Source organism: Melopsittacus undulatus, chromosome Z (genome assembly GCF_012275295.1).
Source record: "Melopsittacus undulatus isolate bMelUnd1 chromosome Z, bMelUnd1.mat.Z, whole genome shotgun sequence".
NCBI lineage: Eukaryota > Metazoa > Chordata > Aves > Psittaciformes > Psittaculidae > Melopsittacus > Melopsittacus undulatus.
The window spans coordinates 90,876,977-90,998,872 of record NC_047557.1 but is presented as its reverse complement, the minus strand read 5'-3'; the positions used below and the strand labels follow the sequence as shown (position 1 = coordinate 90,998,872).

Sequence of the window (121,896 nt, the reverse complement as noted above, 5' to 3'; positions counted from 1 at the left end):
AGAGTTCATTTTCTTTGGAGCTTTCCATGCCCCATATGGATGACAGCAGCCTGTCAGCCCTACCTGTAAACCTTGCGTCCATCCAGATAGCATGGGAAGCATGTTTATACCTCGATAAACTCAAACCCGGGTCTATTTCAGGAGCACGTTTGCAGTGGGTTTCAAGGAAGGGTTTGGGTTTTACTTCCATGTTAGCAGCAGAGGGAGCCCTAGTTCTACAGAAGAGTGTTTGCCGTTTATCATGCATAAACCTACCCACCCCCCAAAAAGGCTGTGTTTTTTTGCTGTGCAGTATGTTCTCACAGATGAAGCTTTAATCTATATCGTACATCTCTGCTGCTGTAAATTCATGCTCCATTATACCACCATATGCTTTGCTTCAGTCAGAGAAAGCTGCAGTAATCCTAATACTTCATCTAATTTTATAGATATTTGTGTTGCGTGTTTGATTGCATATTGTTTGCTCACACGCTTAAAGGTTATGTCTTTATAAGTTGTCTTCAATGAGTTTATAAACAGTGAGCTGGCAGCTGATGCGTTTTTATGTTTTGAGAAGGGATCATTGTAGTTACTGTCAGTTACAATATGAGATTCAGGAAGCAAAACAGAGATGGGTTAATTTAAAAAATTCAGAGGCATGTAGCACCATGCTTTAGGTAGTATATCTGTTTTGTCTTGTCAGCTGCCTAGTTTGGGTCTGCTCTGGACAGCTTTTAATGTGAACACATGAAAGAACAGATCCAGGTTTTTCAGTACTGGCTGAGTTGCTTCGTAATTTTCAGGACTTTTAACTGTGATGCAGAAACAGTGGATTCCTGAAAGTTTTGTATGCATTTGATACGCCCAAAGTGTGTGTCACTGATATTGATGAAGAATGGTAAACAGAAAATAAATGCTTTAAAAATGCTTACACTGCAACCCAGTATATATTGTAAGTAATGTCAATACTATATAATTGTTAAAGACGTTATATTAAAAGCATACTGTGTGTGGAATAGGAAACTGCTAACTAATCTCTATACAATATAAACACATTTTAATATAAATATGTAATGTATATTAAAAAATATATGTTTTAAGGGCCTTATTTTGGTATATCCTGTTTTGAGGTACTTCAACAGACATAATTTTCCAGTGCAAACTGGGCTATTGAATGCTTCTAAGTTGAATGATGTTTAAGAACTTAGCTTTGTTCCTTGTCCAGTGAGGGCTTAAAAGGCAAAACCCAGGATTCTGTTGAGGTGGGTAAGTCTCATACTGCACTTTTGTCTTACTTGAGGCGTCAGATCAAATTTCACAAATATTCATATCAGCAAATTCAACATAAGTTAAAATTCTTGGCATTGAAAGGTAAGTTTAAATTAAATTTGTTACTCTGCTGCTGTGATTCATTCCTTTTTATTTTACCTGTGTAATTTAGTGAAATTAATTGAAAAATTATTTCCTGAAGTTGTCTAGCAGAATTTATTTTTTTTTAGTGGATGAAGAATAGTTCACTCTGGTGCTAAAAAACAATGATACTGACAATATGACTGGAGAAAAACACGATTTTGAAGGGGAATACTCTGTATTATTCTTTGTCAGCTGTCAAAGGTGCTCAATATCAGCTGGATTGCAAGTAATAATGCACTAGTACATTAGTACTAGTGTACATTAGTAATTCAGTGGAGTGACAGGAGGAGTTACCAATGCTATTTGAGATATGTAAAAATATCAAGGATATTAGTTTTGATAAGCAGGATCCTTCCCAAGTCCGTTGAGACTTAATTTCAAACACTAGAGGGCTCAAGAGACGTTTCTGATTTTTTTTTTCACAGTGATTTAGTCACTATAACTAGTGTGTCTCTTTCAGCAGTGCTTACATTAACTTCATAATTATCCTCAAGATAAAACCATATTACAGTGATAGCAGAAGAATGGCAATGCATGAATAAGCCAATGAACAAAACATCTCCGTCCTAAAGCAGCTGTAAGTAAAACAAAGTGAAATACCTCCAGCTACGACAATACTCTGCAACTCGATGTCTAGTACTTTGGATTGGAAGATGTATGAAAATACCCTCTGTAATGAAATCCTTGCTTAGGTATCTTGGGTCCAAGTTAAAATTTTAGCAAAAAATTAACCACATGAACATTGCTATTGTAATTTAAAAGACTTTTAGCAAACATTGCAGTGCCCTCAAAATAACCTTCAAAATTTCCCCTTTTATTTTCATTATTCTATAATCAAACACACTAAGGCTAATAAGGATTATTTGCAATGCAACAATTTGAATGGATGCCTCAGTAGTGGGCTCTAAATAAATAAATGCACTCTTGAGAAACATTGTGCCCAGCCTGGGTCTTGGGTTTACAAAGATTTGTGAGCACTAATATAGAAGTACAGTAGGATAGATTTGGAAATGGAAGGACGTAGACATGGAAGTCAGATGAGAGGAAATCTCAGATAAGAAAATACAGAAGTGAAAATAGGAGAAGTGCTTTTTGTTAGATTTTTGCAGATAGTCTTTTTATTATATTTTATTTCAAAGCATAAACAGCTAATGTTTTGCAGATTTGCCATAAAATGTGAGGGGCACACTCAAATGTTATGTATACTATATATATTTAAAGTCTGATACAAAAGCTGGAAAGTCAATGGCAGTATCTTACAGATTTCAGTAAGAATTGAGTCAGAGCTGAAGTCCAACACCTACAAAATATTTGAGTTCCTGTGTAACATGGAAAAACCCAACTAAATTGATACCTATATGTATATATTTCCTATTTTAGGATTGCCACCACTCATAGATTTGCTTTGCTACAGAAGTCCCAATACTAATTTTAACCTGGCTGAAGCCATTATTTGTGATTTTTATAGCTTCATATGCTTTGATGCCTTAATTTTTTAAAACAACTGCAATAAATGTTTTATCTTTTCCAAGAATTAGAGCATGAATGCCTTGGGTGTCTTGGCTAAAATCTTATACCCTGAATTGTTCATTCTCTTTCTGGGTAATGTGTTTGTGCCCATACAAAGCAGCTGTGTTTAATGAGCTGGAGCACAGAAAAGCCAATAAAACAAGAACTCTGCATTATCAGCACATCTATGAAGTGAGGGGTGGGCTGTGGATTAAAACAACTTTCTGTTTTTCTTTTTCGACTGTAATATATCATCCCATTCTCCTATAATAGTACTACTGTATTGCTACATTTCTACAAGATGAAGCACTTTGTCAATTGGTTTGATTAATGACAGATGTTAACTATATTGTCTTACAGTCCCTTCTTAAGGACTTTCTTACCACATTTCAGATTCAAACTACGAATTAATTAGAACAGAACAACTGTATTAACAGTCTTGAGCCACTGTACTCAACCTAATCAAAAAGGTTAAGCACCTCTGGTACATCACTTGTTCTGAAACACATGTTCCCCAGCTTCTGAGTAAATCACTGAACTATGAGTAACAGGGACCAGACAATTTAGAAATATATCTTTAAGTTAAAGGAAAGGTATGTAGTTGCCAGTGTATTGTTTTGTGTAATAAAATTAGATACACTTTTATAAAAGAGTTTAGAAGTTTTAAAACTTGCTAAATTGAGGTATGGCAGCATACCCATGTTGTTCACCCAAATTCATTTTTGCTTTAAGAAAACCCCAAACAAACCTGTGTCCTTTGAATTTGATGCATTTGAAGTGTGGTTCTATTAAAAGATACTACTGTGAAAAATTCAAATGCATTAACCTAGCAGTTCTCTCCTGTGTATTAGTATCTGCTTTATTTAGTAACAAGGATGAAATATTGTTATTTATTTACTTATTTTTGGAAATGACAGGGGTTTACAAGAAGTGCACTACATTTCTTAGGGTTTCCTCCCTCCCTCCCTCTCTTCCTTTCTTTCTTTTCCTTAAGAGAAATATTTTTTGGATATTTATTGCATTCCAACTGCTAAATTTTGCTTTAGCTTATGGAGGAGAATCCCCTTTAAATGGTATGGGACAATATGGGTTATAGTTATTTATTTAATTAATAGCTCATGAAATAGCAGATGTACATTAAAAGCATTTAATATAACCCACTTTAACTCACTGTCTGTTACCTCTTAAGGCTGCTGTTTGATAAATAAAGACGGAAGACTAAATGGATGCCAGACTGCATAGCAGGCTACAGAGGAAGGTGATCAGAAGACTGGAGCTGGAGAAGGAAAAGAGAGACTGGGATAAAAAGTAGTGCTTGCTCCTTTTTGTTTTTGTCATTGGCTGTTGCTCAGGTCAATGTATGGTGAGAAAATCTCGGATAACCCCTGCAACATTTAGATATTCCACACACATGGAATGGAACAGCAGCTGTTCTCAGGAAGGGCCTTGGACAGGACAAACTGAAAATGAAAACTACTCTCAGGAAAGTGGGCGATCCGCTGCCTGCGCAGTCTTTTACCTAAACTTAGTTAGAGTAGAATTAAGTAAGATGTATACTGACTGCCTTCAGTGTATCTCACCACACCTGCACATACCATTAAGGAAGATAGTGAATCTTTCATGGAAACATCATTCCTTATGGTTTCCTTAGGCTGTAGAAACAAAAATATTTTTTCTGCATTCTCTTATGTAGGTTTCCCATATGCTTCTTTAATTTTTGAAGAATGAGCCAATTACTTTTAAACACCTTAAAGGTAGTTCTGCCTTTGTAGGTAGTATATTACTTTTTATTATTTACTAAATCATAATATTTCTCATAATAATTTTTCATTTGACTGACACACCTGTTAATACTGATGTACATCATAAGAAACCTCGAATGAGCACAGACACCAGTATTTGGCACTGTCATACTGTAGTTATTTAAACAAACATTATGTTCAATGGATGCTCTCTATAAACCTGTAGTAAGCCCTTTAGGTAGGATGCTGAGAAGCTCACCAGAAACCTCACCAGAAACATGCCTGGCTTCTGCTGCAGCCTAGGGCAGAATTGAATCAGATATGTTCTCTTTGCCAAATCTGCAAATTCTGACAGTGTAAATTGTGTTCTGATTAGCTCTGCTGAGGCAAAAGTAGTTTGGGATTCTGAAACACAGAGAAACGTCATGACAAATGAAATATATTGAAGCTTTTGAGAATTATGATTATAAATAGGAAATACAAGTGAGACTGAAATTATTCTTTCTGTTTACTTCATGTACACAAATAATTGAAAAATACTCCAGGCAAGGTTTACGAAGATTTAGTACCAGGCATATCCATTCGTTGTGGCTTACATATTAAATGCAAACCCAGCAGTCTGCTTCTCACATAGACATTCTATTCAGGCAGTTATAGGGATGAAGCATAGTTTTGAGAAAATGGATGTTTAGAGAGTAGTATAAACTCATTTACAAAAGTTATTATTTAAAATAAAAAAAAAGTGAAGTGACTGTGTTTGTTACATAAGTCAGAATTCTGATTAAACAAACTGTATGTTGAAACTTAGGATTGTAAAGAATAGCTTTTCTGTACAGATTTTCAAGCTGTTTACTGAGATTATTAATAATGTAAATACTTTGGGGGAAACAGAATATACCGTTAGCGTATTCTTCAGTGAGAATTTATTGTGAGTGTATTCTCTGATTTCAACACACCTCATATTTCACTTCTGTATATGTATCTATAGCTTATTTAGCTTGCTGATAAGATACATAGGAGGCGTTTCTGGCTGCATTAAGAGCTATGTCCACTTACACAAGCTATTGTAATTAAAACCCTCATCCTAACCTTCTTGGTATACAGCACACTCTAACAGTAGAAAGGGTCTTCCAGCTAGTTGAAATAAACTGGGAAGTAATTGTTATAAAATAATGAAAGATACTGAAAGTGTCATCAGTTCTTCATTTTTGGAGGAAGGATTCCGCTTTTAGCATGACAGAAGGTGTTTCTTGCACCCATCCGACTGCTAGATTCCAAGAAAAAAATGTGAAGTGTAGAGAAAAAGCTGTATGAAGAGCTAGCAAGGATCAGACAACAGCAGCTGTACTTCTGAATAATTTAGGTTTAGTTTGCAAAGTTGTATAGGAAAGGATCATCACTTACACTTGCATTTGAGAAAATGGAGCTGCGAGTGTTGTCCTAGAAAGTGACAATGTGCAAACCATCTGAAATAGCACAGCGACTGTCTTGTCGCTTTGAGCTCAATCCTGCAGCACTGTGTGCCAACACATACAGTCGTGAGTGGGAAATAAATAGTGTAGAAAGAGATCCCTTTGTTGAGGTAAGACAGCAGCGCAGAACCCTTCCTGAAAGTACGGACTATTGCTTGAGAGCCATGTTTGTCAGGTGTGCCAGATGACATCTACATCAGCTTGCTCCAGGGGGTGTATTAATACTATTATTGACATGTATTTATAGTTAGTGGCAGTAAAAGGTCCCAGGAGACTTCCAGCCCCTTTTTCCCCCTTGAAAGTCGGCTGCTGAGAGTGGCAGTCAGCACTCAGTGCTGCATGTATGTTTGCCTTTTGGTCAAAAGGAACTGCTTGTATAGCAACTTTTTCTGCAACATGCCTTTTTTATGTAGTCAGTTAACTTTAATTTTGAAATTAGCTGAAATTTAGTTTAATAGGTTTGGGTTGCTTAAATAAATCTTAGATTCTATTTCTTTCTATCACTAGAAACATTCTCTAGTTAAGCCATGAGTCATCTAAAAAAAAAATCACTTACTTCTGAAGATACAGAGGCGCTGGGAGCCGATTACTCGCGACTAAGGATTTAACTTTGTAACTTCAGCCCAGTGCCACTGCGCAAGTACAACCTGAGAGCAGAACTCGGATTCCATAGGAAGGGGCTATCTAGAAACCAACAAGAAGATACTGTCGGCAGTCATCCGAGTGTTGACAGACGTGGCAGACAGCCGGCGGGACGTCCCCCTGCGCTGCTGCCCACGTAAGTGCGCGGGGAAGGTGGCTCTGGGGGACGGAGGGAGTTTGCACAGGTGAAGCAGGAGACGAGGCTGCAGCGCAGGAAGGATCACAGGGACTGGCAGCTGTTATCCCGAAGGATACCTGAATCAGGCGCACGGGACGCTTTATTCCGTGAGCACCGTGCGCGCACGGGTAGGGAGGGCAGCGGCGGGGCGGAGCGGTGGCTGCCCCAGCCCCCTCGCGGCGCCCGGTGCGGCCCCTCCCCACCTGCCCAGTGTCCGCGGCGACGCGAGAGCTGCGGTTAGGGCCGCGCCGCGCCGGCCGGTGCCCGCCATGGTGCCCCGCGGAGCACTGCGCGCTGCCGGCTGCCTGCTGCTATGCTGCGCCCTGGCCGCCGCCCGCGCCGCGCCGCGAAGGACACCCTCGTTCGACGGGCACGTCGCGGAGAACCGGGCGGCGGGCACGCGCGTGCGCGGGCTGAGCATCCCCCTAACGCGGCTGGCCCCGGGGCCGTGGTGCGCGCAGGTGCGGGGCCGGCGCTGGCGGCTGCAGCTGCTGGGCGAGGGGCACTCGCACTTCCGCGTGTGGCTGCACGCCCGCACCGCGCGCGTCCTCCTGCGCACGGCCCGCCCGCTAGACCGCGAGACGCGGGAGCTGTACGCGCTGCGCCTGGCGCTGTGCTGCCGCCGCTGCCTGCCGCGCGCCGCCGCGCCCGCGGAGCTGGCCGTCATCACCGTCCGCGTGCTGGACGACAACGACAACGCGCCGCGCTTCGCGGGGGGCCCGCGCCGCGGTGTCACGCGGCTCCGCGTGGAGGAGACGCTGGCGCTCGGCTCCGCCGTATGGCAGGCGCGCGCCGAGGACGCGGACGCGGGCGCCAACGCGGAGCTGCGCTACTTCGCGCTCCCGCGCAGCGAGCACTTCTTCGTGGTGCCGCGCAGCGGGCGCGTGCTGCTGGTGCGCTCCCTGCTCCACCTGCGAGCGCCCCTCACCCTGCGCCTCTACGCGCGGGACCGCGGGCGGCCGCCACTGCTCAGCGCCCCGCTGGAGCTCGAGGTGCTCCCGCAGCCCAAGCGCTTCCCGGTGCCCCGCGATCCGGCCCGACGCCGCCGCCGCCGGTCTGTGCTGGTGCCGCCCCGCGCCGCCGCACGGACGCTGCCCCTGTCCGTTCCGGAGGACGCCCGCCCGGGCAGCCGCCTGGCGACGCTGGTACCGGAGCGCTTCACTTCAGCCTGGTTCGAGCTGGTGTCGCCGCCCGTCGAGGAGTCTCCGGTGCGCGTGGAGCGGGAGAGCGGCGCGGTTACGCTGAGCACCGGCCTCGACAGAGAGGCGGTGGCCCACTGGAAGTTCGTCGTCCGCGTCCGGGAGCGCACAGGTACATGCGGGCGAGAGGGCACACATAAGGGTTGCCCACAGACATGCGGCCTTTGCGCTCCCCTTGGGGTTGCAGCCGCAAACAAAAGTTAAATCTATACCCAATAGGGGTCTCGTCCCATCAATCGGTTGGACGATGGGTTGTTCTTTAAGGAGTAAGAAGTCCCCAAGTGGCAGCACGTGGATGGCAGTGGTTCAGTGTCAAGAGTTGTATACTGTGTTACGTTGTGGAATGTGGGTTTGATCTTTTACAGCTGTATAATTATTAAAGCGGTGTAGGGCTCAAGGAGCATTTTATAGCGTAGGGGGTATGTACTGCCCAGCTGTGTAAAAATGGGTGTGGCAGTGGGTTGGTTATCGGAATGTAACTATTTTATCTGTCAAAATTCTTAGTCATTAACAAGCAGCACGGAAAGTGTGTGGTGAAACTGGAGTGTGACTTTACGTGATACACGTGCTGAGATAAAGCACTTTGGAGGCGCAACGCTGCTTACATGGCAAGTGCTTGCTGAAAAATGCTTCCCTTAGCTGTGATCTGTAAGTGCGTGGCCTGAAGCAGCTGAAGCCATCGAGTTTTGAGTCGTTAAATCTTCGAGTGTTTGGTGGGAGGTTTTGAGGGGTTGGTGCCTTCGTGTTTCTATGGCTGCATTTCTTTTAAAAACCTGAGGATTCAAGCGTGCACCATTGAACCTCTGCGTGTGATTTAAACTGTCATCCTTTACAGGGTCTTAAGTTAGGTAGAATAACTCATTTATGTCTGGCTGATTACATCTGTTACTTTTTCAAATTCTTTATTTTCATTTTGAATTGTCATCTTAATATTTTTCACCTATGAAAATAGAGCTTAGTTTAGGCATGCTTTTAATTCACCAAATGGTGGGTGTCTGTGTACATGCCCTGTGTCTCTCGCTATATTTTGTGTTACGTGTGATTCTAACAAGATTGCCTGGAATGTGAATATTCAGAAAAAAATTGTATCAACAGAAACGAGTTGGTTGAATTGATCTCAGCTTGGCAAGGTTTTGAGGGGGGTTTGTATTGTTTGTTTTCTAGCGCTTGTGAAAACTGGCAACATCTCAGCAGTGCAACTGCTCAGAGTAACTTCTTCACAGAGCAACACAGGCAGGCAGAGAAGGTTCCCACACTTTTCCCTCATCTGAGTGAGGGGCAGCCTGCAGGAGCAAGAGTCAGTTTATTCTTTGGTGTCTGTTAAGTCCCTGAGGATGTCCACAGGGATTCTCATTAGCATGGACAGTTTCAGTGACCTCCCCCAGAAAATTTCAAGAGAAATTCAAGAGTAAGAGAATTTCCCATCTTGCAGTAGAATGGTAGCTGCTACATCTTTAGCTAATTCTCCCCTTATTATAATGCTTTTGGGCTGTCAGTAATCATTTATTAAGACACATGCTTTGTTATTTAAGGAATAATTAATTTACAGTTATTACTTCACATCTGGGCATGCTTGGTTTTTCTGTGTGCTACTCTCAGCAGATGGATACCACACTGGGAAGTCCCTGATTACATGGGTATCATTTGAATCTCTTTTAATTCATAATTTATACTCAGACCCACTCTGCCATGAGAATTTAGCTCCTCTGTTGCTTTCTTTACTTTTGTACTTTTCTGATTTGCTTTAACTTCTATTTAAAAAGCCATATGAGGCTAAGGGGCAGAGATGTGTTAGACTGTAATTATTCTTTGAGCCCCTCAAAGTCATCTCTTCAGAAGTTTTATGTTTAATGAATGAGCAAACTGCTGTACTTAAAAGTAGCCCATCATATACTTTATGAATTTTCAGAGATGACAGTAGAGAAATATTTGTATATAACTGTACTGTTTCTTGAAGGATATACAGTAGGACTGGGTACAGTAACTAGTGGCTTTATCTCATGTTAGGATATGAAAATGGGAAAAGAGATTTCTCCTGATGGCAGCTGGAGGCTTAGGACCTTCTGGAAATGTACCTTCCCAAACTTTTTGTCAGTAGATATTTTAGGTGAAGATGTATTGCAGAGTGAGGTGTTAGAAGAGTCCAGATACTTGCAGAGTCTTCTCAGAAAAACTGGTACCCCCAATTAAAAAAAAAAAAAGTCTATTTAATGTGGAAGTCTTAGAAGTTGGAGCAGATTAAAAGAACAATTAAAAAATACTAACTCGAGTACTTAACTTGCAAATGTAGGCCAGTATGTAATAGCTATATTGACTTAAAGGCTTGCAAGACTTTTAACACTCTCATATATCTTCTTTGAAAAAAAGTTGACCTAAAAGTGCTAGAAGCAACCTTGCTTCTTGCCTATCATTGTTTAATCATAATAATGTAATATCTCTTCCCTCAGTACATTCAGGGACTGTATAATAGTTGTTCACAGTATTGTCAGATTTTTTAACTTGGTGTTGGGCATTGTCAGTTTTATCAATTAGACTGGTGCAGAGAAGCTGACATTTTTAACCAGTACAAGCGCTCTATTTTCAAGTCTTGTCTTTTAGAAGTATCTGTTGGATTTTTGAGGGAAGAAACATTCCATATAATCCAAATGCAATCAGAAGTCTGAGTATTCATTTGGTTTCATAGGCTGACAGCATCTTTTATAACTGGACATGGTGAAAAGAGATGAGTTTAGGGGCAACTCCAGCACACAGTATTTGAAATGGGAAACTATTTCAGCATACGTATTTTCCAAGGCTTGTCTTAAGCAGCGTAACGTTCAAAAGTTGTTGTTAACCAAATGACTACGTATTAAAGCCCTCTTTTCTTTCCTGCCGCCTTTGGTGTACCAATAGAGGTAGGAGGGGAATATTTTTTTCCAGTTGGTGTGTGGAATGACAGGATTTATTACTTTGCAGTAGCTGTGTGCAGTCCAGTGCATCCTTATTACCCAACTTTGATATCAGGTTGGAGGAGCTAGTTTGTGCTACTTTACCTTGAAACCCATTCCTAGAAAATCAATGGTGACATAACAAAAGTGGTTTTTTTTTCAGATAAAATTGGATTGGGTAGAGCCATAAAAAACTAGTGAAGAAGCTAGAGAAGAAAGGAACAATTATCCAATCAAGATATTTGGTCACCTACTTTAATTTTCAGGATGTTCTTAAATTTTGGCATGTCTTTAACTTGGACTCCCTCAGAGGATCATGATTTTGAGAGGGATTTCATTCCTTCTATGTACTATGTGTCTTAAATTTTATATGAAAAATTACTAATGATTTCACAAGCTTGTAACACCCATTTTAATTAATTAGAAGTTTTCCTAGGGTTTTTGGGCAACGTACGTAACCCAGTCTTCATGGCATGTGAGTATTAAAGTTTTTTCCTGTGTGTGGTGTTTTTTTTCAGCCTAAGTACAGTTTATTTTATTATGCACATGTGGTTTGTATCTCACCAGAGGATCACATTTCTAACTTTGAATAGTTAATCTAAAATGTTACATTTTCTCCTATAAGTTTAACCCTGCCTTGTTAAAGCTTCTTAATCTTAACAACTGTGCTTAATGAGACACTCTCCTTTTGATCATGGAGACTGGAAAAATGAATCTAGCGAGAAAGCTGACAGCAGACACTGTCCTTGATCTGTGTAGCTGTTTGCTGCAAGGTGTTTGAATAACAGATTTTCATGCTTTTTCTTGGAAAAGGGTGATCCTTTCAAAAAAGTGAATTTTGTCTTAAACTAGGAAGATCTTGTGGACTTGAACAAATGTTGTTGGACGTACAGTAATTCTGGTTTTACTAAATGGGCTTTCCACTGAGGTGGCCCATATTTTTTATATCTATTGAAAGGTTAAACAGGTGTTTTGCTATGATTTGTCTGACATAAAATGATGAAAGTCTAAAACGTAGGTACATCACATAGGTAAACTGTGACATTTTTTGAAGTGCTTCTGCTATAGAAGCCAACAATTGTATCATGTTGATGTGTAATTCTTATGCAGACTATATTGGCAAAGAGCTGATGTCATTAGCTGTATGGATCTGGAAGTTTGCCTACACACAGACAGATATTTTAGATACTGATTATTTATAGTTTTTTTGTGACTTACTGCTGCTTTTAAAGAACATTTTTGCTATGGTTGGAACTTCCCAGCAAGTCACTTAATATTTTGCTTGTTTGTTTGGGTTTTTTTTTAAGGATGAAAATTGTGAGTCATGGCATATCATATATTTCCTGCAAGCAGAAAGTTGGGCCAGCCAGTGTTTTATGTTCTTTAATGTAGCTAGAATTCAGAGGCAGTAGAATAAATCCTTCTGTTTATCAGTTTCAAACACAGATAGGCCTGAAAAATAAGCAATTACAGATACATACTTTTGATGAGGTTTCAGCAGTAGATTTTGAGAATTGATTTTGGTGATAGGGAATGAATTTCAGTGCTGCAGCTTTTGTCAGTAATACTAAGTTAAAAGGAAGTAATTTCAACTGGAGGGAATGTGTTAGAAAAAGCAGACTTCAGGATGAGCTGCCCTTAGAGGGATTTTTGATGATAAACAAATTGACTCTAATAAGGAATTAAGCAGCTAAAGTAGGAAAAACCTCTGCACTAGAGTTTATAATTCTAGTCTTAATTTTTAATATAAATTGAAAAGAGAGCAGTAGAGAGGGATAATAATTAATTTTGATATTGATAAAAGCAAATAAGTGGTGTTTGCAATTATGTGGGAAAAGCAATCTGCTCACAGAACCTGTTTTCATTAGTTTCCATAGTGAAGATAAGTAAGAAAAGAAGAAACAGTACTTTCTGGACGAATAAAAAGATGATTTTCCCCTTTTGAATGTGAAGTAGTATTTTCTATATGGCTTCTAACAATACAAATTTTTAATAGAGGATGTTCCAGTGTTACGTTACTGTCATGTCTATGTGCAGCAAGATGCACGGAACTATTCTTTTAGTAGGATTTTTTTTGGTGGGTGGCATTGTGGAAGATATATGCAGTGTACCTGGCTTGAAAGTCAAGTATCTAGCATTTAATATTGAGAAAATTCTTGTTGCTAGTGTGTTACAAAACAGTTTGAAAATTCTTTTAGGGACAATGAAGCCTGTGTCAGATTCCTGACTTAGAATCTCAGTACTGGGTTGATGTACGCCACTGAATGCAGTTGAATATGACTTTAAGGTCTCTTAACTATTAAAACACAAGTATGTGGAGGAGCATGCCCAAGTCCTTTAATTTTTTGGTTAATAACGTTTGTTAGAGCATGTGAGGATTAATCTCAGTCCTGATGCAGTTCTCCACAGTTTCCTTACAAGCAGAATGTTATAATTAGATACTAAGTACCAGCCTATTAATGTTCAGTAAACTGACAATCAGTGAGTGAAAGAGTGGAATTTGTACCCAGGTTTGTTACTACTTGCTCAATAAAAATCAGTTACTCTTCAATTGTGACTTATTTTTTGGTAGAGGAATTCAGGCACGTTAAAAACTTAATCAGAGTGCAAAACTGCATAGGTTCACAGAGTGATAGGGGTACTGATTTCCCGACTCCAGAGAGGCAAAGACAAGTAACCTTTCTGCTCCTGGTAGGGTTACCAGTGTGGCGTTCAGGTCCTCGATAGATCTTGATATTACAGAGGCAGATTTTCTAAGGTTCTTAACTTGGTTTCTAAGCTAGTGCTCATTATTTTAAGGCTGCAGTATGCCCAGGCAAACTAAGCTATTATTGAGTATTTGAAACAGCTTTCACAAGACCTGTTCTTTTCAGGAAACAGATGATTTTGACACTAAGTTCTCCCTTTTGCTCATATACTTTTTGGACAGCTTTGGGTTTATTTCTACTTCAGACTCAGATCAACATCTAACAAGTTCCCTCCTCTGCAGTTTCTTCAGGTGTCTTGAACTGGTTGCCCTGGAACTTTAAGAACACACATTCTGGCATGAAACACATCTCTTTGAAACACATCTGCTTCTACTTACTGTGGTAGTCGGAAATAATATTCATGCTGCTACTTCTTACATCATAATTTGCATCATTGCTTTTTACATCAGGGTGGGGGGGAGGGACTCTTCATAAGGGACTGTAGTGACAAGACAAGGGGTAACAGATTCAAACTTAAACAGGGGAAGTTTAGATTGGATATAAGGAAGAAATTCTTTACTGTTAGGGTGGTGAGGTACTGGAATGGGTTGCCCAGGGAAGTTGTGAATGCTTCATCCCTGTCAGTGTTCAACACCAGGTTGCATGAAGCCTTGGGTGATATGGTTTAGTGTGAGGTGTCCCTGCCCATGGCAGGGGGGTTGGAACTAGATGATCTTAAGGTCCTTTCCAACCCTAACTATTCTATGATTCTATGATTTTGGGATGTTTTTTTGGATGCTCCGTCTGGCTTGTTTTGTGTTATACAGAGGAGAAAGCAGGTAGCTGCTTTCACAGAGTCTGTCTAAATGTTGAAGGAAATTCATTATACCCAGGTGACTACAAGGGCAGAGCAGTAGCAGTTTGGGCTACTATACTCTCACCTCAGTATCAGTCAGTTTATCTTTGGAACCTATGGCTTCATTTTTAACATTGTGCAATGTTGAAAAGAACATTCGGCTAGAGAAGACAAATTGAGCATCCTCACAGCAGGCTCCTGGCTGCAGAAGTAGAGTATGTAGCACACACCAGTCATCTCAATTAGAGTTAAGAACACTTTGTAAAACTGGGGTGTATGTGGTAACTGAGAATTTTTCCATGAAAATGTAAAAATGCATGTTGCACATGTCTGTTCTGCAGTGGTGTGAGGCATGTTTAAGGTTCTTTTTCAGGAAACTGTTCGCTTCTGTGATTTACTGTTTGATAAATTAGAAGTTTGGTTTTGCTGTAGTGATCCATTTCTCACATGTGCTATCTTAAGCTAGTATTATATTCCCTGGAACATTAAATTCTGATTACAGAATATAGTTATACAGAAATCTATTTGGATTTAACAAGTTACTGTCAATACACTTTCTGTTGCCCTTTAGAGAAGAAGAAAAATTTATGCACTTGGGGTTACAGTTCTAAAATTCAGGTGAATTAATAGAGTTTTACCAGTTTAGGAAGAACTTCTGTGATTATCTTGGCTGATTCTCTATTAACAGAATTTTCTGGATAAAAACAGAAAGCACTCAAAGGTCATGATGGGTTAAGTCTCAGTAAGAAACTTACATTTGCCTCTGTTAATCACAGCACCAAGGAGTTTTCTTTACCACAATCCACTTACTGGTTGTTTATAGGTTGCAGATTACGATTCAGTGTTCTAAATATGCCACTTGCCATCAGACAGGGGATCCAAAGTGTGAAAAGCTGAAGCTTGCCAGAAGCTGGTGTGAAAGATATATTAATACTTCTGTGGGAGTGAAGGGGTAAAGTCAGTAAATGTTCATCAAGCAAAAGTTGGAACAGGAATGCTTTTTGGAGAGGGATGTCAATTAAGGAAGTAGGGAGGGAAAACAGAGCTGATAGGTGGCACACCTTCCTGGGGATATATCCCTCCCTAGCAAGATAATACAAGATCAGACATTTTGGCAGCACTTTATGTTTAGAATCTTAAATACTAAGGTCTTTGTATTATTAGTTAGATTAAACCTGATCATTTTAGTTTAGTTCTTTGTATGGTGTTTCAGTTCCTGTAAAGCTATTTTGAAAATAAGTGTGTTTATGCATTTCATGTATAATAATAGTGAAATCAAGTATTAACACCATCAACTTTCAAAATTCTGACTTTACATCCATTATTAAACTTGTGGATAAATTGTGTTGTAAATATCAACAGCTGTTGTTACTCAGACCACATTCCCTTTCACTTCCCAGGCTTATTAGTTGGGGCATAGTGCCATGTCAGTGCAGTAGTACTCTTTCAGAGTCAGACAGGGTGTGCATACACCACTCTTCTGGAGTTAAAGGCATTCAAGATGGCCTGCAGGAGCACTTAAGTTGGCTTCTGTAGCAAAAGTTTTTACAAGTTACACCTGGAGCCAAGCTGGCCTAAGTTCATAGAATCCCAGACTGGGTTGGGTTGGAAGGGACCTTAAAGCTCATCCAGTTCCAACCCCCTGCCATGAACAGGGACACTTTCCACTAGACCAGGTTGCTCCAAGCCCCTGTGTCCAGCCTGGCCTTGAACACTGCCAGGGATGGGGCAGCCACAGCTTCTCTGGACAACCTGTGCCAGTGCCTCAGTACCCTCATTATAAAGAATTTCTTCCTAATGTCTCATCTCAGTCTCCCCTCTGTCAGTTTAAAATTATTCCCGTTTATCCTGTCACTACAGGCCCTTGTAAAGAGCCCCTCTCCAGCTTTCTTGTTGGCCCCGTTAGGCACTGGGAGCTGCTCTAAGGTCTCCCTGGCTCTTCTTCAGGCTGAACAAACCCAGTACTCTCAGCCTGTTACATTTATACTGTGCTCCCTGATGTTGCTGATAATACTTATCAGTTACAAAAAATACCACCTTTGTCTCAGTGTTGTATTACCCCAGCTAAGTTGCTTCAAAATGTAAGCTAGCTCTATGTGATTGAAGGAAGCATTTTTATTTCATTTCAGTTGAAAAAAAGGAGAAAATGGCTTTCTGTCTTCTGTATCACTTTGCTTCCTTAGGAATGTGAAGAGTTTATTCCTATCTTTTATCTTGTTGCTTCAATCAGGATGTTTTCACTCTTTTTCCTCCTTTATCAGGAATGCTTACCTCCATTCCTGGAGATTTCGGAGCAGTTTCTTCAGTCCGACATTTTTCCTTTCTACCACCTCTTCAGTAATACCTGCCTCGTACTTACTACTTGTTTAGGAGCTTGGCTGTCTTCAGTGGTTAATTTAATAATAACAGAGATGAAACAAACACTGTTCCCTCAATTTTAAAAGATCTTCTGTTGTCAATTTTTGGAGAATTTGAATAGTTCCTTTCTGTGGTGGTTTGTTTCTGGGGTTTTGTTTAGTTATTTATTTTTAATACCATTTAATCTTTAATACAAGTGAAAACCATATTAGGATTTCAGAAAACTTCCTAACCAGGAAAATCCCTGGTTAGGGTAGACTGGTTAGAATTTTTTGGCAACAAATATTTGATTTCCACAGTTCAGAGCTGCTGTAACCATTGCACAATATTGCAGACAATATACAGTCAGGACCCTATACGTGTTTCTGTTACTCCAAGTGTTGTTAAGTAGCTGCCTAAATACATCTTGTTTTTCTGTGACCTTTAGGAAAGGATTGGTACTTGGAGAATTTGTCACTTACTGTGATAGATGTAAATGACAACATACCCAACTGGGCTATGGAGCCCTTCCCGTTCCTGGCTGTGGTTTCCCCTGAAGCTGAGGGAGGTACTGAAGTATACAGACTGCTTGCTCTGGATGGAGATGAAGGGATCCATGGAGCTGTAGAATATTTTCTCTTGGAAGGTAAATTTTAACCCTCTCAGTCCCTGTGTATTAGGCTTCACTCTTGTGACTTCTTTGGGTTTTAGCCTCAGTTTCATTAGTGAGAAATCTTCCCTTCCTTGTTACAAGTCCAGTGTCAGTCCACCTGGAGCCAAGCTGGCCAAAAGGTTCATAGAATCACAAACTGGGTTGGAAGGAGCCTGTAAAAGGTTCATAAGCCTTCAGCTGTGTGTGTGAGAAAAATCAGCTTTTATTGAGGGCATGGACAGATTTGCCAGGTTTGAAGGGTGTTCTCCTTTTGAAATGGTGTTCCTGTCCAGGATATCACCTGGGGGGTGATGGGGGTTGGAGCAGTCAGGCCTCCTCAGGGCTTTGGCAAAGGGGTGACAATGGCAGCAGTGGTCAGCACTGCTCTGATAGACTGACTGCCTTGACAGTGCGTGGAGCATGGCTTGTTGGGTGGAGAGGGCTCATGTTCCTTCTCTAACAAATTTTTAAGGGACTGGGTTGTACCTTAGCTTTGCAAAGCTAACAGACCTATTAATAACTTGGCTCTTAAAAAAACTAATAGTTCAAACCTGTGTAAGCAGAAGGGGAGTAGCAATTGAAACCCTATTTGCCTCTTAGTTTTAATCAAATAAAACTATCTTGCTGACGACAACTTGTGGATTTGTTTCTTTTAGGTGGTGAAGACAGATTTGAAGTTGAGAAGGACACTGGCTGGATTAAAACAACGGGTTTGCCACTGATGAAGGACAAGGAGTATTTACTGACTGTACTAGCAGCAGATAAACTTGGAAGCAGAGGGTCTCCAGCCGCTGTTTCTGTAATTGCTGGATTTCGACCACCACAGTTCACTAACATATCATACTTTGTTTATATTCCTGAAAGTATGCCACAAGGAAAATCGTAAGTAACAGTTAAAACTAATGCAATGAGATTGTTTCCTAGTTTATTTTCTGTTTGGTCTCCCCAAAGTCTCAGTCTTATTTATGGATCATAAATAGATACTGTGAGTAGAAATTTATATATCGTAATAGAAATGATCAAGATGTAGCATCCTTGAATTCTCATATTTAAATTGGACCAATGACACAAAGACACAGGAAATTAGAGTTGCTGTCACACACTGGATTTCTGGATTTAGGATTTCACAGCTGTGGGCTGATTTAAGGCTGCTGCTGAGCAGAGGAGCATCACCAGATCTTCCTGTTCATTTGGTCTGCCATGAGTGCTAATGTGCTATCTGCAGGGGCAGGCTGATCCTGTGAAAGACCAAGCCAGGAAAAGAAAAAAAAGTTCTCAGTTGGGTTGTTAAATATGTTCACATCATGGCTTTTAGTGCTGTCGGGAGAGGAGAATGGCATGAACATGCAGACAGGGTTAGAGTTAGAAGGTTAGTTAGGGAGTTAGAAGGAGGGCTGAATAATTCCTGCCAGCAGGACCACATCAGCTGGTTGAAACTGAGGCAATATCATAGGAAAATACAGAAAAAGACTGAAGTGACATAATGACCAACAGCAACCATTTCCATTGTTTCAGTAGTGTTCCCAAGGGAAATGAGAAGACAGCAGCATGGAAATGTAATGGGGACAAAGGTGTTCAGACAGTTTTGTCTTTTGGATTGTAGTTGTCACTGGATTGTAGTTGTCAATGGTAGTTGTCTCACCTGGGAGACAATTCTTTTTCCTAAGAAACCTGCATGAAGGCAACAAACACTTAAGGAATTAGTATTCTGTCCTATTTTTTAATTACTTCTTTTACTTCACACTGCAAGTGTTTTTCACACTTGACTTAAAACATATTGGACTTTGGCAGAAAAAAAGTAGTGTGAGATGAGCTAAAAACATACGTCCTGTATAACCTGTAACAAGCACACTGTTAGTGACTGGCTTTTATCCTTTTGCAGTTACCTTATGAGGCTTTAGGGATGGTGTAACTGCAACACCAAACTTACTATGCCATTATTAGAATGAATCTGTCACATCTTGCTTTAGCTTTTTGTTTGCTGCCTGAAAACCATCATTGTCATAGTGGAAAGTTAGAACAGGGAAGTTCAGCTGCAGCAAAAATGCACTCCTGTGTTCCTGTATGTTAAATCCTCATTGTGTTCTGCTTCAAAGAATCGTATCTTTATCAGTTGAACCTCAAGATGATAGAACTACCGTGTAACTGGGTGATTGTGTTTGGTGTTTAGGTACGGCTGTCAGTGATCAGACCTGGAGGATTGCACCATCATTTCTGATATGGATAATTTTTGTCCTGTTTTTCAGTATGTTGTATTCTGTGCTTGAGTTCTTTTTTATTTTTTTATTTTCTTTAATACAGCTTTCTTACAGTCACTGCTGTGTCATATCAGAAGAAATCCCTGAGCTACAGTTTACTGACTAATCCCAGTGGTCTGTTCAGTATTGATCAGGCAACAGGAGATATCAGTTTAACTCAGAGTGTGGATTATGAGAGTGACCAACACCAGTACCTTCTTTTGGTCAGAGCACAAGAAAATGAGCAGTTCAGCAGTGCAGCAGAGGTAGGTGGTCACTTCTGGCAGTCTGTATGTATTACCACTTTCCTTCAGCCTTTCCAGATTTCTGTACAGATTCACTAGGGGCTCCTGTTGCCCCAGTTCATGCTGTCTATTCTGTTGTCCATTTTAAAAGTCTCTTCGTCTATAAGAAGATGTTGATTCCAGTTTAAAACAAAGGCAGAACAGAAAATGATTTGTTTCTGATGAAGAGCACAGAGAAAGTAATAAAAGCTCACATATATTAAAAGATGATGATTTATGGTGTTCTGGAAAGCTGTTTGACAGCAAAAACATTTATAAAGTGTAGTAAGTAATGTTTGAGTTCCAGGATTCACAGAGCTGGGAAATGCATGCAATGTAACAGTTTGTTCCTGCTGCAGGAAATGAGATGTACACTACAGAGGAAACAGGGGGCAGGCTTATTAGGAACAAGTATGATGATACAGCAAGACACTGAAACAGTGTCTGTGTCAGTGTAACAGTGGCTGTAGCGCAGCAGAGTGGTCATTTTTCTTGACCAGTTTATGTATTGCAGGATGAAGAGTAGTGGAATATGACTTGAAAGAAGATTATTAAATGATTTTAGAAATACATTTAGCCTATACATAGTCTAACATGTGCCTGCTTTACACTGATACAACCTTAGCAGTTAAGAGACAGCAACTCTCTGTTTATAAGAATCTGTGTAAGAATTATATGTCTAATATATGCTGCTGTAACTAAATTCAGAACTTGGTCTTATAATGCTAAAATGTGATATGCTTGGTAGTAGAATCATTAATGTTAAAAATTACAGAGGTGTTAAGATAATGCAAAAAGGATGCTTGGAAAGCAGAAGGTCCATTTTCTTTTAAATTACTAACAGGAAATTATCAGTGGAGATGAAGGGTGGATGGAAAGTGTTGCTGCAAGGGACTGGGACTTGGCAACTAGAAGTATTTTGTAATCCAGTATTTCAACATTTGTTAGAGCAGTCTAAGAAAAATGGCTTATCCTATGTGCTACAGCTTCTGAAGATCTCAAGGATGTTTTCAGGAAGTTCTTCCATCTGATATTTGTAGAGCAACAAAGTTGTCTCAATTCACTTTGCTGTTTAACATTTCCTCTTCTCTCTATTAAGGTTTTGGTTGTAATCACAGATGTGAATGATTGTGCCCCTGAATTTCATCAGTCAATTTATAGCAAGGTTGGTGTTCCTGAAACAGTTACTATGACAACTGCACTTCTACAAGGTTAGTGCTTCTAAAACGATTTGTTATGTTCAGTATGAGTATTGACATTTTCCTCCCACTAATTAGACTTCAGTTCAGAAGGCAAAATTGCCTGCCCCAGCATGGGTAGTTGCAATTCTCTGAAGACAAATGGCACCACTTAGAATTGGGTCATGATTATTTACTGCTGCTACAGCCCAAATAATTTTGAGGGACAGATGGCAAAGGAAACAAATCTTTATGGGATTTTGAAGTAACAGGACTTCAGTTGGGGTTAGTATTATAGCAGCAGGCTTATAATAGCAATCTTGCAACATTTCTTCTCTTGAAGGAAGAGAGTGATGTGTGATCAGAAGTTATGGACACATCACCTCACCTTCTCTAGCCTGTCTTAATTCAAGAGTCCTACATGAGCTTCCTGTAGGATATACTGCTTTTTTGCATTAAAAGCCTCTTGTGTGGTGTAACTGGTTTGTGGGAGGTTTTGTTTAGGTGCTTGAAGAAGATGACTTTGCTTCTTCCCAATGTAATGAGTAGCTTAAGCTTTAAATGATGATGCTTTGTAAATTAGGTAAACTTTGGCTTTGTGAGCTGCAAAAATCTTACGTTGAAAATGTTTATAAAGAAATGGGCAGATCCTAGCCATAAAATTTATGTCACCTAAGTGGTTCTACAACAGCCCTATATTAGTGTTCAACCCTTACACAACTTTTCTGTAAATCTTGAGGGGGTGTGTGAATTAAACTACAGGAAAATTGCTGTTCGCTAGTAAATAGGATTTTATAGTGTCTACTGTTCTACTTTGTGACTTATTCTTCAGTAATAGTAGTCTGTAAGTTACTGTTCTGGTAACTGCTCTCTTAGTATAGGGCTTTGTAGGTTACGGGTAGGATCTGACAAACACATAACACAAGGCAACTGAATAGTATATATAAATATTTCATATTAAATCACACAGGGTATGATCTGTTCGAGTGATCTTAATCAGCATTATAGATTAGGTGGACATGAGAATATATATCTCTGTGTGGGAATAAGTTCTTCATAGTACAGGGCTCTTTAATTCCAGCAAGGGCAAGATCTAGCAGCTGAATTCAACCAGGGACTTTATTTTTTTAAAACAACTTATTTTTCAGTAAGGGTTAGTTCAATAAGAAACACAGGGAATAGCATACTTGTATAAACTATGTCAAGCACCACATGCTGAGGCAAATGCTATTACTGTTTTATACTGCACAGTAATTCTCTTGTTATAGTACTTAACATTTCAGGTCACAAACTTTGATCTACACAATGTCTTTCTCTCTTAATAGTGACAGCCACTGACTGTGATTCAGAAGAGAATGCTGAATTGCTGTATTACACTTTGAGTCAAGACTTCAGCATTACTTCTCATGGTACCGTTTTTCCAGCAACCCGGTTAGACTATGAGCGACCTAACCATCTGTATGAGTTTATAATTATGGCTGTAGATAAAGGAGAAGAGCCAAAGACTGGGACAGCAACTGTTAGGATCCATGTTTCAAATGTGAATGATGAAGCACCTGAGTTTTCCCAGGCAATGTAAATATGTGTTCTTAAAAACTCTGTTATCTTTGTCTTTTACTGTTGCTTTATACGTTTTGGTCAAAAGGCTAGTCTTTACAAGATGGTAACTGGCTTCAGTTCAATCAAATCTAAGAGCTGGACTGGCAGATGTGGGTTGATCTGTTGACTCTTGAGACTCTCTTACTACCAGAAAAGAAAAAAAGTGTGGTTCTTAATTTTAAAGTTTAAGCATACTTTCAGTATACAGTAGGACTTATGTCTAAATAGAAGAAGTTGTATGTAGACAGTCTCTTTGAGCAGATCTTGCGTTTAAGTTTTTTTCCAATATGTACTGAAAGAGGTGCAGTATTTTCAGATTATACGTTTCATGGGGACTCCACCATCAGCAAAGGAAACAGTAGAAAAAGCAGGCAAGTCAGTGTTGTCTTAAGCCTTCATCCAGAGTATATGGTGGAATTTTGCCTTTTACTTATGCAATTTAAGCTTAGAGTCAACAGACTGCATCCCTGGTTTATAATTGTTAAAGAAAAACGTTTCAATGACAGAATCCTAAATGACCACTGAATTATAAAATTAGCAAATAAATGTCAGTGAGTGGAGTTCACTTGATTTCACTTAGTCCCGTGACCTAAAATCTACTTTTCCACTCCTCCGCTTTTTAAAGCATCAGCAAGCATTTTTTCTTCCTTTGTTAGGGCTCAGAAGTGTCTGGAGCAATGTCATAAGTACTATAAACTTGCATTCATGTTAGAGGTTTAGCAATGGAATTCCCAGTCAGCTTCTGCATCAGTCTTGTACTTATTAAAGCTAGAAGTTGCTCAGGACAAAATCCCAGCAGAGATTTCATTGGTGCTAAGCATGTGATTTAGGTAAACAAAACATCAAAGCTTTCTGACAGTCCTTGTGTGAAGAGAACCTCTGGCTTCAAAATCTTGTCCCTTCCTTTCTTCCCTGAACACTGCTTAGGAGATACATCTTGGAAAAATTGATCTTTTGTAAATTCTCACTGGATCTCTGTACATTTTCAAACACTAAGCCCAATTAAGTTTCTCACTCTCCAGATGATGCCTATTTTTCATTTATTTATATTTTTATTATTCAGGGTCATCAAATATTTGTTAGTTGTGGATCTCTTTATAATTTTTTAATCAGAAATGAGTGATAATATTAAAGATGCTGTAAACATTTCTTAAGCAATTGGAAGCAGAAAACAGTTTAAATGAAGCACTCTGCCAGCTCTTATGTTTAAGGAAGAACATGATTAAAATTAACATTATTTTAAATTACCAAACATTCACAAGAAGCTTTCTTGTTCCTTATGCAATAATGGCAGGGAAAATGTTGTACATATGTATAGATTTGCATTGGAATTGAATTCAGCTCCTGGAATTTGAATTATCTCAAGTTCTTGTTTAACCAGGTTAACCAGACTTTTGAATTTGCTTTGTCTTTCCCATTATGAAAAAACTCTTGAACCCAAAGGTGAAATATGGACAGAACGTAGTTGAAGTTTTCTGTGAAACAGGTTCATCATGAAGACTTGTAAATTAAGTCCTGTTGAGAGGCTGGTTTGCAATTACTGCAGTGATCTGTGGCAGGCTAATACAAATCAAGATGCTGCTGCTGTCCTTCTAGCCCTTTGTTTAAATAGATTTACAGTCCAGCATAAACTTGTGATTCCTTGCCGTGAGCTTTCTTTCATCATGGTTACTCTTCATCTCAGTTATGAAATGCTGAAGGCTACCACTGTGTTTCATTTTGTCAGTTTTTACTTTCTCCTTTTTAAGAGACCTCTTCTGATGACTTGAACTCTTCCATCCCTATATTTCATGTTCAAAACTATGAGAATTTCTGTTCAGTTGATTTCCAGATGCAGAATTAAGACAGTGTCCTGAGGGTTGTGACTGAATTAAATGAGAATAGTTTACTTCTCTTACTTCATTGCATATTAAATTGGGAGAAGAAAAATGCTGTTTCTGCAAAGGTTTTGATGAAAACACACATATCTAGACAACAAAAGCTAAGGGAGAGGTTTTCTGTGCATCCATTTTCTTCAAATTTTTTTATCCTCAGCATATGGAGAGTGGGTCCCCAAGCAGTCTGAACCCAGTGGCACATATGTGTTGTATCTGTATTGTTGGATACAGCCCACTGTAGTTCATTCTTATGGCTGAGCTTTGGCATATCTGTTGTGGACCAGTCTCTATTTTGCTTTAGTCTGGCCCGTCCTCAATCCAGTCAGATAAAATAATAAATATCTGGGACTTCATTAAGCAGGGGGCTTTTCTACTCTACTCTAGAGAGCTTAGGCTGATAATGCCTCTTAAAGAGCTTACGGTGTCAGTGATGTGTCTGGACTTGAGGATTTTGCAAAACTGGTGTTGCACACACATCCTTGAGATCTGATTCTCATCTTAGTCCTGCTGATGCAAAGAAGCATTTTGAGAATTTGTGTCAGAAGATGTGCTGTGATGAGCAATGCTTTAACTTGGCAAATGTTTGCTTTGATTCTGTGAATCAGGCAGCTCATTTTTTAAAAATTAAAATAAAAAAGCAAATTCTGCATTTAGCACAAATCTCGTTGCGAAGCTGAGTTTCAGAGCTTCAGTACGGCTGAATGTTTGCAATGGAAATCTGTGGGAGGTAACAACAGAAAGACATGGTTGGTTGGACAGATCATCAATACAAACATTTCACTGGTTAACAGAAGCATCCTATCAGTGTAATTGTATTAATAAATTACAAACCTCTGCAGTACCCTTTGCGCATGTAGTCAGTAGGTGGTGTAAAGCACTGTTCTGTACATATTATTTCCTGTCTAAATTAATAAGTATGTCATACTCATTTCTTTTAACAGCTACAGGAGTTTTGTTTCTGAAGATGCGGTCCCAAACACATTGATCGCTACAGTTAATGCCGTTGACCCTGATGGAGATGGTGTGACATACAATATTCTCTCTGAGAATCAAAAAGGAAACTTTGTTATTGACCCTAAGAAAGGTAATAATATATTAGCTCTTTTCTGTTGCAATTATAATGTTGATTCTGATCTGGTGCAGCTTGAATTTGGTCTTCATTTGGTGGCAGTTATAAAAGCTGAATAGCATATTCTATTTTTGAAGCTAATACCTAATTTTAAAAAGTTCAGGGAAAAGATACAGTTGCTCTAGACTCTCTTGTAATGTTAAAAAAATCATATTATTTTCATAAAAGCTTTGTATCTTATCTATCTTACTTGTTCATTTTTTGCTTTTGGTCAGTAATTTAGTAGAGAATATTATTCTAGGTAGCAAGTATTAATAGAGACTGTTATTGCTGGTAACAGTGTGGCATTCCACATGTCGAACAAGGATGGGATGTGAGTAGCTTTTAAACTAGGAAAGTAGTTTCAAAATTGCATTAGTCCCATGAGCGATATTATTTAGCCAAGAATACTGTATGCATGAGATAAAAAATGTGTGTGAAGAATGCTTCGTGGTTTAAGTAATTTGTTCTGAAATAGCAGATTTTACATCTTTTAAAATTTTTCTCAGCACGTGAATATTTTTAAAAACCCAAATGAAAAAATCACACAAAATCAGTGTCCTTATTAAAAGAAAAAAATAAAGAAATGCATAAACATATATTACATGAGCAGGTTGGCACATGCTTTTAAATTAGTAGGGTTTATTTGCTGGTGATTGCTTAAAAAAAACAGACAATGATGTTTTGAGATAGAAATAGTCCTTCAAATTGAAATCCCACTGAAGGATTGAAGTAACTTAATTAACTTAATTTAAACTACTTTATATGTAACCTGTTTTGAACTGCAATCAAAATCAGAACTTCTGTTTTTCAAAGCATAAGTGTTAAATATATAGGCAGGAGTAAGCTGCCCTATGTTATTCCTCCTTTATTTCATAGTGTTCACTTAGCAGGAGATGTTAATTTCAGTGCAGATCATGTTTCTGCACTATTCATGTTAGATTAAAAAATGTTCCCAAAAATACAATGGTTTTAAAAGTGTCTAATTACCATGGCAGTATAGTATATGTGATCCTCCTGAATATCTGTATTGTAAGTGCACAGTGAATCTTAATATTGTTTGAGAGCATCTCTTGGGGTTAGCTCCATAGTTTTAATATAATCACGTGTATGTACTTGTATACTTTTTTACCACTTAATTTTTATAGTCTTTAGAACTTAATTTTAGAAACATCGCAATTTTTTGGCTTTGTTGCTTAATAAACCAATAAAAGCTATACGGTGGCTTGTAGCATTTTCTTTTCAGAAATGATGTCAAGGGAATAGTCTGTACCCCCTTGCGGCAGAAATGCCAAGGTAAAGTGGAGATCTGTCAAACATAAGTGCTGCAGCTAAAACAAGACATTTGCAAGCAAATTGAGTGACATTGATGCTGTGACAATACTGTTGTAATGACAGTTGCTGTTATGCCTGATGAACAGAGGTGATTGATGGATGATGGAGCAAAATGATGACAGCTTGTTACTGCATGGTCCCAGATAGCTGTAGTCTCTTTTTCTTTTGTAGCAAATCTTTCATACATCTTTGTCTGACAGCACCTTTGTGTCTCACCCATCATTTGGGTGACTTGGGAGAACAGCAGAACACAGGTTTCTGAGAATATGCCTGTAGGGATAAATGTTGCTGTGCTTGTGCTGCAGGAAGGTAAACTTGAGCTAGTTTGTTTATATAAGCTGCAAGAGTAGACACGGTGCCACATGCCTCAGTAATGATACAGGAAGACAGGCAGACTCACTAATGGGGCAGACACAGGTAAAACATAAGTCTGGCACAGCGTTTTTCTGTATTTTTTTTTTGCTCCATTTTTTTTCTGCAGCAGGTACACAAAAGCTGATATGTGCAGGTCAGCTGAGTCGTAGCTGTCGTCTCATTTAGCTCTGTAGACAAACTTGCAAACATGGTGTGCTGTCTTAGTTATGTGTTCATATCAGGCTGCAGTAAAAATACCACGGTTAAATTGAACCATAGCAGCCTTATGGCTTATTGATGAATAGGCAAACAAGAGTGGTTTGTTGTGGTGCTTATTAGTGAGAATAACTGTAACTGGTTAATGCAGTAAAAAATTAAACCCCAACAAGCTATTGTTTTTACAGGGCTAGTGAAACTTCGTTCAAGTCCATTTCTGGAGCTGCAGGGAACAGAATATGTACTTAATGTTACAGCTACTGATGATAATGCCTCTGGAGGGCCCCATTCTCTTACAAGTACTGCCCAGGTTGTTGTGAAAATTGATGATGTCAACAATAACAAACCTGTCTTTCAGAAGGTAAATATATGAGGCTTATCATTTGTGTTAGACGGTGTTAAATGCTTAAGACTGTGTTGTTGCTACAAGTGATGCAGCAGCTGAGCTATTCAAGAAGTGGTCACTCTTTTGGTCACGTGGTCGCGTCTCTTCCATCCCTCTCCTAAGATATACAGGGTTTGTTCTCTTGTGGCAGAATTGCTCCAGTGAGCATTGTCTTTTCCTTGAACCATGTCTCATCTCTGTCATTTTAGAAGATGAAGTTGAGTGAATCATGTTTGGACCCATGTTCAGTGTGACATGTGAGGAGGAGTGGATAGGTATAGCTATATAGGTATAGGTATACCTGTGCAGTGGACTTGTTCCAGAATATTCCAAAACACCTCTCTAAATTACTGTCATGGCTTAAGCCCAGCTGTGGAGCTTGTTCACTCACATCCCCTACTTCCTCCCTCAGCTCCTGGAGGGATGGGAGGAGAATCGAAAGAATGTAACTCCCATGCGTTGAGATAAGTACAGTCCAGTAACTAAGGTATAACACAAATCACTACTGCTACCACCAATAATAATAATAATGATAAGGAAAATAATGAGGGGAGAGAATACAACCGCTCACCACCTGCTGACTGATACCCAGCCTGACCCCGGCAGTGATCTAGCCCTTCTGGGTAACTGCCCCAGTTTTTATACTGGGCATGACATGCTGGAAATACCTCTTTGCTTAGTTTGGGTCAGGTGTCCTGTCTCTGCTTCCTCCTGGCTTCCCCTCCTCCCTGGCAGAGCATGAGACTCAGAAAGTCCTTGGTAAGAGTAAACATTACTGAGCAATAACTAAAAACATTGGTGTTATCAGTGCTGTTCCCAGGCTGAAAGTCAAAAACACAGCACTATGCTAGCTACTAAGAAGATAAAAAATGACTGCTACTGCTGAACCTAGGACAATTACATAGACTTCTTTTGATGATTGTATGTCTGGAACTGATGAAAAAGAGAAGAATAAAAATGCGGTTTTATCTTAATTTGTTAAGTACTAAAAATAAATGCTTGCGTAAGTTTTCAGAATGCTGATTCATATTAAAGATCTGTTGTCTAAAAATTAAGTTGGATGCTGATGGACAGTGTTGCATATTTTGAAAAGGCAGTGACTATCAGTGTTACTCTTGGGAATTCTCAGTAATCTGTCCTCAGCAAAATTACTTTTTGTAGAAATCCCATTTTGAGCAGAGCCATTCTGGCTGGGCAAGTGTATACCCTCTTTTTTTTATAAGTTTTTTGCTGATATGGAGAATTATTTGCATTTGGAAATTAACTGTGCCTTTTTGTCCAAGTATTTTCATTACTTGGAGATGCTTACTGGCCTCATGTTGTGTGATACAACTGCAAAACAGGAACTGAAGTCTGTAAATTAGTCACAGTGTAGGTAAAACGTTAATATCAGTTCATATGGGTGAAAGTGTAGCTAAAACTTTTTTCCTTCTTCCCCTTCCCATATCTTTAAATCAAAGCATGGTAAAACATTGGTTTGGTTTTGGGTTTTTTTGTTTGTTTGTTTTTTTTCCTTCCTTCTTTCAGTGTCAGTATTACCAGGAAAATGCTTTTGTACTGGAAAACCAGCCTTCAGGGACAGTTGTACTGCAGGTTGAAGCTACTGATGCTGATGAAGGAGCCAATGGTCTAGTGAAATACAGCTTGGTGCAGAGAGGTGATGTCCTGCCAGCATTCAGTGTTCATCCTGACACAGGTAAAGCAACTAACAGAACTGATACCTGCATATAGGAACCACTTTCTTACACTAATGGAAAAAAACCCTTAATTAAAATCATACTTTGTGGGTTTTCATTTAGTTTTTGATAGCAGACAAAATAGAAACTGCATTATCTGCATGAACAGATATTCTGTATGAAACCAGAAGTGTCCTACATGTGCAGGACTGAACTAGAAGGATGTGGTTTTTTTTTAAATGTGGAAGTTCTGCTGTGTGAAATAATAACTTCTCTATTTTTTTGACTGGATTTAAAAGAACCACTGTATTTTAAGTGCACATTATATTGCAACATTGCTAAAGGCATAGAAATAATTTATCTAAATGACAGCAGTCTTACAAATAGAAAGAGACTAACACTTGGAAGGCCAAAACTAAACTCAGGCTCAACTTTTGGAGAATGAAAGACATGAAGCATGACTTTATCCTGTCCTTACTGCTCTTCAAAAGGAATATTTTGTTTATAATCTTATTCTCTTAGTTTGGTACTTGCCTCCATTTTCTAAATTTAAGTTCAATTGTGTGTAGATGTAAGTGTATATCAAGTTTGTATCTGCCTGAGCCACGACACTGTAAGCTGTTGAAAGAGTTAAACCTTGTGTTTGAATCCTTGAACCTGAAGCTCACATTATAGGTTGTGTTTCATTGGATGACGGACAAATAAGCATCCAAGTTCAGAATGCACAGTATTTTAACTACTGGTATTTAATGTGTTTTCAGGTGTTCTGACAACTGTTCAAGTATTTGATCGAGAAAAGCAAAGGGAATATCCTGTCACTGTGACAGCAACAGATCAGGCAACGGAGCCGCTCATTGGAATATGTCAGATAAATATTATCATCCTGGACCAAAATGACAATGATCCGAGATTTGAAAGCACCCATTATGAATGTAATTGAGAATCATTGGATAGCATTTCAGTGCCCTGAGTGTGAGCTTACCTGATGTGTTGTCTTTCCTGGCAGTAGATCCCATGTCCAACTAGGTGATTGCAACCAGGGATGCACCCACCTTGATTGTAACTCTGTAATATGCAGTGTAACAAGCACAGTCTTGACTCCTGAGTGTCATTATGGAAAAATTCCTTGTAACAATAGCCATGTCAGTACCTTTCCTTACCTGAGTGTACTGAGTGTCTGTGGTACTACATAGAGATGTGGAAGTTGCAGTGAGAACATGAGTGTGCAGCGCTGAGCAGTAACTGTATCCTTTGTTTTCTGATTTATAGATTTTTGTAATAACTTTTGATTACATACCTTTTCCATTTGAATTTTGTAATTCTTCATTATTTGTTGTTTTACCTTGCTTCTTGGTTCCTCAAAAACTCCCTTCCTGTTTATGGATGAACACCCAGAGGCATGTATAATATTCATAAACAAATGAGGACTTATAATTCTCAGTTACTTATACTAACTGAAGGAAAAATGAGATTTGAATTATCAGTCTTCTCAGCTAGTATAACTAACTCGTTTATAGTTGTACTAAGTCCTAGAAAGTAGGACCTTTTCTTCTAGCTTTATGCAATAAATGAATATTCCATTTATGTATGTTTCATACAGAGCAAGTAGTGTCTTAGTAAAAATACAAGAACTAAAAAAAAGTAGTATCTTATAAGAAATAAGAATTTTAGTTATCAGTGTGGTAATAAGTTCAGATGTGATCCATAGCTCTGGAGTGACAGCAGCTCTTCAAAGTACTCAGTTGAATTCTTACTGCTGTTGTTCCACGGAATATAAAGTTATAGCTTCCATACATTAGTACTTTAGTATTTCTTCATTTCTTAGTAAGATATTCATGGTACTTCAGTGAATTAATGATCAGTTTGAAATATCCTTTCCTTACATTAGATTTCCTAAGAGAAGAGACAAGAGTTGGGACCAGCTTTCTTCGTGTTGCAGCCCATGATGATGACTACAGCTCCAATGCTGCCATTACATATTCAATAGCAAATGAAGAGCCAAATTATTTACAGGTCAATCCTACTACAGGCTGGGTGTTTGTGAACCAACCTATATCCCAGGTATGGTGCTTGCTTTACTTTTTAAGCTGTCTATTTCAATATTACATAGGACAGACTCAGGTTATGAGCTTGTGTTACCCCTTCACATTAAAGAATCAGTATGTTATGTTTAAATTAAATACGAGTCTAAGGCTTTTAGCTAATGAGCTCACTGACTGCAGATTGCATGTTAACAAGCCTTGCTTTCAGCTGGGAAAGTAGCACCTGACAGCATTGCTTCTGAGAACTTGTTCTTCCCATTTCGTTAGCTTTGGCATAGTAATACCAAGGACCTGAGGGCTGAGACCATAAGCAGGGGAGCAAGAACCTGGATATAGGACTTCACTGTGTTAACAGGCAATGAGTTAAGACAGGAACCTGACTCTGAAAGAGTGTTAAACTTTGCTTCTGATACAGAGTCCCAACTTGATTCATGTTAGTCATGGTGAACTAAGCTGTCCCTTGGAAAGGTTGAAGGCATAATGAATGCAATTGTTGCATGTAGATGCCTAATATTTATCAATTTCATCAGTTTCTGAATACCTACATAAGCAGTTTGATACTTTCACAGTTGCAATTTGTGTTGAAATGAAAATATTGCTGTAGATGTCAATCTTTAAATAGGTAATAGATACTTTTAATGTAGAGATTTAACTCCTAAGTAATTGATACATAAAATTTTGGTGAAGGTGTGCCCTTTTAACGTATTTTCTTTATTGAATCCAAGAACCTTACAGACCTAATAAAAACTGTTGACAGATATGCATAAGGACTCAGGGGCTCCACAGAGTGCTTCTTTATTTGTTTTGTTGTCAACTTTGTGTGAAATTTGCTGAGGTTTACTGAGACAAAATTAGCAAAATTTTCCAGCAATCTTAAGTAAAGCAAAGAGCAGAATTTCCAGCAACCTTGCACCTACTTCATATTCTGAGTGTAGTATATTACAGTTGTGGATGATTTTGTACTGTGCAGATTTTTTAAAGTGTGCCTTTAATTTTATGTCATTATTTTGAAAAAACCCAAACCCAAACTCACTGGATTCCTGATCAAAACCCTCTGTAACGAAACCTTTTTTACTGTTCAGAGGTCATCTATAATTCAAGAGATTATTGCTACAGATGGAGGTAATAGGAGCAGTAAAGTTGACCTTGCAGTAACTATTACCAGTGCAAAAACCCAGCCTCCACAGTGGGAAAGAGACAGCTATGAAGTTGTTATTCCAGAGAACACGACACAAGATGCATCAATTTTGGTAAGGTTGGGACAGATTTGTTTGTCTGCCTATAGCTCCAAGGCTATAGAGTAACTTAATGCTGCTTATTTGTTTCTGTGTTACCTGAAGTCATTATTTGGCTTAAAGTACTTTGAGTTGTTCAGTTTGATTGCTTGGAATGAGTAATCAAAACAGCTTTATGAAGTAAGTCTAGAATACATATTTTTAAGACAAAAACATGAGCAACCAAACACATAATGACTGGTTGCCTTTGGCTGCAGCTGTCTGCAGCCTGGAGTTGTTCAGGCAGGGTTAAGGTTTGGTATCAGGAAATGCTTGTTTTTTTTTGGGAGAGCCAGTGCACAAAAGCTTTTTGGAATGTTTCTGTACTTACAAAACTTTCTGAATTGTGCAGACAATCAAAGCAACTTCTCCCATTGGTGATCCCCGTGTGACTTACAACTTAGAAGAGGGACTTGTTCCGGAGAGCAACATGCCGGTTCGCTTCTACCTGACTCCAAACAGACATGATGCTTCTGCTTCAATCCTGGTAGCTGAGGCACTAGATTATGAAACAACAAAGAGCTTTCTGCTGAGAGTTCGAGCACAGACTGTTGCTGCAGTTCCTCTGGCAGCGTTCACTACAATCTATATTAGTGTAACAGGTTTGTAAGCTGTGCAGTGATGTTATAGTAAAATCATAGTACTTCTGTTTCTTTGAAGTTTTATACTTCTCCTTATGCATTCTTTCTGATGTTTTAGATGTTAATGATAATGTCCCATTCTTCACTTCACCTATTTATGAAGCCTTGGTAACAGAAGGAGCTGGTCTGGGGACATTTGTTGTTCAGGTGTCTGCCGTTGACCTTGACCTTGGTCAGAATGGTGAGGTAAGCAAGTAGCGGTCTCCGTCTTCCGCGACAAAAGGTACAGAATAACTTCTATGTGAACAACAGCTAAATAGACTACAAGTCTTCAACCTAGAAAAGGGATGACTAATAGGGAAACATGAGATGAAATTAAGTCATTAGTAACATGTTTCTCTGTCTTGCCATGTGAAAAATGTGATTAAACCTAGTAGGCGTCAGACAAAACAAAATATATTCATGCCATCTGTAGTTCAGGTGGAAAACCTGCTGTAGAATGCTTTCATTCGGAAAGGTCTTCATAGACTTAAAATGTGATTGGATAAATTAATAGAAGAAAAAATGTGTTAAAAGCTTCTGTGAGTTGTAAATTATTGGGAGTAAAGAAAATTGAATCCTTATAAAATATGTAAAGTTAACACCAAAAGTAGATGTATCCATTACTGATTTTTAAAAATGGAAACAAGAATGCAAGCTGAAGACAAGAGCATAATATGATATAAATGAGACTAGAACATGGTCCATGATACTGAGCAAGTACGAATGCAGCTCACCTGTGGCTATTCTATTACTACGTGGGATTGTTAGCTGAGTTTGGATGCTGTTGTGCAAGCACTTTGCCAATGTGAACTTCTGAACTCGGGGACTGATTAGACAAGACAAATTTATTGCCTTTACAGATTGTCTGTCAGCATGCGAGGAAGTTAATTGACTTCAAACTTGGTTGCACAAACTGGCAGCTTTACCTGGCTTTCTTGGCCCAGATTAAGTTCTCAAACACAAGACTGTTCTTCCTCTCTTTAAGTACTTACTTGTCAACTCTCCAGCAAAAGGAAAGTATATATTAACAACTTTTTTTTTAATTCTTTAGATAACTTACTCGTTGTTACATGACAGTAGCAGAGACTACACATATTTTCACTTGGACTCACAGACAGGCTCAATATACACTGCCTCAGTGTTTGATAGAGAGAAAAAAGTGTCGTATCTTCTAGAAGTCAAGTCAGTAGATGGCTCTGAGTCAGCTCGACCTGGAAGACATGGGATGCCAAACTCTGGTAAGAGACAGATGTCTGTGACAGGCATGATTTTACCTGGATTCATCTCTGAAAACAGAAGCTTGAAATGCAAGATTAGATATTGATTGCCTTTTTTCAAGTGTACTTGTGAAAGAGCGTCCACTGTTGTAGTTTTAGGTTGGTTCTGGTTTTCTTTTTTTATTGTTTGTGCAACAGTTGTGTCGGAGCTGGAAGAGGTATTTTATATGATAAGCAAGCAAGTTTTTTGTTCTGGAATTAAAACTTCATAGATAGAGTTTACAGAGTATTTCCCAGCTGGTAAAGATGCACCCATTATCCTTCAGATATAGATCTTTGGATAGTAAAAGTGTTTCTCAAAGCACTGCATAAAATACTTCGTTCAGTCTAAAATGGTTATGAAGTATGAAGCAGGAAAGTTCAAGGTAGAAAATCCCATTTTAAGTTGATGGCTGTGCTTAAAGACAGACTTAAAATTCATCTTTTGTGGCTTCAGGACAAAAAGTTATTACTAAAAGCTGTACAATTGCCATATTTGGCATCAATTATTCACATATTATCTGTTTAAACATATTGGATGCGACATTCATTTGATATCCAAGTGCTTTTGAGTAATGTTGGTATATATATGGCCCACAACCCTAAGGGTTTGCTTCTGTGTTGTCTGCATATTCATCTTCATTTAGTGTGTGTCTGGACAGCTTAAGGAATTGTAGCTGACAGACATGGCACAGATGAGTATTTTAATCTCTTGTTTCTTGCCTCTCTAGACACTGCCTATGTGTGCATTTTTATCAGTGATGTGAATGATAACAAGCCTGTGTTCACTCAGAGTGTCTATGAAGTAAATGTGGATGAAGACCAGGATGTGGATTCAACTATCATTACAGTCAGTGCTACTGATGAAGATGAAGGTGAAGTATTGGAATTCACAATAGCTGTGTCTAAAATATTAATGAGTTAATTTCAGCACACCAAGACATAGTTAGTGGTGTTAGAAAGGAAAATGTCTTTTTCTCTCTAGATTTTTAAATTTCTTTAAGTGTGAACTGATTGGGCATGAGCATTAGTTCATAATGGAGCTGTGAGGCAGACGTCAAATAACTCTTATTTCGAGAGGCAATGCATTAATGTGGGATGATGGGGAATAATTTCTGTGCCAGCAAATAAAAATTTATAATAGATCATATAATTTTCTTACAAATGGGCACTAATAAAAATGTCCTGGTTAACTAGAACAAATCAGACTTTGTTTCAGTGGGATTCATTTGCTTTCTCTATAGACAGTATATTTGTATTCTCTTTCTTTTTTTCTTCGTACGCATTCTCATATTAGAGTCTACACTTCCTAGAATGAGTCCTGAATGGTTCTATGGTATGAAGTATTTTATGATAACTCACATGCTGGGTGTTAGCAAATAAGAATTTGTCTTTTTGGTCCCATAGCCTTGGCCAGTCATATTGATCCTTCAGTGAATTTGAGGGATCATAAGTAAAAGCAGAATTAATACTTCATTGCAAAGACACAAATTACAGTTGGACATACAGAATTGAAAATGCTGGTAAGTAATCTGACATAGCTGCATGTTTTAAAAGACCACAAAGCTGTAATACCAAAAATAAGTTCTTGTACGATTTGTACTTCCTCTTAACATCCCATGTTTCATCTGCTTCAAGAAATGTGTGTTTTCTGACACTGTTGGTAATTGACAGGAACAAATGCTAAACTGCGGTACCAGATCACATCTGGGAACACAGGAGGAGTCCTTGGTGTAAAATCAGAAACAGGAGCCATTTTTATTGCCCAGCCACTGGATTATGAAGAAACAAAAATGTATGAGATTCGCATGTTGGCCTCTGATGGGAAATGGGAAGACTATACAGTTATCATCATCAATGTCATGAATAAAAATGATGAGATTCCAGTATTCTCTATAAATGAATACTATGGAAGTATAATTGAGGAACTGGATGGATTACCAGTCTTTGTACTTCAGGTAGTACATAGAGAGAGAGATTATTTCAGTGAAAGAGCACAGATTACTAGGGTAAAATTACGTTAATAATCCAAACCAGATATATTAATGAAATTTAGTTACACTGAGGTGGTTTTTTTTTGTCAGTGGAAGAAGAGAAATGGACTTTTATGGAAAAATAATTACAAGGATATTAAGTAGAATAAGCAGGATCACTCAAAATCCTAAAAAATGATCTGAAAATGTAAATCATTAACTTTTTAAAGTAGCTAGCAGAATAGCATAGTCAAATCACCTCTAAAAATATGAAAAATAAAATATGATTTTAGTATTAGAATATCTACGTTCCTATTGTGGTACAAAGCACATTTACCTACCTGGTTGGTCCCTCAGCCACCTCTCATTTGCCAATCTTCTGGCATGCACATACTAATAACATATTACCTACTTTTGAATGGTCTCTCTCAGACTGTAGGAGCACATAGGATATAGTACGATATTTACGTATTTGATAATTTCCATGTCCTTGTTTTCAAAACTTTTGTAGGTTACGGCAAATGATCCCGATAGTGATGTGGATGAAGCAGATTTGAGATACTCATTGCATGGGCATGGAGCAGCTGATATTTTCACAATAGATGAGAGAACAGGCAGCATTTACTCCAACAAGATGCTGGATCGGGAAGAGAGAGCACTATGGAGATTTGTTGTATTGGCTACGGATGAAGGTGGAGAAGGACTTACAGGATTTGCTGATGTAATTATTAATGTGTGGGATATAAATGACAATGCGCCCATGTTCACATGCATGCCTGATGATTGCAATGGGAATGTCTTTGAAAATTCTCCTGCAGACACGTTAGTCATGGAAATGAGTGCTGTTGATTGTGATGATCCAAATGTAAGCCTTAATGCTGTGCTGACTTACAAGATAACAGAGAATGTAAGAAATGAGTTTGGTGCTGACATATTTAATATCAACCCCAATACTGGTATGATCTATGTAGCGGGGGGAATGCTAGACAGAGAAAGGACGGAAAATTATTTTCTTACTGTTGAAGCAAGAGATGGAGGAGGGCTAACAGGAACTGGCACTGCTACTGTCTGGATTGCAGACATCAATGATCACATACCTAAATTCACAAAAAAGGTGTGGCAGGCAGTAATTCCTGAAGACAGTGCCATTGACTCAGAAGTGGTGCAGGTGTGTGCTACAGATGCAGATTTTGGGGTAAATGCTGACTTAATATTCAGTATCATAAGGGGAGACCCAGATCAGAAGTTTTATGTTAGGAATGACAAAGAACAGCAGTGTGCCACTATTCGACTGAAAAAAAAATTGGATTTTGAGAATGCACATGAGAGGCAGTTTAATCTTACTATTGCGGTGGAAGATCTTGATTTTTCTAGTTTTGCAGTGTGCCTGATTGAAGTTGAAGACTCTAATGATCACAGCCCAGTTTTCCTTTCCCAGTTTATTCAGACAAGCCCTTTCTTTGAAAACATGCCTGTAGGTACTACAGTAACCACAGTGAGAGCTACAGACAAGGATTCTGGTTTGAATGGGAACATTATATATTCTATACAGTCAGATTCTGATCTTATGAGACAGTTTGCAGTTGACCAATATGGTCATTTGGTTGTGGCAAATACCCTAGACCGTGAAGTCATTCAAAAATACAGTTTAATTGTCCAAGCTTCAGATCAAGGGACACCTGCCCGCACTGGAAGTGTTACAGTTCTGATTAACTTGCTTGATGTTAATGACAATGGACCAAGATTTGAGGCACCATATATGCCTGTAGTTTGGGAAAATATACTGAAGCCTGAAATAGTGTCAATGAACCATACATCAAAACTGCTGCATGTGTTTGATCCAGACAGTGAGGAAAATGGGCCACCCTTCATGTTTTCATTACCACCAGATTATCAGAGTTCTTTGGATTTTTCTCTTACTGACAACAGAAATAACACGGCAACTGTAACTGCTTTGAGGTCCTTTGACAGAGAAAAGGAGAAGGTGTTTCATCTGCCAGTAGTTATAACAGATAGTGGGATTCCAGCTATGAGCTCTACAAACACCCTAACTATAACAATTGGTGATGAAAATGACAACTGCCATGAATCTGGCCATAAGGAAGTCTATGTGCACAGTTACAAAGGTAAGTACTATCTGGATATTATATCAGATGCATGAATATAGTACAATTTTAAACATTTCTCTCTTGCACTTCTAATTTTTTTTAAATGGTTTACATATGTCAAAACTGGAACTCCAGTTCTGTAAACTAATAAATCAAGTTGAATGAGTAAAGTATATGTGCAGACCCTGGTATGTAAAAGATCATCTCTCAGAAAACTGTTAGCTGCAGACAATATTTTGCACTTGCAGAAAAAGCAGTAGTTTTTAAACCAATAAAATCTGTTTTCCGGTCGTTGGTTTTCACCTACACAGAGGAGAAGTTTTTTGTGTGTGAACCCATGATTGGGGAAGCATCTGATGCTGAGAGATCTGGAGCTGAGAATGGCAGAACTGAAGCAACTTTAAGAAATAGAGGTTGATAGATGAGCCCTACTCAGAAATATCAGAGCAGTCCCACTGCCACTTTGGTAGCCACTCTGTGGCTGAGCAGGATAGAAGTCCTGAGGAAGGAGGTTTTGTGCTGTCAAGAAAGGATCCACGAGAAAGCTGGGTTGGTGCTTTTTTAACTAAAGAATAATCACTAGGATGCAGTAAGTGACTGCTTCCTGGAGCATGTAGTCTTTGGACTGAAAAAAAGATGCTGCTGCTGTTCTGGAATGGTGCACAGTACTGAGTTAATGAAATACTCACAGGAGAGCTGCTCTGTGATAGCAGCAGCAATACGGTGAGGTTTAAGGTTGTAGTGGGAAAGAGCAGAGGAAATACGTCCATTACATGAATGCTTTACAATTTCTCAGAGTAGGTAGAGGGTGAACATTTAGATAATATTTTCTAAAAATTGTCTTTCATTATTTTTTTCCTAAATTATTTGTAAAAGTTGACCTTCAATGTCCTGAATAATAGAACTTACTATGCATGGTTCATTACACATTTTCCCAAATACTCTGTCCCATATAGACTTGGCTGTATCTCGGTCATCATTGCATTAGCACAATTACTCATAAATATTAGAGAAGATTATCTATAGAAGGTATTGTTGCAGTGAGTTATTTTTGCTGAATTCAGTATACCTAAAAGAGAAAAAGATGTGACCAGTTCCTACTGTAGAAATGAGAGAATGAAGTTCCTAGGGTGAACTGGCTCCAGATTTGAGCCTTAAAACATTTCCCATGTTGCTGGATCTTGGCTGTGGAATTAAAAGGTCTCTTTCCCTGGAGCTGCTTCTTTTTTAGAACAGCAGCTTGGACGTTTCACTTAAGTGGCAGCCCACAGGGGTCTGAGTAAAGTGCCAAGACCTGTCATAGCTTGGTAGCTTCTTCCTTTCCTCTGTCCTGGCCTTCTCTCCCAGATGCACCTCATGAGATGCTCTCCTTCTTTTGCTGGATTCCACCTGTGTGACACTGGAAATAATAGAGTAGCAATGAAACATTTGGGTGTTAACTTCTGATGTGGTGATTTTTTTATTTTTCAAATTTTTTTTTCTGAGAATTATATATAGAGTTGTATTTATTTATCATTCTGTTGTTGTTTTGTGTTGTTCTCAGCTTTTCTTCTTTCATGTGACATCCAAGTGTGCTCACGTTTCCAGAACTGGCAGAAACAATATGACAGGCTATGCATTATTTTAAGAATCTTGGATCGTAACCGTTACCAAATTGAGCAGGAATCTGAAAATAGTAAATGCAGTAATGAATGTGGCAGAATATAAAGTGCACTGAAAAGCATAAATTCACTGCAGATTTATTATAATTTATCTCAACAGGAAAATGGTCAACAGCAGTGCTTGGGGAAGTGTTTGCACCAGATCAAGATGACTGGGACAATAAAACATTTCTCTCTGAAGGAAAAATGCTGAAGTGAGGATTGTACTTGTGTCAAAAAGAGTAATATTTATGCTTATGTAATTATTTTGTTCACTCTGTATTTCTCCATGTACTGGACGTGCATAAAGCCAGGGTTATTGAGTGTATTAAGGAATGTATCTCCGAATGCTCTTTTTTAATTGGGTAACTAGCTATTAAGAAATTAATGCAGGAAATATTGTTTTCAAGAGAATGCAGGATCACACCATGATGTTGATTTTTAGTCAGGTGTCATCATTAATTTATTTGAAAATGTGCATTCTATGAGATCAGATTTAAAAATAGGCAGATTTTTTAATACTTGCTTTCAAATGTTAGAGTTAGTAGAATACAAATCCCAAATGTAAAAGTCAGAATGGAATAATTTCATCAAATTTGGAGGGGAATTTGGTCATCTCCTTTAATGGCTAAACTTACAATTGCCTGTGAAGACCATGACTCAGATTACTGGAGTTTTTTTCTGTCAATGAAGATGTTGAATTGGATCCCTAATACCTACTTATATATTATTTGTTCATATCATCAAGTGAGATGGCATATAGCATAATAGTATGCTGTTTGAAATACAGAAAGTGGATGTGAATATCAGTGTGAATTGTTGTGTCTGCTGTAAGAGCTTAAGAGCTTTATGTAGCCCAAAAATAGAATGCTTACTTTCTGCCTGTCAGCAGCCCCTGGATCTGCTTCCATGTTAAGAAGTTATTGTTCTGCAGTAGTGATCATGGAAGAGTTCCATCATTACTGATTACTTTGAGGTGGCAAATGAAGATAGTATCAGAGATTTCATACAGAGCCTATCCTGTTCCAGATGGATGATTATGCTGTACCCCATGGTTCCACTCCACACAGCTTTCATTCAAGTCTGGGAAAGTCTGGGGTTTGGGAATGGCAGAAACATCTTTTTATAAACTACAGATTGTCATTTCTGAATCTAAGTGTTTCTGGTTCTTTTCTGCTGTTGTTTGATATCCACATAAGTTTTGATCCTATAACTTTCATAGTAACATTTAAGGCCTTCTAAATAATGAATAAAGTAAGTGCTCAGTTTTGTTTTATTAAAGGTTCCTAATTAAAGGTTTATATCTAGATCTTTCAGATTAAATCAGAAGACTGGTTCTTTGATGATGGTGGATAACACTCCTCAAGGAATGTACAACTTAAAAGTTAGGGTTTCTGATGGAGTTTGTCCTGATGTTATATCTACAGTACAAATCCATGTTGAAGAGCTGGAAAATGAAGCTATACAAAACTCAGCAGCTGTGCATCTGTCAGGTTAGTATTATTTGCTGGTGAGAGTTAGTTGTTAGTATTATTTGCTGCTTCTATAACTGAATGTTTATATGTATGTACTCATGTACTATGTATATGTATGTATTCAGTACTACTACTGAATGTAGATGGTGTTATGTCAATACTTAATTTACTTATCACCATAGGGAACTTCCCAGTATGTTTCAGTATGGTTAAATAAGAAATTGAGAAACTAACCTGTGGTCTCCCAGCATTTCATGTTTTCAAACTCAGATATCACAGCAGAAGAGTTCATAAGGAGAGATGAACATGGCAAAACGAGATATGGCAAGTTCAAGGAATTACTAGCAAAGATTTTACTCACTAAGTCCAGTGATGTCGTGGTCTTCAGTGTGATGAACATTGATGGAAAAGAGATAGATGTAAGATTTGCAGTCCGTGATGGCTCATCCTATTACAGACCTGAGAAACTGCATGCAGAGATGGCAGCATTTAAAACCAAGGTATATTCTCTAGGGTTATTGCGTGTCTGTCTAATTCACCCAGATACTGTGTGGGATATATATCCCAAACCTCATTGGAAGAATATGCAACATCTACAGATGAGGGCTTTTTTCTTCAGTCAGGACAAAAACACTTCTTAGGCTAGCACTTAATTCAAGCTTTCTCCCTTTTCCTTAGTCCCATACATACAGTTATAATACAGTTGCACTAGCTTCTTTTTCAATAAGTATAACCATGTTTTAGTCAAAGATGTTTCTCCATTCCTATAATGGTACAGTTGCCTGTGTTTTCTCCAGTCAGTGTTTCATTGTGTAATCCATCAGAGTTTTGAATATGAAATCAGAATACCTAGAAGCCAAAGTGGTACTGTAGTACAGAGAATGTCTTGAAAATGACAGCTTTTTGGATGTTCCAGGTGCTGATGGAAATACCCAAAGCATCAACTTGTGGTTAGACGCTTAGAGTAGAGGCTTGATACCACCCAGATGGAAATCCTGTTTTAGAAAGAGATGGCACTCCGTATTAAAAACCCTGCTGGAAGGAACATGCAGGTTGGAGGAACAGTTACAACAGATCAGTGAGATGGAGTCAACCAATTTTGCGATTGTATTTAACTCACCAAAAGACAAATTTAAATACAAAGTGACACCCTCCCCCAACTTTTTTTTCCTGTTATAATGGGAAAGGGGTTCTTGAATATAAGCTGTTTTCTTCACCCTCCAGGTGTACCCTAACTGTCCTACTCATTTACTGGATACTGCATGTCCTCTAACTCAGTTAGCCAGACACTACACCAATCTATCTTGGCCCCACTTCTGTTTTTTGTAGTTCTTCGAATCTTAGTTTTGCTGAAGGCCTGCAGCTGTTGATGAATAGACACTAAAGCTGCTGCCTTGCACAAGGGCAAGATGCCACTGCTCTGCCTGTAACTTTCCATGGACAAGGCAGTAGTTTATGTAATTTGTGTAAGTACAGACATGTAGTTTGTAATTTTTTGGATATATTTGGGTTTAATACCAGTCTTATTCAACATCTTTGTTGGTGACATGGACAGTGGGATCGAGTGCACACTCAGCAAGTTTGCTGATGACACCAAGCTGTGTGGTCCAGTTGATACGCTAGAGGGAAGGAATGCCATCCAGAGGGACCTTGCACGCTTGTGAGGTGGGCTGATGCCAACCTCATGAAGTTTAACCATGAGAAGTGCAAGGTCCTACACCTGGATCAGAGCAATCTCAGGCACAGCTACAGGTTGGGCAGAGAAGAGGTTCATTGCAGCCCTGCAGAGAGGGACTTGGGGGTGTTGGTCAATGAGAAAATGAGCATGAGCCAGCTTCAGTGTGCGCTCACAGCCCAGAAAGCCAACTGTATCCTGGACTGCATCAAAAGCAGTGTGACCAGCAGGTCGAAGGAGGTGATCCTGCCCCTCTACTCTGCTCTTGTGAGACCTCACTTGGAGCATTGTGTGCAGTTCTGGTGTCCTCAACACAGAAAGGATATGGAACTGTTGGAACAAGTCCAGAGGAGGGCCACGAGGATGATCAGGGGACTGGAGCACCTCCTGTATGAAGATAGGCTGAGAAAGTTGGGGCTGTTCAGCCTGGAGAAGAGAAGGCTGCGTGGAGACCTCATAGCAGCCTTCCAGTATCTGAAGGGGATTATAGGGATGCTGGGGATGGACTCTTCATTAGGGACAGTAGAGATAGGACAAGGGGTGATGGGTTTAAATTTAAACAGGGGAAGTTTAGATTGGACATAAGGAAGAATTTCTTTACGGTTGGGGTGGTGAGGCACTGGAATGGGTTGCCAAGGAAGTTGTGAATGCTCCATCCCTGGTAGTGTTCAAGGCCAGGTTGGACAGAGTCTTTCGTGACATGGTTTAGTGTGAGGTGTCCCTGCCCATGGCAGGGGGGTTGGAACTAGAAGATCTTAGGGTCCTTTTCAACCCTAACTATTCTATGATTCTAGGATAATACGTGGTACATCTTATGAAGGATTTTTCCTGAAGAGACAGCAGCACTTGACACTGGTGTGAATATGGTAGGGTCAGCTGATTCTGGGAACCAAGCTGAAATATCTTAACTTGCCACCTGCCTACATCTTGATGTATCTTCAGTAGTTGTGTGGATTTTGAGACTCATCAGAATAACCAAGTAGGAAATGGCAGAGACAGGACAAGAAGCATAATGACTGCTTCTGTTGCATATTTATTGAATTACTGAAAAAATAATGCAGAAAACAGATTTCAAATATTCTATGCCATAATGTATGGCAGGTGAATTCATCAAAGTGGTAACAATGGGATTGCTTCACATATTTTAATGAAAAATATGTTTGTATTAATTGTATATCACCTTTCAATATTTAATGAATAGCTTTAGTGAGTAATCACCAATAATTTACAGAAAACCAATCGTAGCTGGAGAAATTCTCTGTTAGTTTTTGTACATATATTTACCTATAAATACTGAAAACAGGTAATTAGCACTGGAATTATTCATTGAATTGCTAAATAAATAATATGTTTGCATTACCTCCTTGGGATATAGCTTTATAACAACTGTTTTTATTTAGCAAGAAAATAATCCATCCTAATTCCGTGCTGGAGCCAAGGTTGCTTATGTACACTTTTTTTCTGTAATGGTATTATATAGCTATCTAAATGTACGTGATGGACTATCCACTAATGGTAATAGATGTGGGCAGCGGGCACCAGGCTACATTGACAGGATGCCTCATATCGTTATAAAGTATATTTTATGCCTTTGGGGACATGTTTTTCAATACAAATTAGGATATTTGAGGCTGTGGTGAAATTGATTATAAAGGTCAAAGTTCTTACAGTGGTGAATTGAGATAACTGTATGAGTGGAAAAAACAGGAGTGCTTTAGTATTTATGTATTTGTTTTCATAATTTCAAAGCTAATTTTGAAGATATTTATGATTTGAAAAAAAAAACCCAAACCCCAAAACCCAAACCACCCCTAATACTAAATGTATAAATAGAGTCTGAGTCTGATCTACTGTTAGTTTTACATTTGTATACCTCAGTGTATACCTCTGTGACAGTAGTGAGAGCTCTTGGTATTTGGCTATTTGGGCTTTCAGGTTCAACCCCAATTAATGATAAAAGCAATGAACTAGCAAAAGGGATACTAGAATAACTAGAATAAGATACCATATCCAGCTGACTTGTTTCAGACAGTCTGACTTTAAATGTAAGTTTATAGGTTACAATCAGGAACCAGTAGAGAGAATCCTAATTGCTACAAAGTCATGATGTCAGGCGCTGCCTGTGGACATTGTTATTGAAAGCAGCTCAGCTCTGCATTCTTCCGTGGCTGTGTTCTTCTGTGTGAGAGAAGGTAAGAAATAATACCTGGGTGTAACTCATGAGGAAGAATTTTTATCCTGGCTTGAGCTAAAACATGCTATCATGGTGCAGGGAAATGTGACACAGACATCACAGCTCGGAAGGTGGAGTCTCAAATGTTCTCAGAGCTTTGATCTTTGGAAATAACGTTAGTTGGCCAGTACAGATTTAACATGCTCACAGGCAGTCATATCAGTGAATAAGTTTTTAGGAAATACTGCTATTGTATTTTTTTTTAATTTTCCCTGTATTTTGCAAATAATTTCTTTTGCCTTTATACTTAGGAATGTTACTAATTAACACTCAAGAAACTAAAGCATTCCATGAAGTCTGTGATGGCTTAGACTTTTGAGAAATGAAGGAGTACCTAAAAGCCTTTGTTGCGATGAGACTGGCAATGTGTTAAACTCTATTTTCTCCTAGGTCCAGTCAGCTTTACAGCTGAGCATTTCACAGATCGATGTAGATGAATGTAGGAGTGCAAACTGCAGCGAGGGCAGCGGCTGCACAAACTACCTTGCTGTGAGTGACATCCCAACAATGGTGGATACGGGAAGTGTGTCATTTGTGTCAGTGAAAACCACCACCAATGCAGTCTGCACCTGCTCAGCTCGGGACCGAGTTCATTACTCCTGTTCCTCCTACCCTCAAAGCCCTTGTCTCAATGGTGGGGAGTGTATTGACACTTTGAATGGTTACAGGTGAGGAAAATTGTACTGCAGGTTCTCATGCCTCTTTTTCTTTCTGTTTTCAATGTGTTGAGTGGTGTTTACTAACAAATCATAATGTCCTTCTGACTGCAGGAGAAGTGAAAAAACCCACTAGTGCACTGGGGAGTAAACCTAGTGACAATAGGGTCTTTACTAATGGCCCAGTAACAGTGCTTTAGTCCTGATATGAGTGTACATAGCATGTGAGTAAGAAAAAAAAAAACCTGGGGAAAACCAGTGGTATGATTAATGTGTCATTTTTTAAAAGCACCTAATTCAGCATAAAGGAATGGGAAGTACGCTTTGGTTTGGCTGGTTGGTTGGTTGTTTTTCTTTTCCAGAAGAGTAATAACAAAGGCAAATATCAGTGGTGATAGCAGGGATGTAGGGGGAGTGAAATGTAGTATAAACATGGGAAATAAAAAGCTTAGAAAAACATTAGATAGGAAACTTGCTTTATTGTAGCATCAGTTGCTGTGCACCAGTTTTCATTTAGCAAAATTATACTGGTTTATTCTAGCTAGGACTTAACCTCCCTGAGTTTTCTCTGTAATACACTGACCAATTGATCTTTGGTATTCTGTGTTAATTACTTACCTAGGGAAATAATTCATGGTTCTCCGAAACATGGCCTCAAAAATGCCTTTTTTTTTTTTTCAAATGGAGACAGTGTAGTGGATCAATATACTTTGTATCCTTTCAGTATTTTAATGATTGCCAAGCACCCTTGAGACTGCTGAAGTCTTTATTATTTCACTGCTTTTTTTTTTTAACTGGGATTTAAGGGCTACATTTGTTGCATATAAAGCAAGCAAACAAAGAAGTTTGAACAGTGGGGAATTTTGACTATTTGTTTTGTTTGTGCTCGTTCAGATGTCTTTGTCCTGCTTCATTTCATGGACCAGACTGCCAGCAGACAAAGCACAGTTTCCATGGAAATGGTTATGCATGGTTTCATCCCATCAGGCCTTGTTTTGAAAGCTCACTCTCTCTTGAGTTTATTACCATGGTTCCAGATGGACTTTTACTATATAGTGGTCCTTTATCAAGTCCAGAACCTGGGACTACAGAAAACTTCATTGCAATAGGTACTTCTGCAAAAGTGTGTGCAAAAATTGAATGTCTTTTGGGAATGGGCTTCCTGTGAGGAGTGTAGTAGTTAGAGTATGAATTCTGTCTTTCCATCTTGTGAGAAAATGTATTTTCTGGTTTCAGAATTTTTTGAAACAAGTCCTACTACATCTTTCTTCTTTGATATCCATTTCTGTAGCCTATGGTCCATTGCTGAGTTGTAGAAGTCAAGGGGAGAACAAAATAGACAGATATATATATATATATGTATGTATATATATATATATACTCCCCCAGGAAAAGTGTAGTGCTATGAAGGAATTTAGGGACATTGAAGATGGGTATTATATGATTAATGCAGTCTTAGTCACATGTGGTTCTTACCTAGTTTTGTGAGAAAAGAAATCAACCGCTTTCAGTCTCGGTGCCTTTTTGCATGACCTTAAGATCATCTAGTTCCAACCCCCCCTGCCATGAGCAGGGACACCTCACACTAAACCATGTCACGAAAGACTCTGTCCAACCTGGCCTTGAACACTACCAGGGATGGAGCATTCACAACTTCCTTGGCAACCCATTCCAGTACCTCACCACCCCAACCGTAAAGAAATTCTTCCTTATGTCCAATCTAAACTTCCCCTGTTTAAATTTAAACCCATCACCCCTTGTCCTATCTCTACTGTCCCTAATGAAGAGCCCATCCCCAGCATCCCTATAACCCCCTTCAGATACTGGAAGGTTGCTGTGAGGTCTCCACGCAGCCTTCTCTTCTCCAGGCTGAACAGCCCCAGCTTTCTCAGCCTGTCTTCATACGGAGGTGCTCCAGTCCCCTGATCAATCTCGTGGCCCTCCTCTGGACTTGTTCCAACAGTTCCATATCCTTTCTGTGTTGAGGACACCAGAACTGCACACAATGCTCCAAGTGAGGTCTCACAAGAGCAGAGTAGAGGGGCAGGATCACCTCCTTCGACCTGCTGCACTGAATTTCCTTTTTGCCCAACCTGTAGCTGTGCCTGGGATTGCTCCCACCCAGGTGTAGGACCTTGCACTTGGCATGGTTAAACTTCATGAGGTTGGCATCAGCCCACCTCACAAGCGTGCCAAGGTCCCTCTGGATGGCATTCCTTCCCTCTAGCGTATCAATCTGACCACACAGCTTGGTGTCATCAGCAAACTTGCTGAGTGTGCACTCGATCCCACTGTCCATGTCACCAACAAAGATGTTGAAGAAGACCGGTGCCAACACCAATCCCTGAGGGTCATCACTCGTTACTGGTCTCCAGCTGGATATTGCTGAGCCATTGACCACAACTCTTTGCATGTGGCCGTCCAGCCTGTTCTTTATTCACCGAGTGGTCCACCTATCAAATTGATGTCTCTCCAATTTAGAGACAAGGATGTTGTGTGGGACAGTGTTGAATGCTTTGCTCAAGTCCAGGTAGATGACATCAACTGCTCTACCCCTGTCCATCAGTTCCGTAGTGCCATTACGGAAGGCCACCAAATTGGTCAGGCAGGATTACCCCTTAGTGAAGCCCTGCTGGCTGTCACCAAGCACCTTGTTGTTTTTCATGTGCCACAGCATGCTTTCCAGGAGAATCTGCTCCAAGATTTTGCCAGGCACAGGGGTGACACTGGCTGGTCTGTAACAGATCCCCACAGTAATGTCCCCCATCTCTGTTCTCCCTTTAACCCTGACCCACAAACTCTCTGTTGACTGATCACCTGTACCTAGACAGAGTTCCATACTCTCCAGCGTATTCATAACATAAATGGCAACTCCCCCTCCCCACCTGCCAGACCTGTCTTTTCTAAAGAGCCTGTAACCTTGCATTCCAACACTCCAGTCATAGGAGCCATCCCACAATGTTTCTGTGATACCTATTATGTCATAGCCCCGTAAATGTGCATGCATCTCTAACTCCTCTTGTTTGTTCCCCACACTATGGGTGTTTGCATAGAGGCATCTGAGCCGAATGAAGCTGGCTCCTTGGCTGAGTGGCTAGGATATCTCTACATTGCTCAGAGTATTTATTATAGGTGCTGGCAACTGACTGGGTGTGTTGGGATGGAATGATGCTTCCCTCCCCCAACACATCTAGTTTAAAGCATCCTTAACCAGTCTGGTGAACCTCCTACCAAAACCACTCTTCCTCTTCATTGCCAGACCAGCTCCACTAGCCCCAGGTAAACCTGGCCTCCTAAATTGAACCCCATGTTCTAGATCCCCAAACCCCTGACAATGGCACCACCCTTCTAACCATTTATTAACCTGTCCAATCCTCCTGGCCTTTTTAAGGTCCTCCCCTTTATCCTGGAGAATTGATGAAAAGACTATCTGAGCTCCAGAGCCCCAGACCACCTCTCCCAGGGCCCTGTAGACCTTCTTCATGTTCTCTGGGCTACTGCTATCCCTAGCACCCACATGGACCATGAGAAGTGGGTAATAGTCAGTGGGAGTTACTAGAGCAGGCAGCCTCTCTGCAACATCCCTGATCCGTGCCCCAGGTAGGCAACACACCTCCCTTGAGACTGGGTCAGGCTGACAGATGAGTGCCTCTGCTCCTTTCAAAGCAGAGTTCCCTACTACTATGACCTGTTGCTTTCTCCTGGCAGCACCAGTGGAGATCTTCTTTAGCAGTGCACCAGCCGGTTGTTTCTGGTGCAAGTGCACTTCCTCATCAGTCCCCTGCAGGACAGCAAAGTGGTTCTGGGTGGGTACAGCAGACTTAGGAGGCAGCCCCTTGCTTTTAATTGCTCTCTTCCTCCTTTTTTTTTTTTTTTTTTTTTGTTACTAATTCCCAGCTCTATGGGTTACCGGCCTCTTTCTTTCCTCCATGAGCTGGACAGGAAGCTTGAGGCCCTTGCACAGTTTGGGCCAGGAGCAAGCAGTCCTGCTTCTTCTCAGCTTCCCTGACATCTTGCAGCCTCTTGGCAGCGTCCCGCAGCTCAGTCCCTCCTGCAGGAGGACCTGCACCAGGGAGCAGCGAGTGCAGCCCTGCCCATTGGGCACGCTCCCCTCACCAGACCAGTGCAGGCACTCTCCACACTCCGAGCTCTGCTCTGCAGCCTCCCCTCTCATCAGCTCTGTCTGGTGCCTACGCTGGGCACCGCCGGGGCAGCCAGGGCATTGCTCCCAGCCCGGGCCTTGGGCATACGGTGAGCGCTCACCATCCGGCGCCAACTGCCTCGGCCGCGCTCCCTGGGGCAGGTTTCACTCAGTCAGGGCTGGTCCCGCTCCTCCTGGCTCCGCCCCTGTGAGTCCCTGCTCCCGTCAGCTGAGCTGCCGGCTCCCGGGAACTGCTGTCGAGGAGTTGAAGCTCCCGCGGGGGCTCTCGCTGCTCTGAGTTGAGGCTCCTGGGCGCTGATCTCCCCCCCCCCCCGCTCCGGTGCTGAAGGCGTCCTCTCTCGAGCTGCTCACCTCAGCAATTCAACAGTTTATTGTGCTAATTGTTTTAGAGCACTGCAAACTTGCAGGTTGCTCATCAGGAATTAGTTTCAGTGTTTTGATGGAGAAGTGGCACAGTCTGAAGCATAGAAATAAATACTATGTTCAGTGAGTATTTCTGCATGATAGAGGTCATAGAATATAATTCTAGCTATTTCTGTAGGGAACCCCACTTTAGGTAAATAACCACTAAATCACTGCATTCACTAACTGCTAACATATCCAAAATGGAAGGATTCCCATAACTGAATTTAATTTCTTGTTCATTTTGTATTAGAGCTCTCCAGTGGCATTCCTGTCCTGAAGATGAGCCATGGCTCAGGTTTTGTGACAATGAAGTTTCCAAGTCACCTGAATGTAGCAGACAAAAAGTGGCATCAACTGGAAGTCAGAACTAGTGGTCAGGTCAGCTATTTGATTCCCACTCCTCACCTCCCCCTCTGCCTGCATCACGATGTTTGTATTTCCAGTAGCATTTATTTCCTTTTTGTTGTGGTTTAAACCAAGTCCCCCAACTCCCAGAGAGTTAGGAAGGAGAATCCAAGGAATGTAGCCCCCACGGATTGAGATAAGAACGGTTTAATAGCTAAGGCATTACACAATAATAATGATACAGCCAATAACAAGTGAAAAGAATACAACACCCCACCAGCCACCGACCCATAACTCACTCCACCCTGCCTGGCCGAGCACCGCGTGCTACCTCCTCCATTTTCCTCCAGAGCTCCCCCCATCCAGCTCTCTCTCCCAGTTACATCCTGGGTATCACATGCTATGGTATGGAATACCTCATTGGCTAGCCTGGGTCAGGTGTCCTGTCTCTCCTTCCTTCTGGCCTCCCCTCCTCCCCGGCAGAGCACGTGCTCAGAAAAGGCCTTGAACAAAAACACCTTCAAAACTTGCTCACTATCAAGCAACTGTTCGCGGCCCAGAACTCAAAACACAGCACTGCACCAGCTACAAGAAGGAGAAAAAATGACTGCTATGGCTGAACCCATGACACTTGTGCAAAACCAGAAGTATAGAAAAAAACGGACTGCGTAATTATATGTTTTATTCTGTGCTTGTAGATTTGATGAATAATACAAGCATTGGGAAGACAGCATTGTCAATTCCAAATCTGCCAATGTCGTGATCCATATTTTGGGATCAAAGGAATCTTTTTCCTGTTTTCTAAGCTTTGCAGCCCATGTGGAATGTGCATAAAGGCTTAGTTGCAATTTGCACAATGTATACTTTCAGACAATGAAATTGATTACCTATGCACAAAAAGCAGATGATTGTTTATTTGCAAATGCAATTACAGTTTTTTGTGCAAGTGGTTGAACTACTCAGAAGCATAAATTGAATGCAGAATTAAGTGCCGCCTTTTGTTAAATTGTTCCGTTTTGGCTTTACTGCTTATTGCAAGGTGGAAAAGAGAACAGAAAAAAGCTCCAACCTTTTTTGCTTGATGGTGTGCAAAAAGAAAAAGAAGAAATGTCTTACTATTTTTATATCATATGCTTATTGAATCTTACATAAACTCTTAATTCAGTAATCCCATGTTTTGGTGCAGAATGTTAGATTCATTTTGGATCACTGCAGTGCAGCTGTTGTTTCGGAGATTGAAGGGGTAGGCAAATGGCTTTCCACTGAAGATCGTGCAAACTGTGAAGTCTTTAGGTCTGTTCCACGAAGAGAAAGGTAAATTTCTGGAGATTGACTGAAAGGCAGTTTATTCTAAGGCCTTTGAACATTTTACCTATCAAATTGAAGGCAAGTTATTAATGGCTGGGAGCCCTGAAAGCATTTCCTTTTCTCTAGTATCTTCTGGGTCAAGTGCGGACCTTAGAGCACTAATCAGATTTTAAGGAACCTGGGTAGTGAAGGAATGCTAAATAACAATGGCAGAACACTGGCTAATACTGGAACTTTTGTGGGTACCCTGTGCCATCTTGTTCCCACAGGATTTCTCACTTTATTTGGGCCTCAGGTAGAGTCCTGGGTCCAGTTTGTGTACCTCGGTGCAGGATGGCTGTGTACTAGGTGGACTTAGTCCTGAGAGCAATGAGTGAAATCAGCTTATCTTGAGAATAAGACTTACCACGAATGAAAGGATTGAGTTCACTTAACAGCAAGAAGGGAAAACTGAGGAGAGATATGATAGATGTCAGTGTATGTAAAAGAATGCTACAAAGAGGATTTAGATGATCTCTTCTGTACAGGGCCTTGAGTTATGGTGAGGAATATTTAGGCTATATTTTAGGGAAACCTTTGTACTAGTAAAGATACTTGAGCTGTGAAATAGATAGTCCCAGAAAGTGGGCTCATTACCACTGGGATTAAGCCTTGTCATCAGATGTGTGGAAGCTTCCTGGTCATGAAAGGAGCACACAAAAAAGGAAAAAAATATAAGAACAAATGAAAACAAAAAATGGAGTTGATAACTCAGGGAAAAAACTTTTCGAGGACTAAAATAAATGGACTTCTTTGGCTCAGAGAGATAACTGGGAGATGTTGCATGCCCTGGACATATCTATTGTACCTTTTAGACCATGGTGGCCCAGCTTTTAGGTTTCTGGCCTTTATCTGGCCTTTATCATAAACAATTTTTTGTTGTATTATTCCTGTAGTATAGGATGAATGGGCATGCATAGGAGCACTTGAAGGAGAATATGGTATCTGGAATATCACAGCTGTTCCTGACCTGAACACAAATGTACCTGAATTGTAAAAGTTAAAATGCCACAGGCTTTACGTTTAAAAGCCCCTTTATCTTCCCCTTTATTTTAAAGGGCCAGCTAATGATCACTGGCTTACTGTATTTCAGAGAAAGAAGATAAAATAGTTGCATTATTTTATTATTTTATAAAGCCTTTATTGTTTGGAAATGCAGAATAGATGTTCCTTATGCCATAATGCCATGATGTTTGAAGATAAATTCACATCTATTTTTATTATTCATATGACTTTTAAAGGTATTTGAATGTGAACCACGTTCTACAGCTGGGTGGTGTAAAGGAATCGTTACCATATTCCTACCCACAGCTGCTACACAAACACTTTTCTGGTTGTTTACGCAATTTCATCGTGGATACTCAGGTATGAGAACTGAAACATTTTGCTTTAGCAAAGGACTAAACTTCTTTATTCAATTTTTGGGACATCTGTGTTGTACCTGAAACTTTTGCTTCCATTCACTTATTCAATGCCTGTGTGCATCAGTGTAAAATACAAGAAAATTCTGGATTTTTGTGTCATATTAGAGTAACTATCTTGAAAAAATATTTTTCAATTATAAACAGATACATCTGTGAGCCAAAAACAGTGCTTTTGTTTATCCGCTACTACATGCAGCTGTCTTCCAAGCTTCTTTGCACATTCAGGGAACTTGTGAATGGCAATTGTATAATGGTATATTTATGCCAGCTGTCTGCTTTGTTAGAAAGTATTAGGGTTTTTTTGCTTTCGTAGGCAGTTTATTCAAAAGCAAAATGTGGTCTTGATAAAGTAAGTTGAAATCTGAATATCAAAAAGCAAACTTGGCATCTTAAGCAGTGCAGATGAAGAACAGACTGTTACTTGGTAAGCTCTTTCTGTTTAAAAATGAAATGTGTTTCTTTAATATTTTGGTATTGTATGATTTTCTCTTAAAGGTATATGACCTTCAGTCTCCTGCAGAGTCCCTGAACAGCTTCCCTGGCTGCACACTTACGGATGGGGGCTGTGAAACCATGGGGTCTTTGTCCTGTGGTGTTCATGGGAGGTGTCTTGGAGACTGGGACTCATTTGCTTGTCACTGTTTTCCGGGTTACTATGGCTATCAATGTGATAAAGGTGAAGTCTTCTTCTGTTATGTTATTGATAGGCTGGTAAATTTTACAATACAGAAAACTTGGAATGTTTGCAGGTAGTGATTGCTGAGGTGGCTTGTGATGTTTACACTGTGTAAAGCCATGTTTCAGTATAGTTGCCTGCCATTTTTAACAGTTTCCTTTCTAATTCCCTTTGAGAAATTGCTTTCCAGTATCAGATCAGTTCTTTAGTCCTGAGGGTGTATGTGCAGTAACTGTACAATCGAGATTGCATGACAAAAGAATTCTGGAAAAATCATTTGTTTTCATGACAGTTTTTAGAATTTACATTTGTTTATACTTTCAGAAACATCTAATAACCTAAAATTTAAATGTGAGTGTGACACTACCCTTTAGTGTGCGGAATTAGAGCTATGCAACTGGAATTAGAAATTATGGCTCTTTTGGTGTCTGGAAGAGACTGTTGGCAGAAGGATGTGTGGTGTTGGTATAGTAGGATCTTACCTTTAGCCCTTATGGAGCCAAAATTTGTGGCAAAAATACAACTATTAAATACCAGATTGTGAAAATTGGTTGCGGTACTTAACACTTTGCAGTCAATTCTTTTGTCTTGGTCAAAGCTTCTGCCTTCCTGCTATCATCCTGAGTGAGCACTGTAAGGAGGAGCATCAGCAGGATCAGTTCAGGAGGGAGATCACCTCTTTAGAGAGGAGGATAAAGTCGGAAAGTGACTGTTGTGGAAATAGATAAATGAGCATATCCTGACAGAAAATTTATGTTTTGTGGATCCATGCTGTGCATTACAATTTTTTCTTTTACTTTCATATCTTACTATGAAAATAATGTAAACATTAATATTTTCTTCTCCTCGCAAAATGGTTTAAAGGTCTTTGTCTTGTATTTTTAGTTGCCAATGAATATACATTTGGGCCAGGAAGTTACATTCGCTATCAGCTCCCCATCAGTGTGCCTGCCCGAAGGACACTGTTTGAAGCCATGATTAGGACACGGCAGCCTGATGGTGTCATCACAAGCATGTTGTCTCGAAATAAGGATGAATACATCACCCTGCAGGTGAGCAAGGTGTCCCAGACAGTGATAGCATAAAGTTAAATCAATGCTTGTGAATAGTTAGCCCAGAAAAACATTAGCTTAAGTTGGAAATAGAACCAAATACCTCATGCTAAGTAAAAAAAAAGGGAATTCATTTTATGGACACTTACAGACCTGAACCTCCACTTAAGATGTTAACCACACAACTGTTGTATCCCATTGGATTTCAAACAAATTTATTGCCAGTTATGTTGAAGTATAGTTTGCTAACCTGGTGTTCTCTTCAACCAAGGTCACAAGTGGCTGATTCTGCATAGTTTAGACTTTGCCAAAAACATGCCTGTAGCAGTTCTAGTGATGTCAGACTCTCAACATGACACCCTTTCCATGTTACACATATCACTGAATGAGTCACCTCTTCAGCTAAGCTGGTTTGAGTTGTCAGTGTACAGATGGTATACAGATTCTCAACCATTTGAAGAACCCTATAAATTGGTCCAATAGAGATGCAGGGTAAAATTACTCCAAGTGAATAACCAGTATTTAGGTTGTTTTTGTCCAGTGCATTATATGTATATTATACTCTATGTGCACTGCCAATATACCCTAAATTTAAACAAATTGATTGGAGTTACAGATCAATACAAAGTATCAAGTGTTGACTTTTCTTTCTTACTACTTTGTTAATTATCCACAAGGTTGTTCAGGGATTATTAGTGGTGTCATATAATCTGGGTGATGGAGACTATTCTGTAAGCCTTCCCTCCTACCACATTGATAATGGTGAATGGCATCATATCACACTGGAGAGAAATGAAAATGAATTTACTCTTCGCCTTTATGAAGGAGGTGGGAAGAGAGAAATTTGGAAAGCAGCAGGAATGTACAAAGAGATTGTGATTGACCCCAGCAGCTTGGTCCTTGGAAACACCCATCCGTTCAATCAAAACAGGAGTTTTCAAGGTGAGGAATTCTTGACCTTGCTGTTTAGAATATGCACTGTAAAAAAGGTTTATTGGTACCACGTGGACATGTTGTGAGAAGCTTTTCTGTTTATGTAGAGGCCAGAGTAAACAGATTTCTTTCATGACACTTTGTGAAAGGGAGACATAAACTGTTCTGACTATGAGAAAAGTACAGCAGGGAATTATGTGCAAATACTGGACTTGGAAATAACATGGTAACCTCTTCACATGCCTGTATGTAGAGTATTTGTAACTGGAGGTCTACAAGCTTCTCCCAGGTACTCTGTGAGTGGCTCACTGTTTTAGGCATGTAGAACTGGTGCATTGTATAATGCTATCCAGGCCATTCGGCACCTGTCCTTCCCTACCAAATACAGCTGTCCCTGTGCTGGAAGGAGTATTTTTATATGTGCGCTGAATAGCCCATGACAGATTGGTTTATTACCTTGATGCACTACCCTTTGTTTACTGGATTTTACCATCACTAGGTTGAGGCATTAACTACTATTAGAAATAGTTCATTGAATTAGAGCTAAGAATTAAAATTTTTGGCAACTGAGTGGACAAGGTCATGATGTCTGTTAAAAAGCAAATCCATTTTAAGCCTAGAAATTGAATGGTTACACAAGGAGAAATATAGAGAATTGTAAGATTAAGACACCCATAACAGCTTTTTACGCTGTCCTCAGTTGGAAGCTTCCCTTTCCCTAAAATCACAATACAAATAATGCATGGTTATGCAGCACATCTTTTGTACTGACAAGAAAGACACACACCATTACTTGGTTCCTGCCTATTATCTCTCACCCATGTCCTTCACCTCTTTAACCAGATTATAGTAAATCCATTTGAAACAAGGTGGTAATGTTTTCACCAGGCAAAAGTATTCCAGTGAATAACAAAAGTGGGAGGAGAAATCATATAAAATGTATATGCATTAAATAGAATAACAACTTACAGCATAAATGTATCACAGATTATGTAGAAAAAGATTGTTTTCTCTTGTTTCACTAGAAGTATTCTAATAACTAAAGTTTACGCTGAGAACGAAGGACCACATTTTGAATTTTTCTTATGGGAATGATAGCATTTGTTTTTAAGTAAATAAAGAAGTCAAATGGTTACATGATTATAATTTTAACTAGAACAATATTACACTTAAGCAGCTGAAACTTTAAGGTCTTTGAAGTTATAAAATATACGTAAATTCATAAAGATACATGCTTTTGTGCTGAGGCATCTTGTGCATACAAAATGACATGAAAATATATTGAAGGGGTACATGTTATTCTGTCTCAAACCCAGCAGACAGGGGCCTTCAGCAGCATTCAGTTCTTGTGGAAAACACTGGGAATTTTGGTCAAAACTTTTAACATTCAGTCAAAAAACTTACTTTGAACAATGTTATGAAAGTTCAGGTAAATTCAGTTCCTCTGTTAGACATGAACTGCCAAATCTTACAGCTGCTTCAGATCGTTCTTGCAGAATGGCTTTTAAAGCAATTTCTTTGTGCCTTGCCTCAGGATGTATGAAGGATGTCAGATTTAATGACTACAGAATCCCTCTGGACACTCACGTGAAGGAGCTGGTGTCAGTATTAAGTGCCCAAGGCGTCAAAGAAGGCTGTTCTTCAGAAGCTTGTAGGAATAACCCTTGTAACCAGGAATTTATTTGTATTGATTTGTGGATGATGCATGAATGCAGGTAATTGGTGCAGAAAACACAGGTAATAAAAACATGAGGCCCTCCAGTTGCAGGTGAGAAGGGGCTGATGCTGAAGAAGTGTGCAGCTGGAAGGCTGCCACTGGGAATCTCATCACCTCAGTAGAACCAGTGAAACACTTAAGCTAGATGCCTGCACAGGCACCGTGTTATTCAGAGAGCACTCTCCTTTTAGGAAGTACTCTTAGCTGATGTAAATCTGTGTTATCTCCACTGGTTCTGAACCGATTTCAGCTGCCTCTCTTAATGGACAATGTTTAAAGAATAACAGCAAGTCCAGAGTGTTTATAAACCCTGTAAACCCTGACAACCAGGAAAAAATGGTTTGTTACCTGCAGCAGAGCACTACCAAGGCTAGCTGTCTTGTGGAGCTCATGCTGTGCAATGTAGATGTGCTTTCTTTTTTAGTGTCCCACTCCTAACACTGTCTTAAACTCTGACCTCTGACCCCTCACTGGCCATTTGAGTTGCATCAGAAGCTTTGCATCATTAAGCAGGGTTCTTGTGTGTGTCTGCGGCTGGGGTTAGAACAATGCTAATTCAAGCGAGTTGTGCTGTGAAAACGTACATGTGAAGCATTAAGGACTCCACTGTCCACAGTATCAGAGTTGTCTGTAGGTGTAATTTTGTTCTGGAAATTCACTGTGATGGAAACACAAAGAACATGGCATAGCCCGTCGTGTTGAGACAGAACTGCAGACCCTAGTGCAGCTGTTTTTCACATGGGTAATCTGTCAGAACCCAGTGTAACTGAGTTTAGAAAACCTGCGGTTTAAAGTTGTGGAACCCATTGTTGTGTGACCACTTCAGAAATACTGCAGACCTGTAATTAGATTCTAAGTAACTTCCTTCTAGTAGCTACTTTAGGAACAGTATCATCAAATTCTGTTTTAAAATCTTAAATGCTGTCTTAAATGCCTACTTTTCTCCAAGTTTAATGGTTTCATTTTGCCTTTGTCTTTTTAGTTGCCCTCCAGGATACATGATCATGGAAAATGCCACTGGCAGACAATGTGTCCACACTGCGTGTGCTAAAAGACCCTGTAACTACGGCACCTGCATCTCACAGTCACCAACTGAGTTCCAGTGCCGCTGCCCTGATGGCTATACTGGACGCAACTGTGAAATCACACTGGCCGTCTTTCACAAGGATACAGGCCTGAGCTTTAGATCCATGTTTGCCATCTGCATTTGCTTTTTGGTGCTGTTAGGTAGTTATGGCAACTACATCTTGCATTACCTATGGTGAACTCATTTATCCATCTTGTCCTGAATAGTCTTCATCTCACCCTTAAACTGAAAAACTCAGTTTCCCACTGGAGACTTGACTCTGCCTTCATTTCTTTGCCATGCTCTCAGCTTCATCAGTAGCTTGTTTTTCATTCTGGTGTGCATATCTTGCTAAGTAAATCAACATTTGTGAGCTATGAGAAGTCTTTGCAGTTTTATTTTGTGCATGTTTTCACTTTATTGCTAAGGAAGTGTTCAGATGCCTAGTTGGAAGCAAATGTAATTGAAAAGCAAGGGTGGAAATTGCTACCAGATAAGCTTTGTTTAAAATACTACTGAGCATTAAACAGATTTGTCAGTCTAGGGGAAATACACTACTAGGAGTACACTTGGTCAAAGAATAACAGTCTCTTGCATCTTAACCAGTAGCGTCACAGCTCCTAACAAGCAGCTGCTTTTGGCTTCCTCAACCATTTTCAGATCTCAGAAAGAAGAAGAAGGACAAGGATCTCACAAGTGAGGAAGGATCACACCTTTGAGTCCTTGTTAATCAAATTCCATGAAAGCTTGCGTGGAAGATTTCTCTTGTGGCTTTTGCAATGTTAATTAAGTTTCATGAAGAAGCTGTAGTAAGAATATGAAGATGTATGTGGATTTTAAATCCATCTGTCTAGCTACCTGAAATACCATCATTGTCCTCAGCTCTGCTAGACACCATGTTTGCCATACAAATACAAACAGCAAAAGACATGGGAAGCCAAATACTTCCAAAGCTTTCAGAATCCCAGGTAGCTGAGGCTGATAATAGATTGCTATGTGACAGGAGGGATTCTTTTGCTGTGTCATAGCAGTTTTATTGTGAGCTTTGTGTTGCTGCCTGTGCTTGGCTGACTGAAAAAGCAAAAATATCTTCGACCTAATAATTCTAATTTTTCAGTTCCAAATTATAAGTAAAAATCAGTTGGTTTTAATGAAGTGATATGCATTGTTGTAAACATTTTAGTTGATGTGGTTAACAGTGGTATTATCACACAATTGTAACTTCAATTAAGAGAACTTTAATAAAATTTCTTGTTCTCAAGATTTCAGGTGCACTTTCTCCTACACAGCTTCTAGAAAACAGTAATGCACTGAAAAGTGATTGATTCATGCAATTTTACTTACAAGTTTGTAAGTTTCCAATAGAAGGGGGCCTACAAGAAATCTCAAGGGGGACTTTCTAAAAATGGCCTGTAGTGACAGGACAAGGGGGAAGAGCTTTAAACTGACTGAGGGGGGATTGAGATGAGATACAAGTAAGAAAATCTTCCCTGTGAGGGTGGTGAGAGGCTAGCACAGGGTGCCCAGAAAAGCTGTGTCTGCCTCATCTCTGGCAGTGTTCAAGGCCAGGCTGGATGGGGCTTGGAGGAACCTGATCTCATGGAAGGTGTCCCTGCCCATGGCAAGGGGATTGAAACTGGATTAGTTTTAAGGTCTCTTCCAACCCAGACCAGTCTGGGATTCCGTGATTAAAAATCAGCTCAGCTAAAAAGTGACTGTCACACAGTTACCATGTGTGTGAGCATCTGTGTAACGCATTGAGGGTGCAGGGAGAAACAGTTAAATACACATCTCAAATGCACTGATTTGGCTTGAAGTGTGTATGTAGCCACACAGTGCAGGGTGCAGTCCTCTGTACACACTTGTCTCAGTTCCAAGGTCATCCAGATGCTGCTCCACAGAATGCACTCAGCTGCCATGTAGGTATTCTGTAAGAGCTTCTAGTGTTGTTAATTCACTGCATCCTTAGTTTATGATGTCCAGTGGTTTGAGGCCTTACTATGAGCTTTTATCAGTATTTATAAGGTCGGTAATACAGTCGTACACAAAATGTATCAAAGTATTTTTCTCTTTTGTCTCATGTCATCTTGTGCTTCATTTCTGTGTAATTGTATCTGTTATTGACCACACATTGTTACTGAAGTGCTACCCCTTACAAGGCTTAACTCAAGGCAGTAAATAGGTCTCTGAACACCACTTGGGATATTCAGTTACTTAACAGCTTCGGAGTTGTACTTTAAAGGGTATTTTAAGGTTCTTTTTGAAGGCCTGTTCTTCTGTCTTTGATGTTCGCTTGTAACTACATTGAATAGTACAGGAATCAAGCAGTTGCTTAGAAACACAAAACTAGACCTTGCTGTGACTGGGCCACAGCCATTGCTGCAGCAGTCATACTCTAGGCCAGGCTGCAGCTCTTATGAGTGTACAGGTTTTATCTGTTTCTCAATTATGTTCTCTTCTGCTCCTGTGTGTTCACACAGCTCTTCTTGGTGCTGGATTCTTGTGGGCTCGCTGGAAGACTCGCAAAGATGTGAAGGGAGGAGTTTACCACATACTTGCCCAGCATGAGGATCTGGAGGACATCAGAAAAAATATCCTCTATTATAATGAAGAAGGGGGTGGGGAGCAAGATGAGGTCAGGATTGTTGTGTTATGAGGGGACACCGTGCTAATGAAAATGTATTATGCTTTTCCTTTATAACTTAAGACCTTAGTCTTTGCTCTGCCAATTCATTACTGCAGTTGGTGACGAATTATTGGCAAGGTTGAGTACACAAGGGTGCACGTTTCTTAAGTAGAGATAAGTGCCTATCAAATTTTGTCTTAAAGCAAATGATCATATGTGCATATTCAGAAATCCTTGTAGGGTGAGTTTAGTGAGCTAGTAAAGAGCTCACAGCTGATGGCTTTGGTTTTGTGGCTCAGAACCAACATTCTTGGCGGCAGTTACTGCTGTAGCACTGAGGGCTTGGAAGAGCCTGGCATGAGATGTTCTTCATGGACAGGCTCTTTCTTGGGAGAAAGGGGGACTGTTTTTGGCAGCAGTTGCTCAGACTTGACGTGGTAAGGAAGCAAGGCACGACACCGATTCCTCTTCATCCCTAGAGCACATGGTGGTTGTGAAAGAACCTTTCTGCATTTTTTCTGTTCTGGAGTGAAGCACACCAGTGAACACAAGCCGTGTTTATACTGGCAGTATAAACAGTTCCTAGTTGCAGGTAGGATTTTGTTTGTTTTTATCTTGGAGCAGTTCTCTGTCTCCATTTGAAATTCAGCAAAGCTCACCAAGATTACCTAGGATCATCTCTTATAAAATGGGTATGTGCAGTTTAACATGTGAGAGAATAAATGTAAGGTTTTGGAAAGTGCTGATTTGACAGCTCTGTCATTGATGGCTGCTAGTCAGATAAACAGTATGAGCAGTACAGATAATTACATGTTTACTCGAATGAGTTCTGTCTCTCATAGTCTGTCAGGGTTGTTCTTTGGCCTGTAAATACGTCCAGAGGCACAACCTTTGGTTGTAGGACAACGCTTTTCTTCCTTCCAGTTGGCGTAAAGATTCCAGTCTTTGCAAATGACACACATGGTATTGGTACCTTCACTGCCAGAAGCTGCACCTCAGGAACTGCGGCACAGTTAGCAGGCAGCATTAACAGCATTCACTGCTTCTGCACTAGAAAGGAATAGTTTATTTTGGTAATAGGTAGTTACTCAGATTTTACAATCATGCCACTTCTGTGTGACAAAACCAGCCATTATTCCACAGATTGATAACATTTTAACAGAAATCACCGTAGATGGTTGAACTGCTGATGAAGGATTTCTGTTAACATGTGGTTTGTGAATATCCTTTCTCACTTTCATTGCCAGACTTGGTATCAGTTTTTAATGATGATAAAATATTAAGATCTGAATATGAGAATAAAAACTGGAGCATTTCTGTCATTTTTGCTTCACTTCAAATAGGTTCAAAATCATGTTTAATTTCTTTACTGTTGTAGTATAGCTGCATGAGTGCTCCTCATGCATTTTGGCTTAGGCTCGTTGTAGGTGGCAGTTGAGTGAACAAAGCCATGTATTCATATCCTCATGTATTCACACCAAATGGACTGCCTCGGGATTGTTCCTTCTTTATTTCCATGGGAACATGAAATTTTGCTACCTACAGAGAACATTGATTTAACGTGAGTGGTTTCTCAGTCCACGCTGGATACAACATGGTAGAGCTGCAGGTGTCTATTCAAACCAGTGCTGCCTATTCCCTCTGCAAGAAGAAAGACCAACCAACAAGGCTGCACCGTCTCCTCAGTGACGCATCCTCAGGCACACAGGAGCAGACCAGGCCACTGTGACTGCAGGAGCGTCCTGCACTAGCATATTCAGTCATTACTTGTCAGATGCTGTCCGAGGTCCTGACTGTTATCTGCAGGTGATACCACACCCACACACTGTGGGTGTTCTGCATGGAAGGAGCAGGCACCCTGAGCTCCTCTGGAAGGAAGGAGGACCTTGTGTATGATGACATTGAAGAGTGGGGACTGAAGTTTCTCAAACTGAGTGAACTGTTCTCACACACAGATGCAGAAGAGCTGTAGTTTACCAAGTTGACTGTTTTAAAAGCAAGGGTGAAGGACAGTTTTTCATGCTCCTGCTATGTCCTACCCCAGCTCCTTCAATTTTCTTCCTCTGTTGTGGTAGGTGGTCAGATTGCCATTAGCGAGCCACACTTTGCATCTGATTGAACAATATAGGAGGAGCTAATTGTGGGACATTGTGGGCATTTGTGTTTGGGGGCATAAGATTGCTGGAAGGGGATACTTAGTTATTTACATACAGGGTTTAACAAATAGACGTCTTTGACACTTAAGGTAATAAAGGACTCTTTGAGAGGTGCTGTGTATGTACACTGAGATGTTGCTTAAAGCATGAAGAAAGCATACTGTGTGTCCAGTTTTCAGTAGGAGCTTTATCAGTTAGAGTTAAAAAAGCACGTTATCATCTTCTCATGGAAATCATGTCCATGTTGTGTTACAGCCATCCTGTTTCCTTGACTAAGCCTCAGCTGCAGCACTTGCTTACTGAACCCACTGCAGACCAGGGTCTGTGGATCCAGGTAAAGGAATGAAGCAGCATGGATGGTCATCTTCAGCTTCAGTTACCTTAATGAAATCCCTTCATGCTGTTGTTTAAGTGCAGAATCTGAATTTAGGCGCAACACATCAATCCACTGCTTGCAGCTAAATATTGGTCTGTATTAAAAGGCCAGGATTTCTAAGATACCAGCCCTAAAGCTGTCTAGTTAGTAGCAGACACTGCAGTTCACTGTAATTTCTCATTCCTAATGGGCTATTAAACTGAGCCTAAACTAAGGACCAGCCTGAACCTCATCATTTGCATGTACATTCCTGTCCCTTGGTTCTGCTAAACTTCATTTAACAGAAACATTGCAAGGATTAGGGCTGAGAGGCTGCAGACTGACTGCTCTAATAAAGGCACTGACCCGCTGCAGCTGTATCTAAGCACTACCTTGGCAGGGAGAGCTGACCGGGGATCCAGAGGCATTTTCAGTGAATTAAAACAGCATCCCTTGGATGTGTCAGAATAGCCAGTGTCTTTGGGATGACTGAAGTCCTGTATTCAAAAAAGAACTTCACCTATGCTGGCACTTCTAAAATTAAAATCCCGTGATAAAATGCTGCCAAAAGTCTAATAATCCGAAGATGGTAACTTTCCAAAAGCCGTGACTGACAGCACAGAGTAACACAGGCCTCCCTCGAATACAGGTTAGTAGAAAATAATCATCAACTTGGGACAGAGAAATGCAGGGAAAAACTAACAGTGTTTGCAGGGGGTGCAATATTATGCTCTAAATTATCAGTCCCTTTTTCAGACGGTTTAATGGCCAGCTGGCATTCTGTATTTCATTTTTTAAATTTGACAATAATTGGAAAAGGCCCCACAAAACTACTTTTTTCCTTTTAAATTGAGACCTCTTGAATATATAAATGGAGTAAAGTGCAGCAGAAACACCATCTTAGGACACAAACACAAGAAGCAGCATAAAATATGTGACTTAACAAGCTGATAATATGAATACATCCTACATTAAGATAATTTGTTTAAAGCGTCAAACTGTATTGTAAAAGCAATTAAAACTGCTTTGATTAAAGTTGCGTAGTAGCTTGTTTTGGGAGGTCTGGCTGTTGTTTTTATGCAGATCTTAAAACCCCATGAACAAACAGGTGGGTGAGTCTGTGATTGGCTTAATTTGCACCCTTCCCAGATGGGAGACATTCACATGGTAACCTTGTTCCTATGTGCATTTGTGACATGTTGGAAAACCTACAGCACACCGTTAACCAGTGGTTACACTGCAGATGATGTGGTGTTTCCCTCTGGAAAAGCTAAATGCCATTTTGCACCATCCTAAAGCTTGGACTCTATTGAATTATTTCTCCCTCAGCTGTGATCAGATACTTCCATAGACATTACTCATGCGTGCTGTTCTGTCTGAAGCCAAGGGAAGCAGCAGCTATTTCTAATCAATGTGTGGACCCCTGGTCCAGTAACATACTCAGAAGGCATGGTACCATTGCCCAGGTGCTTTTTTTACACACAGCATGGTGGTGGATTCTCAACAATTAGTCCAAGAATTCTGTGATATCAAAGTCTTCGTCCCATTTGCTGAAGCTAACCTGGAGTTGCTGAGGTACTAGTATACTTCTGCTATACCTATGGCACTGATTCGTAAGTAAACATGTAATAACCCCCCTGCTCCAAGCTCACAGCTGCTGTGTAACTGTGGTTAGCCTTACAGTGTAACCCAAAAGGTCAGAAACCATTTTAAAACTGCTCAAGGAATGTGTGTAGGTACAATCATAGTAACAGGACATACTCATTTGCAGCTGTCATGCCCTATTAAAACCTACTTCTCTTTCTAGGGATTACTAATTAGTTCGCTTAATTTATCTATTATAATTTCCATGCTGCTTTTTTAATTACTGTGCAGTTTCTGAAATGATATATTCACTGGCTCCACATTTACACCAACACATACAGGTATTTTGGTACCTCTACAAAAAGCTTACTGCAAAGTAGCACAGCTGTCACTCAAAAACAAGAACAGCTGCTTCACAGCAGAAAGCCCTGCAGTGGGTGAGAGAAGAAAAAACATTGAATAAAACTATTCTTGGGTCCCTAGGTAGTGGGATTTCCAGTAATCTGGTGCTTTCATTAATCTTCTTATACATTCTTTGCAGACTTTAGCCATGTAGTAAGAACATTTTATTTAGTATAGAATATTTGTAAAGGTCTGAAATTTAAATCCTGTGGATATTAGTATTTAATCTGTCTGCTTGTCAACTACATTAATTTTTGTGGTTTTCCGCTTTTAAAATAACATTCTAAGTATGTAACGTGCAGCCAAGCTGTACAAAAGCCGATTGCCCTTAGCTCTGACCCACTCCCTTGTACCATGCTAATGACAATGAGGTTTTTAGAAAACTGGTTCTCTGGAACCCAGAATACCCTTTGCAAGCACCTGTACTGATCAAATTCCATTACTTTAATGACTCTTGCAGGAGTCCTATCTGTACCTAATTAACTTCAGTGAGCAAGCTCCTCCACAACTGTCTCTGAGAGTGGTTATAACCTGCAACTCTGTGACTGCAGTCAGGTACCTGCTGCTCCACAACCCAGCTCCTCCCTGTGACAGGAACACCTGGACTTACAAAAGCTTACCTGGATCAGCACATCCTGCTTCAAATTATGCCTTTGGTACGCTCAGTTTGTTTCTCCCAAAGAATGCATGTTTTGTTTACTCAGAAGAATACTAAAGCTTGATCTACAATGTGGAAATAAGCACAGCCCTATTGGTCAAAGCAAATTATATTTATGTAAAGGGCATAACTGCCTCAGCCTACTGACCTTGCTGAAGTTAACATGGCAACTGATAAAAATCACACCTGATACACCTTTACCTTGTAACAGGGAAAGGAATTCCAGCAAGCCTTTTAAACACAAAGGGGATTCAAAGGCAGTGAATATGCAATGTAACATGGCTGAGGAAAGTCAAAACTTCCTGCTGAAAAATACCTTGCTTTCCTCCATGCAGACAGAAGTAAAGGTGATACCCTCAGAGCACCTTCCCAGTCCACCCCAACATAAAACCAACTAAAAAAGTGATTTTTCAAATTACACAATTTATTTAGTATACAATAGTCATTACATCTCCTTACAATAACATATTATAAAATAATTATGTTAGGTCTCACCAGCAGAACACTGAAACAAGAAATGAAAATACACTCATGGATCTCAAAGGCATTTCTTTCCTAAAAATATTCTGACTACTTGATAACATTTTGTCTCTGTGACCTATAAAGACGTAATTAATACTACACTTCCACTGACAGCGCACATCTTCAGTGCACAGCTTCTCACAGACAACAGGGACACACACCAGGAGTCACAGTGGTGCCATTCCCATTGCTAGTCACGTGTAAGACTTTGGCAAACACGCTGCCAGGAGGGATGCTTCTGGGTGTGGATGGTAGGTAATACAATGGAACGGGGACACTGCAGTAACTGCTTGGAAATAAGGTGCTCAGGGGGATGTAGTTCAGGAATACGTGAAGTTACTCTTCAAAACCTGGCATATTTTTAATGCAGTGAACAGAGATCCCAGCAAGACATGAGAAGCAGAGGAAATAGTTACTAGACAACTATCACCTACCTCCTAAGAAGCCTGAGATTCTCACATCAACATCTATAGCAGACACCATAGCTCCAGCAGAAATGAGTTAGCTCCTCTCCTTGGCCAGCCCCTAAATTAAGGCCAGAGAAAGAGCCGCTCCCTCTCCTCCAGTGCTGTCTTGATGTCTGGGTTGCTCTCCTCTGAGCTGGTGAATGGTTCTACTCCTTGTTATTTTCTCTTCTACTGTTTTAAGGCGCCTGGTCTGAATGCTGCACTATGCAGTCACTGAAATACACCCTTCCCTTCAGTATTGCATCTTTCTGGTTCAGGAACTGCTGAGGTTGTTTAGAAGTGCCACCAGCTGTGACACGAGGCTTTAAGGACTGTGAACTGCAGGAGTTAGGCAATCTCCTTAACACTTTATGTATCATCCTTAAAAATTCTGGTGTGCTGCTTAGGGGGTTGTTTGTGTTGCAAGAAGAAACGATGATACTGTGGTGGTTCTGGATCGTAATGACCATTATGTAATGATCATAATGAAGTTTTTATACTTGCCCAAGGCCAGTGGGAGCTCGGGGACTGTTTTGTTTTAAACCAAAACAATTTGCACTTGGAAGTTGCAACAAAAGGGTTAAACTTCTCCTTTGGCAACATTAGAGATTTTTTTTTGGAAAAAAATCTAGTTAATAATTACTGTTACAGTCAAGACTTAGTCTCTCAGGTGTTACCTGCAAGTAAACTGACAGCGATAGGGGTACAACTGGATCTTGGAATCTGTCATTTCACTCAGAAGAGAGCTACTGCACCTTTAAAGAAAGATACAACCACATTTTAAAGTGAGACAATACAGCCTGGAGATACTTTACCTTACGTGTGCTTGTTTTCAATTACTGTAAGGCACTCATCAAGGAATTCACTGACCCATGCTTTCAGCAAAAGCAGGCATGCATCATTACAGGCCTAATTAAAGTTTTAATACTGATTAAAAAGTTTTATTATTGCATTATGTCAAACTGCAGTGGTCTCCATCCTCAGTAAGGGACACAGGCTTAGAAATTACTCAGGAGTTTCAGCTGCTCAGTTTAACAACCTCACGACTTTCATTGTTTGATTTAAATACAGTGTGATTAAAGCACACTTCCCTCCTCTGTTAGCATGAAGTGCAGAAAAATGTTGAACATTGTTTAATGGGTATTTACCATTATAAAATTGTTTGAGCATGTGACATAACCATCTCCATTGCTTCAGTAATTTACCTCAGCACAACTGAAAAGGGAAAACACTTAAATCATTTGGAACTGGAACACAGCTCAGTTGTGAAAGCTAATCTCATTACACGTCCTGATTAAATTAGATGTGGGGTTTGCTATCAGTAGCACTTTAAGTTTCCCATCATTAGAAATTAATTGCAGTGGTAATGATTATAACTGAGTTATTTGCACAGGCCACAAACACTCCTATAGGTGTTCAAATGTTAATTCAACATTGGCCTAGAGGCACTTGATTATTACAATTCTATTTTTCTTAAGAAACAAATGATCCTAGTGAATGTCTAATTAAAGTTGGAAAGTACTGTTAGGCTTTCAATCAGATTTAATGTCCAATTTCAGTATAAAACCAAAGCAGTGCTAAACCACAGCAAAAGTCATGTGTAATCTACAGAGTGTTTAGAAAGTCAATACAATTCACAAAGTTCCAGCTGGTAAAAAGACAAAGGGTACAAACAAATCACAAAGTTGTCAGGATTGAGCCTGTCTTCACTGAATCTTCTAAGTCAATTTAAAATAAGTGTAGAATTCTAGGCTAAAGAGCAAGGACACAGTGATTTTGTGCTAAAATATATAGCTTTGTGTCTGAAATAACATAAAGCAAAGCCTAGTTCCCTGCTGATTTTAGAGATGAGTTTTTCTTTTCTAAGGTTGGCAGTGTTCAGTTTTGGTAGCCTACTGGAATTCAGACACAGAAAAAGGATCCCCTGTAGTTCAGAAAGCAGATACAGAAAATAGCATTGTGAGAATCCACGCTGAGAAATCTGGAGTTTTGTTTGCTCTAAGCATTTTATGAGGATACAAACATGCAACATGTATCAAGCATGCTCCAACCTTCATTCTCATTAGAAATACATAACACTCCATCATGAAATGGTTAACATTACTACATCTGCACTCTGAAACTCATATCCACAAACATTCCCAAAAAATTCAAAAAAGAGGCACTGAAAGAGCACAAGGATCTGTCTAAAAAGGATCAGACTGTAAGAAAAAACATAATTTCTGTGACTGTTTTCAGGATTCACAAAGATAATGCATCCTCAGGACCAGAGTAGCATGGCCTGCTATTGAGAATAAAAATCCAAACTGCTGAGCAGAACTTGTTGGTCAGCTACACAGCAGTGGTCAGCAGGCTGTTCAGTGTGTTTAATCAGTCAGTTAAAACTGGAAAATTATTATCAAAATGGTCCCTGCTAGCATTTTTTATGAATCTATGAAACTTTTGGCAACATCAAGAATGTTATCAAAACTAAACTGTCTAAAAAAAAATAAATCACAGTTATTAAACAAGAAACCATCAATGTAAAATGTCTTACAAACGTAATGTGTTTGTAAACTCCTGCATTTCTAATGTGGGTCCTAGCATTAAAATACTGAGCTCAAAGGGTTGGGAATGTTATTTATGCTTAGCAAGCTTGTAAACATGGAATGTTTTGTTTTGAAACACTCTAATGAAGTGTGTGGTGTAAGAAGGCAGGTTTTTTTTAATTTCCTCACAGAAGCGAGGATACGTCGAAGGTTTCAAATCGGGTTCATTCTCCCCCAAACCATCCATGATCTGTAATGAAATTGAACAGTTGGTGAAATGCCTTTAGTCAATTTACAATTACAGGCAATAACAGGAAGCTAAAAAAAACCTTGACAATACTTTGGTCAGGGTGGCCAGATTTGTTACCAGCAACTGTATAAAACAAGTGGGAGGAAGAAAACAACATTATATATAAGACATATACAGTATCTTCTCTATTACAGATAACAACTGTCAGATGTGCCTATCTGCTTTGGGTTACACTGTCTTCTGCGGGTCTGTGTTTAGTCCCAGGCATGCTTGAAATACCCCCAGACAAAATGGAGTAACACAACTGTCCCGAGGGAATTGAAGCTCTGAAGTGATTTACACTCTGAAAAGGAACACTATTTGTGTACTGGTGACTGGGAGCACATGAAGAAGTGATGACTTACTTTGCCTAGCCTGAATTCCCTCTTTTATTATCAATTATCACCAAGCAAGCAGTGTTCAATTTGGCTGGTTTTGAGAATGTCTAATGGCTCCATTAGATTTTACTTCCTACACTTATGAGGTGAAAATCACGCAAGCTACTTCAAATTGTAACTGTATTTCAGAAAGAAATAAAATGTACTTTCTTTTTATTACTTTTGTACATAATACTTACATGGCCATTAGCTACGTCAAGTAAGTCACGTAACCGACAGCCTCTACTGTGTCGTCTTTCATAGCAAATGCTGTCCTCTAGAATGACGTAGTCTGTGCCAAAAGAGCGCAGTATTCTGTAAACATCTTCAGGGGATCTCTTGGCATAGATCTGATAAATCTATAGAAGAAAACTATGCTGTAAAATACATAATATCACCACTATTTCTTTCTCTGCTCTTTCATGATTCCTTTATCTTGAACTAGAGGACAAACTGTGATGATCACAATCCATGTGATTTAAATTAAACATTTTAAAGTAGTAACAACTAAATGCTTCATTCAGCAGCCACTTGGAGTTTCTATTTTATTGCTACTGTGACGCACAATAGTAGTGCTGCTGACTAGAAAAAGCACTGAATGGTGGTGTTGTCTGCAGAAAGGCACTGGTAGATGCCAGTAATACATTCAGAATGCCTAAATTAGAGGAAAGAATAGTTCAGAACCATCTCCTCTGCTTGGTGTGAAGTTTCTCAAGGTGGTTTCTATATAAAAATGTTATGTGCTGGTCTGGGAACTGAAGGGAGTATCAGGGAAATGAGGAAATGCTGTGTTTCCTCTGAGCAGGAGGAATCTGGGCAGCAGGATCTATTAACACCAACAGCACCTGAAACAGCCCACTTAGGACTAGCTTGAGTACCTTGTTACAGTTATTCTGACATACACTAGCTGCCTGAAGCAAGTTAGCAGATGTGTGAAGTACAACGAATTTCATAGAAGTTAAATTCTGGAACTGTATCTGAAAATAAGTTCGTTCACTGAGTAATGCACATGGTGTCATCTCATTTGCAACCTGCCCTTAGAGACTACATGTGTTTTCTAGAATGGAGCCACTGCTCTGGGTAAGAATTAGCTTAAACAATCAGAATACTCTTACCTGTTTTGTTCTCTCTCTCAGATTCTTATCCTCATAATGGGGGTGATTAGTTAGGGTCCGTCCAGTGCACAGTTTGACTCCTGCTAATAGCTGCATGCTCCCAGCAAACACTGCTGTGTTTGGAGTGTTTGACCTAAACAAATGGTGATAAGGCTGAGGAAGTCTCTGCAGGGGCATTTCTGCATTGCTTGTTACAGATCAGAAGGAAAAAAAAGACTGAAAAAATAGTTTTCTGCTTCTCCTCTATTCAGGGAGCAAACTGTTCAAGCATCTGTGTTTTCTTCAAATATGAAGTTGATAAATCACGGTAGTACTCTAACTGCAAATAAAAAAATACTGTGCACTATCAGGAAACATCATCCTGGGAATTTCAAACTATTTCCATATTTTATATATTTCTAGAGTTTATATAGCCTCTGAGTCTTTGTAAATGCCTGTATCCTAGTTCTTGTCATGTTCCAAGAAACGTACTGTGACTTAGATTTCTGTCTGATATATAAGGTATTCTATGTAAAATGGATTATTTAATCTAAATGCTAAAACTTCTTGTGGCTGTTCTGGCATTCACCATCCACTTGGAATAAAAACTTTGCTATGTGAGACATTAATCCTCTTATTGTGACAATTAGGGGAGGGAAATTATGAAACAAAAGTCACGCCAGTTGCAAAAAGCAGAGCTGCAGGTGCACGAGGTGCTAGGTAGAAGTGCTGTCAATTACTGTCATCTGAGATGCAAAGCCAGTGTCTAGAATTGTTATCTAAGTAAGTGTTTTGGTGTTTCAGCATTGTTTAAATACCCACAAGAAAAAAAAAATAATTTTTTGCTCACCTTCCCCCCACAATTTTCCAGAAAGAAGATAGAAGGGCATAGCAAAAAGATAAAGTAAAAACGATGGGCATCAGAGACTACTATAATTAGGTTAATTAAAACGCTCACAGTATGCTTGAGTGTTTTCCAGCACTTAATAGGCATATCATCATGAAATGTCCTATGAAGACTAAAAGAACAGAAAGCACACATTAAATCAAGTAAAATGAAATTAGAAAGGGCTGTGAATAGTTGACATCCACAGATGTGCCCATATGGCCCCTATCTCAGTGGTCAAAGAACTGAGACACTCTGGCGTGTGCTTTAGGGAGCCTTTTGAAACTGCAGGTGCATGTTCAGTCTTCTTTACGCTCCATGATTGGCTTGAAAATGTTCAGAGACAAGTATTACATTTTACTATTGCCTTGCAAGAGATTATGCTTATCAAATGAATTAATAATTGCAAGCCCTTCCTAAAAATTCTTGCACTGGTACATTAATCTCATCTAGGAAAGACAGGGAGAATATTTTTAATAAGCCAGTTTAACTTGACTGATAGAGTAGGTTTTCAGCAATTTATAAAACTAATAGTGTGAAAAGTCTGTTTCTGTGTTTGGTCAAGATTAGCTCAAGTTTTGCCATGCTCCGCAGTACTTATCTCCTGACCTGGCCTTCCCAGGGCAGTCCTGCACCTCTGGCTCCTGAAGAACCCAATGACATGCCACTGTGCAGAATCAAACTTTCTTAAAAATCCAGAACCATAAGTACCAAAGGGAAAACCACAAGAAAACAAACACAAACCATTCCCAACAAAACAGCCCACAGCTTCTTTTCTTGCAAAGGAAAGCTCAAAGAAATGGTGACAGTGCCCTTTTTCCATAACTTGTTATAAAAATGGTTGTCAGAAATGCAGAAGCCCAGCTCCAATGGTTCCCGGACCAATGTGCGCCACCACCAGCAGCCCTAACCTAACCCTAACCCTACCCCTAACCCTAACCCTAACCCAAGAATACAAACCTGGCACTGGATTTCACTGCTTGGAAGCTGAGTGGTGACACTGAGTTTCATGCAAAGTCTGCCCTCCTTAGTTACATCCTGACGAGCTTCAGCTGGTAGCTCTTTACCTTCTGCAACAGCCACCAGAAGAAAGTGTGAATGTTTAACTAATATTTTTCTGGTATAGGGTGATTTCTACAGTTCATACAAGCATCTTTCTCCAGTCCTAACTGAATCAGCCCCTAACTGCTGTGGTCTGTATCCAAGGCAGTTAATGTGCTTCAAACCACTGAATGACACCTCTCTATTATAGAAAAACAAAGCAATTTTTACAAATGTCTGAACAAATGATGTATAAAATGAAAGGATAATTTGTTTTTATAGCTTTCTGCCAAGCTCCATACCACACTGCCCAACCTGCAAGCAATTTATTCTGTATGAAATGTCACTAAATAATGACAAGGACTTACAGTTCAAACTGATTTACATTACATAATTTAAATGCCATTCCAAGCAGACCTGATGGCATTTTGAACGAATAATCTCATTTATTTTTGGAGCTCTAAGCTTTCAACAAGTTAATTACAGCTGAACTAATGGGTAAACTAAGCACTATAATACGTTGTACGAAGCTTTTCTTCACCTACACTTAAGAATCTAGAGAATTATATGAATACTAAAGAATAACTCATTAAAATTAAAAGGGTTTTACAGGAACTGCTTGCCCAGACTCTAGAAGTGGTAGTAAGTCTTTCTCTTAAGTTGGTAAAGAATTATTTTGAGTTGGTTTTAAGTAAGCCCTACGATGCTGCTATTACAGGTTATGTCGTTAGAAATAAAATAGCTATTTCTTTTCAAAATCCTGCAAAGTTGAACTCTGTTGTAGCTTTCAAGGCCATGAATTCTGACAGATCTCAGATTATTCCTTCACTAGTGACTGTTTGTGATAGGGATTTTACAAAGCAAAGGGGTTGGGGAAAAGGAGATATCGAAAAGGAGTTCTCAAATATGCCATGTTAGATTTTTTTTTTCTTCGCTAAAAGAAAGTCTTTTTATTTGCAGAATACTGTATTCAAGTATTACAGGTTTAGCTGCAAATGACAGGCAGTAAAGCATATTCAGTCAAACTGTCATGGTTCTTTTTTTTCCCTCTGGTTTGGAATGACTGAAAATTGAAAAAATGGAAAATGACAGCCACAAAGAAAGAGCAACAAGATGCATTTTTGTTAGTCCCAGCCTCAATTCTATGCATGCATATTTTGTTCACATAATGGAGTGTACCTACAGAGTTGGTATAAGCCTAGGTCTCAGGCACTATCAAGTTCATGCCTGGATCTTACTGACAGATCAGTCAATGACAAAGGATAAGCTGAAAAATTTAATAGCAATAATTAAAAAAAATGTAGTATTGCCTTTAAAGTCTGGAATGTGTTGATTTCAGTGTGATTATCCTTGAAAAATCAGACACATAAGTAAGAGTGAAGAGTTAAAATTTATAGCTGTCTTGAAATTAAAATACAGCCATTAATATAAATTACTAAATGAAAGAACCACCACTGAAACATGGGGATTCCATTTTGGTAACCTTAAGAGCTTTTTGGAAATTTGTGGGGCTTCCACTAACATAAAAATTTGCCTTCTTTACCCCCACAGATAGTTGCTCTGCCAAATCTCAGTCCCAGTTAACTTTCCCACTGTTTGGCTGTTGTCTGAGATTTCCAAGAAGTTCTATGACATTTGGTAACTGCTAATGAAATATTCCACAATTCTGGACAGGTTTCCCCTTTAAAGGCAGAAGACATTGCTTCTTAAACACTTACCAGAAGTAAACAGAGTAGGGAAGTTCACGCTATTGATTTGCTCATTCTACTGATATTCTTCCCCATCTCACAAATGAGCATGTTGTTCCTGTTGTCTTAGGGAGAAAGACCAAAACTAAGAATTTTAATGTACCTCCCATCTGGGAACACAGCTGTGAACTATCCCTGGGTCACTGCAGGACCTTCTTGACTTCTTTTTTTTTTAAAAAAAAAAAAAAGCTAAGAAAATGAGGTGGTGGGTAGAAAAAAGCAAGAGACTGGGACATACAAGACCATTAGGTAAAAAAATGCACTCTGCAGTCCCATACTATGCAGTAACTTTACTATAGAGATCTAAACCAGTATATCTTCCTGAAAATGCTCTGGTTATTCTAGTATGGGGAAGAGTGAAAAATACATCTGCAGCCACTTCCCAGTGGACAGACTAATAGTTGGCTATTTTTCAGGTTGTATATTTGGACAAGTTAATACGCATTTAGATCTAAGCAGATAGAAAGGTTTTCTTCTTGAGAAGAGATTGAAGACAGATGAGTTATTCCTAATTCACTGCTATACATGACAAATTAGAGCTTCTCATACGGAGTTTTAATAGTGAATTATTAGTTCCTGACACCAACCTTGACAGATCATTAACTGCAGTGTAACTATCAAGTGTTCAAATAGTAAAATATTTTTCTTACACATCAAAACTTAAGAAAATCCGTCCCACTTTGAGAAACTTACCATAAATTTTGTTGACTTAACTTAAAGCACAGATAATTAACTCTTCTTTATACAAATAACATTTCTAAACACAATAAATTCTAAGCAGAAAATTTCCTTCTGTAATGACCTGTCATGACTTAAAATGAAAAGAGGACAAGCTCCAGTTTAGTATTCTCAGCACTAAGAACATATGAAAAATTATTCTCATCGGATCAAGTCAAATTCAGTTCATGGCTGGGAATAATTCCACATGGATATTTTATGTATAAATCTATATGTAACTCTACATATTGTACACAAGAGACCTGAACTATCAGGCATTTACCATCTTTTAATAAAACAGTAGTGCTAAATAGAAATGGCTGGTAAACATTAGTCACAAAAAGGTGTCAATATGGCTGCAAAAATTTTAAATTATGGGAAAAAACATGGCTTGCTGTCAAAATAAGTCATTGAAAACTTGTAATATATTTTACTCCTAAATTACTCTTTCTAGTTTATGGATTAAAGAAATAAAACATTATATACTGTAAATATATTGCTATAGGTAGAACAGGCAGGATGACTGGACTCCCTGCAGCTCATTGCATATGAAAGCAGAATAGGGCTCCAAGGAAATACTCCAACTAGTTGAATGTAGTAAATGAATGTAATAAATGAATGTAGTAAATTCAGAGTTACTTTCAGAGTGTCTTCCTCCAGAACATGAAACTTTGTCAGGCTTCCAGATAAATACACATTCCAGGAATATCTTTGTTCTGAACTTAATATGAAAGGTTTTAGTAGTTACTGTAGAACATACCCCTTAAATTCACAGTCCTTCAGAGAACAGCCCACCTGGCCCTTTTTTTCTAAATGCAGTATTCCAAACTCTTTCCACCTAAAAATACCTTCCTATGTTCTGTGAGAAAGCAGAAGTGATGAGGTAGGGTTGGAATGATTAACTCATACTCCTGAAAGGGACTTTGCAGCTATGCTTAGCCATGGCAACTTCAAGTTCAATGACAAATATTTTGTTTACAGTTTAGAACATATGTTAGGATTAATTCTGGTAAATATAAATAATAGAGATCTTTTAAACTTCAAGAAACAGACTAAAGAGTACAGATTTTCCAGCCTTACACCTATACATGGGGGTGGGGGCTAAAAATTAAATTATTTCACTGCCAAGGTCTATTAATGAAAAGAGGTAGCTATAATATGATAGAAGAAACTTGACATCTCCAAATTGTCCTCTTTCAGGTAGAAAAACTATGGGAGAAAACAGTCAACTAGTTCCCTGATACACATGCAATACAGCAGCATAATACTGAATCAGAACAGAGCAGTCTGGGGGACTTTGCATGTAGCTGTTCTCCACAGCCATTAATAGCTAACCTCCTGATAGCCCATATGTCCTTAACTATCTCCATGGGTCACCAGAGTTCACTGATGAGCTGTGACAAATAAGAACACTATAACTAAGAACATTAGATCTACACAAATAGCCTTTAACTTAAATAGAGAAAAAATCCTCTTACTTAATCCAGTTCATCAGCTCCACAGTGTCTGGGTCATAGAATTCTCTCAGCTCTGACAGTTCATCCATTATTCCTGGCCAGAACTATAATGAAAACAAAACAGAGCAACTGAAGACAGAATGCTCAAAACCAAGTCCTGGATGATGAAACATTTTGTCCAGCTCATGGATAAGTTGCAAAAGATAAGTGTATCTACCCCTCTTATGAAGGTTTGGTGGCTGTCATTGCAGTATGAATACACAATTTTAGAGTTTGAGATCTGGTTATCTGGCAGCTCCTGTACAGAAGTACCTGCTGTGGGGAACCTGAGAAGAACAGCTTTTCTCAGACGCACTTCTCACTGGAGGTTTCCAGAACTCTATTAATAAAGATCAGTGTGTTTCTTAAAATTGATAGGAAACTAAAAGTTGCCACCAAATATGACTGTTGTGCATTATATCTACTTTACAAGTGAACCATTTCAGTCCCCTGGACTACAGGCTGAATGCAGATGTTTTAAGTCTTTTCTTGACAGACCAAGCTTTAAGGAACAAGATAAAGAAGCACCATGTAACGTATATGAGAAAAGCCATTAAATAATGCCCGTAATTACAGGAGAAGTAAACACCCCAGGAAAAGCTTAGAGAGGCAACTTCCAACTTTGTAATAATAAACAAACAAACAAAAAATCCAAACCAAACCCTAAACCACTAGTAAATCTGTATCAGAAGTAAAAATCATCAAAAGTGCTGTGGGTGCCATGAACGGCATTTCTGACCTTTGAATTAAAAGAGAACCACAAAAGATAAAAATAAAAGGGCGACTGAATATCAACATCCAATAGGCTATTGAGGGATAAAAAGGGGGTGGATGGAGAGCATTTCAAAATTTACTGAAGACCAAGAATGCATTAATTATATCTGGACAATTGAAACTGATTTCTGAAAAGCTTAGCCCTACCCCCCCTCAAAGCTAATAGCACAAAGATTTATTTAAAGGTTTCTTGTTGTTTAAGCTAGTGAAAAGTCAAGGGCAAAGAAGGAGCAATTAAGAGAGATAATGACAATACTGATTGCTTTGCATCAGTCTTTATTACAGAGGATGGTATGGTGAACCTATTTCAAACCTACTTTCTTTAGATAACAAGATTGCTGGCATGCAAAGTGAAATGTCACAGAAAAGTGTGAGAAAACACACCTAATAATCTAAACTCATCCAATTTAGATAATATTCATCCAAGAGATCAGAAAGAATTTGAATGTGATGCTGCTGAGCTGCTTAGCAAAAACATGTATTCTTTCCCTAAAACTGTATCAGGTAGGAGGTCTGGGGAGCAGGGGATGTAACTGGGCCAATTCAGATACTTATTAGTTTTTCTGTGTACTTGATACATTCGTTAAAGTAATAGTAGTTGATAGACTTGAGAAACACCTAAAATATAGTCATAGCAATATCACAACCTTACAGTTTGAGGTAGTAGTAGTATAAGACATTTCTGCTTCTCAGAACACTTGAAAGATAAGTAAATTAATTAAGCAGTTGCGAAATGAGACTGTAAAGTCTCAGAATGAATCAAAAGGCTCACTAACTCTTTGCAGCTTTTGAGCAGAGACAAAGGTAGCTTTGTAGTACTACTCCCTTAATAGCTGAACTGCAAAAAATGACTTAAGACAACACAAAACGCTGAGTGGGGAAGTATTTCTTTATTCCCACTGAGCACTTTGAAAAATGGTACTTTTAATGTCAATAATATATTTAGAAAACCCACAAAATTACGCTTTTGAGGCAGACTGAGCACAACTAATGCCTGATCTAAAGCCTATGAAAATGAGTGACTTCAGAATTGAATCTGATTTAGGAACTTCCTATCTGCTCATGAAGAGTGGGATGAAAATTCTTCCTAGCTGATCTCTCACATGAGACTATTAGAATGTCATGCTCTTGGCATTACCCATGTCAAAAGAAATGGTATTATTTCTATTATTTTCAGAGATGATAAAAAAGGTAAATGACTTCCCTAACCAGCATACTAATGGAAAAAAACACCCCCAACTAAAAACTCCTCTAAAAACAGAGTAACAAGAAAATTTAAGTGGACCACCTCACTGTAACTTCACTGAACAAACTCTTACAGTCTTCCTTGAATTTCAATTTCACTGTCTTACAGGGGGAGACAGACTTTCAGAGTGAACTCTACTAGCAGCTTTCTTAACTGCTTTATTATTGCCTTTTTAATTTTGATAATGAAATTCACCTTGGGTTTTCTCTGAAGGCAATTATTTAACAGAATTATTCTCATTTCACACTACGTATTGCAGAAATAAGTTCTGCACTGAAGTGGCATCTGAATTTTCAACCTTTGTAAATACAGATTAAAAGAATGGTATGCCCATTAAGTTAGTGTTCTATATCTCACTGTTATGACAGACTGAAAGACTAATAATCTTGTATATGTTATTACTTTAAATAAATTTTATGTATGCACATTTAAACACTTGACTATATAATTTGTTTCTGAGACATGAAGACAACAAAGTTACTTAACAAGTTTAACAATTCTGTACTTTAAAATACATAGGATAAGGCACAGCACATAACATACAGTATGTTATGATTATTTCTGCTCCTATAATGAATCATTACACAATTTAACAATCTGCATCTTATCTGCAGGGTGAAAACCCAAACAGACAACTTACATTTCCATAAAACTGCGCATTTAAATAACACCTGGTAACTTACAAACATTTGTAGCTATGAACAACTACTTTGGATCAAATAAGCCCAACTGATCCTTTACATACAATTTCATACACATAAAGGTACTTCCACTTCAGGTAGGTTATCCCAACTTTCCAAGCCAAAAATCTTGTATGTAATTATTTATAAAACAACATCCCTCTGTGAGAAAAAGCAAATTCCACATAAGTAAAAAAAGCCAGAACAGGCAGGCAAAAAATGGTCTTACCTTATATGAAATGTATAGTAACGTAATTACTGGTATGGAATATTTCATCATGCACATCTAAGAAATAGCAAAAAAAAAAATGGTTATTTTGATGATACACTTATTTGGATAGACTTGATTTTTAATGTATTGATACCTGACATGTTTATCATGTGGTGGAATTTTGTTCTAATTTTGTTTTGATTTTATTTTCAAGTAAAACCCTTATCACAGACCCATCAGAAATGATGGCTTTATATCTATATACTATCTTCTACAAAGTGGAAAACACTGTATCATTCAGTATAATGGGCTGTAAAGGTCTTACTAGACTGCTGATGATTTCTTAATACAGTGACTTTTGTAGTAAAATTGTGGTAATTTTTTATTGCCACATCTACATTGCCATCTAGTGTATTCAAATGGAATTGTTTAATGCATAAATTGTTTAATATATAAACCACTAGAAAATACATTTCACTTACTAAATTTATAGACATATACTTCAGAGATATCCAGTTTAGGACGACTACAAACAAAATTCATTTCAGATGTCTTAGAATTCTGAGTCATGATTTGGTTTAGATATGGAGCAAACCCACATTTCATGAAATGCTGTAAGTATAGAGCTAACCCTCTGTGGTGTGTAGAGATGAATACACTTCAGGACAAGTTTCCATACTTCCGTGCTGCACAGGCCAAAAGATGCAAACACACACATGTGGGATGTCCAGAGGTACTTCATTCTGGAAGAAGACAAGTTTTTCGCTGATCATCTGGATCTCTGCTAAGCTGTGTTGATGAGAACAGTTAAGAAAAATTCTAAAATTCTGAGTAAGTCTTCAACTTTTAGGACTCTGAAATAACTGAGTCAAAACCCTTTGCACTTTGTTATGTGCTTTTGAGAACATCTCTGCACCCAAACTTCAAAACATTATTTCTGGCAGAATTTTGGGAAATGCCTCACTCTACAAGCAGAAACACACCAGGGAAAGAAAGAATCATGATCAGTTTGTGGTCAGCATATTTTAGACTTCATAAAAATATACTCAATCATCTAAAAAGCCTTCAGTAGAATTAAAAACTCCCCCAGACCATACCTCATTGTGCTTAATGCCAGACATCCAAAAAGAACTGTGTGAACCAAGTTGTAAGCAGCATCAGGCTTCAATATTATTGTGCATTCGCCCATTTTTTCTATCAACTGGACTTGATTTGAGCCACTAATTAAACAGAAGATATAAGAAGTGTTATATTAAATTCTGTAGTGTATTTCATGGAGTTGACTGAATTTTAAAATTTACTTAATCCTTCTGATGCTAGTGAGCAATAGTACTGCTACCAGTTCACATATGGAAAATAAAATGTTCTATTGTATCAGTTATGCAATTAAGTCCGATAGCACCAATTTTATGCAGCATCAGGTATTTATTTTCATGCCTAGTTTTCTGGAAATGCAATGGATGCAAATGAGCTGGTTTCGAATACAGAAAGGTATGGTTGGTTTATTGCTTGAAGCAGTTACTCCCACAGGCTTCACAGGGCTTTTGATGAGAATGAAGAACTTATCTGTTTTGTGGGTCTGTGCTGGTATATCTGGCTGCTATTACAGCCATAAATTTGAAGTAAATTTACAGAAAAAAAATTGCTGAAAGGACTGGCTTGAGGTGGCCAGTCTTGTGAATGTATGTAAAGGGCTGATCAAAAAACAAAGACTGCTCAAAAGCGTGGGTTTTTTGCTTTTATCACATGGGGGACAATTGAGATAACTGCGCAGTGTTAAAAATCAGGGTAATGTTTTGGATTATATGTAAAATTACAGAAAATAAGAGCTGCAGAGCATTTTTGTTTTAAAACTGACTGAGCACTATGTTTTTTTTAAGTGGCTGGTTGAACAGTATCGAAATGCCTTACAGATAACTATGACTTCATAACTAACATAATATAGTTTCAGCATGTCTTGGATCTTCTCCCTTTCCCTTCCCCTGTCTCTCTTCTCCTTTTATCCTGTTCTCCATAAAATCTAGGATGAGTGGCATTAGTTACATGATACTCCTTGAAACTCCTTGAATTAATCAAGTTCTCTATCATCCATCCTAGCGTTTGCCCAAGTTGTAAATGCAAAATTGGGAGGTCTGTAATGAACCATTTTTTTTTTTAAATAGTAGTTCAGTACTAATTTTCCTCTGGTGTTTTGTAAATATCGCTACGACCTACAGATCAGCCAGGGGAACTGGCAGCAGTGATGCATGGTTGCAGTCTACCACTCCTGCTTCTTCACACAGATGATGCAAGTTCAGTACAGACCATCCTAGTTCATTTCTGGGCACTCTGAGGGTACCACCAGGGAAATCCTTCATTGGGAGTGCTTTGTGCAGGGAAAATGGGATGAACAAAATAAACTAATGCTGTTTTCTATAAAGACACCTTTTCCCTGCTTCCTCTCTCACCACCAAAATCCAGCCAACTCTGAACATACTGCAAAACTTGAACAGCAAATAAAAGGAATCTAGGGAAGAATGTTTCCTTCTTCAGCCTCATTACATCCTTTATATTTTTAGCTTTAATACGTATATTGCATGATCTCTCTGTTACATGCCCTACTGTTTCCCTAGTACCTGTAGAAGGTAATACTCTATTCTGCTGTATAAAACTGTGACTTCCTTAGCCTGTTGAAAACTGACAGAAAATGTGAATTATTTTAAGAATGTATTTTACCTGAGGTTCCGAAAGGCAACAATTACAGCTGTTACTGTCATAAATAAGAGAACAAATACGTAGATGTAAAAAAGTAATGTATCCGAGAGTCTTGAAAAAGTATTTAATGGCAGTAAACCAAAAGCTTCTTCACAAAGATACAGGTTAGCATCAAAATCTCTGAAGAAAAAAGAATAATCCATGTCATCATATATTTCATAACTTGATGTCAAAAAGGACCAAAGTTTCCTTTCTTCCAAGAAATTAGAAAGCCAGAGTTATGCAGATTACTACAAGGAAAATGCACTATATAAACATGCAGTAAAAATCCATTCTTTATCACCAAGATTTAAAATGAGAAGAACCTGCAGGCTTCACTTAGTGAGCCATACAAGAAAGCAAAATTGAAGCTGATTCATACCTTGTTGCCCCAAATCCAAATTTTGCTTTCAGAAATTTGAATATATGCTCATCTGACTCAAGATTAAGAATTTTCTACAAAGGATGGGAAAAAGAAAGAAAATTATATTTTAAGTATCAAAAAAATTAAGCTTTACACAATAAACATTTTTTTTCATTGCTTAAATGAAACTGTGTGGCAACACAGGCTAACTGAGATAGGGTGTTTTGCAGTCAAGCAAACACTGAGTTCGTAATTATGGTCCTGTGGTCCGAAGGGCAAGTTACTTACTTTTTAGAATATCTACTAGCGTTAGCTTCTTATTTACAGATAAAGAATTTCCAGCACAAGTTGTTTTTTGCTGTGCTCTTTATTTCTATGACTTATTTTAATTTCCACATGTACTAATTTTTAATCTGTTGAAACAGATCTCTTGAAGAGACTAAAACTCTAAGGCAGAAAAAGTGTTACAGTCACGAATGTCTGCAGACAGCCCTGCGCACAAGAAGCAATTCAAAGTATGGCATGGTCTACAAAATTTTTATAACAAGTATTCATTTTCAAGTGCATTCTTTGAAAAGTAAATTCAGTGAAAAACTTTGCAAATGCTTAGCAGTATCAACATGCAGTATAACCTACAACTATTACAAAATTACTGGTGAGCTTCAAGTTACAAATATGTATTCCGTTATTTGGTGTTAATTTATAAAGATTTAACAGTATGTTTAAAAACTATAAATCAAAAAAGATTAGCAACACAATCTTTCATTTCCAAAAAACAGTCTCTGAAATGCAGTGAAAACTCACTGCAATTTTTATTTAATATTACTGTAGATAGTTAACAAATAGCTTTTAACATAATCAATTTTGTGAATTTCTATATTAAGGAATATTTGCTTACCTTGATGAATTTATTCATTAGGAGAGTCAAGCACAAGACTAATAGTACATGGAGGATAAGTTTCCCAAGCCTATTAAGCAAGGGACCCTTTTTTAGGTTTTTCTAGAAAGAAGAAAATATTAGTATTTCAGTACTATTTTGGTACGTATGTGGAAAAAATATTAGTCTTTCAGTAAATTTATATGTATTTGGAACAAAAGAAACACAGACTACTTGAAATAGATTGCATGCTAGGCCTGATCAGGACCAGATTATATTAGATTCATGTAAGCACAAATGTACACAGAGCCGAGTATCCAGAATATTTTGTTGAAGGCAGATCCATAAATCCAAGACAAGTCCTGCTGAGACAGGAGCAAAGTCTGTTTATAAATTTTTTTTTGTAGGATCCAAACTGCAGCTTGCACTATCATAAAAGTTAATAGCAACCACAGAATTATGGTGTCTGATGTGCTTGGTTGTACTGCAGTTAGTGTAATTAAATCCATTATTTGATCATGCAACATTTCTGTGGCTTTACGCTATAGTAATTCCTCTAATTAGTAATTTAAGATTATAATGTAGATAAACTATGCATCTATGTCACTCTTTATTTAGTACTACAAAAATATTTTGGTACCTACCTGGATTGTTCTTGCTATCAAGACAGAAGCATTAAAACTTATAAGTAATGATCCAAGAATCATAGAATTAAAGAACTGTAAGACACAGACTAGCAGCAATCCAGAAATCTGAATGATATAAAGCCATGTAACCTGTAACAATAGTAAGATTTTTATGCCTAAAAAACTTTACAGTCATACCTGATTTTCTTTGAATGTTTTATAATTTATTTCAATATTAATTAGTTTTACAAAAAATGTATCATCTTGTACTGAATCATTACACTTAAAGCCATTACTATATCCTTTCTGTATTTATGTCCTGAACAAGTTAGGTTAATATTTTATTCCTAGGAAAGTCTGATTCTATAATAAAGCAGGTAAGTTAAACAATTGCAGAATGAGGGAAATACTAAAACTTAGTATTTGGAAGATGTTTTGTATTTTTTTTAGTCAAGTAAGTGTTTCTGTAGCAGTCTCTAATGACTTTATGACTAAAGAGTTACAGTTCAGTGCAGTTCAGCAATCAAACAACAGATGATTTGTCTGTTTTTTTTTTTCTAACAGTTTAGTATAGTTATGTTTGAGCTAGGCTAATTCAGCTGAATGCAAAACCCAGATGATTTTCTGATACAGTGGTAACAAAATGTCAATCTTATCTGATGCAAAGATCCTGAGTTCAGTCTTGTATTACAGCAGTCGTGTAAGTCAGTATCTAAAGTACCAACAAGCTCCAAGAGGTTTAAGTAGCACTTTTTAGAAAATCAATGTGCAATAGGTGTTGTGCAGTAAGTCCATTTTGGTATAAGTCAGGATGAAGCTGGTAATTTGCAAACTTTCAAGGTTGCTGATTAGTCACACTAATTGCTAACTCCAGCTTGCATTTGCAAATATAATGAAAAGTTTAGAAACTGTTAAATAAACCACAGATAACTTGATATGCAGCCATCATACTAATTTTCAGTTAAATTACTACAACCACTAATATTCAAGTCTATTTCAAATTTAAAAAGAAGCAAACAAACGTGAACAATTCTGCCTCCCACTGTAACCTTCCTTAAAGTAAAGTTAGAACCTTAGAAAAGTTAGAACCTAATGTAAGCTTCTACAAGTACTAAAATAGTCTTGGTACAATTTCACAGGGACATTAAATTCAAAGACAATGTTTTCATCTTCCTCAGTGTATTTTATTTCCTAAGATTGACTGCAAATGATCCCTTAACTTAATTACACTTGTTTTGCCTTTTGTCTCATGCAATTCAGCAACACAGCAGTGAGGATGTTATCTTGTGGTGAATTTCAGTGTATGAAAGCTAACTGCTTCTCTTTAGCAATCTGATCTTCTTCATTCTCCTTGTGGCACAGTGCCTGAACCTAACTTTCAAACAGGGATGCACAAGACTTGAGGCCAAATTCATACACTGTTATTACTTCAGTTTAGGCAAAGATTTTTTTCTTTCCCATGGACATTTCCAGAGGACATGTTCAAGCTGTGGTATTAGATCAGCTGTTAGGATGGTGTTTAAAGGTGTCAAATCGTGTAAAACCACAGCTGTGTCTAAACAATTACCCAAAAATTAAACAGTATAAGTGAATTATGTAAAGTGAAATAAAAGCAGCTGAAAAAAAATCAGAAATGATGTTGCTTTGATGATTCATTTTTACACTTGCAGTATATATGCTGTGATTAGTTAAAAGCACAAAGCAGCACAGTGTATCATCTGTATTGGTTTTGGCATCTGAGCCACTGGTTAGTAAAATACCTCCAAAACTGTTAGCTTTATGACAGAAAAAAAAAAAAAGGTGATTTCCAAACATAACCTTACCTTTGCTGTGGGAAGCAAGTCAAAGCAGTCTAGTACAAATAATGCCAATGCTTGTATCAGCATCATAAACTGATTAAATTGCCAAGTCAGGCTAAAGAGAAATGTTGCTATAAATACAGCCATAAATGTCAGTTTCTGGAAGGAGAGAACAAAGTTTTATTTAACTTTATAGTTTTCTTCATGAAAAAACAAAAACCATCAAACAACCCCCAACAAAACGAACCAAAACCCCCACCTTAATTTGTCCATTTTAAAAACAATTTACATCAGTTTTTAGCTGCAATAAGTGCTTGGAGGATAATGAATATTTTTGAGAGTTACAGATTCTTGTATTTATGCCTGTATTTTACCACTGTAGTAATACTTGCAAAACAGCAGTGAGATCTCAGTTTCAGTGCATAGATTAACATGCAATACATGTTTTACTATACTACAAATAGCAGTTATTTTATCAAATTGAGGAGTAATAACTTCAGAACTGTTTGTCAAAGAAACTGTATCACCTACTGGCTTTTATTCTTACAGATCAGGACCACATCTTAAATTTGGAAACAAATTAAGTTGAAGAAATTCTTTAATCCTTGTGCTTTACAAGCTTATTTCCTGTCTGCTTTGTGTTACTCTAATGATTTCATAAAAACATGGGACTCTTGTACTCTTCAGAGCTTACCTTTGTATTTTTTCACGGCTGAGCATAGAATCATATAATCATAGAATGGTTACAGCTGGAAATAGCCTTAAGATAATCTAGTTAAAACCCCTCTGACATGGGGACACCTCACACTAGACCACGTTGCCCAAGGCTCTGTCTAACCTGGCGCTAAACACTGCTAGGGATGGCGCATTCCCCACTTCTTTGGGCAACCTGTTCAGTGCCTCACTACCCTCACAGTAAAAACCTTCCTTACACCTGACCTGAACTTCCCCTGTTTAAATTTAAACCCATATCCCCTTGTCCTGTTACTACAGTCCCTGATGAAGAGTCTCTCCCCAGCATCCTTATAGGCTCAATTCAGATACTGGAAGGCTGCTATGAGGTCTCCATGCAGCCTTCTCTTCTCCAGGCTGAACAGCCCCAACTTTCTCAGGCTGTCTTCATACAAGAAGCGCTCCAGCCCCCTGATAATCCTCGTGGCCCTCCTTTGGACTTGTTCCAACAGCTCCATGTCTCTCTTATGTTGAGAACACCAGTAGTCCAAGTGGGGTATCACGAGAGCAGAACAGAGGGACAGAATGACCTCTCTCAACCTGCTTACTGTGCTCCTGTTGATGCAGCCCAGGATGTGGTTGGCCTTCTGGGCTGTGAGTGCACACTGAAGCCAGCTAATGTTCAAGTTCTTTGTATTTCAATTACATTTAAATTAACAGAAGGCATATCTGGTTAATGTTTTTAATATTATAAGTGATTTGTGCATGTATATTCTCTGCCATAAATGCTTATTAAGCATTTTGCCCTAGGTTTCCTAAACAGTTTTCTGATACTAAATATACTATGTCATTCATGTTAGAAATACTCACTTGTCGAGCAGGCTGTAAATTAGCTCTGAGTAGGTATGTGATGGCTGCTATCTGAACAGCAAAGAATGGTAGTGCCCAGTTCTCTCTTAAAGGAATGGTGAATTCTACTCTTGTAGTATCTATTCTGTACAAAACAAACAGAGTTGCATAAATTTAAAACAATTAAAACACCAGCTTGGTGACAGAGAGGTCAAAATGACAAGCATCTTTGTGGTATTTTAAATTCTTATGGATACAAATAATGTCTCTACACTCTAGCTACTCCAACATGCCTGGCTCTGAAACAAATCACTATAAAATTTCTGCAAGTCATCCATCGTTTCTGTATCTAAAATACTGTATTTCAGCTTCACTTACTGTTAAAAAACTTACACTGTGGTAAATCTTACTTATAAAGCATAGCTTGGGTAGTTTAAAAATGAGCAAACAAAAGCCAAAACAAAACTGCTCTCAAAATGTTGCGTTTCCATGTCACAGGTAATTCTACTTCATTTTTTAGTTTGTAAAAAGCATATATAAGAATAAACAGGTATCAGTTTCTTCACAGTGACCCCAGTGCCATAGATCTGAATAGCACTAAACTGGTTAGGAACTTCTGGGCATTTTTTGAATATTCTAGCATATTCATAAAGTATGGAATGGAAATGAGTAAATGTTCCCCAAGGGCATTAATTTACAAAACCTGAATTAAAAGTTAAAACAAAAAAATTTTCCTTTTTTTCTTGTGTAGAGAAAATGTTTGCTAAAAACTAAAGTAAGCAATACACTGAGACATGCTAATAGGGATGAAAAAGATGTCTAAAATGTAGTAACTCAGTAGCTTCATCTGGACAGAAAGTCTTTATCAATTCAATTCTATTTGTATAAAGGATAATGTATAAAGCTTCCAAATACTCTGTAAATGGAAAAGATGAGTTCATGAAGTAAATGTGAACTACTGCACACTGCATGTACTTCTTAATTATTTTCATCTTTGGAGAAAGAAACATTTTACCTCTATATACTTATTTATTCTGTAATGGACATGCTTGCAGATAAACACCATTAGAGCTACTGGTCAACATATCAAACAGTTTTGATAGAACTGACACTGGACTTTCATTTTCCTCATGAATTCACAAATAACAGCCTATGCCACCAGTCTTAGCTTCACGCCAGCAGCTCGCTACTAGCATAAAGCCAGTACTTCAGTTTTTCTCCCCAGATTGAGAATTCTCAAAATGATAAAGCACCAGAACAGCTGAATTGCTGCCTTTTTTCTCTGAATCCTAGTGCAAGAGGGAAACTGAAAAGCTGAAATTCTGACAATTTTAGTTTGTTGAAAGAATCCCTGGAGATTGGGCGTGGGGCAGCAAGGAGAGATCTGAAGGGCATATATACAGGTGTCTTTAACATCTAGGGGACCCTAGGCTGAAGATGACAGAACATCATCTTACATCATCTGGACATCCATAATCCAGTTTCAAAGACCAATTTAAGACAAAATTTTCTACTCAAACTTCTTGAAATTTTAAAATCCTAGTCTCAATGTCTGATTGTTTTTTGATTATTCTGTAGTATTTAAACTTTTTTTTTTTTCATTTTCTGGCTAATCTGGAAAAGGCCTCACAGTTTCTTTTTTTTGGTCCAGTTTAATGCCTTACTGCCTTACCTTTGAAATGAGGTACAATTTTAGAAAGATAGAAGGTTTAATTTCACTTACCTGTTTGTAATATACCAGCAAGCTGCCAACAACCCTGAAAGCCACGTTCCACTAAGAAGCCAGCTTGTTACATACAGAGCAATGACATAAACTGCCTGAAGTCCAAACAAAGTGTAGATATAAAAATAAACAGGCTCTAGGTATTGCTGTAAAACACAAGAATACTGATGTTGGCATAAAACACTGATGGGGGCTTATAGTTAATATGAATTAGGTTTTGCTTTTACAAATTAAAAAGGTATCAGGAATATTTCTAATTAGAAAATAACTATAAAAAGGGGAGCTATGATTCACTGCACAATCTTCATAATGCACTTACAATCTAAAGCCATAAATAAACGCCTACCTGAATTGGAAGAATCCTATACAGAATGCTGAGAAACACCTCCTGGTAAACATTCATTCTTTCAAGTATGTTAATTGTCCTCACAGATTCAGTTTTATTGTCATATACTAAACCATGTAAACCTTAACGATAAAGAGAAATTGAAATAGGAGATTATAATTTTCCTCCTCCATCTTCATCTGAACAGTGAATAACTTTTTCAAAGGTATTCTAGGATCTGTCATCAAAAATTGCAAACTTTGAATCAAGGATTCAGATCACATTACCTCTGAATAAACATGACCTTATGAGGTCTTCACTTTCCCTGCTTTGAATCTGACTCAAGAGTGTTAATACAGGTACTATATATTTAATAACATGTAACATTTCTTTTTACACTTGCATTCCTACCATAGAATCTGTGGTACTGGATATTGAGAACCATTCTTGTCATTACATTGAATGCAGGTGATGTTAATACTGACAAATGTATAGTATAAGCAAAAATTGCTAGGGAGCAATAGTTAAGCATCTAGGAAACATGAGAATGTCATAGAAAATCCCATCATTGTATAGGATTTCCTTGGAAGCTGCTTATTGTGTCACTTACTGTCCAGGCATACAGCAAAAAAAATGTCCCTTTCCCACAAATAGCTCCTAATTCAAATTAAACAAGAGAAGAATAAAATTAAAATAATATACTGAATAAATCAGCAAGGCTGAAACTTAACAGATACAGAAGTTGTCCCTCAAAGTGATTGCCTTAATCAGAATGTGAAGGAGTGACACAGAAACCCCTGTATAATTGTGAAATTTATTATGTCCATAACTTAGTGGCTGCCTGGCACAGGAACAGAATAAATCTAAATTAGTCTAAAGTACAACTGTTACACTGTCTTTCACAGTTATAGTATTCCTTGTTCTCAACTAAATTTTTTGAAAAAATTTAAAAATAGTCAGCTGGCAACATGAAGTAAAACTTACTTTACAGTTTACAATACCTTGCTGGATGGAAGCAGCCTGAATCATCTGTTTGTAGTAGGAGTAATAAAGTCCACATTCTGTCCTGAATGAAATCTCTCTTTCCACTTCCTGAAAGTAAAAGTTCATATAATTTCACTTTCTGTTTGCTTTTCACAATCATATGAAGCTGCCTTCAACTCAAATGCTTGCTGCACCAGGGAAACAGCTATACAGTGGCTTGTTAGTGGACTCTACGTGAATCAGTTCAAATAAAGGGTATGAGGAAAAGGGCTGAGGTGTCAATGCCTCTGGTACCTGGGAAAATGAATATCCCTCTTGTGATTCTGCTCAGAATGCTGTTCAGAAATATTTTGGATATTTTACTATTCTTCTGTAATATTCAATGTTTAGATAGGCGCACTGGCCAACAGCTGAACTTTTGAGCTGCAGATGTTTGCTCCATGCATTTAACCTTTTCTTCCAGATACAGATGTCTCATAGAGTTCCACGGCTGTGCCACTTTAAGCCTCAACTAATTCAGTGTGCTTTACGTGGACTGCACCATAATGCCACTCTGGTATTACAGCTGGCAAGGTATGCTGTTTCCCACTTGGTAAGCGCTGTTTCTGGCAGTTAGCCAGCTATTCATCACTCTCATACTTAAATTACAGATTAAAGGAAAAACAATTCTTTACTTTTTTCAGGTGTAAGTAAAGTTGTTATTTTTAAATTTTAAAATATGCAAATTATTTAAACTAAATACACGTCAAGCTTTGTCTCTTTCTTGGCTAATATTGCACTATATGGAGCCCAGCAAGATATGAAAGCTGTCCCAGAGAAAAGTGGTCTCAGAGCAGGACATTTTCTTTGGAATTCACTTCCTTTTGTTAAAGACTCTTTAGTTGTGAAGACCTAACGAAATTTAACAAATTCAGAGTCTTAAGCAACCACATTTAAACAAAATACAACTGCATGAACAACCAACATGAGAATTAGTAGGCATCATATACAAAATTTTGTTAGTGATCTTCTTAGTAGTTGATACAGAAACATCACAGCAAATATCTCTCATAAGCAGTGAGTTAGAAAAGGTTTACATTGAGACTTGAAAATCAAATGAGATTCCTGTACGTGGTGTATGTCCTAGTTTTGGCTTGGATAAGAGTTAATTTTCTTCCCAGGGCTGTTGCAGTTCTTTGTTTTGGCTTTAACCTGAGAATGATGATGATGTTTTAGGTGTTGCTAAGTAGTGCCTAAGTTAAATCAAGGACTTTTCAGTCCCTCATGCTCTGCCAGTGAAGAGAGGCAAAAGAAGCCAGAAGGGAGCACAGCTAGGACAGCTGATCTGAACTAGCCAAAGGGATATCCTGTACCAGAGAGCATCATGTTCAGTATAGAATTAGGCCTGGAGAATTGGAAAGTGACAAGGCTGCTCGCGGACAGGCTGGGTGCTTGTCAGCAGGTGGTAAGCAGTTGTATTGTGCACCACTTGTCTGTCTTGGGTTTTACTCCTCTCTCTCCCTTTCTTTTCCATCATTATTATCATAATCATAACTATTATTTTTTACTTTATTTAAATTATGAAACTGTTATCTCAACCCACAGGTTTTACTTTTCCCCAGTTCTCCTCCCATCCCTTCTGGGGTAGAAGGGGTGTGAGCAAGCAGCTGCATGGTACTTAGTTGCTGGCCGGGTTTAAACCATGCATGTATGCAAGTCATTAAACTTAAGTGAGATGTCTAAACATAATCTTAGTAATTCGGCTTTCTTTACAAAAGTCCATCACTGAAATAACAGAATGTTACTGTTTTCTGTGATTTTTATGAATGTCATTCTGGTTAATGCAACCTTGCATAGAATCTCCACTTTCATCTTATACAGCCCTGTCTCTTTTGCTGAACAGGATCAATACTGTTTCAAAGCTAACATAAAGGTAGATAAAAGAGCATGCTCCTTCCCCCTCTACTGCTCACTACAGAATCTTATCTCAAATCATCTGCTTTATTGAAGTAAACTGTTGACAAACTAAATCAATATTAGTTCTGGTCTGAGAAAAATCAACAGATAAAAACGCATCTGATTCAATGCAAGTTCACAGTTAAACTCTCCAGCTGCTCTGTGACATACAAATCATTGTAATACCAGCAGAAGAAACTGACATTGGCACTAAATACTAAAAGCCACACACTTAGCAAAGTGAGAATGCTGGAGTTCAAATGAGATCTAGTTTCAAATTCATCACTACTGAAAAGTTTTCTACTACCAAAAAGTACCTGATACCAAGATTCCAAGTGCTCATTAAAAAAAAAAAAAAGAAAAAGAAGGAATGAAAAAAGAAGGAATGTTAACATTTGGAATTTATTAAGGGGGAGAGAGTAGTCACAGAGGGGGATCTAATTAGCAAAAACACATTCAAACATGATTAATTTGTAATCCTGGCACCAGCTGTATTCAACCAAATGCTATAGTTTATGAGACAAACACTGGTGCGTTTTACATCTGTTTCATGCTAAGATAACATCTGTTTTATTCACTTACAATACTTTTCCAGTTCTACTGCAATTTATACTTTTCCTAGTATTCCATGTCAATAAAAACATATGGACTTATGGGTAAGCATTGTAAGAGCACATGCTTATCTTTCTGTATATTCAATTAGTGAGTCTTTAACAAATAAATTATCAGTGTTCCAAGTTAAAAAAATCCCAAAACTATCTTTCATGATACATATAGAGTTGCATACAATTTCAATTTATGTAACTGTATCCTAATATTAAGCATTAAAATCAAAATATAATGGACTTCCTCTCAAATGCAAAACTCTAAAAATACCTTACATTTCCTCAAACACTTTAACCAAGTAATTCAGAATACTGAGCAAGTAGCCAATGTCTGAGTTGAAGTTTTCTATAAAGAGCATAAGTAAAACTCCAAGTACTCTTCTTTTTTGACAAAGCTGAATCACAATTTGTGCAACTGAAAATATTTTTAGTTGTACAGTTTAAGGTCAGAAAGATTTGGAAGCAGTCTCAACCACACGAGTGGAAATGTATATTATACATATATGTACAGTTGCTATCAGTGTTCCCAGTTGAGAATCATGCCTTCAGCAAACAGATTTAATGCTTGTACATTGTCTCTTGGCTGGTTAATCTCATGCCCATCTGTTAGAATGGCATGGTTCCTGCTCAAATCAGACTTTTGACCCAGGGTAAAAGTACTCATAACAACACAATGGATACTTCTTTGAAAAAGTACTGGACTATCCTGCTTCTCTTTGTGGCTTATGCATTCACTTTCTAGAGTACTAATTAGCAGGCTACCCATATCCCCACCTTTTTTCATCTTTTTTTTATATTCAAAATGTATAAAGGGAAAAATAGCAGCACTTCAGAGAAAGAATCCCAAGATTCTTATCCTGCATGTTGGAAAGATTTAAAATTTTATAGTTTTATTCCTGACTTCTTGAAAGTAGTTTTATTGAAGTAAAATTCAATAGTAATAGTTTAAATGGTTACTCAGAAGGGATGAAGATTCAATGAAAACTATAAGTTTACCTATTCCTGTTATAGTATTCATTTGCTGTGTGGCCTTGGCTCATTTGAAATTTCTTTAGAGTTTGCATCTGAACAAGCAATGCAACAACTGAGAGGAGAGGTGATGCTATTCTCCCTCTGCAGATCCTATTCCTGGAAGATACTATATTTGAGCAGCAGACACAAAACTGTTATTGAAAAATAACTGAAAAAAAGACTAGCCATTTTATGTGTTGTGCCAGAAAGTTTTCAGAAAACTGAGAAAACATTTTTGGATAAGAAATCTATTTTGGCTTTCAGCATCATAAACAGAAATCTTTGTTGTTTTAATGTATTTGAGAGGAGAGTCAAACTTTTTCTTTCAAATCATTTGGTCAAGATAAGTGATTATAACCTTCTGCGATCTCTGCTAGAAATGCACAAAAACACAGCTTCTGACTATGTAACATGTTATTCTGAATTTTTTTTTCCTTTTTTTTTTTTTAATTGTTCTCTTAGGAAGTTTTGGAATAAAGAAAGGAATACCAATCATGTAGCTCTTTTATAGCATAAAACACTCTTCAAGGTCTGCATTTTCAGTTTTTCTGATAAAATAATTTTATCTTTCTCCAATGACCATGGCAAATTTATAAGAGCAGGCATAGTTATCAGCAAGTAACAGCAAGATTCACACATACTGCAGCAGCTGAAATGAATACCCTGTTGAAAACCATATTAAAAAAATGAAATAAAACAGTAGAACCACAGAACAGGTTTTCTAGTTGGGTAAACCATTACTGGAAGACACACAAAACTGAGCTGGCTTTCTATAAACTACAACTGAAATTACAGAAAGGCAATCACTACTTCAGGACACGAGAATTGTGACTTAAATTACGTAGAAGTTAAGAATCATGACTTTGCATAATGAACTCTCTTTACTTTCAATTTCTACTTTCAATTGGCAAACTGCACAAGTTCGTAACTATGCAGTCATGATGCTCATGTATCAGTGGGGTCTTCAGAGCAAAAACTTCACCTTTTGTACATAAATAATATATATTATGTTCATACATTGCCATAAGTCCGTGCCTGTTTGTACTTCAAGTTATATAATACCTGTGATATTAATTAATATTGGGTTTTAGTAGGAAAAGGCAAACCTAAGATGTACCTTCAACATATATATATACCATCTATTTATATATTCAAATAAAGATGAGAGTGGGTACAAAAGCGTATTATATGTACAATACACAACAGTGGTTGTTACAGTAAATGCCAACTATTTTTATTACAGGAATATAAATGTTTCTGGGACAGAAAAGGTGCATAACAGGAAAGACACATTGCAATGCAAGTATTCCAATTAAATATATGTACTCTTTGAATTACATCATATGTAGACCTAACAGTAATTTTTAGGCATCTAAAAGGAAAATGACTCACCTGCTTCTTTTATCTGGTTAAATTTGGATATGTGTATAGCTGCATTATTTTCCCATGCAATGCTTCTAGAAAAAAACTAGTCAGTCCTGGATCTTGGGAATAGCTGGGTATATACTGGTGAATGTCTGAAATATGTTTTGAGGTTTGCACATTTAGGATAACATTATATAACATTAGTATTGAATAGTATGAAATTGTGCAGTATCACAGTATAAATACAGTTAGAGAGCTCTGTACCAGGATTTTGCATGTTGTTTGAGTTTTATTTGACATTAGCTTGATCTGCATAAAAGAAAGACGACTATAGAGCAACATATAGTAGATTGCTGAAATTCTGTTCTAGATAATGATCAATGGTTGGAAGAACCGTAGCTACAACTCAGGCAGAAGCTGTGTAGCAATACTTTTAGAGAAAAGTTAGGGAAAGATATTTGTAGAAATGATCAAGTACTTAAAAAGTGGTGGGACACACAGCTTTTTTTTTTTTTTAAAAAAAAATGAAATATTCTATGGTTTTGGGCAAGTTCCAAGAAAAATACATAAATAAATGAAATTTCAACTAACAGTCATTAATGTCCATGAAAGCACTGATGAAAATATGAAAATGACTGTTACCTTAATATTGGAAAACCACAGATCATTTTCATGCAGTGTAGCAACGTAAACAGAAGTAAGAAGTCCAAGAGAGATGGCAACAATTCCACCAACAGTTATGGAGAGTATGTTCCACAGCTTTCCACCTGTATGATCTTAGACGAAAAAAAAAAAATCATACTCTAATTGTGAAACATATAACTCAATGTAAAGGAATTCTGGAAATTCATTTATAGATTACCTGTGCTAGTACAGTTTGTATTCTATAGGTAACAGGACACTTGATTTTAAAAGGTCTTTACAGAGATGTGTTTTTTAATAGCAAACTCAGAGTATTTTATTTGCAAGCAAAGTGAAATGAAGTGTGCCTTAACTGGTAAAATGTAGTTTAAGAGCACCATGATCCTATAAAAATCTAGATCAATAACACATCTAATTTTTATATCTAAGTTGCAAGTATCCTCCAGGGAAACTTTTTAATTAAAGCAATACAGGATGACTGTTAGATCACAAAGTAAGAAATTAAAATCTTCTTTAGACATCTTTAAGAGGCTGCCTGGTTTTGAGGGATTACTTGTTTTTTGTAAAAACCCAAACCAAACTAAACAACGCAACACTGAAGGTTCAGAAGTCTCACTAAGAGACTGAACAGCAGCCAAAGCAGCCTTTGATAATGATGTCATGCTCTGAATTGCAGATGACCTCCTGTTGATATCAGAATAAGATTATGGACAGAATGATAGGAAAGAAAGGTTGTGTTTCTAAGTAGCTCAATCAATTTATTGTACACTTATTTTCCTGGGGTTTTTAGGCTTTTTTTTTTCTTCTTTTTTTTTTAATGTTGATATAAGACTTAATACAAATGTTGGTGATCTGGAATTGTATCTGTGAAATGGCTATTTCATATTGTGTGTGACATCTACATAATACCAAACAGTACCAAATACACAGTTCAAGGGAACAGAGGGGTGGCCTGAATAAGAACTATGATCAATTTCCTGTTTTGTACATAGCCTAAGTGTACTTGAAAGGAGTGACATTGTTGTTTCTCCACACCTACACAAACTGCATATACAGAAACATTTGCAATTTATATAAAAACGTCTCCCTTAAAATAATAAAAAAAACAAACCTAAGAAACTCTGCCAACTCTAAAGCTGCAAATCCATAGGAAAATGCTCAGTACTTCATTACTTAAACAGATCCTGAACTTAAGACATTTAATGCTTCATTTAAATTTACCTAGCTAGTCTCTCCTGTAGTCAAAAATCAAGTGTTTGCAGTTAAATTCCAATTTCATGTGCAACCTGCTTATATTTAAGCAGCACCTTCAGGTCTTCAAATCTTTTTATGTTACCAATGATATAAACTTGGATTTGTTTAAGAACCTATGATGGCTGTATGAAATCCAAGTGTCTCACTGATACTAAATTGACAAAAAATATTCTCACCAATTTAAATTGGGATTTTAAAACAGAGACGAGATTGACATGCAGTAATTTGCATGCCCTCTGTCTCATGCAATTAATTTTGTTGATATTCAAGTATGCACTGTATTTGGTGCATATCTAGTTCTACCCTGTGCTTATGATAAATACCAAAACCTAAACACTACTAAAAAGCCAGAATGTTACAATCCTTTTCATTACCCACCAGACAGAATTTTTCCTTCAGGCTTTACACTCTTCTCCTCTGAAGGCTGTTCTTCAGTTCCTTCTGTGACTTTTCCAACCCTTCTCTGTCTTACAGTTGTCATCATATCAGCCATTTTAATTCATTATTCTTCAGTCTGACCCCTAAATGAACATACACAAGCAATGCATCTTCTTACCCAAACACTCACTTAATACGGTATGAAAGACCTGAAAATAGAATGATATTTTACTGCCATCGGAGACTGACTTACAGAACTATACCACAGTTGAACTGGATCTTACAAAAATGCAAGATTTTTTTTAAATCTGTACAACTCAAGAGCACAAATGAAAGTATAGAAAACATCTTAAATATGTAAAGACTTAAGTTTACTATTTTACGTATTCTTGAGCAGGTTTTCAGAATGGTTCCTTATTTTGACTGCCCTCTCTTAGCTCTTGACTCAAAATACACCAGGTACCATTTCTTTGAAAAAAATGTAAGCCTTTCAAATTAAAATTAGTCCTTTTAGGGTATTTTGGTTGGGCACCTAAAAGAGAAAGCCAATTGTTTAAATCCTGGCTTTCAGGAAATACCAAGGAAGGGGGCCATAAAATGCAAAAATGATACCAGAGAAGATGTGTCATAAAAAAACAGAGATGGCATTAAAAAACCAAAACCTTGATATTCTGTACTATTAAAACATCATAAAATTTGAAATCATTACAAAAAGAACAAAGAGCAGAGCAGCTAGTCATTCACACCAATTCCCAGGTGAGCATGGTCTATACATAAGACTGCTTCAACCTGCCATCCTACATTTGAGAATCGATGATGTCCCATCCTGAATGCCATTCCCAGAGCATACACAAATGTATGTAACTGACTAGTAACAGTAACATTCCGAGACATACACCTCAGCTGCACAAATTCGTTGTTTAAAGCTTTTACAAGCCATTAGCTTCATCTCTTTATGCATGCATGAGAAAACACATGGCAGGAACGATGTGAGCATGTATCCAAGTTGATTTTAAGTACCTGGTCTGTAGAAAACCTGACAACTAATGCAGGTAAGATGGTTACTATAACCAGGCCCTCTCCAGTACCAGCCTCAGGCAGCTTGAATAAACGCCTTCTACCGAAGAGAAGGGGTTTTCCCGGCACAAGCAGAGAAAGCCTCCGCAAGGCGCCGGAAGGCGAACATCCCGCCTCGTCCCCACAGCTGCCAGAGGTGAGAAGGGACCTGGGCAGCGGGGCAGGCTCTACGGCTGCCGGCCGGCGCGGGGACACAGGGGGGAGCACGGGGGGATCCCGTCGGTGTCGTCGGGCAGCGCGACAGACAGGCGAGAAGGCGGGTGAGCCGTCGGAAAGCGAAGCGGCCCCTGATTCTGGACAAGGGCGGGAAGGGAGAGGCGAGAGGGCCGGGCCTGGGGCCGCGGCACCCCCGGCGGGGCGCGGTAAGCTTTCGAGGGCGCCGCCTCTTCTCCGCCGCTGGCATGAGTTGCTGCGGCCTGCGCGGCCCGGCGCTGTGCGGCGCGGCCTATTTGGCGGTAGCTCCTCTGCCCGCCCGCATCCTCCTCTACCCCTCCGCATCTCCCCTGGCGGGGCCGATACCTGCCGAAGCTCCGAGGGCCGCGGGTTGGTTGCAGCGGGGCGGCGGCTTCTCCTACCGGCGCTGCCTGCGCGGGACCGCCCGGGCCCAGCCGCGATCGAGTGAAAGGGGCGGGGGTGGACGCGGCGTCTTTTGTTTGCCGCTGTCAGGCGGTGCGGAACGGACGCAGCAGCGGTGGCTCAGGCTCGGCGGCTTAGAAGGCCGCGGCGCACCGCGCCGGTGGGCAGGCGGCAGCCGCCGGACGGGGGAAGCCCGAACGGGGAGGAGCCGCCGGCGGCGGGCAGTGGGCGGGCTGAGGGCCAGGGACGGGCCGCGGCTGAGGAGCCTGCTTGCGGTCTGCGGAGGTGTGGGTAGCGCAGCTTGTCGTGGGGTTTTCAGGCTTTGCGAGTGGAGTACCAGAGGAGAAGTCTGTCTGCGGAAGTAGAAAGGGGTGAAGTCAGCCCGGCCCCCATCTCTCCCCACTCCGAGAGGGTTCTAGGTAGTCAGAATTCCGAAAGGCGGCGGGCCGAGGAGCGGGGCTGGTCCTCCTACGCAGTGTTCCCGAGGCGGCCGCGCTTCAGGTCGGGCTGTCCGCTGGCCTTCGGTGGTCGCGGACGGCTCTCCTTTGTAATACTGACATAGACGCTTTTATTTTAGTATTATTTTCTGTTTTTACCAAATATCTGTAGTGCCAGATCTGTGTGATATTTAAATTCGAATTTTAATAATTCGAATTGAAATAAACAAATTCTTCCCTGCGAGGGTGCTGAGGCGCTGCCACAGGTTACCCAGAGCAGTTGTGGCTGCCCCATCCCTGGCAGTGTTCAAGTGCAGGCTGGACGGGCCTTGAGAAACCTGGTCCAGTGGAAGGTGTCTCTGCCATGGCGGGGGGTTGGAACTGCATGAGCTTTAAGGTCCCTTCCAACCCAAACCATTTATGATTCGATGATGATGATGATTTTATATTCAGTTCATTATTTCTGTATCAGCTGCAGCATAAACATGCAACGGGGGAAGTGACTGTTACCTCTGTAGCAGAAAGATAACAGCAGCACCATTTTTTTCTGGTACATCCTACCCTTACAGTGAGTTTTATTTGCAGTGTCTTTAAAGACAGTTGTAGACAGAAAAGTTCCCCATAAGGTGTTTACCAGCACACCAAGTTCCTGATCCTATCCCAGAAAGCAGATTTCCAGACAAATTCTGTAGAACAGGTGGGGATCAATTTCACTTCTTCAGGACAATATTAGTTTATTTTCCATCACCATTACAGTCCAGCAATACTTCCACAACTGTGGCTCATTGGCAGAGTTGGTATTTTGAACACAGAGGCATATAATCCATAGAAAACATGCTCAGAGATGCCGAGTAACTTGTTACCATTCTAGTAATTCAGAGCTTTGAAATCAGAAAATTTTTCAGTATCTGCCTTGGTACATGTTGTATGTTACAGAAATGTATTTTAGAAGAAACGGTGATTTTCTCTTACTTCCTCTGCTAAACTCTCCAAATAGTGAAAAATTTCTACTGTAAATTGATTTCTTTTTTTTTTTTTTGGAATAAAGCAGGTGGTACATTTTTGGAGAATGCTTAAACTTAACATGAAAAGTGAAGAATTACAGGTTTACAATGGGTGTGAACTGTTTCTTGTTTTTATCACTAATGGCATCACTACCACATAATGAAAGTTCATTAAAGGAACACATTGTATACAAATCATACAAGTGATTTTACACTGTAAATAAAGAAGAAAACTTAATCTTGAGTATGTGTATTTTTTTGTGTAAAGGAGGTCATATCTGACCTCCTTTATATCCTCCTTCATATCATATCTGATAATGGACTTAAATTTCTGAGATGGGGAATGTTGTGGAAGATCTTTCCTAGAATGGAAATTCTGCTTATCCACTACCTGTAAAGAGGCCAATGCAAAGTAGAATCTACACAGAATATAATCATTCAAGAGCTTTAGAAATCCAGTAATTATGCATGGTCAGTAAATTTGGGAGCACCAATAGCCTGTTCTCTACAGAACCAAAACTTGGATAGATGTTACTTTGAACTAAGTGACAGGCTGTGTTGTGCAGTTGCCAACAGGTAGTAGTACAGAGAAGATGTGGAGTTAGTAATTTAAATTCTACTGTGTTTTTTGACACTGTAGTTTTTGACACTGCATATTTGTAATATATTTGTATGTGATAAAATGCTAGGGTCAGTTGAAGTTTTCCATTTTGTGGAAATGACTGCAGGTGATGAGCAATACAAATTCTTCTGTCATTCCTGAACTACTAATGCAAACTATGCTGTAAAATAGTGTTACTTAAACATAAAAAAGTTTGTGTAGTAGAAAAGCATTACAGTGCCTTACATAGTGGTTAATGTATCCAAGAGTAAATCTTAAGTCATATTAGGATAACTCATCAACTATAGCCACGGTTTGGAAATACCCACACCTTCCGATGTGGAGCCAGGAGGCTCGGTGGAAAATTAAGTCCGGCCATCAGCGGCCATTCTCAGTCACTTGCTGAGGGGAATAGCTTGAGAGAGGACACCGGTAACACTGGAGCGGAGCGGGGGGAGATCAGCGTCCAGGAGCCTCACCTCAGAGCGACAAGAGCCACTGAGGAGGGAGCCTCAAGTCCTTGACAGGACTTGCCCAAGAGCTCAGCTCCCGCGAGGAGCTGACTCACCGGGGGCGGAGCCAGGAGGAGTGGCACCAACTGTGAGTGGTTAAAAACCTACCCAGGGAGCATGAGCGGGGAAACAGAGCGGGTCGAGGCAGTTTGTACGGGCAGGCGAGCGGGATGGTGAGCACTCGCCGTATGACCAGGGTCCGGTCTGGGAGCTCTGCCTTGGCTGCCCCAGTGGTGGCCAGCGTAGGCACCCAGACAGAGCCGATGAGAGGGGAGGCTGCAGAGCAGAGCTCGGAGTGTGGAGAGTGCCTGCACTGGTCTGGTGAGGGAAAGGTGCAGAATGGGCAGGCCTGCACTCGCTGCTCCCTGGTGCAGGTCCTCCTCCAGCAGGTGGCTGAGCTACGGGATGCAGTCAGTAAGCTGCAAGATGTCAGGGAAGCTGAGAGGAAGCAGGACTGCTTGCTTGTGGCTCAAAAAGTGCAGGGGCCTCAAGCTTTCCCTCTAACTCATGGAGGAAAGGAGCCTGTTGACCAGGGAAGCTGGGAATTAGAAACAAAAACAAACAACAAAAGGAGGAAGAGAGCAATTAAAAGCAAGGGTCTTCCTCCTAAGTCTGCTGTACCCACCCAGAACCGCTTTGCTGTCCTGCAGGGGGCTGATGAGAAAATGCACTTGCACCAGAAACAACTGGCTAGTGCCCTGGTACAGAAGATCTCTACTGGTGCCGCCAGGAAAAAGCGGCAGGTCGTAGTAGTAGGGGACTCTGCCTTGAAAGGGACAGAAGCGCTCATCTGTCGGCCTGACCCGGTCGCAAGGGAGGTGTGTTGCCTACCTGGGGCAGGGATCAGGGATGTTGCAGAGAGGCTGCCTGCTCTAGTAAGTCCCACGGACTGTTACCCACTTCTAGTGATACATGTGGGTGCTAGGGATATAGATAGTAGTAGCCTGAGGAGTATAAAGAAGGACTACAGAGCTCTGGGAGAGCTGGTCAGGGGCTCTGGAGCTCAAATAGTCTTTTTGACAATTCTCCAAGACACAGGGGAGGACCTTCCAAAGGCAAGGAGGATTGGACAGGCTAATAAATGGTTAAAAGGGTGGTGTCATAATCAAGGGTTTGGATGTCTTGAACATGGGGCCCACATTTGTAGGCCAGGCCTACTGGGGGCTGGTGGAACTGCTCTGATAAAGAAAGGGAAGAGAGGTTTTGCTGGGAGGCTTGCCAGACTTGTCAAGGATGCTTTAAACTAGTTGTGTTGGGGGAGGGGAGCATCATTCCATCCCAACACACCCAGTCAGTTGCCAGCACCTATAATAAATACTCTGAGCAATGTAGTGATATCCTAGCCACTCCAGCCAATGAGCCGGCTTCATTTGGAGCTCGGCTCAGATGGCTCTATACAAATGCCCGTAGCATGGGGAATAAACAAGAGGAATTAGAGATGTGGGCACATCTACAGGGCTATGATATAATAGGCATCACAGAAACATGGTGGGATGGTTCCTATGACTGGAGTGTTGGAATGGAAGGTTACAGGCTTTTTAGAAAAGACAGGCCCGGTAGGAGGGGAGGGGGAGTTGCCCTTTATGTTAGGGATAGGCTGGAGAGTATGGAACTCTGTCTGGGGACAAGTGATCAGTTAACAGAAAGTTTGTGGGTCAGGGTTAGGGGGAAATCGGTGATGGGACACATTACTGTGGAGATATGTTACAGACTGCCTGAGCGAGAGGAATTTGTGTGTGAAGAACTCTACAGACAAATAAGAAAAGTCTCACACTCGCAGGCCCTTGTTCTCATGGGGGACTTCAATCACCCTGACATCTGTTGGGGCAACAGTACGGCTCGGCACAAGCAATCCAGGAGGTTTCTCGATTGTGTGGAAGACAACTTCCTTCTGCAAGCAATAGAGGAGCCAATGAGGAGAGGTGCCCTGCTTGACCTCGTGCTCACCAACAGGGAAGGGCTCGTTGGAAATGTGACTCTCCAGGGAAGTCTTGGATGCAGTGATCATGAGATGGTCGAATTTGAGGTCCTCAAGACAGTGAGAAGAGTGTGCAGCAAGCTCACTGCCCTGGACTTCAAGAGAGCAGACTTTGGGCTCTTCAGGAACATGCTTAGCAAGGTTCCATGGGATATAGCCCTAGAGGGCAAGGGGGCCCAAGACTCTTGGTTAACATTCAAGGATCACCTGCTACAAGCTCAGGAGTGTTGCATCCCGACTAGAAGGAAGTGCAGCAGGAGGGCCAGGAGACCTCCTTGGATGGATAAGGAGCTGCTGAGAAAAATTCACAGGAAAAAAAGAGGCTTATAAAAGGTGGAAGCAAGAACAGGTGGCCTGGGATGAATACAGGGATGTTGTCAGGATAGTTAGGGACCAAGTTAGGAAAGGTAAGGCCCAATTGGAGCGAAACTTGGCAAGGGATGTTAAAGATAACAGGAAGGGATTTTATAGGTATGTAGCGGCTAAAAAACAGACTAAGGACAATTTAGGGCCCCTCCAGAAGCTTTTGGGAGAACTGGCTACACAGGACTTGGAGAAGGCTGAGGTTCTGAACGGCTTCTTTGCCACGGTCTTCACTGGCAAAGGCTTTGACGGCACAACCCGAGTCTTGGAAGGCAGACACAGGGACTGTGAAAACCTAGACCTTGGGCCCACTGTACATGAGGATCTGGTTTGAGACTATCTTAAGAACCTGGATGTACACAAGTCCATGGGACCTAATGAAATCCATCCGCGGGTCCTGAAGGAGCTGGTGAATGAAGTTGCAAAGCCACTGGCCATCATATTTGAAAAATCATGGCAGTCAGGTGAAGTTCCTGATGACTGGAAAAAGGGAAATATAACCCCCATTTTCAAGAAGGGGAAAATGGATGACCCGGGGAATTACAGACCAGTCAGTCTCACCTCTGTGCCTGGCAAAAGCTGGGAGCAGATTCTCCTGGAAGGAATGCTAAGGCACATGAAAAACAGCAAGGTGCTTGGTGACAGCCAGCATGGCTTTACTAGGGGAAAATCCTGCCTGACCAATTTGGTGGCCTTCTATGACGGCGCTACAAAAGTGATGGACGGGGTGGAGCAGTTGACATCATGTACCTGGACTTGTGCAAAGCATTCGACACTGTCCCCCATGACATCCTTGTCTCTAAATTGGAGTGTCATCAATTTGATAGGTGGACCACTTGGTGGATAAAGAACTGGCTGAATGGTCGTACTCAAAGAGTTGTGGTCAACGGTTCAGTGTCCAGCTGGAGACCAGTAGCGAGTGGTGTCCCTCAGGGATCAGTGTTGGGACCAGTCTTGTTTAATATCTTTGTTGCTGACATGGACAATGGAATTGAGTGTGCCCTCAGCAAGTTTGCCGATGACACCAAGCTGTGTGGTACTGTTGATACGCTGGAGGGAAGGAATGCCATCCAGAGGGACCTTGAGACGCTTGTGAGGTGGGCTGATGCCAACCTCATGAAGTTTAACCATGAGAAGTGCAAGGTCCTACACCTGGGTCAGAGCAATCTCAGGCACAGCTACAGGTTGGGCAAAAAGGAAATTCATGGTAGTCCTGCAGAGAAGGACTTGGGGGTGTTGGTCAGTGAGAAATGAACATGAGCCAGCAGTGTGCACTTACAGCCCAGAAAGCAACCGTATCCTGGGCTGCATCAAAAGCAGCATGACCAGCAGGTCAAATGAGGTGATCCTGCCCCTCTGCTCTGCTCTCGTGAGACCTCACTTGGAGCATTGGGTACAGTTCTGGTGTCCTCAACATAAAAAGGACATGGAGCTGTTGGAACAAGCCCAGAGGAGGGCCACGAGGATGATCAGGGGACTGGAGCACCTCCCATATGAAGACAGGCTGAGAAAGTTGGGGCTGTTCAGCCTGGAGAAGGCTGCGTGGAGACCTCATAGCAGCCTTCCAGTATCTGAAGGGGGCCTACAGGGATGCTGGGGAGGGACTATTCATTAGGGACTGTAGTGATAGGACAAGAAGTAATGGGTTTAAACTTAAAACAGGGGAAGTTTAGACTGGATATAAGGAAGAAATTCTTTACTGTGAGGGTGGTGAGGTACTGGAATGGGTTGCCCACGGAGGTAGTGAATGCTCCATCCCTGGCAGTGTTCAAGACCAGGTTGGATGAAGCCTTGGGTGATATGGTTTAGTGTGAGGTGTCCCTGCCCATGGGAGGGGGGTTGGAACTAGATGATCTTGAGGTCCTTTCCAACCCTAAGTATTCTATGATTCGATGATTCACTTACCTGAAAAGACCTGCCTAGAGCTTTCATTCCATTGAAACTTGGGAAAAAAATCCCACTAGCTTCATAATGAAGAACTTTGAAAGTGCAGTTGTGTCCTTCAGCCTTGTCCCATGAGAACTGTGTGCAGGCTTTCAAGTATTTTGACTTACTAGCATCATATTTCATCACTACAGTTAGTTTTATAAAACTTGTGTTAACAATATTAAAATTGTAACAACAATGAGCAAGAAATAGCAGTCAAATAATTAAAATATTTCTTGATTTAAACAGATTCCCATGTCTCTAAACACTGGTTCAGTGTTTGAATTTTCCATATTTGTATTTCACACAGGTGAAATAAAAGTGACTAAAGTATTTAACAAAAGAAGTTTATTACCAAAATACAATATAAAGTCAATACATGACAAACTCCTGTAAAGCAAAATAAATTATTCTAACATTGTACAGTATTTCAGAAGGTAGTTAAAGTAGTACTACAGACTTTGCTTCATAGTTCCAAACAGTCGTCTATTAGGAACACAATCCTAGAGAGAGCTTAAGGCATGCAGCTTAATGTGCTGGATAATCTCATAAAATGAAAAGTCATTCTATTTAATAAGATACAGTATCAGAATGAACTGCAGTCTTTATGTGTCAGTTTTCTAATTTTTTTTATACTTTGGATATAAAAGCAGTGCCATAGTGTTACATTACCTTTTCTTAAAAAAATACATGTACCCATGTCCATGAATATCAAATGCAAATGTAAATTTCTATTAAATATATCTTAGCAAATGTTACTTTGAGCACCAGCTGTACATTTTTTTAAATGATTAAATAAGTGCTTCCAGAAGAGGAAAATACCATAACCCTGACTGAACCCCACTGAATCTTTCCAGGCCAGGTATCAATCAGAAAGATGAAATATGCACCTATTTATCAGTACAGAGTAGAATGAAGTAAGTTTTCTCTTTAGTAGAAGTAGAGGCATTTAAAGCTGCAAGTTACAGTTTTAACACAGACTAAAATCTAATTGAAACAAATGGCAAGTGAATAGCTGATCATCTGACAGTACTGTGACAGAAGATCCAAAAATATTTTACAAGCGTAAAGAAAGGTGAAGACTGCAGTGTTTGTGACTGAAATGTGCCTAAAACCCATTACAGAACATGCAACCAAGCCAACCATACACTTTCTAAAACAGATAACCTGAGGAATAATAAAGCAAAAAAATTTTGCTTTCAGAAAAACTAAGTCTATAATTACTTCACATGCAGAACTTCAGGTAAAGTCCATGGGAATTGTGAGTGGGTAGCTAATGGCAAGCAGCATGAAGACAGTTTTTAAAAAAATAAATCTCTGTACATGTGGAAAGGAATTATTTGTTGGCATTCGTTACTGGTTTTATAATGGTTTTTAGCATCAACTAACTTTCTACCATTATAGAAACACATAGTCAAAAAGAAAAAAGCAACAGGATGGCAAAGAACAACTATTAATAGATGCATCCTGCTCTGTAATCCCCCTACAATGACTCCTGGCACATTATACTTACTGCTGCAAGCGTGGGTAGCATATACACCAGAAAACTGATAATTTTGATTCAAGGGTGCTGTTTTGAACTGTTTGTACTCTCTTGTTTCACTGCCACCTCCTTCTTAGTTCAAGAAGTTTTTCACTGTTTTATCTTTCACTAGCTGAGCAACTTCCCTTATGTACTTAAGATATCTCAAATGTCTGACACCAAAATGCTCTGACATTATATCCTGACCAATTTTTAAAGCAAAATGTGTACTTTCTGCTACACAATTTATTAATAACAGATATTTAACCCAACAGAACAAGTCAAATCGAGGAAATCAATTTAAAAGAAAAATTATCAAATGTACTTGGACTCTTAGTGCCTTTGTGCTGCTTCATAAAGTCGTGACAAGAATTGTTTTCTTTTCTGATGCCACTTCTAGTCAGCAATAACACAATACACTGTACACTACATATGCCACCTCAGATTTAAAATTGTAGCTTATTTCTGGTAGCAGAAAGTTATAGATAAAGTAACCATGAAATACTGTTCTTCTAAGAGTAAGTAATTTTCTAAGTAATGAGCTACTAAAAACCAGGTAACTACATCCCCATGTCAAGAAGTAGGCATGCTGCTGTGCATCTGCCCATCATTAAAAGCAGAAATACATGCCTAAACTAGAAAGTTTAAATCTGGCTCCTAAAGGGCCTCTTTGGAAATGCTACTACTTCACTTTATCAAAGCACGTATTTCCAACAATTTAACTAGCCAACTTTTTAAATAACCTCAACAAAGTTGACAGGTAATTAGCCAGTATAACAATATTCCCCACTTATAGAGAGATGAACGTCTTCTACTGCAAACTGCTGTACTGTTAAAAAAAAAAGGCACTGTCATATTAGAAGCTTTCTTTTTTTTTCTTAGAAAACAAAGTAATCCCTCCTTCCCTTCATGAGTCCATATTATATGCACTACTAAAATTTATTGTACAAGTGACTGGATACAGTTTTTGCTTAAAATATTGTTTGCTTTTTTAATATTATTTTCTACAGAAAGATTTCTCTATCTTTGAGCAAACTATTTCTACAGTTACAGCTCTGCCAGACAAATGGGCAATTTAGACAGCCAGTGGGATTTCAAAGAACTCCAAAAGCATGTAAGCTTTGCTTAAAAACGCACTTTGTGCTCACCTACATCTCTAGTAATCTACATAGGTTTAATCTACATCCCCTTGTGGCAATTACTGTTACTATCTTGTTCTCATTAAAGCACATTGCTCGTACAGACTGCAAAGTAATCACCACAGATTAAAAATGACATATGATGAGCTTTTCTTTTTCATAGAATCTGCTGAATATGTCAAGAAAACCATTAAGAAACAGCAGGTCATTATTATAAAGGATCTTTTACATACTATCGGTTCAAAAGATAGTTTTGTTTAGTTAGGATCCAAGCAAACAGTTATTAGCAAAATACTTCCAGGCTCCTCAGCTCCTGCTACTCTAGATCAATAGAAAGGATAACAGCCTTTTTTGAAGGATGCCTTGGAGTTTGTAAGGCCTTAAAAATAGATGGGGAGAAATGAAATGCGTATGTGTGCATGCAGGCATGCACGCGTTGCTCTCCCTGCCACCCAGAATCCAGGCAGTGGGGGTTTGTGAGATCATACAGTAAAATTTTTATCTGGTCTGTTGCTAGTTTAAAAACAAACAACAGCCAACCAAACAAGAACACCCTAAAAAACCACCCAAAATCTAAAAAAAAAAAAAGGGGAAAAGGTTGCTTGCTGAAGTACATGGAAAACAACAAAGAGGGAGGAAGCAAAAAGCTTTTCAGTTGATACAAAGCTTTCATACCTTTGGGTTTGAACATACTGTGCTAATGCCCTATTACTGACTAGTACCTGACAATAAGAGAAAAAAACCTCAAGAATCTTATGTTCTTGGCACCATATACAGAAACATCAGGTTAAAATGAATCATTCTATTCCTCACTCCCTAAATTTATCTCTTAACTGACTCATCAATCCCTGGTTAAATATTGTACTCCTACTGAAACAAGGACTCAGGATGGGAAATCAAGTTTTGCTTGCAATTCTTCTCTTCAGCAAGTTTCTTAAGAAAGAAAGAAAATATTCAAGCTAGGAAACCTTCTCTTTAACTTACTGCTTCTCCTAGTTTGTGCTCTGGGATGTGCTGTGGTCCTTATTTAGAATGATATTTATGATCTCACCCTCATGTTCTTTCATATGATCCAGCAGATTTTCTTTGTTGGTAGACTCAAAACCGCAAATGCAGCAGCAGAAGAGAAGAACACAGTATTCTGTGCCAAGGTGTGGTAGAGTGGAGCTCTTTTCTAAACTGCATGAGGTATTCATCAAGTTAGGCTTTTCATCAGAACCTGAAATTTCATTTGCAGTCTGGTTAATAGACTCTGTAAAAGACACCAAGTTGTCTGAATTTCCTAGTATAGATATTGTACTCTCATCTGTGCCTTCTAGTAAGGTTTTGTCAGGAAGCTGTCCTTGAAACCTGAAATAACAAAACCAAAACAAATATCAAACATACAGTCGTTGCTTTTGACAGGAACTTTATTTTGGATCAGAGTTGGGTCATGTGAAAACTCTAGATGATGTGGCTTGAAAGTAAATCAGATGTACCTGCTGCTTTGCGAAATTGCGTCATTAATAGCCTTGTTCACTTGTTCATAGTTATAATTTTGGTCACTTGCATGTTTCCACATGTGGGACTTCAGGGATGGAGGATGGCTACATACATATCCACAGAGAGAACATCTGAGGAAAAAAAACAAGTGGAGAAGGAGAAAGAGAAACATTTAGAAGTTAAATTTTATTAGCTTAGCAATGGATTAGTTCTTCCAAAAGGATGAGAAAAAGTCATCTTCTTGGTCATGCTTTTTCAGTTTCATTATCAGGTTGAGGTAGTTTGCAGTTTCATCCTGAAGTTTAAGACTATTTTTAGAGTCTGAGAATTTTTAAGTTTGTTCTTTCTGACTTCTTCAACAGCTGAATGAAAATCTCATCTGTTTAGCCTGTTAAAACTTTAAATACTGCAAAAATGCAATAGTTCTGTTGACTGCAGACACAGAGTACATTGGTGTGGTAACTGGCAGGCAGGTCACGAGCTCTCTTTGCTATTGCTCTGAACCAAGCTGTGTAATTAGAACTGGTAATTTAAACTGAACTAATGAAGTCTTTCCTGATGTAACATATATTAGTTTATTTAAGGATCACAGACTTGTTGAAGCTGGAAGGGGGCCTTTTGAGATACCGAGGACAGCATCTAGTCAGATTTTGAATATATTCATAGGTCAAGATTCAGACAGGTGTCAGTTTTGTCTATAGAGTTTTCCATCAGCTTGGGTACCCCAAGACTACAAAACACTGCCTCATACAGTAAAGGACAAAACCTTGAAGAATAAGTCCCATTTATATAGAGATGTGGTAGAGATTTATATAGAGATTATGGATACAAATAACCCAAGACTGATCAAATCCCGTGAGACCTTTTTTGTACATGGACATACATCCATGTTTTTTTTACAAGTGTTTTGTGATAAATTAGTTATCTCAGCATGAAAGGGATGGGTGATACTGCATGACATCACGCCAGAGTAGAACAGTATCCATGGGAAAGAGGATGGACCTCCTTGTCTTTTGGACAATGAAGCTACTTTGTTTAGCTACCTGCTATTTTGGAAATTTTCCGTTTCCCAAATCACATGGAAAAGATCTGAAGGTGACCTTCTTCTAATAAACTATACCTAGGAATGCATCTCAGTCTGTCTCATTCCTCAATGAGAGGATGTCTTCTGTGCAAGGATTGTGATCCCAGTATGTTACATTATGATGAGTCTGTTAAAATTACTGCTATTCTAGTCAGTTTTTGTATATTTTTAAGACCTTTCCAGAAATATAACCTGGAAACATGAGAAGGCCTACATAAAACTGTTATACACTACAATTCAGTGAGATTTTATGACTTCTCTTAATGATGGTAGGATATAGTCCTTAAATGCCTTGCAAATAATCATATACAGGAAACTATTTCTGCTTAGCAGAAGATTGTGGAGGACAGCACAAATCTCACAAGTTAGGTGAAGGCATGGTACATTACCTTGCTTATGTAGCAAGATAATTCTGTCCTGCTGGGGAACAATAAGCATGTCAGTCTGGCTCACTTTTCTCTTTTACTTGATTAGAAATGTACTATCCTGTTTTTCTCTTTTTCTTATAATTTGAAGCCTTATAAAGAAAATACAGGCATGTTCCTTCTCAGGTTGGGAGTCTTAATATTTCTAATAAGGCTGCTATAAAATAGTGACATCATTAAAAGTAAGATAAAAGGCAGACCTTATAGTTAATTTATAGATAAAATTATATATATATTTTTTCAAAACAAAGATCAATAATCTTAATTCCACTCTATATGCATGTGTATTCTACTAATATTATATGTATGATTTTTTTGCACCAATCACTGGTCAGTGGGTTGGTAACACAGGAAATGAAGCTACAGTTCAGTGTTTTTATCCCCTTTTATTAGTCTCATTTTTTGAAGTACATTAATTTGCTCAGGTGATGTACTAATCAGATTTACTTTGCTGAGAACGGTATCATGAGCCAAATGCTATTGACCACTTTAGCATACAGTTCAAATCAAAGACACAGAAACTCATCAGCTTTTATGGCATGATGCATTACACTTTATGATCATATACCTAATATACAGTTACACTCTATGCAAGACATTCCCAGAGAAGCAAAACTATTTACCAAAGAGTCTGGTAGTAGAACCCTTTCAATTCTATACTATGACTTGCTCAACAGGTTGACCTGTTGTTGAATTATTGAACTTAACTGTTCAAGTACCCTAAACTGATCTACTGAGGAAACAATTACCTTGCAGCTTTGGATAGACTGTTTCCTTGGGGATGCAGGGACCAAAGTGTGGAGGTTTGCAGTAATCTTTGGTAATACTAAGAGCATTCAGCAATACAGTAAGAAGTATGGCAACACAGCAAATAGAACTTAGTGCTACTAGTAATAGTTTTTGAGAAAAAGACAGTGGAAGGAATTTGAAGTTGTAAAGGCAGATTTTCTAGAGAAAAAACCCTTAGATGAATGTGCCTTATTTGGATTCTTCTTATTGCCTTTAAAATATTACATGAAGAAATGTTCAGAATTGTCATAATATTCAGTATATTCCTAATTTACTTTCCTTACCTAGTTTTTCTTTTTTTTTTTTTTTTTTTGCAAATTAGTAGTAAGCAGTTACACACATTTGTGCCAACTTTCTCATGTATCTGTATCAATGTATCTATATATATATCACACATATCTATGGACAGAATATAAAGGACACTCATCACTTAAACATAATGACTGTTCATACTAATTCTTAACTAGGGCAGTGTGATGCCAATCTGGATTCTAACAAACTGTACACACAAAGGCTGTGCCTAAACTAAAATATTAAACAAAGCCAGAGAACATTCCTGGGTACTGGCATTTAACAATCTGTAACATTAAATGTTAGCAGTGCCCTGGCATGATTTGGCACATACAGTCTCTCAAACAATTCCAGGCATGCTTTGGTAATTAACACAGTCCAGAAACTGTTTGCAATAAGCAGTTTATATGCAACCACCCTATTCTGGAAGAAAAAGCTGACTACTGGTCCAGAGGGAGGTCATGGATACGTTTAATTAGTAAGCATAAAGATCACCTTGGAATGCTACATCAAATCCGTCTCTCTCTCTCAAAAAAAAAAAGAACTCACTGGAACAAATAATGAATCTAGGAGGGAGAAGAACAGAATCTGAACTCTGCTTTGTATCTTAACAAAATCACTATCACAGCTGTTTGCCAAATGAGAACTGTTACATACTTGTACTGTTCCATTAGCTGCACTGCCTGATGCTCCTGGGGGTGGCGCCTCATATGGCATTTCAAGCTATTCATATTTGTGGTGGCGAAGTCACACACTCGACATCTAAAGAGACAAGAAGAAGTAAACTAATCTGACAGTTAACTGCTAACACTATTCGAGAAATAAAAATCTGTAAGAAGACAAAGATATCTGGAAAGACTACAGTTAAAGACGTAACAATATGCACAGAAGTTCAAGTGATGACATTAACTTTCAGTTTTTGGACAATGAGAATCATTTACAGGCCAAAAAAGCCTCCGCCTTTGAGGAGACATATGGTCTGTGTTCCTTCCTGACATCTATCGTGTGCACCTCTACTGAGGCTGGTAAGTGTAATGAAGTATCAGGATGCACTGGAGTCAGTGCAGCCCTGATGCAAATTGCTTGGCTGTGCTATACAAAGGCAGAATATGGCCATAAGAACTATAGAGGACATAGTGTATTCAGACGTAAGTCTTGTTCCGCAAGAATACATGTGATGCTTAATGCAACAGCCATGTTTCTCATGACATTTTTAAAGGCAAACTATCTATTTAGTAATGAAATGACTAGGTTTCAGAGCATTTTATCTAAAATGGACAAGGCCACCATATTTAGATTCAAATGCCCTAAGAGAAGTGTGTCACGTCATGCTGTCTTAAATTTTCTTACTTCTGTCACAGTTTCTTTGTATAAAGCAATACATAAACCAGTCGATGTAGATTTAGATCCCAAAGTATCCCACAAAGTACTATGCTATTCATAAATGACAGTATACTAACACACAAGCTTCTTGTGTGTAGTGTATTAAAACAGAAGCCATCATGCTCAGTGCAGACTCTGCATAGTTGTTAGCTCTCCAGTTGTTTCTTCTTTTGAAATGGTAATGTGACCAATTTTAAGTCTTGTCTGAGACTTCAGGATACTTCACTTGAGATTACTTGCTTTATTTTTTAAAGGTCTTGATTTGCAGTATTAAAATCCAGAAGGTTCAAATCTACAAAAATGCATCATTGGAAGCTATGCAGTTTAATTTCCAACATTTTGGTTTTTTCAGAATAGTAAGAAAATATGTTTGCAGGTATAAAAATGTCAGCAGTGTAATAGGTTGCTATTTGATACTATGAAAGACTTGAGGAATACATGTTTCAAAAGGAGAAATACCATAATACTGGACGTCTATGTTTATTAGGCTGTAGCTTAAGTATCTCACCACGTCTGTAGATTTGTCTAAGGGGCTTATGAAAAAATCATACAAAAAACAAGCCAGATCAGAAGGTTTAAATTTAGTATGTAGCAGTCTGTACCACCAGAGGAAAATTTTCAAGTGTTCCTGAATCAAACAAGCTGGCTAACACCAATTCAGAAAACAATCATTTACAAGACACTCTACAGTATCTGCTGTTCCAACCCTTCTAAGTAACAAGTAACAGCGATAAGGAAGTTTCTGAGGAGAAAAAAAAAATATTTGTATTCCATGTGTGTTCTCTGAGCAAATATCTTGCAAATTTTTGTTAGTATTATGGAATATCATTATAATGTACAAATCAAAATACAACGTCTTCTGGATTTGTTTATCCAAAACAGAAAGACCCTGGCTGAGCTCAGCATTTCAAGGTGTTCAGTTTCCAGCGTTTGTATTAAAAAAGATAGAAGTATATTAGGTCAAAAATTCTATTAACTCAGATCTATTTTCTAGCCACTAGAGAGGGACAGAGATCCACACTGAAGTAGCACAAACTGAATTTGCAGGAATTTATGCAGCAACCAATAGAAAAATGCATGATTTATTTTTCTGCTGGGGACATGACCTACAGTATTACACATGACTTTAGATATCAAAGTTGTATATAAATCCATATAACATCCTTGTAGAAAAGTTATAAAATATGAGCCTAAATGAGTGTATTAATATTGCTTGAAACCTGTGAAAAAGAAGAGAGGACTGGTGACAAGACGAAGGGTAGAATTTTGCTACAGTCTGTATTAGCCAATGTAAAAAGTAACCAGATAACAATGAGGAACACTTTGCAATAAAGCAAACACATAATGAACTGAAGTGTGCAAGGCATTTGACGAATATATTATTACTATTGGCCAAAGTTCAATATTACAATGTAATTAACTTCCCTTTTCACATCTTAATGCTTCAAAATGAAAAGCAGAAGTAGACTGCTATGGTCACAGATGTGTCCTGGAAAAGTCAGTAAACCTTAATAACATAAGTCTGAGTCAACCAGCAAGTGTAGATCCATCAAATTTGCAGTAAAATTAAGTTAATCGGAATTCTTTAACAATATCTTCAAAATTGCATGAGCAATTAAGTAACCTTTTTAATTAAAACAAGTAAACCAGACATGTGGCATTAGCAATAATTAAGACACTTACCTGTATGGCTTATCAGAGTTATGAATTCGTCTGTGATTGCGTACACCAACGTAAGTTGTGCTTGTGTAGTCACATACATCGCATCTATACAGTTTCTGAACTGAAGACTTGTTTCCTATGTGAAACAAAATCCATTATTTTAGTAAGTTATGTTCAGTGTTGTAAGGTGTTGTCAGATGATAATTTCAGCACAGCAGAATCATCACAGAATTATAGAATGATTTGGGTTGGAAAGGACCTTAAGACCATCATCCAGTTCTAACCCGCTGCCATGGGCAGGCATGCCTCAACCTAGACCATGTTGCCTAAGGCTCTGTCCAACTTGGCCTTGAAACATGAATTAACATTTAAAAGCAATACTTTTAAATATCTGTAAATATTTAGTACTTTTAAAGTATCTGGAGCAAACTGGCAATGGACATAGAAATAACAAAGGTATAATTTATTTAGCATACTGTTCTGCATTTACCCTACCATTTACTGGAACTACTAATATTTTAGGATTACACGTTCTTTCTCACTATGCAGACACTTCTTTCTGGGTTAAAAGCCAGCAAAAGGTGTTAAAATGTGGGAACTGGTGACCCCAGGAGTTTCACTGCTTTGGAGAATGGAAAGGAAAAGACAGGCATCGAGAAAGAACAAGTTTAGACTGGATATAAGGAAGAAGTTCTTTACTGTAAGGGTGGTGAGGGACTGGAATGGGTTGTCCAGGGAAGCTGTGAATGGCTCTATCCCTGGTGGTGTTCAGGGTCAAGTTGGACAGAGCCTTGGGTGATATGGTTTAGTGTGAGGTGTCCCTGCCCCTGGCAGGGGGGTTGGAACTTGATCTTAAGGTCCTTTCCAACCCTAACTATTCTATGATTTTGTGATTCTGTAAGTTTCAAACTGGCAAAAAGCAGAAGTCTTCCCAAAGCATCTAAATCCTCTCTATCCCTCCCACATACATGCACACCAAAAAAAAAAAAATTCTGATCAGATGTCTTAAGAAATAATTTGGAACTTCTCCAAATTACTAAAAAGCAATTGTAACAAAAATCATTTTTTCTTTCCAGAATGAAAAAGACTCTTGAAAAATTAATGGCTGCAGAGACAAAGACTAATGACTAATCTAACATAGGAAAATGTATGCTCACAAGTGCACAGTCTGAATATTTGTGAGATGTAAGTGTGTAGATTTAAACAGCCTTATTCCTGCTCCCTTACTGAACAATGGAACTGATATGGGCTAAATTATTAACATATGACAAGAGCAATGGTATTTTCTATGCTTCTTTTCCATTCCAACCTATCATGCAGCCATCACACACTCCCCAAATGAAGGAACAGCAGAAACACGAAGGAACACAAGGGCTGGAGCTCTTTAAATCAGGACTACCACCAAAAGAAACATCAAACTAAAATCACAGGGCTTTTTTCCTGCATCTAACCTCTTCACTAGCTAAAGTGAAGTAAGTGCAAGTAAGGTGCTTAAGTTCGTTTTATCTTTACACCGATTCTTACTATCTGGCTGAACAGCCAAGCCATTACTCTCAGTTATCTTCATGAGCTTTGAAGAAATTCTGGTATCAATCCTTACAGAATATCTCTGGTGGGTGAAGATCATTACTAAAGTACAGCCCCGAACCAAAATAAACAACAATTCAATAAATAATTAGTGGGAGTAAGTAAAGCTGAAATATTGCAAAAACAGACTTCAGAAACTTCAAGCTCCTGTGAAGTACATCTCCAGCACAAATTAATTTGCATTATTAAGAGATTTACTAGTAATAGGATAAATCAGAAGATCCTAGATGAACAGAAAAGACTGTATTAGCTGAATTTTTTTTAGTAGATATTGCCTTAAGAACTCTGGTAATACCAGTAGGTGATCTAATTCCCAGGCCTCCCAGTTCCTCCCAAAACCAAGGATAACTTCCCTTCCTGAAAAAAGCAAGCTCTGATTTCCCAAGATCCCTCCATTCTAAATCCTGAAGGAACCTTGCCAAAGCCAAGAGGTCCATGTCACACTGAGGGGAGGGTCTGTCTGCAATTGTTCCAACTTGTAAAGACACACAAGCTTGAAATATGAAATAAGTGACTGTTGAAAACCACAGAAAGTAGACTTTTCAGACACAGCTTAGGTCCAAATACCATGAGCTTCCTTCCAGTTTGGAGTAAGAAAAACTCACTGATACCCCCTCCTTTATCACCTCCTGAAGGGAGGAATAAGACAAGCAGACTGAGCTTAGGAGAAACTATAGAGTTTATCTTGAAAACAGAAGTTTCATCTCCTGAGTACAAAATACTAAGATTTTGTAAACATAACTTTGTTCTGAAATTTCCTTTTAATGATGCTGGACTCCACATGGAATCTTTAATCTTTTCATTATCAAAGCAACACTTAGCAATCTTTATGGTAGAAATCTTTTAAGGAGACTGCAGAATAAACCAGTGGAAAGAGTGTAATCCAAAATGGAAGCTCAACTTTTCACTTTGATTTTTGCTTCCCCCTACAGGTGGACACTGAATTCTGTCCAAAAAAAGTTTTAGTTATATTATTCTGATGGATAATAATTCTGTTTAAACTAACTTTAACAGTAAGGGAAAATTATCAATAATTGAACTTCTCCTCCAAATTCAGCACTTTAGGGGAGGACTGATAATCCCAGAAGGTTATTCTGAAGAATATATAGTATGTCGTATAAAACAGCAATCTGAATACAAAGAGAGTCTGAAATAAAATCTGAATAATTCTGTGTGTACCAAGATAACAGAAAGAATATTTTATATTTTTTACTTTAAAACATGACATAGTGCTCACTCTTCTAGCACTCTTATAAAAAGTAATATGGAAGTAATATATAACATACAGTCTTTGCAAGTCAACCTTAAAGCAAAATATATCAGTTTTTTTTTCCTACAATATGCTCATATAGTAAAATTTATTGGGTTATTTTTTTTCTATTTAATATAAATTATCGAAACTATCTTAATATATACTTGAAGACTACGGAATTTAGGCTTCTACAATTATTCTTTTGTGAATGCATATGTATGCATAAGACCACAAATGAATACAAAGACACTTACGGGGCTGCAGATCTATGGGAGAGCAGGGGTTGTCTGAAGGTCAAGCTACTGCATGCTAAACTTGAATGGATTTTCCATCTTAAATTCTGCAGCTTTAGAATAAACTGCTTCCAAATGTATTTTCTGTTACGAATTTGGTATTTTATTGGGCAGGCAGCTTAAAACAAACAGTATCTAATGAGATTTTTAAAGCATTATGCAAACGTATTATCTATTGCATAGTTGTACGTGGCTAACAACCCAGTAGCACACACTTAGGAGCAATTATTTATACCAATCACTACTTTAGATTTATTCCTTCAACAAAATGCATATAAATTATAATACGTCATAGAACCTCTCACTGTTGCAAAATAGCTGTCATGTGTCCCACCTTCTACTCCTTCCACAGGCTCATTTCTTGTGGGTTCTGGGCCTTTTTTGCTTTCTGGGTGGAGGATATCAGGCCTCTTAAAAGGGAGTATGGAAATGACAGATCTTTGTTCTAGCAGTAGTAACAGGTGCTCCTGTAATGCTGCTTATTGCCCTATTCCTTCATTATTAGACATTTACAATCTGATCATATCCAGTGTCACAATGCTCCCTTTTAATTTATTGTACCACCATGATGAATAAAGAGACTTTTAGGACTAACTATTTCATTAACAAGA

At 38.9% G+C, this 121,896-nt stretch overlaps 3 protein-coding genes across 6 annotated transcripts in view; 1 reads left to right on the top strand and 2 right to left on the bottom strand.

Moving 5' to 3' along the window:
* Positions 1-7,204: 7,204 nt before the first annotated feature.
* LOC101880005 (neural-cadherin-like) lies at positions 7,205-64,773 on the top strand. Its single transcript, XM_034073042.1, is given in 35 exon segments — positions 7,205-8,246; positions 17,390-17,587; positions 18,250-18,475; positions 19,895-20,096; positions 21,214-21,325; positions 22,618-22,867; positions 25,710-25,852; positions 27,970-28,142; positions 29,694-29,862; positions 30,604-30,774; positions 31,731-31,903; positions 32,967-33,134; positions 33,511-33,760; positions 33,858-33,985; positions 34,833-35,019; positions 35,769-35,912; positions 36,712-36,995; positions 37,522-39,136; positions 40,880-40,973; positions 42,067-42,251; positions 42,504-42,733; positions 46,532-46,809; positions 47,692-47,906; positions 51,615-51,742; positions 52,896-53,023; positions 54,298-54,421; positions 54,976-55,156; positions 56,042-56,208; positions 56,886-57,150; positions 58,676-58,856; positions 59,841-60,085; positions 62,405-62,560; positions 64,131-64,268; positions 64,271-64,368; positions 64,370-64,773. Coding segments are annotated over 35 exon segments (8,601 nt in total). The 3' UTR covers positions 64,523-64,773.
* Positions 64,774-69,586: 4,813 nt separating this feature from the next.
* On the bottom strand, positions 69,587-101,736 carry DPY19L3 (dpy-19 like C-mannosyltransferase 3). Of its 3 annotated transcripts, XM_005152197.3 has the most exons (19): positions 101,499-101,736; positions 99,903-100,045; positions 98,271-98,404; positions 92,730-92,820; positions 91,750-91,871; positions 91,404-91,549; positions 89,702-89,825; positions 88,184-88,318; positions 86,379-86,510; positions 85,756-85,857; positions 84,876-84,949; positions 84,476-84,634; positions 82,858-82,980; positions 82,392-82,503; positions 81,779-81,835; positions 78,832-78,914; positions 72,983-73,115; positions 72,068-72,226; positions 69,587-71,451 (listed from the first exon to the last, which is right to left on the bottom strand). In XM_005152197.3, the coding sequence occupies exons 2-19, from the start codon at positions 100,015-100,017 to the stop codon at positions 71,290-71,292; spliced, it is 2,163 nt and encodes a 720-aa protein (XP_005152254.2). In that variant the 5' UTR covers positions 100,018-100,045; positions 101,499-101,736; the 3' UTR covers positions 69,587-71,289. The 3 variants fall into 3 exon arrangements, with proteins under 3 accessions (XP_005152254.2, XP_030907699.1, XP_030907700.1); XM_031051839.2 differs by lacking the exon at positions 91,750-91,871 and having other exon boundaries at positions 92,713-92,820; XM_031051840.2 differs by lacking the exon at positions 86,379-86,510.
* A 9,897-nt stretch (positions 101,737-111,633) lies between these two features.
* ZNF507 (zinc finger protein 507) overlaps positions 111,634-121,896 on the bottom strand; it is a 20,001-nt gene continuing 9,738 nt past the window's right edge. The window contains exons 4-7 of one of the 2 annotated variants that reach the window (XM_031051844.2): positions 118,175-118,289; positions 115,766-115,870; positions 112,516-112,650; positions 111,634-112,387 (exon numbers count right to left, since the gene is read on the bottom strand). In XM_031051844.2, coding sequence (XP_030907704.1) covers positions 112,030-112,387; positions 112,516-112,650; positions 115,766-115,870; positions 118,175-118,289 — 713 coding nt within the window. In that variant the 3' untranslated portion in view covers positions 111,634-112,029. The remainder of the gene's footprint in view (positions 112,388-112,515; positions 112,651-115,765; positions 115,871-118,174; positions 118,290-121,896) is intronic. The other variant, XM_031051845.2, reaches the window with a different exon arrangement.

Coding starts and splice junctions, on each gene's coding strand:
- DPY19L3 (XM_005152197.3), bottom strand. CDS start 100,017: ATGGCTGATATGATGACAACTGTAAGACAGAGAAGGGTTGGAAAAGTC. Junction 92,821..98,270: donor TGTGGTTTTCCAATATTAAG/GTAACAGTCATT, acceptor TTTTACTTTCAG/GAAGTGGAAAGAGAGATTTC. Junction 71,452..72,067: donor TTGACGTAGCTAATGGCCAT/GTAAGTATTATG, acceptor ATTTCATTACAG/ATCATGGATGGTTTGGGGGA.